This window comes from Musa acuminata, chromosome BXJ2-5, assembly GCF_036884655.1.
Source record: "Musa acuminata AAA Group cultivar baxijiao chromosome BXJ2-5, Cavendish_Baxijiao_AAA, whole genome shotgun sequence".
NCBI classification, from domain to species: domain Eukaryota; kingdom Viridiplantae; phylum Streptophyta; class Magnoliopsida; order Zingiberales; family Musaceae; genus Musa; species Musa acuminata.
The window spans coordinates 40,693,222-40,832,500 of record NC_088342.1 but is presented as its reverse complement, the minus strand read 5'-3'; the positions used below and the strand labels follow the sequence as shown (position 1 = coordinate 40,832,500).

The 139,279-nt window shown below is 36.9% G+C and overlaps 13 protein-coding genes, 1 long non-coding RNA gene and 2 other non-coding genes across 18 annotated transcripts; 5 read left to right on the top strand and 11 right to left on the bottom strand.

Moving 5' to 3' along the window:
• Positions 1–2,375: 2,375 nt before the first annotated feature.
• Positions 2,376–3,390, bottom strand: LOC103985688 (transcription repressor OFP8-like). The gene has a single exon (XM_009403470.3). It carries the CDS (start codon positions 3,179–3,181, stop codon positions 2,558–2,560), a length of 624 nt encoding a protein of 207 aa, XP_009401745.1. The 5' UTR covers positions 3,182–3,390; the 3' UTR covers positions 2,376–2,557.
• A 26,932-nt stretch (positions 3,391–30,322) lies between these two features.
• Positions 30,323–37,108, bottom strand: LOC135612803 (probable protein S-acyltransferase 12). Its single transcript, XM_065109495.1, has 7 exons — positions 36,667–37,108; positions 33,351–33,603; positions 32,838–32,929; positions 31,086–31,212; positions 30,908–30,993; positions 30,652–30,717; positions 30,323–30,585 (listed from the first exon to the last, which is right to left on the bottom strand). The coding sequence occupies exons 1-7, from the start codon at positions 36,865–36,867 to the stop codon at positions 30,469–30,471; spliced, it is 942 nt and encodes a 313-aa protein (XP_064965567.1). The 5' UTR covers positions 36,868–37,108; the 3' UTR covers positions 30,323–30,468.
• A 642-nt stretch (positions 37,109–37,750) lies between these two features.
• Positions 37,751–40,205, bottom strand: LOC135611809 (probable lysophospholipase BODYGUARD 1). Its single transcript, XM_065107446.1, has 4 exons — positions 39,166–40,205; positions 38,759–39,093; positions 38,480–38,679; positions 37,751–38,175 (listed from the first exon to the last, which is right to left on the bottom strand). The coding sequence occupies exons 1-4, from the start codon at positions 40,070–40,072 to the stop codon at positions 37,818–37,820; spliced, it is 1,800 nt and encodes a 599-aa protein (XP_064963518.1). The 5' UTR covers positions 40,073–40,205; the 3' UTR covers positions 37,751–37,817.
• Positions 40,206–42,289: 2,084 nt separating this feature from the next.
• LOC135612802 (rho GTPase-activating protein 3-like) lies at positions 42,290–48,241 on the bottom strand. Of its 2 annotated transcripts, XM_065109493.1 has the most exons (5): positions 47,666–48,239; positions 44,671–44,791; positions 44,352–44,471; positions 42,982–43,212; positions 42,290–42,896 (listed from the first exon to the last, which is right to left on the bottom strand). In XM_065109493.1, the coding sequence occupies exons 1-5, from the start codon at positions 48,109–48,111 to the stop codon at positions 42,387–42,389; spliced, it is 1,428 nt and encodes a 475-aa protein (XP_064965565.1). In that variant the 5' UTR covers positions 48,112–48,239; the 3' UTR covers positions 42,290–42,386. The 2 variants fall into 2 exon arrangements, with proteins under 2 accessions (XP_064965565.1, XP_064965566.1); XM_065109494.1 differs by lacking the exon at positions 44,352–44,471 and having other exon boundaries at positions 47,666–48,241.
• Positions 48,242–53,374: 5,133 nt separating this feature from the next.
• On the bottom strand, positions 53,375–53,460 carry LOC135613300 (small nucleolar RNA snoR20a). Its single transcript, XR_010487282.1, has one exon. It is a non-coding gene; the product is annotated as a small nucleolar RNA snoR20a (small nucleolar RNA).
• LOC135611808 (uncharacterized) lies at positions 53,392–53,954 on the bottom strand. The gene is made up of 2 exons (XR_010486672.1): positions 53,834–53,954; positions 53,392–53,732 (listed from the first exon to the last, which is right to left on the bottom strand). It is a non-coding gene; the product is annotated as an uncharacterized LOC135611808 (long non-coding RNA).
• Positions 53,623–53,712, bottom strand: LOC135613287 (small nucleolar RNA R38). The gene has a single exon (XR_010487270.1). It is a non-coding gene; the product is annotated as a small nucleolar RNA R38 (small nucleolar RNA).
• A 228-nt stretch (positions 53,955–54,182) lies between the features above and the next one.
• Positions 54,183–56,653, top strand: LOC135612800 (ribosome production factor 2 homolog). 2 transcript variants are annotated; one of them, XM_065109491.1, is made up of 7 exons: positions 54,183–54,266; positions 54,412–54,486; positions 54,577–54,780; positions 55,385–55,630; positions 55,708–55,950; positions 56,170–56,235; positions 56,313–56,653. In XM_065109491.1, the coding sequence occupies exons 2-7, from the start codon at positions 54,418–54,420 to the stop codon at positions 56,430–56,432; spliced, it is 948 nt and encodes a 315-aa protein (XP_064965563.1). In that variant the 5' UTR covers positions 54,183–54,266; positions 54,412–54,417; the 3' UTR covers positions 56,433–56,653. The 2 variants fall into 2 exon arrangements, with proteins under 2 accessions (XP_064965563.1, XP_064965564.1); XM_065109492.1 differs by having other exon boundaries at positions 54,208–54,266; positions 54,409–54,486.
• A 736-nt stretch (positions 56,654–57,389) lies between these two features.
• On the top strand, positions 57,390–61,842 carry LOC135612799 (bZIP transcription factor 29-like). Its single transcript, XM_065109490.1, has 4 exons — positions 57,390–58,501; positions 58,577–58,709; positions 58,837–58,921; positions 61,453–61,842. The coding sequence occupies exons 1-4, from the start codon at positions 57,456–57,458 to the stop codon at positions 61,665–61,667; spliced, it is 1,479 nt and encodes a 492-aa protein (XP_064965562.1). The 5' UTR covers positions 57,390–57,455; the 3' UTR covers positions 61,668–61,842.
• Positions 61,843–63,243: 1,401 nt separating this feature from the next.
• On the top strand, positions 63,244–68,261 carry LOC135612798 (uncharacterized). The gene is made up of 4 exons (XM_065109489.1): positions 63,244–63,812; positions 64,491–64,727; positions 64,815–65,032; positions 68,010–68,261. The coding sequence occupies exons 1-4, from the start codon at positions 63,585–63,587 to the stop codon at positions 68,182–68,184; spliced, it is 858 nt and encodes a 285-aa protein (XP_064965561.1). The 5' UTR covers positions 63,244–63,584; the 3' UTR covers positions 68,185–68,261.
• A 375-nt stretch (positions 68,262–68,636) lies between these two features.
• On the bottom strand, positions 68,637–70,758 carry LOC135612797 (guard cell S-type anion channel SLAC1-like). The gene is made up of 3 exons (XM_065109488.1): positions 70,145–70,758; positions 69,250–70,055; positions 68,637–69,160 (listed from the first exon to the last, which is right to left on the bottom strand). Exons 1-3 carry the CDS (start codon positions 70,673–70,675, stop codon positions 68,791–68,793), a joined length of 1,707 nt encoding a protein of 568 aa, XP_064965560.1. The 5' UTR covers positions 70,676–70,758; the 3' UTR covers positions 68,637–68,790.
• A 2,207-nt stretch (positions 70,759–72,965) lies between these two features.
• LOC135611807 (growth-regulating factor 10-like) lies at positions 72,966–74,084 on the bottom strand. Its single transcript, XM_065107445.1, has 3 exons — positions 73,802–74,084; positions 73,486–73,719; positions 72,966–73,392 (listed from the first exon to the last, which is right to left on the bottom strand). The coding sequence occupies exons 1-3, from the start codon at positions 73,932–73,934 to the stop codon at positions 73,100–73,102; spliced, it is 660 nt and encodes a 219-aa protein (XP_064963517.1). The 5' UTR covers positions 73,935–74,084; the 3' UTR covers positions 72,966–73,099.
• Positions 74,085–86,325: 12,241 nt separating this feature from the next.
• On the top strand, positions 86,326–88,918 carry LOC103985695 (subtilisin-like protease SBT1.3). Its single transcript, XM_009403481.3, has one exon. The coding sequence runs from the start codon at positions 86,369–86,371 to the stop codon at positions 88,715–88,717; it is 2,349 nt and encodes a 782-aa protein (XP_009401756.2). The 5' UTR covers positions 86,326–86,368; the 3' UTR covers positions 88,718–88,918.
• Positions 88,919–93,485: 4,567 nt separating this feature from the next.
• Positions 93,486–104,565, top strand: LOC135611806 (phospholipase D gamma 1-like). Its single transcript, XM_065107443.1, has 10 exons — positions 93,486–95,103; positions 96,285–96,401; positions 96,756–96,950; positions 98,677–98,925; positions 99,010–99,078; positions 99,168–99,315; positions 101,990–102,138; positions 103,145–103,309; positions 103,666–103,863; positions 104,155–104,565. The coding sequence occupies exons 1-10, from the start codon at positions 93,613–93,615 to the stop codon at positions 104,446–104,448; spliced, it is 3,075 nt and encodes a 1,024-aa protein (XP_064963515.1). The 5' UTR covers positions 93,486–93,612; the 3' UTR covers positions 104,449–104,565.
• Positions 104,566–111,807: 7,242 nt separating this feature from the next.
• Positions 111,808–122,045, bottom strand: LOC103985696 (uncharacterized). The gene is made up of 9 exons (XM_009403482.3): positions 121,741–122,045; positions 121,524–121,572; positions 118,955–119,043; positions 118,776–118,832; positions 116,492–116,554; positions 116,344–116,409; positions 113,470–113,556; positions 113,259–113,352; positions 111,808–112,587 (listed from the first exon to the last, which is right to left on the bottom strand). Exons 1-9 carry the CDS (start codon positions 121,843–121,845, stop codon positions 112,097–112,099), a joined length of 1,101 nt encoding a protein of 366 aa, XP_009401757.1. The 5' UTR covers positions 121,846–122,045; the 3' UTR covers positions 111,808–112,096.
• A 9,700-nt stretch (positions 122,046–131,745) lies between these two features.
• LOC103985697 (putative RING-H2 finger protein ATL69) lies at positions 131,746–134,637 on the bottom strand. Its single transcript, XM_009403483.3, has 3 exons — positions 134,280–134,637; positions 132,979–133,076; positions 131,746–132,409 (listed from the first exon to the last, which is right to left on the bottom strand). Exons 1-3 carry the CDS (start codon positions 134,439–134,441, stop codon positions 132,061–132,063), a joined length of 609 nt encoding a protein of 202 aa, XP_009401758.2. The 5' UTR covers positions 134,442–134,637; the 3' UTR covers positions 131,746–132,060.
• Positions 134,638–139,279: the final 4,642 nt, after the last annotated feature.

The window sequence follows — 139,279 nt, the reverse complement described above, 5'->3', positions numbered from 1 at the left end:
ATCACTTAAACTATAGTTTTTTATTCATCTATAGTAAAAAACACACATTATCCTATAGTCATTTATTAAACTGTAGTTTTAGTTCATCTATGGTTTTCGAAATCCACAATATAAAGGATGAGTTAATACAACGCATATGAATTGGTATTAGAGATTTATAACTGCGATTATACAAAATCGCACTCCCATATATGCAATGAAAGATCACTTTTGTTGTGGTGCAGGTGCGTACATCTGAGCTGAATGCTCTTTCGCATCTCACCCATTTGATGGTGGATTCTTCTCAAGTCGAAATGTTCTACAAAACTGCTTTAAAGATATACCTGACAAGATCTTTCGATGCTAAGTTAACAAAGAACTTAAAAAGGATGAGTTGCCCTCCTTTTATAGGCCTCGAACTAGATTATCAATAAGGAATATTCCCATTTAAATACGATAAAAAATGGACAACACCACATCATTATCTAACTATGTGGTCTTAGCTAATGCCACATCGTCCCAATTGATTGCCTATGGTTTCATTGGATGTCAAACGTGAAGTTTTGATTAGCTGTCAAGTCTCGCCATATCATTTGTCCTTGTATTATGCTTCGAGTAAAATGTTTGTCTCTAACTCGGAATTCAATAGCTTTTACTTGAGTCAACTTGACATCTTTTATATGCAACCTAAATGGTTAAATAATATATATATATATATATATATATATTATCGACGTAAAACGAGTGGGACGTATAAATGCTCAAATAGATAAGTCTAAATCAAGAGTTAGAAATGAATGTATATTAGGAAATATTCTTTCTTACCACGTATGACCGACTAAGTGGGCCTAGTGGTAACATATCATCGCATAAACTAAGCGACATGGTTTTAGCAATGACAAGAGAATGATCGAGTTCTTCATGTTAACAATGGTTTTACGATTGATATATATTTGTTATATTTATAATATAGACAAAATTTTATTTATGTAAAATTATTAGGAACCGGTTTTTTGGACAGGGCGGGGCCATGTCATATCATCCCCACTCTGATTGATGAAAATTGTATGTAAAGTAATCAGATCAAACCGGTACAAAATGGGTTTTGTTGAGATTGTCATACATACGGAAAATGCAAAATTACGTGAAATTGAAGAAATCTTTTGGTAGTCCTCACTTACAGATCAAACATTGGAACGCAAGCGCAGGATATTCAATGAACCAATCAAGTCCTACATATTGTTTCGAAAGATCCATCAGTCAGTCTGCAACAAACTAGCATGGACTCTCTCCCCGCACCTTTCAGGCAATCATGTTGATACCTTCTTGCTGCAGTGACACTGAGGATGTGTCTCGATGGTACTTTGCAGCTGCTGGAGTGAGTTTATTGAACATATTATATGTATGAGATGAGGGAAGATGGTCTAAGATAATTTGACGTTTAATATATCGACTGTGAAGGAGCGCGACAAAGGTTTCAAAAGTATTATAGAATATCAAAGATATAGTTCAAGTTCTTCCACATCATCATTGTTTAATGGAATGAACATATATATATATATATACTGGCTGTTCCATTGCACGCCAGGACCATACTGCTCACTTGGACTGGTCCCGTCTACTTCATTCCTACTGTGGAAAGATTCTTCAGAGCTAGTCATCATGGTACGTGCTTTTATTTGTCGCATCAACCATGAACTGGTCCCGTTCCTATGCAATGTGAAGAGATTTTGGGCAGAGTTATTTATCATCGTATATATTAATGGAACACAATGGCAATTCAGGTACATGCAATAATTGTAGATAGAACAATGATTGATCTGTTGATTCAAGTGTGGCAGTGAGATTATACGTGAGTAGTTTCTATATTTTCTATTTGCCTACTTAGATTTGATTCGATTGGAACGGTTAATTAGTTCCAAATCAAATTGAAACTAATCCCAAATTATTTTATTTTGATTCTTAAGTTTAAAAAATCAAAATTATCAGTATCAAAATCAGTGATTCAAGAATCAAAATCGATGATTCCCATTTCGATTCGAACCATTAGTTTCATAATTTTAAATTATTTATTATTATTTAAAATAAAATTATTTTTATATTTTAAAAATTTTAATTAAAATAATAAAAAATTAAACGGTTTGAACCGAAACCGAAACATGAGGTTCTGGATTTCTGATTTTGAGAAACCGGAGAAATAGAACCGCCCGTGCCAAACCGTGGTTAGGTCTACCGGTGTTCTCTCGTATGGTTCCCTCCTTCGTTCCTAATTGACCATACAAGGACAAGAAACATGTCCGGAAAACACACGCAAGCCTAACAACAAGGTAAGATACCTTAACTGGTCAAACAGTAAGAGGGTACAGGAAGCAAAGTAAACAACCAACAGCACGAACTCAAGGAAATAGAGTTAACGCATGGCAATTAATTATTTGTGCTCCAACACACAGTGACGAGTCGTAGCAATGAGAAGAAGAAGCAGGCAGGACTGCAACCAGCGGCATCTACAGCATCGACAAGGATAGAGGAGAAGAGATGTACATAATGCGTCGCCATTGAATGGCGATGCTGCAGCTTCTCACAAGTGCAGACGAGGTGGAAGCCTGGAATGGCTCCTACGGAGGAGGAGGTCGGGGGTTCGGTCGTAGCCGGAGAACACCTCTTCCCATATCTCTGCGAATGCACGAAGGATCATGCCGTGGTGGCGCGGCGAATTGAGCGCAAGAAACCGGCGGAGCAACGCTCTCAACTCCGCACCGTCCATGATTTCCTTCTCGACGATCATATGCAGCATCGACCTCCGGAATTCACCCAGCGGATCCACCGTCTCCTTCACCACCACCACGCTCTCCTCCACTCTTTTCCCGCCTCGGCTGCTGCTCCGCCAATTCCTCATCCTCTCTTCCCTCTTATCGTCGATGGCGTTGAGCTGGCGCAGAAGATCGGAGAAGCTAGGCGTGCTCGCCGACCTCTCCGTCTTCGGCTCCGGGTGCTCCGCGTAGGAGGAGGACGACGATGCGGAGGTCATTGTGAGGGTGTCCGCGGAGGACAACTCCTTGATGCTCCGTGGGGATCGCAGAGTCATGTTAGATCTACTGCCGAAGCTGCTCGACACCGAGACCGAAGTGGAGTCGGTGCAGACGCAACCGAGGGCCAAAAACGAGCTGCTGCTCCTCCTCTTCTGCTGCACACTCGAGCTCATCTTGTCTTCTCCTCGCGCGAGATCTCTGACGAAGCTGGTGCCTACTTGGGTGCATGCTTTGTAGGCCTGACCATCCCACGGTGCCTTCGCCTCGCACTTCAAGCAAAGCAAATGGTCCCTCTTCAAGCATGTGATTGCTGATACAGAGTGCTCCAGCTAGTTCTACAACCAGCTATATATCAATTAGTGTTTGGTCTGTGTAGTAGACGTAAAGTTTGGGACTTGGAAATGATGGACGTGGGGCAAGTTGGTGGGAAGTTGATCACTACTCGTAGCTAAATGTACCTTTCTGCTTGGGGTTTAATAAGCTTTGACAAATTCTTTCATGTGTTTCCTTCTGGACATGTGAATTTGTTTATGGGAGTGCATCGAATCGGCTTCTGGATGCTGACAAAAAGCTTCGTTTTCCTTCAATAGCTTATGAATAGCTGATGACTCGATCCTAACAAAATTAAACGATGATTGACATTGTACCTTAGAAAAAACTTTTACTATTATGTTTTTATTAAATGACATTTTCATAATTAATTTTCATCTATGAATGTCTCTTTTTATTAATTTAATAAAAATAGCATTGCTACTCGCCCTCGATGGCCGTCATCACCTCTCTACCTTCCACTGTCATCACCCGTCGCCTCCTCTCAGTCTCTTTCTCTTCTCCTACTCCTCCTCCTTCACTGCTCGTGCTTTCTCATCGCCTGTGGCCTCCTCACCCTCCTCCCTTCCCTCTGTGCAGCGTTGCCCACTGTGCTCTCTCCCTAAGCACCGCGATCATCCACTTGCACCAAGAGCACACCATGAATGATGAGATCGGTAGCGGCTAGCGGTGTGTGGGAGAGCACGATGAGCAGGGCCACCCGCAACGATTGCAGCCACGTCTATTGAATTAAGGAATATACTATGAAAGAAATAATTTTTATTTACTAAAGAGAGGAGTGTTTATAGAGAAAGAGATTTTCCTCAATTAATCACTCAAATCATAATCAAATCCGTTATTCAAATCTAAGATTATCTCTATCATGATTAATCAAATCAAGATTTTCTATCATACTTCCACAAGATTGAGCTTTTATCGATGATATCAATCTTAGACTAATATAATTGAAATGTTTTACGAATGAGAGGCTTTATAAGAGAGTCAGTTAGTTGATTAACAGTATTTATGTGAAAAACATATAGTTAATGTCTAACAACTTGATCTATGATGAAGTGAAAGTTAATTATAATATGTTTCATGAATGAGTAGAACACTGGATTGACACGTAGGTAGGTAGCACCGACATTATTATAGTATATTGTAGGATTGAATTTGGAGTTGTTGTTAAGTTCTTATAGTAGGTTGGTAACCTAGTTGAGTTCTACAGCAATTGTGGTAATGACTTAGTATTCAGCTTCAATGGTAGAACTCCAATTGATTGAATTTGCTTCAAGGAAGATAATATATGCTGATGTAGATATTCTATCATCAATTTTACCTACCCAAACAACATCAACAAAGACATATAGATGAAGTGATGAGTGTTTACGAAGAATAAGTCCGTGATTGAGAGTCCCTTTGAGACTTCTTTTGAAATTTTTCATGCCAAACCTTTTGACAATAATATCTATGTACTTGGATTGGGATAAGCCAAGCATCCTCTTGGATCTATTTCTATAGATCTGAATCCCCAAGATATAGGATACTTCCCCTAAGTCATTCATAGAGAAATATCTAAATAGTTAAGCTTTTACCATTGAGAGCATTCCTACATCATTCCCAATGATCAGGATGTTATCCATATATAATACCAAAAAAGTGATAGCGCTCTCACTTACTTTCTTGTACATACGAGGCTTATCTTCGTATTTAACAAAGTCATAAGATTTAATCGCCTCATCAAATCTTATATTTCAATATCGGGAAACTTGCTTAAGTCCATAGATAGATCTAAGCAATCTGTACACCTTATCTTGACTCTCTTAAGACACGAATCCCCCAAACTGTATCATATACACCTCCTTATTAAGGTTGCCATTGAGGAATATGGTTTTCACGTCCATCTGATAGATCTCATAGTCATGATCTGCAACAATAATCAACAAAATTTGGATGGATTTCAGCATTGCTATAGGTAAGAAAGTTTTATCATAGTCAACACCTTACTTTGACGATACTCCTTAGCCACTAGCCTTGCTTTATAGGTTTTCACATTTTCATTTACTCTGATCTTCTTCTTGAAGATCCACTTGCAATTAATGGGTACAATACCCTTAGATGCATTAATTAGGTTCCAAATCTTGTTGGAGTATATATAATTTATCTCGAAATTCATGGCTTCTTGCCACTTCCTGAAGTCTATACTTATAATAGCCTCCTCGTAGGTATGAAGATCAATATCTCAATATCATCTCTTCTTATATATCTCACATATCTCTCAAGAGGATAGGGTATTTTGTCGGACCTACGTAAAGTCAGAATTTATGTGCTAGGTATTTAAATAGACTCGGGCTATAAAATAGTGCTTAAGCTAGGTTCTCCAACCTCACTCAACTCTATCACGCTCCCACTATCTCCACCAAGAATGTGTTCTTTCTCAAGAAACATCACCCTCTTAACTATAAAGATCTTTTTGGTCATTTGGGTGATAGAAATAATACCCATAAGTTTCCTTGGGGTATCTCACGGACTTACATCATTCTATCCTGGATTTTAGCTTATTGGGGTTGTCTCCTAATATGGGCAAGGCAGCCCCAAATCTTAACAATATTAAGATCTAGCTTCTTCCATTTCTATATCTCATATGGTGTAGATACTATCAACTTAGTTGAAGCTCTATTCAGAAGGTAAGCTGTGGACTTTAGGACGTATATATAAAATGAGACAAGTAGGTCGGCAAAACTTATCATGGATCAGACCATGTCTAAAGCATGCATTTCCTCCTTTTTTATATACCATTAAGGTGGGGTGTGTAAGAATGTATCCATTGGGATATAATCTCATAGTCCTTGAGGAATTGGGTGAACAATATACTTAAGTACTCACCTCCTCGATCTAATCAAAGAGTTTTGATACTCTTTTTAGTCTAGTTTTCTACCTCATTCTTATATTCCCTAAATTTCTTGAAGGCCTCAGACTTGTACTTCATCAAGTACACATTTTCATACCTTAAGAAATCATCATCGAATATAACGAAATAAGAATAACCTCTTATGGCTTGAGTCGACATGGGACCATATACATTACTATGTACAAGTTCTAATAGCTCAGTGACTCTCTCTTTAGTTCCACTAAATGGAGAGTTGGTCAATTTTTCACGAAGGCAAAGCTTACAAGTCACATATGACTCATAGTCGAATGGATCTAAGTATTTATCCTTCAACAACTTTTGGATTTTTTATTCATGGATTTGACCTAGCCTATAATGTCACAAGTATGCACTGTTCATCTTATCTCGTTTCCTCTTAGACATACTTACATTCATGATATATGGAGTAATATCTAGCATAAATAAACTGTTATGCAATGTTCCTCTAATGATAATCTTATCATCCAATATTATTGAGTAACTATTATTCTCAAAAACTAGTTTATATCCACTAACTATTAAACATGAAATAGAAATAATATTTTTGATAATAGAATGAATGAAATAACATGCATCTAATGCAATAGTAGCTTTACCAAGCAAATGTAGGGTGATCTCGCCAATAGCCATTATAGTAACTTTTGCTCCATTGCCTATCTTGAGGTCAATCTCACCTCTCGCCAATCTCCTAGGACTTGTCCAAACCTCCAACGAATTACAGATATGATAAGAACTATCGGTATCCAATACCCATGTGTTATCATAAAATTGTAACAAATGAAGACTAATCATGAATATACCTAAAGTTTCTCTAAGCTTTTGTTTCACCTTCTCTACAAGGTACTCTTTGTAGTTCCTCTTCTAATGCTCGTATTTGTCATAATTGAAGCATTGACCTTTGTCCTTTGCCAGGTCCTTAGCAACATTTGCTTTACCCGGTTTGCCCTTGCCCTTGGCCTTTTTAAGGGATTTCTCTATCTTCCTTTTCTTTCTAATCTCACTAGCGTAGAGAATTGGCTTCTCTTTCTTGATAGTGCTCTCAACCTCTCTCAACATATTGAGGAGCTCAAGGAGAGTCGTCTCAAGTTTGTTTATGCTAAAATTTATAATGAACCGAGAAAAGAAATCTAGAAGGAACTAAAGTATAAGATCCATATAGAAGTTATCCTCAAGGACCATTCTTACAAACTTTAACAAACTAATGTGTAAAACTGGAATGCAGTTCTATATATGAAAAACTTTGACAAAAATCGTAGCAATCATGTGCAAAACAATTCTACGCGATTCATCACAACACACGCAGTTTAAAAATTAATCATTGCATGAGTCAAACTGGCTCTGATACCACTATTGGAAAATCTTGTCAAAGCATCACATGTGTAGTAGAAGAATAGAAAATAAAAATTATATATTTTTCAGAAAAAGGTTTTGTCGTCGTGCGAAGATTAGTGCGTAAAACAAAATAGAAAATCGAAAAGCACACATATTAAGAGAGATTTATTACCTAGGGAGATCATATATCCCTAAAAATATCTCAGATCTGTAGGAGTGGATGAACAAGGTTAACTGTCATCCTCTCTAGTGGTGATCTATATGGTAGATACGATGAAGATGCTCCTTAAATCGTTGCACGATCTTCCTCTCCATACGCACCACGTGATCAAGAAGGGGTTAACCCTTCTTGCTATCCACATGCTCTCAACTGGGGTTATCAGATGAATAAGATAGGAGAGAAAATAGGAGGGGCGGCCAAGAGGTGACTAGCCTGTGTCAACTTTTTGCCTTTCTTATTTATAGAGGTTCCTATCACTTAACCCTATTGGGTCCTGCCCTATTGGGTATTAGATCTCCATCCAATTATCCAAGTCTCTTAGATTAGTAGATCTCTATCCAATAATCTCTATTCACTCTTATTGAGTCTTACCTAAAAGATCTAATAATTCATGGGCTTATTGGATATCCAATAATATAGGGACTCCAACGGATATCTCATATTTGAACCTCTAGTTATCGCAACACCTACTATATGCATATGACCCTTTAAGCTCAATATCAAGTTAGTCATGAGTTGTACCTATCAGAACTCATTCTGACTTAGTGAATTATTATCTCCATAATAATTCACTCAACTCATCGACTACAAACGTATTAAGCCACTACGCTGTAGTTCCTAGACGATACAGGAGAATCCAATCCATTAGACCTGTCTATCCTTAGTTACCATATATCTATAGTCTCTTATTCATCTAATATCCTAAAGACTATATATCAAGCATGGTGCTATTAAGCCCATACGAAATTTACTTGAGTCTCACTCTAATCGAATTCTCTTAGAGAACTCTTTCTCTCTTAATTTGAATAACCTTAGCCAGGGATTTGCTTGAGCAAGAACATATAGGATATTTCTCTCATAACACCGAAAGCATATCGATACTCAATTGCTCTCATAAGGTTGACTACTACTCCTGATGACTGGTTATGCTAGATTTGGAACTTCTAGACCTATAAGTCTGGTATCAAAGAGTGGAGTACTCATATAAGACATCATTAGTGTATCAAGTCTAAGGATCATATATATAATTGGGACCACAAAATTATTGTTTGATAATAAGGTATCATCAACCATCCAATATTCCGTGAGTAGATTAATCAGTGAACTCATTCTCCAATGAGCACCTACACGATATCCCTAGTATCCCCACATAAGTAATTCTAAGACTAGCCACCTCCATTATATGGACAAGTATACAGTACATCAGTCTGTTCGGTTATCTCGATGTCTCTCTCGAGTAACCTACAATCGGGATTATTTAGAGTTTACATTTAAATATGAATCAGTCTCATTATCATGATCTCATCATGATTTGATTCTGATTGCACAGATCCATGGATATCACAATATATACAACATGCAATATAAAGTGAGAAAATACCAATAATAATAAGTAAAAAAACTGCATAACGTATCACACGTATCATCACTCACGTGATTGGCTTGTAGGGCACCTATGATGAACATGCTCTTGCGCCCACTATTCCACAGTCAGCCCCTCATTGAGTCTGATCTCTATAACAGCTCCAAGTATGCTTTCATTTGGTATTGTCTTGAGTTGCTCCCCTACTTAATCTCACATTATATCCTCCAACGTATTATCTCATGCGATGACTCCTCGTCGCTCGCTCAATTCATTAAGCTTTGTAGATTTATTGCCTTGAGGTACCCCTCTCCTCGATATGTACGATTCGTTACATATGATTTTACCTTTAGAGAACCGAGACTTATCCCTCCTGGATATATGTCCCATTGGAGCAACTTTTCTCTTCGCATTCTTCCTTTTAGAAGTTTTGAAGACCACAATCCCGTTGGACTACTCCGTCTTCCTGAAAAATTTGTGCATTATTCTAGGCCACGAATGTACTTATTTGATTGTGATTGAGCACCAATACAGCCCTCGTTGCACCCCTCAAAGTCTACCAACATGTTGAACTTACTGTAAAAAAAGTTTTAATGCTCAATGATGCCAAGTTTCGGTCACCTTGGGATGGCAACAGATATTCCATCGTCCGCATATAAGCCATTGTATGAGTACTGAATTTTTCGAATTAGCAATTTGTTTTACCTTCGTGAGCTTTGCATAATTCTTTTAATCGTTGAGCAACCCATCCCACCTTGTGTGGTCTCATCGTTTACCAAACGCCCTGCTTGCCTTGAGCATTGTCAAGTTTAGTTGTCATAGCTTGAACTTAGTCATCCCAACTATCATACACTATGTGTTCTTCCTAGCTTGGTTGTCCTCGTCATACCTCTCACACAAAGGGTTGACCATTTTTTTGAATGTCAATCTCGGATGCCCACTCATCTAAGTGACTCATTTCCGTACACCTCAATGCTTGTTTCCCTCCAAATGGTTGCACGTGTTGGCTACCCTCAACGCAGTCTCGTTAGGTCCCCCACATTTGCATGTCAAGTGTTTCTAAGTGTGTTATCCTGCTCCGATACCAACTGTCACAAACTTAGGTAATTTTGTCTAAATCGTGCAGTACCCTTGCATGTCTATCCGCAAAGGGTCAACCTCCTCAAAACCTCCTACGCTCCGTTAAGGACATATAAAGAGAAGATGAGTTAGAGAAAGCATTTCACTTAGGATCCATAAGCAACCATTTCTACAAATACATAATAGCCAATGAAAATTACAAACATGGACTTCGCAAGCTCTGAATGGTCACACAACAAATGGTCCAAGATAGTCACTGTAGACTAAGCAAAATAAGGCTGCCAAGCCTACAACCAGCCCTCTACAGACTGTGCAAAGTATGAACAAAACCTAAAGGCATGGATATATATGAGCATTACATCAAACACCTTATTTAAAGTTTTGTCTATGATAGTAGAGAGTAGGAGTCTATCGGCTACACCAAGGCAGATTAGGGGAGAAGAGGTGGGCACTCGGCTTGCTTGAAATCCATCGATGAGGAAGATCAGCAATGGTAGAGAGTAGCCACAGAAGGAAGAAGGGACAATAACCTGAAACAGGGAAGTTTACGATGGGTGACTTCATCAAGGAGGAAGGGGGCACTCACCTCTTGTTTCTTTTCGTTGGTGCTCACCTCATATAATCCGATAGTGAGGAAGACATGGGGATGGGCGATCGGAGGTGAGCTTGTTGGTGACCGCTTAGGGCAGTAGATGAAGAAGGATAAACAAGTCCTTCATGAAAATGCTTTCATCCAACTCTGTTGTCGTGACAAAGAGGATGGCTCGGGCCGGGCAGTGTATGTCGGATAGGAGAATTGACAGTTCATGATCCCGACCCGGTTCCTAAACTTACCGATATTCATCACCCAGTTTGAGGTATGCCGATTTGAAGTCCACCGATCATATTAGTAGCAGTTGTGAGCATAGTCTGTCATCGAGCAAAGGAGGCTGCTTTTACCAAGAAAGATGTTGTTGTTTGAGAAAGACCGCTAACCATAAGTTTTGTTGTCTTGATGTCATCAACGATAGATAAGGAAATCGATCAACGAGTAGGTGCTATTGCTGTAGATCGACGGTGGTAATGAGGCAAGCGCTCGATGTAGAGTTGGGGTCATTGTTGCTACAACGATAGTAGGCCGATCAATAGAGAAATTGCTGTCGAGCGAAGGGATCATCAAAGAAGGAAGAAAATCGATAGCGAAGAAAGGAGTGATTATGATCGTCGGACAACAAGAATGGGAAGGCTTGCTCAAGGCAAGATATGCTTTGATACCATATTGAATTGAAGAATATACTATCAAAGAGATGGTTTTTATTGACTGAAGAGATTATATAGGTTTTGAGGAAGAGATGTTGTTCAATCAATAACTTAAATCATAATCAAATTAGTTATTCAAATTTGAGATTGTTTTTATCATGATTAATCAAATCAGGATTTTTTATCAATGTCCCACTACGATATAGTGGGTGATGCTGCACAGAGGAAAGGGAAGAGGGAGAGAAGGCGAGGGTTGACGCTGCTCGTGGTGGGAGCAGAGACAATTGAGGGAAAGGAGGGGAGCAGAGACAACTGAGGGAAAGGAGGAGGAAGTGACAAGCGACACCACTCGCTATGAGAGCAAAGGCGATGACGATAATTGAGCAAAGAAGGAGTATTTTTGTTTAATTGATGAAAAAAATCCTAAATAAAAATCAGTTAAGGATACGTCGTTTGATTAAAAATCTCAACAGTGAGGATTTTTTTTAAAATAAAATATCCAAAAAAGATTGATGATGAAGAACCAGTTTTCTTGTTTGATCGAGGAACAAAAGAAGAAATATAATTACGATCTATCATCTTTCTTAGTGTAACATATGCGATGGATACGGTCCACAATATATAAGGTGTCGAGGATAAATTTAGCTATAACTTGTTGGATCTCTCCCTTAATATCAATAACTTAATTTTTTTTTAAGAAAATAATATACTATCCATCGGTCAATTACATGACTAATCACATCTTACTTCTTCTTTTCAATATATAGTTAATCAATGAAGTAAAAATCATTTTGGTGATAAAGTCTGTGTTGTGGTGAACGTAAACATCTCATCCCGTCCGGAAAAAGAAATAAAAACCAGTTCTTGGCTTGATGGACCCATGATGGGCCCACCACGATTTGGGCAAGACATCATGCGTGGGTCCCAACACCCACTGCAATCGGTCAGCTCTACCATGCGCATTGGTAGAGAGAAACAGCAGCAGCCGGTTGGGTCCCACGAATTCTACCATAACCCAAACTTAGCTACACAAAACTAAATTTGACTCGATTCAAACTCGACTAAGTGAAAGATGATCTCTACACAGGATTAAGTAAACATGTAAAGGCAAAGGGCGAGACAAAAAGGAAGCCTCAGCCTCACTGGAAATTGTCCAAATAGAAAAGGCATGATTGAGAGACCTACATAACTGTGATAACAAAAAAACCTATGGGCAGCAAGGTGGCTGAATCATGCAATACCATTGATGCATCAAAAGTATGTTGGACAAAGGCGATGTTAATTTCTAATTTGGGAGAGATGTAGGAATACGTTGATGATTCAATCAATGTTATGTTTAATATAGTCCCCACAAGTTTTAGCTGCAAGTGAGGAAATCCAGGGACATACATCTGGACTCCCACACATTATTAGCCATGAAAGAGCATGGCCAAATCAACAAGACATGTAGGGCATTCCATGAAGGGGCGGGCAGTTGGCACATCTTGGATTCTTGCTCGTGGTCACAGTCGTGCCCTCTGTCTTGTCGCCTGAGAATATTTAGATGGTGGTGGAGACTGTAAAGTTGGCCGAGCCCTGCTCGGTGCTGGGAATGATTGCAATGCCTGCTACGCTTTTAATGATGAGGGAGATGGAATGGCCTTCCAAAAGGGATGTTTTGATGCCTAATATTATTGCCAGCATATGACGTGGATTTGGATAGGATGGATAGATGGATGGTAATAAATCCAACTTTTCAATTATTTGTATCAATTCCTTCTCTTTTGTTTAGTTTTGGATGTTCATTAATTTAATGTGATTACGAAAATAAACATAGATATTTGGATTTGGGATGGGTTTTAATAATTGAGTAATTAATCCATCTAGGAAATGAATCAGATAAAATAAATTCATGCTAATATTTTTGATATCCACACAAATATTATAGAATTGCTTAAACTACACTAAAACGTTTAAGACGTTTGAGATTATTCGAGAAGTAAATATAAAAATGGATTTGAAAAATAATTATTCGAGAATGAAGAAGGTAAATTTTAATGTCTTTAACTAATATTATATAGAATTTATAGAATTTATATAACAGATCATATATCAGTATAGAAGTGACAAATCCAATTATTTAAATATGATGCTGCCAAAGAAATAACATATTGCATCTTTAAATTTTAAATTGTTATAGAATGATACATATATGGCTCTTGATAACATAAAAGTTGATCATGCAATCTAATCTACCCTCCCGAAGAAAATGTTGCTTTAGGTTACTGAACTTGTTGAGACTATGACCAACACAAGCATTCCCCATAGGATTTTTCTTATGTGAGTCGTATGGGTGAAGATCCTAAAGAACTAAGCATCAGAGATCCTTAAATATGTGTGATATTTAAGGAATACCAATCCACATATCAAACTAATATTTTTTTTTTCTGACCCTCTTAACCTATCATAACTTTATTTTTGAAGAATCACAACACGACACAATTAAATTCAAATGCCCTCAACTCAATAACAATACAATATGTAACACCTCCAACCCAATAAAACTGGAGACGGATAACAGATAAAGATTTTCCTCAATTATCTTATGATATTTCCCTGTGTAGTTGAAGAAATCTTTATTTGTTATCATGTACAATATCGTAATGCTATAGATTTTTTTATACAAATGTAATGTCAAAACATAAACAAATAACCTTTACATAACCTTTATTATATAATCCAATCCATGATCAATTTACTCATAATATATTTTAATAAATTCAATAGCTTCTTAGGAATTCATAATATTCAAGTCCATTTAACATATACATTAAATAATTTGAATGTACGGCGGTGTTTAAAACTTAAATTATTTTTTATTTATATCCAAAAATGAGTTACTTCTCAAATCTAAAAAAATAATTATATGAGCAAACCATTGCTCACTAACCACCGTAACTCACATGCTAGCAGATTTATCATAAACAAAAATTTTATTTAGAATATATAATTTTTTTATGCATTCAATTTATACTTTCAAAATATACATAAATATCAAATCTTTCTTCATGCTTGTGTAATTTACCAAATACTTCAACTTGATATGTTTATCATAACTTGTTAACATAAAAATATTTTTATACTTTTAGAATAATACATATTTAAATATATTTTCATAATGAAAGTATACTTATAACTAATATCATATATGCAAAGACAATGGAATATAATTAACTATTCATATAAAAGCATAATTATAGTTAAGGATTCACAAAAATATAAATATAACTAAGTTGTATATGTCAAAATATAAATAATAGAAATATTGACAACCACGGTTATGTCATATCCTATAACAAGACCCACAACTATGTTTTTTAACCTCCATATAGTTAACACATATCTTTTGTGTTAAGATAAAAAAATTAATTTCTGAATAAATAACTAGTATATAACCCTCATTGATAGACTCTAAATTATAGTCATACTTAATAGACAATTATCATAAAAAATAATATATTAATTTTTATTTTATCAAACTAAGAGTTTCAACCTTTTTTTATATCATATCAAATCTAATGAAATTATACTTCATTTAAAAACAATAATAATCAGATTTTTTAATTCTTTTTCAAGTATAACGTTAGATGAACATTTTCATATAAATGCAAAGAATATCGATCGATAAATACTTATAAAACAATAACGGTTCAAAATATTTTTTTATTATCAATATTTATTTTTTATAATACTTTTAAATAATAAAATGACTTCTAAATTATATAAAATATACATTAATACTTTTAAAAATAAACTAGAAAGAATCATTAGATACTTATCCGAATTGTATGTCCTCGATGGAATCATACAATTTTGATGCTTTTTTTCTTCTAAAATAACTACTATTTCTTCTTTTATTCTCTTCACGAGATAAATATCAAATTAACTAGGATTATCAAAATCAATCAATATATAATATAGACACTAATCTTATTAATAGGAATATAAGAGAACTTTAAATCATACCTAATATAAATTTTTAAACTTCATCTGAATCCATTTGATATCAAAATGAGTTCTAACAAATTTTCTCTCTTATTTTTATTTTCCTCTCATTTTCTTCTCTTCTTTTTTCTCTCTTTCTCCCTTCTATTCTCAGTACGCAAAAGACCAATTCCTCTCTCTCTTTCCATTTCTCCCCTTTTTTTTTAAGCCTCCTTTTATTTCCTTCTTTCTTTCTCTTTCTTTCTTTCTCCCTCGTCTACTTGCACGATTTTTTTCTTTCCCATTCCTTTCCTTTCCCCTCTCTCTCTCTCTCTTTCTCTCTCTCTCTCTTCTTTTCTTCTTCTGATCCTTCCCTCCTCCCCTTCTCTCGTGTTTCGTTTTCTTTTTCCTTTTATCTTAAGTTGCCAAAGAGATTGAGCTGTTGCACGACGAGGTGTGTAAAATTTCTTTTAAGCTTATTATTCATTACCCCTTTTTTATTCTTGATAATATTTTTATTATTGACATTCCTTTAAAAATAATAAAATATTATTTTATAATTTATAATCTTAATATTATCGATTTCTTTTTCATAACCCTTTATTTCGTTGCCAACCAACGCCACTCACCGCCCCTTCGATGTCATCGTATCCTCCAAGGAGGAAGAAGGAAAACAAAAAGAGTATTTATATCTATTTATATAGCGGTAGTTTAGAAATTTTATAAAAAATAAAATTAGATTGTAAAACTATTATTTTTGACTTTTACAATTTCGTGCTTGATAATTTCTCTAGTCATAAACAATTCATTAGATAAAATTAGGATATTACACAACACCATTATCCCTATAAGTTACCTTACGAGAAATGCAAGACTGGAATTTATATAAATAACTTACAATCCAAATTTCATATACTTGATTAGAAGTCAATCAATTATATAAAAGATCCATATGCATATTTAATTACCTCATTAGGATTCATAGTATCCAAATCCGAACAAAATTTATGTTTAAGAAAAAATAAAATATTTTAATTATTCCTTTAGGCACATCCATACACAAGCTACTCCTCAGCCTTTGAAAAAAAGTTTAAAAATAGGGAAGCTCAATTATTACTACCAACTCACTAATACCAAAAAAAACTCTTTTTACTAAAGCTTAAAAAATCATTTTACAATCGGAATTTGCTTTTAAATACATAGGAATATAGATATTTCTTTTTTCTTATACAGAATTATAACATAAATTTCATATAATTTACAAATCAAAATTGAGTTTCATGTATTGTGCCCTTATCGATCGCCACTCTTCATCTCACCTCTGCTTGGCTTGGTCGTACCTTCCCTCGCCAATTGCCCCCTTCCACCTCGCACCTAGCTGTGTGGCCTATCAGTTTTCATCATGGTCAATTGTGACCCCCACAAAAGAAAGGAGGGGTCATCTATCGGTCCTTGTCATGGTCGATTGCAGGCCTTACATTGGTGATCATCAACGAGGGAGGAGAGAGAGAGGAGTCCGAAGAGGGAGAAGGTGATGACGAATCCAACAGGAGCCAACAAGGTTTGTGGAAGCAGTCATGGCCCTTGCATCCTCTCCTACCTTGTGCGAGGGCTACGATCGACCATGAAAAGTGCCAGTAGGCTAGGTAGCAAGAATTACAAGCAAAAATTTTTGAAGTTATAAGAGCAAAATAATCTTTTCATGCAATCAGAGGTGCTTTGTGGGAATTTTTCAAAGTTGTGACGGTTTGAAAATGTTCTCAAAGTTATGATTTTTTTTCAATAATTTGCCCATTTATAAATAGATTATCAATGTTTAAGTTAAGATGGACGTTATGACTCGATTCACATATCATATAATAAGATAATGTAAAACTTAAATATTTAAAAGTTCTTTATGAAACATTTCAAGACAAAATCATCAAAATTAGTTTTTGTAGCATTCTTGAACAATAAAATATTTTTCAAGCTAATAAATATTTCACATAATATTTACAAAACTTATACTTTTTCAACGATTGCAAACTTACATAATTTATTATAATATTTTTAAAATAATAATTCTTCAAAAAATCCACTAGTAACCATGCCGATAACACATTTTTTTTTACTTGAAAAATAAATTAGACAGAATCAATTGAAACTTACTTTAATCATATATATTCAAAAGATTATTTTTTTCTAAATAATATAAGAAGTATAAATTAATATTATAAAACTTAAAATGCCAATATGAAAAATACCATTTAGAATTAAACTTTGATACCCATTTATTTTATTTTTATTATTCCTTCAAATATTCTATGGATATATTTTATTTTATTTATATTAGTAGCCAACAATTGGGTTAAGATTCATTTTAGCCTATGTAGTTTTGGTCATGGACCTCTTAAGCCTTTATGGTTTACTCGTATCTAAAATAATCCTTATATTTTTAAAAATCATAGTATATAAACTCCTCTCATCAAATCTGAGTAATATACGTTATAGTCTGATTATGTGGTATGTTGACTCGTAATAAAATATTAATATAAGGATAAGTGTAATTTAAGTTTACAAAAATGAGATATCCATCAATAGCGGGAGAAGGCATCGTCGTGAAAGTGACCACCAGCAACAGCACCGAACCACTGTTGCCTAGTAGGACATCGTACGCATGTAACCTCTCCGCATTGACGACGAGCTTAGGAGCTTCTAGTCCTACCTCAAGTGGATGCGCATCGACTAGTCCGACGCTAAACACGCAATGATCTCCTAGTCCATCTTCCTCCTCTTGGGCACCTTCGTCCTTATCGCCTCCTACTTCGTCCTCTCCTATGCTCCCACCCATTGTGCTTATGACGTGATGGTCTAGCTCTCCCTCACCTCTGCCTCTCTATCTTTGTTCGTCACTATGCCCTTTACTGCTTCCTCTTCCTTGATAAGTTAATCGAGGAGAGCGAGCGGGTGCGGGAGGGTTATATGGACAAGCTCAACTGGTCCTTTCACTTGCTCTCCATTTTCATGATGTTGTGTTTCATAAAGAAGATGGCTTACATGGTATAATGGTACTCGTTGGGATCGGAGCGAGTGTCGTTCATAGTGGCAAGCAATGCCATGGTGGGTGACATTGTGGCATGCACCCTGGAGCTGGCGAGCTGTATCTATCGGATGCCACTCGCTTGCTCTAGGGTGCATGTCACCACGTCGCCCACCACGACGCTACCCACCACCATGAATGCCACCCGCTCCGATCCTAATGAGTACCACCATACCTTGTAAGCCACCTCCTCGCGAAGAGACAAAGGTAGAAGAGGCCGGAGGTGGAGGTAAGGGAGAGCTAGACCACCACGTCATAAGTGTGATGGGTGGGAACGCAAGAAAGGATGAAGTGGGAGGCAATGGAGACAAAGATACCTAGGAGGAGGAAGAGAGACTAAGAGATTACTCTATGCCTAGCGTCGGGCTAATCGATGCACATCCACCTGAGCTGAACCGGAAGTATCTGAGCTCATCGTCAACGCGGGAGATGCTATGTGCGTACGACACCCTACTAGACAGTAGTGGCTTAATGCTATTGTTGGTGGTCGCTTTCACCAGTATGCCTCTTCCGCCATTGATAGTGGTCTCATTTTTTCCAAAAAAAACTTAAATTACATATGTCATTATATTAATAATTTATTATAAATCGATATATCAAGTAAGTAGACTTTAATGTTTATTAACTGTGACCGAAAAGGATGAGTTTATATGTTATAATTTTTAAAATAAATATATTATTTTATATATGAGTAAATCATAAGGGTTTAGGAGGTTCATGATGAAAATCATAAGCACTATAATAAATCTTAACCTCCAACAATTCTTATACGCTACAGCAAAACCTATAGTATAGCAAATCATGAATATTCTCTTCATCTTCTTCTTCTTTTTATCTTTTTTTTTTTTATCTTTTTCTTTCTTTTTTATTATTGGTACGCGATCCCACTTGCTACACGATTTCTTTCTTTCTTGTTCTCTACATCTCTCGAGTCCCTTCTTTTATCTTTTTTTCAATCTTTCACTTCTGTTTTTCTCATCTTTGCACTTTCTTCTCTTTCTGCAGTGACTCTTCTACCGTGCTATATAGATGCAAGCCGTGACTTCGGCTACACCAACATATTCTATTCATTTCTTTTAATCGTTTCGTATATTTCCGTAGCATGGTGATCATGAGTTGCAGCAAACATATGTGATTTTTGGGACGTCAACAATAAGCCACGGTACATACATCTTGGGTTTATTTATATATTTTAATATATATATATATATATATATATATATATATATATATATATAATATACTCGATGATCAAATCTATAGCAAGTCACTAAACAAGAATAAACTTACATCTTTATTGTACAATCTAAAATTCATACTTAACTTTCGATAAATATTTTTAAAAAATAATCCTAAATTAATATGTATGAATATATCGGGATCCAAAATATCCATCAAATCAAAAAAAGAATAAGTAATCAACTTGTATATTTTTAAAACCAAAGTTTGATGATAGATCCATGATCAACATGCCTTGATGATTAATGAAAACTTTAAGACGTCAAACAATTATCTAGATTCCACCCTATATAAAAATTCTTTTTCTATTAGTAATTCCTTTTTATATATAAGTCCTTCATAGATCTTATGATAATATTAAAATTTATATATAAGTAGAATATGAGATATATCATAAAGTGTAAGCAAGTGCTTTAAGCCATATCAGTTGACGCTATTATTATTATAATTTTCTCCATTTCTCAAACTTACAAACTCGAGCCATAAGTGGTTTGGACCTTTGTTTTATGCATCCGACTGCCAACTTTTAGCTCTATTTTTTTCTTTTTTCTTTTTTTAATTTTGACTTAACATAAATGATGAGCATGCCTATTTTATAGGCTATATAGGCTATATTAATTTTAATATATCTATTTAAATAGTCAAATTAATTAGGATTAATATATATTAATTTTAATATCAATTTAACTGAAAACCTTAAATTCGCTATATTATAGGCTAAATCCAGAATCTCTAACATGCCTATTTTAATCTTGACAATGTAGAATAATTCTTTTAGATTTTTTTCATCTTCATCTATCACACGTGAATATTTATTTATGGGTAGCTCTCTTAAACCTTCCCCAAATGATAAAATTGTATTCATTAAATCACTATTAACCTTTTATATCCAAAGGATTAACTATAGATTATTTTTTATAATTAATTACTTTTAGTATCCCGATCTTTATATTTTCAAAAGTTACATTAAGATTCTTATATTTATGAAAATAAAATATTTAACCTTATTGTTCTAATAAAACCCCTCTCTCTTTCTTGATTTTTAACCCTATAAAATTATCTTTTTAACTTTATATAGAGATCTCAATGTTTTAATTTCGTAAATATAAAAATCACAACATAACATTTGAGATGTTGGGATAAGGATACTAAAAATAACTAATGACAAAAGATAGTATATAATTAATTCTTTAGCCAACGATTATGCCTCTCTCTCTCTTGTCCAGTAACTAATATCTCATAGGTTGATTGGTTTATGCACCAATACAGGCTTATGCTTGAAAACACACGGATTGGTCTTGATAAAGGTGCACATGGCAAAATGATTTGATTTTGGTGATGCCTTTTACAATTGTTAAAAATTACTTATTTTATGTTTTTCATTTCGTGGTCTTTGTTTGTTTGTTGAAGTCACATCTGTTACTTGAGTGACGTATTTTTTGCCCTTTCAGTGCACTTATTATTAATTAATCGTCCTCTTTCTTTTAGGTTCATTAATTGTTTCCGCCAACAACCTCGACTTGCCAAAGAATTAGAGAAACCAATTACTATCAATTGCGTGCGTGCCTTTGGGAACCTCCTCGAAATCATGACTTAAGGTTTTAACTTAGTTTTCAGTACTTATCGTTTACTTCCATGGGGTTGGAAGTAAACGAAGAATACTTTCAAGGAAGATCTCTCTCTCTCTCTCTCTCTCTCTCTCTCTCTCAGTGTCACTTCACCAAGCAGGTCTCGATTTGTAGCTTTAAATGCTTTAGGGTTATCGTTAGGATATTGAATAATATTTTATTAAGTTTATCTAGTTAAGAATCAAATAAGGGTTTATTTTATATTTATTTATTTATCAAGAGTTTCACCCATGAGTCCAAATTCTGATGGACTCATGGGTGAAACTCTACGAATATGGATACATTTATTTTTTTTCACTTATCAATGAAATATTATTCTAATTTTTTTGATAAATCCTAGGAGGTCGATCCCTTCGAAGTGATAAGAAGGTCGATTCTCTCGAAGTGATCATCTATTTTCTTCCTCTTCTTCTACGATAAAATCCTAGGAGTCTTATCATTTGGTATCAGAGCAGATTCTCGACGTTCTCGATATAATTTCTCACATCACTTCATCATCGTAGCCATAAGCCATCATCATCTCAAAAAAAAAAAAAAAAAGTGAAGCCGACAACCATGCCTAAGTAGCCATGCCCTATCCCACTTCAGTGAGCAGACCACCTCCCTTAGCACTCTCACCCCATGCAGTGACAAAAACAAGACAGCAACCTTCTCTCCTTGTAGTGACAGAAAGGCAAACCCCCCACCACCTCCTCACACCTTCTGTTGCAACTGTCGATTGTCGCTCTTTCCTCCCCTCTTCGCTACCAGCATCGATAGCAACCACTGCAGCCTTGTCCTCAACTGCTCGTGATCCCTCAGCATCGCTAGAGTCTCCTTCCATGGTGTGATAGAAACAAAGCAACCTCTGCACCTTCTGCTGCAACCGTCGGTCGCCATTGTTTCCTCCCCTCTTCACTATTGGTATCGACAACAACCGTCGCAACCTTGTCCTCAACCACTCGTGATCCCTCCGTGTCACCAATGTCTCCTTCTGTGGTGCGACAGAAATAGAGCATTGGCCATTGCTGCTCCCAGCCCTTAGCAACATTGCTCCCGATGTCTCATCCCACGATAGCAGCAACCTCCTAGCCTCGGTAGTAGCCTTGGCAGCAACCACCCAACCTCAGCAGCAACCTCAACAACTACTCCCAGTCGTGTCACCATCATTGCCTCCTAGCCACGCCCTCAACACTGCCTCGGGCCGACGTCACTAAAAGTTACACTAAATAGGTAGTGTCGATGCCCTTGACTAGATATCATAAATAAGAAATGAGGATTATAGATCTGTAGCCTTATGAAATAGCTATTGACAACTTAGTGAAAGCCCAAATAGAAGTATTGGAAATTAGAATTGAGAACCGGTTGCAAGAAACCCTTAATGATTTTAAAAAGAGTCTATTGGAGAGCTTCAGTAAGTTTCAACAAGATAAAAGTCCAAGTCTTATCTTAAACCGATTTGGAGACACAAAAAAAAGGAACCAAGAATAGGATACAAGCTACCCATACATGAAGGTAGAATTCCTAAGATGGGAAGATGGAGATCCGACCAGCTGGATCTCTAGGATAGAAATTTTTTTTCATTTTCACATAACTCCAAAAGAATTTAAGGTGAAAATAACTTCAATCTAACTAGATAAAGATACAATACATTGGTATGATTAATATGAAACTTACCATAAGATTCCCTCTTGGGAGCAATTCAAGTGAGGGCTTCTCATTCGCTTTGGACTATCTGAATATGAGAATGTTGATGGATAGTTCACTAAAATTTGTTAGATTTCTATAGTGCTAGAATATCATAGCAGATTTGAATGATAGTCAAATCATGTGAAAGACTTGTCTGAACGATAATTGGTGGGAACATTTATTAAAGGACTTAATTCAGATATCCGGTATGAAGTCAAAGCTCACCAATACCGCACTATGACAATTGCAATCTCATTTGCACGTTTGCATGAGAAAAAAATTAATAGGGAAAATCGTCGAAACAAAAGTGACAACAAACAGATGATCAGTAAGCCACTCAACCAAAAACCCTAACACCCGAAGACTAACCTGAGAAGAACTCAAGAAAAGATCAACGAAGGGTTTGTGCTGGCACTATGATGAAAAGTGGAGTAGGGAGCATCGATATAAACAATGGTAACTTCTGATGATTGAACTAATTGGAGAGGAACTAGAAGTTGATAATGTGGACTCCGATCATGAAGGTAAGGATTCTAATAAAAATGTTGGACTTATCATATATATAATGCATGCATTAGCTGGCTACTCTATCTCGCAAACTATGAAAGTTGAAGGAACTTTGGAATATCAATATAAGATAGTTTTGATTGATACTGATAGCACTAACAATTTTATAAATAGAAAGTTTATTGATTGATTGACCTACCACGTTGAAGATTGTGACAAATTTATAGTAAATGTCTCTAATAGACGGATTTTATAAGGCCAAAAGTTGCTTGTGAATTTATTTTTGCTACCCTTGGAAGACTTCGAAGTGGTACTTGGAATTGAATGGCTATAAACCCTATGTGATGTTTCTTGAAATTTTTCTAAATTAATCATGAAGTTGTTTATTAATGAAAAATAGGTGATCCTAAAGGGAAGATATTGAAGTAAAGTCACAACTACCACTAGCCATCAGATGGAGAGAGTTTTTCAGAAGATTGCAATGATTATTATATCGAAAGGCCGACCTATTTCTCACACTATCAAGAAGTAAAGATCGTACTTGATCAACGGGTTGTGATGCACAACAGATATCCTCTAACTGAAGTACTGAAAGAAAAGCTTCTAAAGTTTAATGCTGCTCAACCTTGAAGACAAGACTGATTTGAAGAGGGAGGAATTGTTATGATCCTTTTATTTTCTGAGCTTTGAATAATATTTTATTAAGTTTGTCTAGTTCAATAAAAGTTGGATAGAGATTTATTTGATATTTATTTATTTATCAAGAGTCCATGTCTTAATGGACTTAGAGTGGAACTCTGTAAATATGGATATATCTGTTTCTTTTTACCTATCAATGAAATATTATTCTAGTTTTTTTATAAACCTTAGGAGGTCAATTCTCTCGAAGTAATCATCCATTTTCTCCGTTATCTTTTAAGATAAAACCCGACTATCAATGTCTATTGTGCATGATACTATTCCTTTTTCTCAAATGATAAATATGCAATTTAGCTAAAGCATTACTCAAACACATGGCTAGTCAAAGTTATTTGTAAAATCTTTGTTTTCTTTCAAATGTTCGACATGCAGTCTGTGAATTATGGCTTTCATAAATGGCATTCTTCCTAGTTCTAAAGATTACCTTCCCTGTTGCATATTATTTTTCTTATCAATCATCAGTTGTTATTTTACTTTTTCTTGTGGTTTCTTGACATTTAAATTTTTTGGATTATAGCTTGTGGTTTCTTGTGGTTCTCATAAAAGGAGTCTATAGCTTGTGTTTGACATTATTGTCAGACTACTTTGATCTCTCAGATGATGGGGATTGAGGATTGAGATGCTTCACCATTAAGAAGTTGGAAGTATGCCAACAACAGAAAACGGAGCATGCGAGAATGAAGAAGTTTCTTGCACCTCTTTGCCCTTGATCATCTTTCTGGATCCAAGTCCGACGGTGGCGCCGCCGGCTCCGTCCACAGCAGCTTGAAGCTCCTGCAGATGACGGAGGCGAAGATGGATAGCCACGCGAGGAGGGGCGTGCCCAACAACACCAGGCCGACGGGCACCATCCACAGCCGCTCGTTGGAGTGGTGGAAGGATACAGCCCACCACGTCAACAGCGCGCCGCCGCCGATGCCGACGATGAGAAGGCAGCAGTTGGCGGCCAGTGCCGCCCATGACTTGGCCTGTTCTTTTGCCTCGTGCGCCGGCTCGTCCGCGGAGGCGGAGCACGTCTGCGTCGTCGTTTTGGTTCGGTTGGCGGAGGTGGACGCCATCGGCCACAGTAAACGACGGTCGTGAGGCTAGGTGGTGGTGCTGCCACTGATGCTAATTGGAGAGTCATATTAACACGTTGGCTTCTCAGCGTCTTTTGCTGCTGCTGACGTTTCCTAATTTTGATATATTTTCACGTAGTTATTATATGTATATACATATATATATTTATATATATGTATATATATATATATATATATGTATATATATATATATATGTATATATATATATTTAAATATATGATAATGCAAAAGATTAGAAATATGACAGGTGGGGTGGGGTTTGAAATAATCGATTGAAACTGACAACACTGACATCAACTTTACAAGATGATGACCTTATTCGAAAAGAATGTACGTATAACAGAAAAATCTTGGCCATGCATGCTGACTGCCAACTTGCACTACTATATTTTGCTTCCAATAATTCACGGGCAAGCATCATCTAAGATTTCTCTATAACGTTCAATAAAATATTAACCCGGTTATTAATCTTAAAAGTATTCCGAGCAAACCTATGTGTCAATGTTTAGACCAATGTTATTGGACCAGTTACTTACTGTGGTTCGCAGCGTAATGAGTAGGCTTTACTGTGGTTATGATTTTGGAACAGTCGATTTTATTTCTAGTTTCGAAATTATCTATCCTGGTCATACAGAACAGATGAAACTTCAATAGTCGTGCCGCCCTCTCCCACTTACACCCATCGACATCAAGATTTGTCATATTGCTTTGTTAATTGACCAATTTCTTAGGATACATGATTACTCCATGACATTTAAGAGAGGATAATTCATTAGGATAGGTGTTTGGATCAGAAAATCCAAAAAGAATAATTTTCAAGTTCTATCATATAAAAAGTATCTGTTTGTTTGTTTTGCTTATGGATGTGTAGGTCATAAGATCTATGAATATCCCATTAAACATCCGATGATGACTCCTTCTAAAAGAGGAGGTGAGGGTGGCAACGTCGTCGGAGCAATAGCCCTCTAGGCAAGAAGGCTCCAACTTGGCTAGCAGATTAGAGGAAGGTTTTGCTATATATGACACATAGATACACTTCCATCTCTGATAACTTAAGCTGCCTAATGGGTATTCTATCTAGGTGGAAATTGAATTGAAATATATAGGATTGAATGATAATAATATATCCAAGTTGAGGTGTTTGTATAACAAGCTTTAGACCCCCTGTTCGTCAAATTAATCTGAAGGGTTGGGTCAAAGCAAAGGGTAAGTGGAATAACTAGATCTAGGATTAAAGGCAAACCTCTCTAACTACAAGGGCAAAAAGCAACAGTCTGAGCCTTTGAGTTCAACAAGAAAAAGGCTACATCTTAAAATATGCAAAGGCTCAGATGTAGGTGTAAGTGTTGAGACTATCCCTTAAAGTTATTAGTTTAAGGGAAAGATATATAACATTCTTATTAATCTTCTTTCCATAAAAGTATTTAGTGTTGAGACCAACTTAATCTTTTTCTCATTTTGTTGAAGGTAGTAGGTATTAATTTTGTAATTAATACATTTGTAGGTAATTGTAACAATTGTAAGATTATAAACGTGATTCAGATTTGAGTCCAAATTTAATTAAGAGAATTCAGAATACTACGTTAAGGGTACTTATCCTATCTATCATAATATTATAATTGTAAAAATTATACTTAATGTATGAATGAAATATGCTCATACAACACCAATTCACATATAACTTAGATTAAGCCAATATAAACCGTTAACCACGATTGAGCCAAGATAAATCATTAACCACATCAATGGATTGAGCCATTGGATGAAGTAATATACATCTCCACCTAGGTTGAACCTAAATGTTGGATTGATATATCTCCACGTAGGATGAAGTAATATACTTAGAAGATGAATTTGGGTTAGACCTAAATGTTAGGTTATCATCAGAGTTATACCACCACCTAGGTGGCAATCAAGTGGCTTCAAAAGCGATTTGTTTTGCTTCATGTTTAACATTTATGTAAGCCTAGATCCTCCATAGTTTGTATAACATTATGGGGTTCGGGATGGTACATTAAACCACTATAAATAGACACTTTCACTAATAGTGATTGGGTAGAAGCTTTAGATGATAGAAAGAGTACTTGAAGCAATAATTTTTAATCTCGGATCAGGAGCTATATCTTGAAGTTCAAAAAAAAAAGTAACAATTGTGTTATCAACATCGAAAGTAGAATATGTAGCTACAACATCAGTAGCTTACTAAATAATATGGCCTAGAAGACTTTTTGAAAATATTCATTAAGAGCAAAAAGAAGTAACGAAAATATTTTGTGACAACAAAGCCACAATTACAATAATAAAAAATCCAACATTTTATGGAAGAACGAAACATATAGAGGTACACTATCATTTCATCCGAGAGTTTGTAGCAAGTGGAGCTATAGTAATAAAGTGTTGTGGAACATGTGTACAAGTTGTGAATATCCTCATTAAATCGCTTTCGGTTCAAAAGCATGTTTATTTTATATCTCAAATCGGTATATGTAACTATGAATCAAGGGGGAGTATTGATAATTGATTCATAGTAGTTATATAGGTAGTTGTCATGTTCTAGATAGTTATAAGCATATTCTAAATAGTAACCTATGATCTAATCGTTATATGGTAGCTCCTACACCAAACTCAATCATGGGTGATATGATGGAATGTGTAATTACTACTAGGTTCTATAAATATGACCATAATTCATGAAGCAAGAGAGGTATATGTACTTGAAATATCTTATAAGTATTCAAAATAATACTGATGTTTCAGGGCAACTGATGAGGCTACATGCGATGCTTTTGACACACATTCCTAGATATCAAATTTAGGCATAACTAAAATATTTAGATATCATAAATGAATAAACAAAATTGATAATAAAAATTAAAACTCATAAATGTAAATGGACTATTCAAAAAATAAATGAGCAATGCAAGTAACTAAAAAAATAAAATTAATATGCGATGAGCAAAAATAATATATAATGATAGATAAAGCAATTAAAAAAGATAAAAAAAATAGTAATAAGAATGCTAACTCTATTTTCTAAACCATAACTTAGATTAATTTTTTAATTAGTTTGAGTAATAAATTGATAAATCTAGTCAAGGAATGGAAAAATATGATATGTGACTCTTGAAAGCTTTCTCTTCACTTAGGCATATCAAGTTAGGGTTCCTCACCTTTGAAGACTCTTCTCATTTAGATATCTCACCTATGAAGTGGTTATATATATAAAGTATTAATATTAAATTTTAAATTAATATTATTTTTTTATCAGTGACATTAAATATTTTAAAAATTATTTAAAATTTTAATATTGAAGCTTTATGAAAAATATGTCACTTATTTTGATATTTACTATAAAGAAAATAAAACTTTAAAGGAATATTAAATAATAATTAATATTCAAATATTATTTTATACTATAAAATATTTTCAATATCAACAGGCAAGGGTACAATTTTTTGATTCAATCATGTAACAGGTTCCTAATCGCTAGATTAGGAGGTAAATGTAATTAATACAATTCCTAATTTCATTTTCATGCAGGATTCATGAGCAAGAAATCCGACAGATAGATTCAGAGAAACAGGTAAAATAAATAAATTTAAATAAATTCATAAAGGGAAAGAAAAAGCTGTGTTTGAACCAAAGTTATCAAAGTAGTTAAATAATGTTTTATGGGCAGAACTGCAGAAAGTGTCTAAACATAATATCAGATTGTTTTAGACTCTATAGCCTCTTTTTCTTTGGTAATTACAACCACCACACCAATGACATTATCCAACTTGACAATAGGACAAAATCAATTTATTAACCTTTTCATGTGATCTCTCTACCAATTCAGCAATAGCTTTCCTATATCATATGAATGAAACCAAATTGAAGTTGGACAAAAATTGTGATAACAGTTGTGTAAAAGAACAACTTATTAACAATAAAGAAAAAGGTCAAAATTTTCACAGATCCTGCATTCTTGCGTGTGCTGTTGTTATACAATGTGTTAAATAAGTAAAATCTCTTGTCAAGAAAACTTCACATCAATGGTACCCATCCCAAATCGAAGCATTCATAAAATAAGTAACGCAGGATGCATATCATCTATCACACCCAAAATGTTAGATCCTAACAACTAACAAATGTAGAGGGAGAGAGTATATGTTGGATACTCAATAGTAAATATTACAATTTAGAATTTATCATCCTTTTGTTACTCTAGTATGTATGGGTATGATGCAAATCTCACCTAGTTGACAGATCAATTTGAATTCTTTTGGGGAGAGAAAAACGTACCTTTAAAATCCTAAGTTACATTTCAGTCCCCAACTTGTTGTGCCCTCTGTGATTAGTCCAACTTTGTCTAAAAACAGGAATAGAAAAGGTTAAGATCCCTAAACAACAAATTTTGCGAATACCATGGAGATCATCACATCTTTCTCTATTCTCATGCATTCCTTTAAACTGTCTTGGTATACAGTTTACCGATTTGTTGTGCTTATGTGATAGTCTGCGACTTGGTTTGTGGCCAACGCTAGTCGTGGTGTTGCGAGCATAGCGTCCGTCACGGCCGATGGATAAAACAGCTTCATATTTGCATGTATATGTGAAACACTACTGCTACATAAACAACCATAATCTAATTTTCGTGTTCAATTATGAATTTTAAATTATCAGTTAAGTCTTGATGTATGGCTTTTTCTGCAAGGATAAGCAAGATAGATAGGATTTGATCTCAAATCCTTGCTATCAGCATTCAAGATAGGACATGTGACATCTTCCTAAATTAATAAAATCTCAATCTGGTATTCACACTCATTTGGTTTTATTAAAAAATAATAATAAAACATAAATACAAACCTAAACCAAACTCCACATATTAGTATTGGTTCTCATTGGATCTGTAAAATTCAGTATATAATTTTCTAACTCTCATATTATATTTATATATATAGAGATAGATAGATTCCAGGTTATAAATGGACAGATGGTTGCCTATTGATCACTATGTCTTTTTATCAACCAAAAAACGAAGTTAATCGAGTAATATACATAACATACACATCTACATTGTAAGGCACAAATGACATAAGATAGCTGTGTGACTGGTGGAGAAACTGCATAGATCCACCATACTTCACAGCTCAACATCTGAACGTGTTGGAAAATCTAGGCCTTTTAGTGCAGGTATCTTTTCTAAATCTTCTGCTGAGAATAATGGGAGGAACCACAGCAACTTCTTTGTTCCGAAAACCTAAATTATATAGTAAAGAGATGAGATCATGAGAAAAATGCTCTGTCAGGGTAAATGATTAAGTACCTGTTCGAAGTTCTTCCTCTTTCCTAAGTCATACTTCCAGATAACTGCCTTCTTCTTCTCATAAACCTAAAGCATGCATATTGTATTTGGATAAAAAGAAAATGAGTCTATATGCTTCCACACTCATAACCACCTAAACACCTAAAAATAGCTGTTTGAATGTGTTTTTCTAACAAAAGGCAAATTCCAGTTTGCGTAATAAGCAATTTCAGAGTCTAATGAGAAACAAAATACACTCTCAAAAGTCATATATTACCTCTATCGTGGTAGTATTGCTCAAGACAAGAGATGTGTGCATACCCACGAAACAGAGAAGGCTTAATGCAAAAGCTAAATTAAGAACTGCAATAAAGAACAGCCATAATAAATATACCACTGGAAAACTTTGAATAAAAGGTAAGCTCTTATTTTTTGGATGTAGGAATAAAGCTTACCAAAAGCTAGAAATGTAACCGCAAGATTGCCAGGTGAACTAGAATGTTTCCTCGCATCACCAAAGAACTTGACAAAATTTGGAAGCAAGACAAAGGTATCCAAAATCGTCTCCAGGAAAGTATATATCTGAGATTAAAAATTTAGAGAAGTGCATTTTGAGGGACAAAAATTCATATAACCATTTTTATAAACATCAGCAAACATTTACAACAATGAAGAAGCTTGCTACTTGACTGAATGTTGCAGATAATCATTAGCAAGTGAAATCATGTAAACCAGTTGTAAAATGAACAATGACTATAAAACAAACAGCAAAGAATGACCACATATATGACTTCCATCTTTTTCCGCAGCAGAAGATGTGATCCTCTGTGCATGTGTATGTGTGCACATTTGTTGTTAATGAAAATCATCAAGGATTAACTGATAGGTCTAAACAAATTGTAATTCCAGGATCATACCATGTAATCGAACTAATTATTGGATAAAAATCAAGTCACCAATTTAGCTTCACTTCCACCTAGAAACCTCATACTTGAGCATGGAAATCAAGTCTTTGGTGATGTCCATCAGACAAGTGATTTAACTGTTAGCTCTGTGCACATATTTGGTTATTCAGTCTCCATCTTCCTACACATTCTACCTAAATTTCCATAATAGAAATGTCTAAACTAAAATTTTACAGATACAAATACAGAATTACACAGAATAGGTAAGGAGATGACTAAATTAATCTCTAGGACAATTTTTTGAAGTAGAAAGACAGAATGGTATGATCAATTTGTATTCTGGATTGAAGATCAGAATTTACAAAATTGAACAGTAATTAGCTTTCACATAAAGTAAAAGCTAGCACATTACGACATCCTACTCAAGCGAACCAATGATTCATGAATCAGCAGCAGCATTTTTAGACAAATCTAAAGAAACTTTAATTTTTGGTTCTTACTCTGCGACAAATCAAGGTTTTCTATTCACCACAAAATTTTCAAGGGTATCAACTAGTACAAATTTAAACAAGGATGCAAATGTTTCCAGCTGTTTTCCTACAAAATCTCAGGTTGAAGGTCTTTTTACCTGTTTCATGCCTTATTGGCATTGTACGAAAAAGGCTGGAAACATTTGCATCCTTGTTTCAACCTCACGTGGCTCATTATGGCAGTAGAAAGCTCCATTTTGAAGTCTATAGGCATACAAGCTCTTAAAACTGAAATTTTGTGATCCAAAATAATTTGAGATCAGAAATGAGATCACTGGATCAAGCAATATGGATCCAAGGTCCAGGTTAGGATAAAAAGGAATTAGAATTATTAAATTCATAAAAATAAAAAATCATTAATTTGAGACAAAAAAATTTGAAGTAAAAAGATTAAAGAGCTCACAAAACAATATGAAGTAAAAAATACTAATATTTTTTAGATCTATTAATAAAAACCCATAATATGATAACAAAAGAAATTTTACCAATCATTTATTTTTCATTTGATTTAAAAAATTATTGCAATTTTCAAAGATCTCTATTTCACAAAGTATCAACTCCATCGTATCCTATAATAATATTCAGTTTCCCAAAACCATAAATTCTTTTCAAATGCCATCTTGTAGAGTTGTTCTTGGTCATGCATTAAATCATATTCATTGTTTACAAACTGAACTTCAAAATTCAAGCAATGCATGGACAGAACTTATCATCCAAAATCTAACAACCTGATGTGTAGTAGAACATGCATATTGAAAAATACTAGACATACCAGAAATAGGAGAAAGAATTTGTAATTGCGAGCCCCTACACAATTAACAACCCATACGCAATGATGATCCATCTTAAGCACGCATCTTTGACCTACAAGAATCAGATGACTGAAAATGAACAATCACAGAAGTCAAGAGGCCTGTTTTAAAATATGAGTGAAGAACCATCCATCATTGAAGAAGATGTTATGACCAAATTCAGAAACCGCAATTCCTAGCAATTACTGAACATTGTTTTATTACTCAATCACTAATATCCAACATTCTACCTGATATTAAGTTATATAAAATCTGCATATTAAGTATAATTTGTTAAATTATACATTAAGAAAAAATAATTAATGATTGATATAGTGCAATGACAAATTCTTACTGGCAGTTCATTTTTATAGCATAAAAAGAGGACTTTGAGAAAAAGTTCAAGCAAGTACTCGCAAAGATAAATAATGATGGGAAAACAAAAACTAATTAGTTCTATGAACAATCAAATAGCAAGAACAAGACTAACATACAAACAGAACAGTGATGGCAACGAGGAGGTTTGCCATTTTGACAACGAGCGCAATATCCTGTATTTGGTCTTCTTTCTATTCCCTCTGGAGTGGAAGATGTAGAAGCTCTTGTTTCAGGAGCAATATAATCAGACAGTGTTGCAGAAGCAGTTCTTTCCAAACCCTCTTCATCAAGTAAAGGCCTCCAGTTAGCAGGAACAACACCAGGATCATGAAAAACTACCATAAAATAACTCCATATTAACAATGCAAGCTGCAGAGAAAAACACAGTCTTGAATAATTTGCAAACAAACCTTTTCAGTTATAGCATCCACAATAATGATGACAGCTAGATGAGAAATTATAAGTTGAATTTAACAAAGTTTAAGCAAAGACAAGTAGATTTATCTATTACTCAAAATAAGTCATCCTACACAAAACACCATCATGATCTTGCACATGACAGGAAACATTTAATGTTACTTGTGTAAGTAAACATGTAAATAGAAAAACACTTTAAATATTCACAAGGTGAAAGGACAGTAGAAACAACCACATACGACAATGTTTATTTTACAGAGATTCACACAGTTGCAAAAGATAAATTCTGCCAAGGTTGATCAAGTACATCTTTGTCTCAAGACCCTTGGCTTTATAATATACATTTCCAATACAAACCTTCATTTATTAATTATAGTGTGCTGCCTACAGATGCTAAGATTGATGTGCTAATCCAATCTGGGAGCTAGAAATACCAGTTGCTATTGGATATGTGCATGTCTGATTTGGATGCTATAAAAGCTGTAGAGATTGCTAAGTTTCTTAGTGATGACACCTGGATACAGAAGGGTCACCCTTCTGGGAAAGCTACTTCAAGGGGTGCATTTATTCATCTAAAGAACCTAAATACAAATACTTCAGAATGTTGGTATGGCTGGCGTGATTTGTGTAGCCTTCCCCTTAGGCCGTTATTCCTAGAATTCACCTCATCTGTTGGAAACTTCTTCACCAAAGACTACCTACTACTGATAGACTTCGCCACTTCAATATGACCTTTCATACTATCCAACATCTGTTTTTTACGCGTTCCTTTTCCAACCAATTATGGTATTGGTGGCAAAACAATCTCCAATACACTTTTGAATATAAACTTATCTGGTTTCAGGGTGATTGACTGAAAGAAGGGACAATCACAGGATGGGGAAAGTTAATACAGGCAGTCATTGCAAACCAACTATGGTTCATTTGGAAATCAAGGAATAATGCCCTCTTTAATAACTCAACACCTTCCATTAAGTGTGTTGGGGTTCAGGCTCTGGCTCACACTGGCTATTATGCCAGATCATCTGTCTAAAGACTCGATACTAAGCAAAACTCTACATCTTCAATGGCAAAAATCTCCTGTAGGCTAGTTTAAATTAAACACTGATGGATCTTGTTCTTTGCAAGATGGAGGAACTGGCTTCATTCTCCGGGACCCTCGTGGAAGATGCAAAGCAGCTGGACTTCAGTATATATGCAGCAGCTCAGCACTACAGTGTGAAGCAAAAGCTGTAGAATGGGACTCCAATATGCACTCAACAATAGTTATGTCAATTTACAAATTAAGACAGACTCCATCACATTAGTAAACCTGCTCAAATCAAACTAGCAACCCCCATGGCTAATCAAGCATTCAGTTAATGGCATCAAACATCAATTGTTACAGCTTAATTCCCATGCCATTTTACACGGCTTTAGAGAATGTAATTTAGCAGCACACTGGGCTGCCAAAAACTCCAGATCTGATAAGCTTTCTGTCATATGGGAAGACCTTTTCTCTCATGATCTGTATGTAACTATCCAAAACGACCTCAATAGGTCATTTGGTAGAATTGTTAAATCTTAACTAATGTTTCTTTTTGCAAAAAGAAAAAGATAAATTCTGAAAAATCTAGAAGCATATCACTGAACTCTAATGCAACAATATGAAGCTTGTCTAGAGGAAACCGTGTTCATATAATAACAAGAAAATTTTCACCTGCCAACCTCTTCCCTTCTGAAACCTTAATATTGAACATGCAGCATAACATCATAATATAACTTCCAAGACATGGAACCTACAGTAGCCATCAGTAACTCCTTGATTCCGCAACTTTTAGCTAAGAATGCCGAATCCTACAATAAAATAACCTCACTTATCCATTTCTGCAATTTCCTACTTATACTTGAATTACTTTTTCTTTAGGAAGAGCCTCTCAGTAAAAGCATGTCTGAGGTCCCCAAGTACCCATTAATCACTAATTCCCTTGCAACATCCCTGACTGGAGGCATAAACCTTCTCTACAAAAGCACATTGTGTCTTCATAACTCTTTCAAAAGCAAGCAAAATACAATTAATTCAGCACAGATTAACCAATACTTGGTATAACACATGACAACATTTAGAGATTAAGCATCATGACATCTAGATTATAGTTTCTGAAACTTGTCCAATCCAAATTACTCTAGCATAATATGAAAAAGATAGCTGTTTCTTACCCTCTCCAAGCACCTCCGAATTATTTAATATTATTAACATTTAACAGAATGAACAACCAAGTGATGATATCCAACTCAAATAATATGACCCTGCTCATTTCTAATAAGAAATCCAGCTCCATACTTATAAGACAGGCTCACGATCCCCATCAGAATTGATTTCAACAATTGGTTGTACTGGGGGAATGGAATCTACTGAAAGCAAAGTGTAAAATTTAAAATCTTCCAGTCTCTGAACTCCCAAAAGTCCAGCCATTCTATCTCACCAGGTACAACACTCTGTATTCTTGTTATTAGCTTCCATTAAAACAAGCCAGTCATCTGCATAGAGACAATTGAATGTCAGACCACCTCAATCTGCATCCTGTTAGAGCATCACATCTCATTTTGCTGCTCAATAACAACCTGGACTAGACATATAAAGAGGAGGTGAGGAGAAAAGGAATCTACTCGTCTGACCCCTCTGCAAAGAAAACCAAAAAGGGGAAACCTTCACTAGCACAGCATAGGCAGGAGCACTATTAAGCTGCAACATATATACATTGTGTCCTTTTCTCAGGCCCTTACCTAATAACCTAATCGATTATGCCTATTGTTGGGCCTTACAAAAAAGTCACCATTAGTTTTACCTTTCTGTTCCAATTATCTGATCTTGAGGCGGCTTCACAAATATCCAAGCCTGCAACAATTACTATTTCTTCTTTTGGTTCGTTGGGCAGATAAATTTTCAATTAGGAGTTATGACAAGTAAGAGAATTCCTTCCAACATTGGCTACAAGGGTATTGGACATTGAGTATAGTTTGGATTCCGCGTACCAGTAGATGGAAGACGACAATGATGACAGAGGCAAGGACAGAGACGGGGAAGCCGTGAGAGAGGCGCGGGCCCCAGGCGACGACGACTACCGCGTAGTAAGAGAGGGTGACGATGGCGAGCACCAGAAACACCATGAAGGAGCCGAGCACCCGGAGGGCCGAGCAGAGGCGGAAGGGGTTGGCAGAGCGGCAGCAGTCCATGCGGGCGAAGCGATCCGCCGCCCGCCGCGGCGAGCTGCGGCTCACCGACCCCGAGGCGTAAAACAGCAGCCTCCTCGTGCCGCTTCCCGACGGGAACAGCCGCTTCCAGATCTGCGCAGCCAGCTTCCCCCTCTCGGCCCACAGGACGGTGGAAGAAAGAAGAAAGAAGGGGGAAGACGAAAAGGTCGAAAAGGAATTCCACTAAAGGTAAAATGGTCGGAAGCCGACGGCCAAATTTACGTGCGAGCCCCTAAATCCCCAATTACGCATCATGCAACCAATGATGATCATTAGGCTTTGGTGGGCCATGGGCTTATGTGGGCCTGTACCGACAGACACCGAAGTGGGCCTCATATTTGATGAAGTTTGAGCATATTGTGGTCTGGGCCGCCGACTTCTCGGATGTATCAATATCATCATCCAACTCGATCTATCGAGTGCTTTGGCGTCGGGAGATGCTGAATCGCTCCATTGGAAAAGGTAGTACGGTCACGTGATACTACAGTATACGGACGTGTGATTTATTGTTTCATAATAATTATAAATATATATATATAAATAGTTATTATATTTATTACAGCGATGTTACTGTGTCTGACATGAAGTACAACCCATTCACGTGACGTGGTGACTACTTTATGGAACTCCAGTTTGGTACTGACAACGCTCGCAAACCCATGCACATCTCGAGTCCGTGCTTTATTCGTGTCTCAAATCCAATATAAACTTCGTATCACCATATAAATTACACCAATAATTTGGAAGAACAAAAGGCTGCGTAGGTAATTGTATGAATTTTATTGACAAAGGAAATAATATCAAATCCTTAAAAACACACATAGAAGAGACTTTTCCCACCTTTCCTCTGAGGAAATATCTCCTAAGGGATACATACTGTTTCCCTTTTCCTTTTTTTTGGGGGGTCGTTTTTAGGAGTTTCTTTTTTCTCCCTAATTTTTTCTTCTTTGAGAGTAACGCTCTGAATTAGATTTGGCATTCCTCCAGATCTCCTCAAGCTCTCTGGCGAAGGCTTTCTGCCGGCCCACAACGATGGTAATGTGATCCTTGTCGTCGACGACCGTAACGCGAGCTCGCGGGATCTTGGACTTGACGGCGTAGCTGCACTCCAGCGGGAGGAGCTCGTCGTCTCTCCCATGGAACACCGCGACGTCGCAGCTTAGCCGGTCCCTCACCTCGTCGAGGTACCCCTCCATCTTGCCGGCGCTGCCGCAGATGATGTTGTGGAGAGTGTGCCACGAAGCGTGGTGAGCGTGGCAGAAGAAGCCGTCCATTAGGTACGTCCTAACCCTGCCAGTGAAACACACCACATTTACTGATCAGTACATCACATTTACTCGTGGATGTGGGTGGACCAGCCGCTTCACCGGTGTCTGGTGAGACGGTGAACTACTCATACCAACAAGGGGGTCGTAGGAAACCATGGTGGTTCCCTTAAGTTAGCGGCATTCTTAGGTCATCCTCATCCAAGTCTTCGTGTATTATTGTATGATTCAGTCCATGGGACGACGCCAAACATGTTTTCGGTGGACATCCTCTCTACATCTCACGAGTATTATTATGGGATCGAGCAACTTGGTGTATAGTCAACTACCTGTTACGTGTTGCGAACTTGAAGATACGCTCCCACAGGCGGTGGTGCTTGCACAGGATGAGGCACACCGTGCGGCTGATGTGCTCGTACCAGCAGATCACCGACGAGCCGAATGTGATCGGTGGCCACACCCGTCGCGGCGCCACCCGCCGCAGGACGTATTGCGTCCCCTGCTCCCCCTTCGGCACCGGGAAGTACGGCTGCCGATGCTCGATGATCAACAAGAGAACACCAAAGAACGAGATGAAATATAGCTAGCAGAGACGTCGGCTGGGTTACCGGCGCGAGGATGGTGAGGGATTTGACCGCGCCGGGGTGCTTGACGGCGAGGGCGAGCGCGAGGAGAGAGCCCAGAGAATGTGCTACGAGGTGGAAGGACTTGACGTTGTAGCACTCCAGGACGGACTTCTCGATGGTCTCGACGTGCTCTCTTAACGTGTACAGCGAGTCCACCGGCTTGGGGCTCTTGCCGAACCCCAGCAGATCCACCGCAAGCAGGCGATACCTCGCCCGGGCCTCGTCGCCGAAGTTGGGGAACACCGTCTCCGTCCAGAATGCTGATGAGGATATGAATCCATGGATGAACAGCACGTCCTCCTCTGCCATGCTTCCATCTAAGCCGCATTGCTTATCATATGGCCGTCACGTTAGATTTACCTACTGTGTAACTCTGGTTCAAGGCTAACCTTTGGGGCATTCGGCATGGACGAAGAGAGTGTCGCGCGAGCCGGACGGGGAGCAGCTGTCGCATGGACAGTCGGACCAGGAGCGGACGGGGTGCGACTTCTTGCTGCCCATCTTTCCCTGTAGCATCTGGATTATGGTGGAGTTGACGGTGACAGTGGTGGCGGCGGTTACAGAGGACGGCGAAGTGCTGCGCCGCCACCGGATGAGTTTTCGCCTGCGGAGCTCGTCGAGGACAGTCTTGGAGGTTTCGGAGAGGAAGGAAGGGCGGGAGTAGAGAGTATCGGAGATGTCCTCGAGATGTAGCTTGGTGGAGGAGATCATGGAGAGGACGAAGATCTTGCTACTGCCAGAGATGATTCCACCCGGCGAGGAGGAGCAGTAGCAGGGCTTCCACTGCGCCTCCAGCGCATAATCCGCCAGCTTGTAGAAGAAGCAGAGGAGCCCGTCCACCACGTCCAGCAGAGTAAAGACAACGAAGCTGAGCACGTCGTTGGCCACCCGCCCCGCCACCACCAACGCCGTCCTCACGGCTCCGCTGCCCATGACCGAATCAAGAGCTGCTAATCTTCCAGTTACAGTGATGAGCTCGGCCGTCCAAAACAGAGCACTATACTCCTTGATGATGGCAACTCTCAGCAAAGGGTAGGAGACAGAGAAGAAGTGCAGCAAAAGATGCCTGCTTGATGTCCTCGGAAATGGGCGATCGCAACCATTCCAACGGGCCAAACCACGCAGAGAATGGGGTGGGGATTGACGGAGAATATGGATATCAATGATTTGGGAAGTAAATGGACGTGTGTGGAGAGTGAGAGGGAGATTCATGAGACGATGTCTTTCATTAAAGTCCATCGTCGAACAAGGAAACTGGGTAGGTGGTGGTTGAACTCCCAAGCTGAACACTTCCATTCTTGTGCTTTGCCGTGTTTTGTGCAGACTGTGGATTGGAACCTCCTGCAAGCCACGTGATTGGGAAGAAGATACAAAGAAAACGACGGCCCGTCGTGATTGCAGTAAGTAATGACTCCAATTCTTCAACCAATATAAACTAAATGTGATCTTACCGTAGTCTCATACTTTGGGAATCAACGTCAGTTCGAGCGCCGAGATGGATGCATATGTCGCTCTGAATGCTGAATGTAATCTTATTAGAATCCCCATTTTGAGCACTCGGATAGGTGTCATCTCATAAAGTTGGTCACTAATCTTTACCAGTACAAACTCTCTTAACCTTCTTATGGGGATGTACCTAAAAAAGGCAAGATCACTGAAATCGCTATCGGCTCAAAGAAGCCTTGACTCGACGCTCTTCAAGTAATACAAGACCAAACATCATCAAGTCCTCTTCAACCCACCACAGTGGATGTCATCTCCTAAGGTTAATCAGTAGTCTTTACAAGCCCGACCACTTTAAACCGTGAGGAATTACCCGTTTTCAGATGACCAATCTTAGTTTTGCCTTATTCGGGAATGAATAATTACAGAATAATTCTAGGATACTTAAATTGCCTCAAATGTCGACTTATTTTTTCTTCTCTATTATATCCTTTTTGATAATTACTATTTGTAACCCTCTTTGATAATTACTATTTGTAATCCTTTTCGACAATGAGGATGAAATAAGGGACGTGAAAAAAAAAGTAAAATAAAATTTAGAGCTATAAATATTAAAATAATATTTTATTATTCTTTAAGAAATTATCAATAATGAGAGGTTGAATTTTTTTCCCCCTCTATGAGTCAGTGAATTGCTTACTAAGAGACAATGGAAAGAAGTAGACATTGTTGCAGTAACAAGGACAAAGGGGCACTACTGAAATGTAGAGGAAGAAGCAAAAGCTCAAGTCCACATCAGTTATCTACGTGTAGCTAAGATTTCCTATTGTGATGCAGTTCATTGAATGTGTGCATTCAATTGCGACATGTTGTTGTTGTTAGCATTATAATTACTCGATGTTCATTAAATCGTAGAGTTACCGGGCTGCTTCGTGTATGAAGGATTGGTAAATCCACACTAATAAAATCGTAAATTTTGAACTATTTGAGATGTTATATGAATCTTTATTGCTATAGAGATCCATCCATAAACTATGCTATTTATGGATCCATAATTCATGATCATATGACTCAACATCTATGAGCTACGCTATAGATTGGCTTGATCTGAAGATATATACATGTTATATTGGGGAGAAGAATAAATACTTTAAAGTGTTAAAGTAGATCTAATTGGACTTCATGTTTACATGTATATCATTGACCTAAGAGTCTTTAGTTTTAGTTATAGTCCTAAGGCTTTTATTAGTCATTTGTTTTGTTGAATCTTAAGCCCTTTATGAATAAGGGGCAATTTAATGCTCAAAATCAAAAGAAAAAGAGTGAGATAGGATAGAGGCAAAAGAGGTTGAGATAGAAGTGTTTGATTATTAATGTAATTCTATCTCTAAAGTTTATCGAATCTCATTATATCTTTTTAAAATTTTAAGATGAGATATGAGTAGGCAAGATTTGATTTGAATGAAATAAATTGATAAAAAAAAAAAAGTAAAGGGATTAAGCCCTTATAAGTTTGAATGAAGATGAATTGCATTAGAGATGTACTTTGTGTGAGATAAAAGCATATGAACGGCTGAAGAAACAATATTTGTGTGAGTATTTGTGTGAGATGTACTTTGTGATTCTATTCTCCCGTCTTCTCAGGTAGAGGGAGGGGACGGAGAGTGATGAAGCATGGCCCAGGCAAGAGTCCGTTCTCTGGATTCATGTAACCCATTCTCCATCAATTCATTTACTAGCATTTCTCTGCTCTGATCTCTCTGCTTCGCCAGGAAGGTCAAACCTTAGCTCCATTTATATCACTGAGATGATGTCTCCTGTCAGAACCAGTTCAGTGTAGGTAATGCTGCACTATACATCACCTTCAAATTAGTTGAATTGGATATAAAATATTTCAGGCTTGTATCCTTAATTATTTGTCTTTATTTTATCGAATGTTGTCGAATGTAATCAGGTGTGATCCCACTAAATAAGAAGCATGAAACCCTATCTGTAGCTACTACTACTATGTTGATGCTGAGCATTTCCTGCTGCATTACTTTTACTCTGCTTATTACCAAGCTGAAGCTATGAACAAGAAGAAGCTACCATCTCCTAAATTTTTGAATACACATTGAAGTACATAAATGGCCCAAAGATACATATTCTGCATGTCATACAAAGCATATCATGTCCAAGCTTCTCTTCCTTCATCCAAATTTACAAGCTTTGCCTGCTTCTTAGGGCACCTACTTAGTTGAAAAATAGGGCGACTGCAAAACTTCCTCACTACCTTCCTAAAACTCACCCTATCCATCATACTTTCCACATCCCCATATACATATCCACACTGACACTCATCTCTTGTAGCATCTAATTCATCTATCATTTCAATTTTAGGCTCAAAGCTGCCTTCACTGCTACCCAATGATGGTTCACCATTGAACAAGAGTTTGCCTATAGCGACTTTATCAAGGGCATAGATGCCTAGAATTTTCTCATTGGTGCACAGAGCATATTTTTCTGAAGGTTTAGATAATGTTGCTTCATCCTTGTCACTTGGAGATTCAGAGTACGAACTGAATGCGATGGCAGCAAAAGATGCCTCTTCTCTTTCTCGCAGCGTCTTTATGATCAATGTCTTGAGGAAGTTCATCACTTGGACAGCATGGATCAGTTCAGTTAATGGATCAGCCATCTGAAAAATAGACATGAAAAAGTCCTTAGTATAGATTCACTCTGCGTGAACAGTACTCAGCTAAGATCTAACATTCTCTGGTAACCTGAGTCATGTTAGGTGCAAAAACCATTGCAATATTTCGAGCATTCATTTTATTGTAGTGTTCGTGCTCCACAACGTCTGCCATCAAATTAATGGCCCAGTCAAGCAATGCTGCTTCAGTTGGTGGTAGCATCCTCGCAATTTCAGAGCACACTTCTTCAGTGTTGCAGTGCATCACCTGATCTGGTGTCAGTGAGTCGAGTACTCCTCTGGGTAACTCTCTAAACCATGCCTACAGCAGCAAAAGAACTTCTGATCAGCTAAATACTAAATGAATTGTTCAAAAAGAACCAAAATACATTTGAATTTTTCAATCGCAAACAGAATTAAATTTCATCTGCACAACAATTTTGTTTTCTTAATTCTGTAATCTAAGATTGATAGATCCAATGGCTCTATGCATTGATTGTCTCTTATTCCTCATTTACTATAAGAATTGAAGTCTTTTGATCATGTTCAGTGCCAAATTCTGATGTGTAAGGAGGTTATTAGAAATCAAGCAAAGAGTAAGAAAATAGAGATATAGCAACTTCTTAAACATCCATACAACAGTAGAAAAATACACAAATACTATCATGTACATATTGGAGTCTCCTTCAAGGTTTGAAATAGGTAGTTGAAAAAAAATTTATGTTAGACTAACTTTTAGATAAATAAATATAATAAAATTGAACATTTTTAGACTTGATGCAGAAGAGTACTATCACTGGGTTTGAATGGAACAAACAGAAATTTGTAGGCTCATGGAATATTAATATATGATCATTGGCATAAGTATTTGCAATAAGAAGAGTTGTTCAAAAGAATGTTTGCAATACCACCAATAGTACAAATGGTATTTACCAGTCTGACATGTTACTGGTGTACGGACCATGGTAAACCTAGTGGTATGTCTGGTACCAGTCCTATACCACATGGTATGCCTAGTATATGGTTGGTACAAGACCACTCGATACCTATATGGTTTCTTTTTTCAACCTTTTTAGGTTGTCTTTGAAACTTGGTAGGTACCAGCATATCGAGTGTTGGTACATTGCCACGGACTTATAGGTACTAGTCTAAACCCTGATTGGTATAGTATTGATACATGAAATTGTGAACCTTGACTCAAGGAGAACAAGAACATTCTAGAAATTGAAAAAGTTTCTGAAACAGGAAATTCACTTCTTTTGAATCAATCTATATTCTTTATTTTGAGAAAGTGCAAGAAATCGATCTTAACGCTTAACTCTACTTCAGAACACCCCCAGTACAAAAGAATGTATATTTGTGTTCACGAAATGAATGATCTTAAATCAGGAGATGCTTAGCAAATCAAAGATAGCTTAACTAAAAACTCAATTCTTTAATAAAGTTGGATGTTTATAACACCTTTATCAATCCTGCTAGACAATGCAGATCAGTTCCATGTAGTACAATTCCTCTATTCAGTTGTTCTCTGAGAAACACTTCTTGGCTATTCTCAGCATTAATTCTGAAAATTCCTTCCACCTTCAAGAAAATAAGGAATTCTATGGATGAATATGTATCCAATACATACATACATACATACATATATAAATAAATACATACATATATATATGTACATATACATGTACATCTACATATACATGTACATATATATATATATATATATATATATATATATATATATATATATATATATATATATATGCAAGAATGAGCTAACCTGTAGACCTCCTTGTAAATACAAATGCCTTTGCATTGACAGTAGAATCGTTGGAACGCTGTTTCCTCTTTTATCATAGGAGCACTGCATAGATTCGACAGAAACTCCAAATATACTCGTACTATGAAAAAAAAAAACATTTGATGAGATGACTTATTAGATTAATTATGATCTCTACAGTTAAAATCAAATAAATGATGGCTATTCAATCAGGAAAGGCATGACTGGTTCTATTGCTACTGCTCAAAGATAAAAACAATGTGCACGGTAGAACTAAAAATTGAGATAAAGGAAATAATACAAACAACAAGAGCAATGAAATATATCATTAATCACTTCCACTATACAATAAACATCACCTTAATCAATTTGAACAGTATCGAATCAAACGTCCAATTTAGAACATGAAACAACATGTACAAGATTGTTTGTTTGACAAGAAACCAAAATTAATTTATAAAATTATTATATAAGTTAGCAAAACAAGTCTCTAACAGAAGATATTTAAAAAAAAAATGAAAACAGACGATAATATTTTTAATACAAGAATTATAAAATTTTGAATTTTAAATGTCATGAAATCGTTAAATTTTAAATTCAAAAAATAGGAAACTAAATCCGAAAATAATTTTCCTTTAAGCAAAAATTTATTTTAGAATTAGAGCTTACACAATATATCAAAAATAATTTCTTTCTTATATCAATTAAAACTTATTTAAATATTTAATATTTTTCAAAAAAATTAAAATTAAAGGAAAAGAAAAATCAGAATTATTATTATTAAATGGATGTCTAGAATTTTCTGACTTTAAATTTCAAAATTTTTAAAACTTCTTAATATTTTTAAACATAAAATTATTAAACTATTTTTTAAAAAATATTTATGATAATTCAAAATTAGATATCCTTTTTCAGAACAGACTTCTATAAAACAGGTAGTAATTAATTTGTTAGTAAAGAAGTTTCTTTATAGAATAAATTTTCTATTCAAATTTCTTTTTTATGTGTATCATTAAAGAAAAAGGTCAAAATTGGATTTTAAGCTTTCTTGTTCCACTTTATCAAGCTTAGATATATTTAAATTGGTTATTCTAGAAATAGAAAAGTTTGATTTTTTTTAATGAAAATAGAAATATGGCATGGTTTTGTTTAGGAATTTGATTGTAGGAAGTTTTGTTAAAATAGTTTACGAGTTTGAAGTTGTCCAAAGATCAAAGATCTTCAAAACTTGTATTAGGAGTCTTCAGATCTAGAAATTTAATTTTTTAAAAATTAATTAAAATGTTAACATAGTACAGAAAACTTGTATTAAAATTAATTAAAATGTTAAAATAGTTTACGAGTTTGAAGTTGTCCAAAGATCAAAGATCTTCAAAACTTGTATTAGGAGTCTTCAGATCTAGAAATTTAAATTTTTAAAAATTAATTAAAATGTTAACATAGTACAGAAAAAGTTCATTAAAACAAAATCTCTCAGATTTGACTTTTGAAACAAAGTTTGAACCAATATTACCCAAAAACAAATCAGGATTATTATCAAAAATAGTAAAGACAGTAAAAATATCAGGTTCTGTTTAAGAAGGAATCTAGTGGAAACAATATTAATTTATCAATAAAAGTAATTTAATTTGTTTAACTAAATGCACGAACAGTTATTAAAGTGTCATGCAGAATTTGATCAAAACCTAACCTCATTTTTTTAAATAATACATTAATCAATTAATCAATCGGACATAACAACAGTTTTTATGATTAATTTGTTTTAAAGAAGGTTAGCTCCTCGTTATATTCTTAATCAAAAGTTTGGTATGCAAGATTTTTCATTAGATTGTTAGAGCCTAAATTAAACTAGATCAAATTTAATTAAGAAATATAAAAAAAGATATATTGAAACATGAAGAGAAAGTTATAAATATAGAATCTGGAAGCATATTGGATGCTTTCCGAGGATAAAACCTGGTTCTCATACAAGATAGGGATAAATTTATCCCAAGATACGATCAAAAAAACTATGTGCAAATTTCTAGTGGAGGAAGGATTCAAATGATACTGCTATTCCAAAGAGGACTAAAAGCTCTTTTATATAAAACCGACCTAGATGAATGAATTTTTTGGGTCCTTAATGGATCAAACGCTACACGATAATTCATAAAAGTGAATTATCTAGTGGAGGATAAATTTATCCCAGGATAAAAATCAGATTCTCATACAAGATACAGATAAATTTATCCCAAGATACAATCGGAAAAACTATGTGCAAATTTCTAGAGGAAGGATTCAAACGATACTGCTATCCCAAAGAGGACTAAAAGCTCTTTTATATAAAAAAGACCACCTAGATGAACGAATGTTTTGAGTCGAAATATTAGACAAGTGAAATCAGTCGAAATATTAGACAAGTGAAAAAGGGAAGGGATTCACTCAATTAATCTATAGCTCTTCTTGTCATCATCGTGTTGCCCACCAAACAGGAGCTCTCAGTAGCTCCAACCATTCCTCCAAATAATTAAGTCTCTCCTCAGACATTCAGGTGTGTCGCATTGTCTCGAGCACCTTATATAAATACAAGAAAGAACACCCCTATCTCCTTACATGAGATAAAGTAAACTGAGATGAAATGGTGGCTGACTGGGATAGGCATCAGAGTCAAGCACGGAAATTGAAGAAGATACCATTTAGGAATTAATCGGCAACAAATAGAGCTGCATAGTGATGGCGAGGAATAATTACTGGTACATGAATCCTGTTTGAGTGTCTGGCATTGTAATCCATTTGAGTCCCATTTTACCACGATTCCAACAGATTTAGCTACTGAATCAAGCAAACAAGTAACGAAGATGTGTTCGTGAGAGACACAGATGGTGATGCCACAATCATAAACGATTACCGCGTCTACAAACCACATCATGATTGACAATTAACAAACCGAATGAAAAAGGGAGACGATCGACAACAAAAGAAGAGGAAAAGGCAAAGAAAGAGATAGGAGATAGACCTGGCACTGGGAACCCTCGGGGGAACCTCGGGCTCCAACTCGGCAGGCAGGCCGAGGAAGCCATCGAACCGATCGAAGGTCACGTGCGCGAGGTGGCGCACGTCGGTGGGCCATCCGATCTCCATGGAAGCAGGGGAGGCGCCGCGCTGGCCGCACGCCACGCTGCACATCACTAGCGACTTCCTCAGCGCCGCCACCAGCACCGTCACTATTTGGTGCTGCCGCTGGTTTTCCCTTCTCTCCCCCTCTTTTGCTTTCGGTCCCGGCACGATCAAAGGCGAAGAAATCGGGCACTCCTCCTCTTGCTCATCCACTTCCTCTTCCTCTTCATCATCATCATCTTCTTCTTCTTCTTCAGAGGAGGAGGAGGAGGAAGCGAAGGAGCAATGCTGCTGCGAGGGGTGCGAGGAGCGGAAGCCACCAAAGTGGCGCTGGAATCGGGCCATGAGGACGGAGGAGTAGTAGGGTCAATCAATTAGGAGGTCGGCGACGTTGCATTAAGCACGGATGGGGATGGGGATGGGGATGGGGGGGTGAAGTGGTAGGAAGAAGATGAGGACACCGTGCTCCCTAAATGTGCCACCGCAGTCCAATTTGGTTCTCGAATCTATTTGTTTCCATGAACGAGGAAGGGAGTCGATGACGAGGCGGTCATTATTTCCACTCGAGTACTGGGAGATAAATTTGGGTCATTATTTTATGACGTTAAACCCCGTGAGAAATGTTTACGGCCCTCGTGGGGCCCGTCACAGTCTCCAATCAAGTGGCAGGTAAACGAAACCTCATTTATGGATCATACGATGAGCCATGTGACGGCACTCGCTGCTAAAGATTCTAACGTGAGGGGAACTGTCGATGACGAGGCGGCTACGTGGCATTTCCTGGGCATATAAAATCTGACAACCACAACATGGACATCACGTGATATGCTATATCAGCATCACGTCGGTCACGCCTTCTCCGCTCCCCTTCCTCTTGTGATCAATTATTGCTCGAGATTTCAAGCAATTTGAGGAGATCGTCGTATGCAATCCTTACACTGTAACGTGTCGTTGATAAGATCATAGGATGCTCTCAGGAGTTGTCTCGGAGTCGCTCGGCAAACAAAATGGCGTACTACGGACAACAGTTCCAACGTGAAGCAGCCAACATTTGTATCCGTTTTCAAGTGAGGAGGACAAGTGATGTAACACGGACACCCATCGTTCCTTTTTTTGTCCATACATTTGATGCTCGTTGATTATATTACTTGATATTACTCGCTACATAGAGAAACTTTTGTGTTATTTTACTATAATCACTTAAGAAATAGTTACACACCAACTAGAGATGTGTATAACATTAAAGAAAAATATTTGTTCACTTCAATTTTTTAGAGCTGAACCATTTAAGAATGAATAATACTACACATTAAAAACATAATTTTTTTATATTATTTGAACTCTTATAATTTGTTTAAATCCTTCTCCCTTTGTCTTTATTATCCAATGAACATATGCTCACTTGAGCGAATATTATAGAATGATCCACTTCCAACCAAGGTTCTATCTTTGGATTTTCATATCATATTTTTATCTCAAAACACACTTTTTTTCTAATTCTAAATATGACATATTCGAACTACATCAAATTAACTTTATCATTTTAAATTAATTATCTAAATTGATATAAACAGATTGACCATCAAGAATACTTCTCTCCCATTCTTTACCCTAGACCCAAAATATCATCGATACCCTTCAATGATCACACTTTTCTTTTATATGAGAAAATCTAACTCAAGTCGTTATGATGAGGTTTTCCTTAGATCACTATACAAGATAACTATGATCGAGATGATGTGGACTATCATCCCTCTTCTCTTCTAATTTACATAATTTATGATAATATAGAGTTTAATGATCCAACCAACTGTAACCTGTAATTCCTAATATCGTTCAGTTATGAGAGAATCCAACTTAGGTGAGGCTTTTCTTGGACTCACTCAACAAGATAAGTAACGAGGCTTTTATTGGTGTGTTAATGGCTTTAGCATTATTCAAGTAAAATCGTCTTAGTAAATCCAAAGTATATTTAGTTTGACTAATAAAAGTTATTACTTAGTTACTTAATTTATAATCCTAAAAAAAATATCAATTCTCCCATTAAACTCATTTTGAATTCGTAGCTCTTACTTTTGGCAAATGGCTCACACAAAGATTCATTTGTAGAATAAAAAAATAATATCATTAACATAAATTTGTAGAATAAAAAATAATATCATCAACATAAATTTAAATAATAAAAAAATATTTTTAAAATATTTAATAAATAATATGATATCGATTTTGTCTTTCAAAAAAATTATTCTTAATAAGAAATGAGCTAAGTCCCTCGTACCAAGCCCTTGGGATTTGCTTCAACCCATAAAGAGCTTTATATAACTTAAAAACATGGTTGGAAAATAAACATTCTCAAATTCGGATGGTTTCTCAATATAAATTTCTTCGGAAATAAAATCATTAAAAAAATTACTTTTGACATTCATTTGAAATAACTTAAAATTATTAAAATATGCATATGTAAGGAGTATCCTTATGGCTTTAAGTCTTGCCACAAGAGCGAACGTTTCTTCATAATTTATATCTTCTTCTTAATTGAAATATTTAGCCACTAATCTAGCCTTATTTTGAACCACGAAACCAAGTTTATCTTACTTATTCCTAAAGACCCATTTGATGTCAATTATCAATAGGTCTAAGAACAAGTTTCCAAACCTTATTTCTCTCAAATTGATTTAATTCTTTATACATTGTAAAAACCCATAAGTAATATTTAAGAGCATTATCAATGTATTTATGTTCAATTTGAGACAAAAAGACAGCATTTATATAAATAAATTTAAATAAAAAATAATTTTGAACACTTTTTGATGTATCTCCATTAACTCCTTAAGATATGCATCTATATACTTTCATTCATTGACTAAGGATTCTTTAAAAGTAGATGCATCTAAGTTTCTTGGGAAAGAAGAATTCTTATTCAAATTGAATGTATTAAAATCAAAATCAAAATTATTTTTCTTAAATTCGGGAGACTCATTAAAAACAAGATGGATAGATTCCTCGATAACTAAAGTTTTTTTATTAAAAACTCGATAAGCTTTAAAAACATAGGAATATGTAAGAACCTATTTAATTTTGGGTCCCTCGTGATTGGATCTATCTATCTTAACTTTTGACGTTAAGTCATTTATGGTTCATTTAGGAACCCAAACTAATTTATACGAATTATATTTTTTAAATAAATATTTTTAAACATAATGACCATATCTATCATAAAAATTATATTTAATTTTAGGGAAAACATTTAGTTTGAGTCCTTTAACAAATATAGTTGGTGAGTGTTACTACTCACAAAGTCGATTCCTTCCTTTTTTATGTGTATGACTTTTTTTAGCAAGAATCATGTTTAATTATTTGTTTCTAATTTTAATTTTTTATAATGTTTATTGTAATAACATATTTTCTTTTTTGATTGAGTCTAACTCTTCACATTTAGTACAAGAAATTAAAATATAATTATCATATTTATTTTTTAATTTATCAAATTTAATAGAGAAAGAAATATGATCATTTTTTAGCAATTTATATTTCTTATTAACTAATTTTAATTAATTGTAGAAATCATGAAATGCATCAAGTAATTTATCATAAGATAAAGAGGTTTTAGTTGAGTCACATACCTCGTAGAACTATCAAAGTATAGTTCACCACCTCGTGTTCATTTGTTTGCTCTTCGTCTTTTGATATATTAAACTTATCCTAAGTTGAGTGCTTTCTTCTTCAATTGTGATCACTTATTTTTGAAGTGTCTTAGCTTCTTGCATTCATAACAAATGATTATGTCCTTTTTAAGTTCATTTTTATTCGTATGAGTCTTGTTTGACAGAATTTATTTTATTCTTTTTTATGAAATTTTTAAATTTTCTTATGAGGAGTGTCAAGTTATCCATTAACACTTAAAGCTTTCACTCGAGTGGCCTTCGTTCTAAGTGTAAAATCCTTCATGTTCTTTAAAAGATTGTTCTCATATTCATCATGTGTCTTAAAAGTCATTTTATAGGTCATTAATGATCCTATGAGTTCTTTAAAAAAAAAGTTATTCAAGTTATTTACTTCTTGAATTGTATAGTTACCTTTCCAACTTTTTAAAAGAGATCTTAAAATTTTATTAAAAAGTTCAAGATTAGCAAAACATTTACGAAGAGCTTTCAGATCATTGACAACATTCGTAAAACGAGTATACATGTTACCAATGGTTTCACTTCGCTTCATTCTAAATAATTCATACATATATATCAAAAAATTAATATTAGATTATTTTGCTCTACTTGTGCCGACTAACTTCAAGTATATACTAAATATCATATGCAGTTTCACATGTAGAAACCCGATTAAACTTATTTTTGTTTAAAGCACAAAACAAAACATTCATAACTTTAGTATTTAAAAAAAATATTTTTTTCTCTAGATCATTTCATTCATTCATTGGTTTAAAGGATTTTTAAAACCCACATTCAACGACATTCTATAAATCAAAATCCATAGAAATAAAAAAAATTTACATTCATATCTTCCAATACGTGTGGTCACAAGTGATAAAATGACACTCTTAATTACTAAAGAAAGTGGCTCTGATACCAACTGTTAGGCACTAAGAGGAGACGATGAATTAGTGCTTTCAAAATAGTGAAATGATATAAAATTTTATTCGAAAACCTACGTCAACTCCCAATTACTCCTCCATTAATGCCACTGATTTTTTCTTGTTACGACTCTTTTTTTCATTTTATAAGCTTAAGAAAGAACCTTTATAACCTTTTTTTTTATAAGTAATCCTCACACCTTTCTTAGACTGACTTCGAAATTTAAAGAGAAAGGGACTCAACACTTAAAATCATAAATTTTTCATACTCTTTTCTTGTTATCTCAAGCAAAAATAAGTAAGATAACAAATAATGGATAGAGTATTTATAGCCCCAAATGATTGAAAAAATATAATTGAATTTTATTTAAACATAGTAAAAAAAGAATGATTATTTCTCTGAAAAAACTTCTATGTCTTTTTTTCCTCACAAAATCCAATGGTACTTTTCCTATTTTTGTTTGGTTCATCACAGGAATTTCTAATAATATTATGATTTTTTATTTAGAAGTTGAGAATATTATAAACTACTAAAAAATACAATGACAACATATTATACCATCATCGTACCGTTGATTTAGTTAAATCTAATTCATTTGGACTATTTACTATATTCTAAAATAGAATTTACTTAAATAAATTCTTATTTTTAGTATATTTTAATTCCGTTTAATTTATTTATAATACTTTTAAAAATATTATATTTAAATAAAATAAAATAATACTTAATAAATTTTTTGTCAAATCGTATTTGACCTACATGTTACATTCAAAATACTTAAATGTTGCTACTACCTCGAACAGTAATAACATTTCAAGATACCAATTCTTTACTATGTTATAAAATTAAACAAGTCTTCCATACTGTATTATGACTTCAAAACTTTTGGTATTACGTTAAAAATCCGATTCAATCTTATGAAAAAAAACAAGGTTTAGCTTTAGTTCTCTTAATTACAATATTATGCTAATTGTAATTAAGAAAACGAAATGATCGCCATATGAATCATTCTCAAAGCCTATGCCTCAGACCGTCCTAGTTCTTAAAATTTTCCACACGGTTCAAGTGGAAGAACTTGCTTTCGGTAATGAAGGTTGGCATCATCGGCAACAGGCATCTAATGCATCACTATGATACAGTAGAAAGACATGAACTGGATTTGAATCCCGTCCACAACAATCTGTGGAAGACTCTTATACCAGAAACCAAAGAGCAGAGACGGAAATCAAAACCTAGAAGAAATAGGAATTGAAGCATAAGATAGCAGCAAGGATGCGTCAGATCGACTGCTTTCAGCACCCATAGTAATGCATCAGACAGGGATAACTGTATTGCATTCATGGTCTCATCATCCACAACTTTGCTGTCACCAAGAAAAGCCTAAGCAAACCATAAACTAAAATTAAGCGAAAGAAAGAAGAAAGCACGTAGAAGGGATCTATCAGATCTTCCTATTCGATCGAAAGCAAAGATCATCGCACCCAATCTAGCGAATTGGATGCATCCTTCCCAGAAGTGCTCATCATTTAGAACCCCAACAAGAGAGATTAAGTGGAGAAATGGAGGACGACCTCACCTCAAGAGGAGGAGGAGGCGGAGGCGTGGGAGACGATTGCGAGACTGAAAGTGGGGAGGCTATTTAAAGAGGCGCCATCGGATAGTTTGGAGAATTAGGGTTTTAATGGGCCTCATGATCGTGGCCGTTGGATTACCATCATATCTGAAGCATGCGTTGTTGATGGATCGGATCGAATTCCGTCTGATTCCATCCGAACAGATATCCACCGTCGGATTTGGACCCTTGAAAAAACCCTAAAACTCGAGAACCCTTCTCACCGATTCCTCGACCGCTCCTCTGCAACCTCGTCTCCTTTCCAACCCCAGCGGAAACCAGAGGTTCCCGATCTCTGTCTGGTAAGGTTTTTTCCATTCCTCCGCTTGCTTGGACTGAGATCTTTGTTTTTTGCTTTGATTGGGTCGTTCATAGGCGCTATTAACTCACTTCTGTCTTATTCTTTAGCAATTTGTTGATTACATCTTTGCATGTTCTTGGTAGCAGCCGACGATGCTAAAAATCAAAACCCCCAAGACGCATCGAGCTAAACGTGAGATCGAAAAGCGCGCTCCGAAATTTGTGAGCAAGTCATTTAGATACTGTTTAACTTTCAGGTGAGACGACTCGGAGAACGTGATATGTGAGGAGCTATTACTTGTGTTTCTGTAGGTTGAGAATGGCAAGAAAACACTGATACTTCATGGCACAAAGACGAGTGATGTGTTGAACACGGTGCTTACTCAAATTTATCATTTGAAGAGAGATAACGCTGTGAAGTACACGAAGAAGAATGAAAACATAAGGCCTTTTGAGAGTGGCGGCGAGACTTCTCTGGAATTTTTCTCCCTTAAAACTGACTGCAGTCTTTTTGTGGTGAGTAAAAAAAAAAACCCTTCCTTGATGTTTTATTTGTAATTTGGTTGTAAATGATTGATAGATGTAGTTCAATGTTCAAAGACTCCAGCATGAAATTTTCTGTCATGTCTCTTGGCTGTGGTTCTACTGTTTGTTTGGTTGTTTCATGTTCTATTGTCCTGTTATATGTCTTAAATTTGCATTCCTCAATAAAATGAGCAAAGTTATGATAGTCTTATTAAGGAAGTGCTTGCTTATTTTGGGTGAAGTATTGCTGGATATATTCTTCAAGAACTTGGTATGTCTTTAGTATCAAGTTTAGCATCCATGACATAATTCTATAAATTTTTTTGCCAATATTGTCATCTCTTTTTTGCCTCTTCTATCACAGATTAGCGAATCAAGTTTACCCCATTATATCTAACTCATCTGCATTTCCTTGCACTGATAAATGTCAATTTGAGGAATAGTACAGGGTGTGAATTTGCTTGTGATGCTCTTTTTGTGTTTCCTAGTGACTAATACTAATCAAGGAATGGAGAGTAACAGTTGCACGTGGATCATCTTAGTTAATCTTGTTATTTCAATCATTGAAGATAGATTGTATCATTTGGTTCTGCAGTTCGGTTCTCATTCCAAGAAAAGACCAAACAATCTTGTTTTGGGGCGGATGTTTGATCATCATATTTACGATCTTGTTGAAGTGGGAGTTGAGAACTTCAGACCAATAGAATCTTTTGAGTATGACAAGAAATTAACTCCGCGGATTGGATCGAAGCCATTCTTTGCTTTTATAGGAGAAGGTTTTGAAAGCGTTGAAGAGTTGAAGCACTTGAAGGAAGTTTTGCTTGATCTTTTCAGAGGAGAGGTTAGTTTCCTGAAACACTGTCTATCGTGTATTTGTGCTGAAGCACTAAAGGGAGTTTATCATTCTTGCTAGTGCAGGTTGTGGAAAATTTAAATCTTGCTGGCATAGATCGTGTATTTGTATGCACAGCTCTCTCTTCAAGTACAGTGTTTTTAACGCACTGTGCTCTCCGTTTGAAAAGATCCGGCACGGCAATTCCTAGGATGGAACTGGTTGAAGTTGGACCATCCATGGACTTGGTGGTTCGGCGGCATCGGCTTCCTAATGACAGCTTAAAGAAAGAGGCAATGAAGACCACTTCTGAGCAACCTAAAAAGAAGGTATGTGCTACTGCTAATTTAGTCCATAGCTGCTATTATGTTGTCAAGTGATGCTGTGAATACTGTATCTGTAATTTCATATATTATATATTTTTTTCTTGTCCAGATGGCATCAAATGGTTGCCGATAAGACTAGATATACTATTTGAACTCTTGATAAATTCTTGGTTGTCCATATACCTCACTTTTTCAAGACTGATTGTAATATTCTTCTTGCAGATTAAAAACGTAAGCAGTGATGTACTGCAGGGTAAGATAGGGAAGATCTACATTCCAGACCAAAAGGTTAGGGTCTTCTCCTTCTTGGTTCTATTGGGTTTTAAGATGGTATCTTCAATAACGGCTATGTTTTGTTGCTCAAGGTTGGTGGTATTACACTATCAAGTGATGTTAAGGGACTGAAGAGGGAGCGACGCGAGGCTAAGAAAAGGAAAGTTGGAATAGAGAACGAGGCAAAGAAAAGGAAGACGTCATCAGATTAATGGGAAAGACCACAATTGTAACGAGTTACCAACGTGTTTCAGATCCCAAGTTAAAGCTGGTAGTGCTGATTGTTTTATGCAACAACATGTACAAGCTCAATTGAAATGCTTGTTGTCATTCCTTTGAAGTGTGTTTTAAATATCCCCTGTTTATTAGAATTTAAGTATTTTCAGATGTGAACCGCTTTGATTCTCGATATAATTGATAAAATAGTTGGACATGATTGCAATGAACAAATGCAATATTCTTTTTGTTAATTTTCTGCAAATTATTTATCAGCAAAACTCATTAGTTAATGGATTATGACAATGGCATCAATCCTCTGAAAAATGATTGTGACTGTAATTGAATCATCGTGTCTCCCAGGGGACCAGAAATGAAGAGATGCTCTGACACCATCGAGAGTATAATACCAAAGACTGTATGTTGGTAACGACGAGCCTTATACGGCTCCACGAGTGCTGCTCTCGTCCGCCTCGTGGTATCGCATGTTGACGCTACCCCACGTTGTTTTGGTTGGCGCGTCCGTTTAAGAAGGCTTCTATGATGTGACGATAACAATGCTCTTAAAAGGAGAACGGACTCCAGAGGCAGCCGCACGTCGAGCGACGTGAGCGCGACTCCACGCCGTATCGGATCTCCATTGGTTCGTGCGCCTCTTGCAATAATTCCACGCACCCCCACGGGCAAAGGCAACGCTATGGATCGGCGGAGACCTCCATACGAAGGTGGGGAGACCGCGGGCCTCCCGAACACCGGTATGGAAACACGCGCGATCATTACCTTCCCTTTGTGCCCTTATACGTACTTGGAAACGTAATCAACGCTGCTAGAGCGCGCGCACGATGACACGATGCCCCTGGGCCCCACACGGCCACACTGGGTAGCCTCGCATTTGTGAGCTTCCAAAAGCGCCTCTCTCTCTCTCTCTCTCTCTCTCTCTCTTATATCGCCACTGTTCTTGTCCAAATCGACGACTGTGTTGTGTCTCCTCCTCGCCCTTCTTATTGGGCTCGGTTGCGATGAATGGCATGGAGAAAACTGGGAATGATCCGATGCAGCAATTCCAGGGGAATGCGTTCCCCTCCATCTCCAAACAACTGCCTTCGATGACGAAGGGGCCGTACCCCGGCTTCCCTCCGGCGTCTCCCTCGCTGCCGACGACGGCCCATCGGTTGCCCCCTGCCTGTTCTCTCCACTCCCGCTCCCTCTCCCAGCCGGCGTTCTGCTCCCTGTCGCCACAGTCCTATCGCGCCGACTCCTCGCCGACCGGCTCCCTATCCGACTCCGTCTCCATGGATGACCACGACGCCTCCGTCTCCCGCTCCCCGCCGCTTCCTCCCAAGGACCCCGCCGGCGTTACCCCCGCCAGAGATGGCCTTCCACCTCGCAAGGATCACCGGCACTCCCAGAGCGATGTCCCGTTCGCCTTCTTACCGTCATCACTGGCTGCGGGTGCCGCTCCCCACTCCGCGGGGTTCGTGATCTCTGCCAGGCCGCCGGCGGCGGGAACGAAGGGGGAGAGCCAATGGGACCGTGGATTGGGCGCCGATGGCGTCACGGGTAGCGACTTGTTCAGCGCTTATATGAATTTGCAAGGCTTCGATGCGCTAACTTCCTCCGAGGACAATCACGAGGATCTGAACAGCAGAGAGAGTGGATCCAAGACCAGTGTCGCTGGCAGTAGCGAGAACGAAGCAGATAGCAATTCTAAGAGACATGTCGGTGGTAGTACTACAGTGTTGTGCGCCAACGATTCATCGAGGAAGGAAGGGATGAAACCAAGTTCAGAGGTCAATCCTGATATGGCGAACTTCAGTCACTGCAGGAGTCTTTCCATGGACCGTTTCACGGGGAAGCTCAATTACGAGGCGCCGCCGCTGAAGCTGCTGCCTTCTCCCGGAATACTAGCAGCGCAGAGTTCTAAAGCCAACTCATGGGACGGGGCTCCAAACACCTTCAGCTTAGAGTTTGGCAATGGCCAGTTTACTGGGGCTGAGATGAAGAAGATCATGGAGAATGGAAAGCTCATTGAGATGGCAATGACTGATCCCAAACGTGTCAAAAGGTTTATGTTTGTGTTCATAATTGAAGAAATCTTCTATTTATGTGATATCTGGCTGACTTGGTCTCTTAATCTCAGGATATTAGCCAACCGGCAGTCTGCTGCACGTTCTAAGGAGCGGAGGATGAAGTATATCGCAGAGTTGGAACACAAAGTGCAGGCATTGCAGACACAGACTACCACATTGTCAGCACAGCTGACTTTGTTGCAAGTGAGATATGGATTCTGTTTCTCAGTTCTCAGTGTCTTGAAACAGAGCTATAGCTGACATGAATGTGATTCGACCCATCTTGAAGATATTTATTCATTTTCTAGAGTTCCTTTCTTTTTGCCTGCAGAGAGACTCAGCAGGCCTTGCAAACCAGAACAATGAGTTGATGTTTCGTCTTCAAGCTATGGAACAACAGGCACAACTGAGAGATGGTAAGTGCTATAACTTGAGTAGTTGGTGTTTGGCATTTGATGTTACACTTGGATAGATAATTGCATTAGCAAAGAGCTGCCATAGTTTGCATCTTGTAAATGGACAACACGTAGTTGGAAACTTCCTTATGTTCATGTAAGCCCGTGGTCTTTCAATTGGAGCCAGTTCCTAGGACCAATCCCACAAAGTTTATGCTACTGTGTTTGTTCTGGTAGGTGACTTGTCATGAGCATCCAAATGATGGCTTATATGTTGGTCCCCATGAATGCATCAAATTCCAAGATGTATAAACACAATGCTTTAAAATGTTGGGTTATATATTCAGTGCATTGGTCCTGAGGCCACACAAGTCTCTTGTTAACTAAAGAAGGATATATCTTCTACAGAAAGATAATTTTGGCTTTCCTGTCCCTGTTGTGGTAACCTGTAATGATATTATGTTGTCTGTTAGATTCATGAATCACCCGAGTGATTCTGGAAATAGTAGCAATAAAACCAATGAAAATTTAGATGAACTTGCTAATTCAAGCGACCTGTAGAATAGGCAGTTCTGGAAATACTAGCAATAAAACCAATGATAATTTATCTGAATTTACCAATTGTAGAATAGGCAGTTCTTGAAATAGTAGCAATAAAACCAATGATAATTTAGATGAAATTACCAATTGAAGTGACCTATAGAATAGACAGAGGGCACCTTTCTGAAATATTGTTTTACAAAATAATTTGGCCTTCCTCAGTTAGGTAAACTATTCCCCAAACTTTAGTTTCTGGACACTGTGCATGTATGTCTGATCAAATAGAGAAGAAACCAAGTCACTTTCTTTCCTAACCTTTATTTCTAATTCATAAGACCCTGTGTTTTTTCTTAAATAAATTGATTCTAACTTGAAAATTTCCCCATCTTAGAGCTGCAAAATATGCTGGTTTTGAGTTTTTTTTTTACATAATAGTTCCCCATGATTCCATATTATATTTTCTGCTTAATTAGCTTCTACATGTCACACATGAAGAGACATGAGGACTGTAACTTGTTCCTATGTCAAAAACATCCAGTTTAAGGATTGATGGCTCTCGTGGTATCACTAGATAGTTATGATTCCAGAAGGGGTAGTATGTGATAGCTGCGGTGTGCTGCAATAGAAAGGCTGAATTCATGGGAACAGTGTAGTACATGTCCTTGTATGCAGTGACTACACACCAATCTAAATTTACAAGTACCTTCACTGACATGGTATAAACTAAGGATAGTAGTGGGTGTGGTTCTTTATAATTTCAAGCCTGCCTGATTTGTATAAACCAGGATTGGATATCAAAGAAGCAGATTCGGGACCAAATTTGGAGGGTGATGAAGAAAGTTGTTGATTTTAGTTGTCTATAGCCAAACCCATGCTTATGAGAAATGGACTGGGTGTTCTCATTGGTTCTTGAATATATATATTTTTTGTATATTTGAGATTCTTTTTCCAACATCATCAGCAGTCTACTAGTAAAAAATTATTATTATTATTATTATTTCTCTTGTCTCCTGAATGTTTGTGGGGGAGAAGTGAAATTGTGAAGTAGAGCAACCAACCCAATGTTCCTCATTAGACTTACACTCAAAGTATTATCTTACAATTAAATTGAAAAACAATGAAGTCAATTCATATTCTAAGATTAAATCTATTGGTTATAGAAAAACTTGTCCTTACTATTGAAGACCAAGCCAAATACACATCAAGCCTCCCTAAATTATTTTCTGCTGTTCTGTATTGCTTTATCTCTGGCTAATTTTAAAGAAATTGTGTTGTCCTAAGGTTCATATATCTAGGAGCAATTGCCAGCTTTCTTTTATGAGGGGGCAGTAATGCTCTTAGGGTCTTTGTTCAGATGCCATCTCCTAACTTGATATTCTAGGTTTTGTTTATGTAACATGTTTTCCTAATGCCATTACTTTTTTTTTTTGTTATTGCTGGATTTAAATTTCAAATTAAAACTAGAAAAACACATGATAAAGATTGATACGCGAAGATTGATAAAGGAATGAGAGAATAGCAGCCAAGTAAATAAAAGAAAAGTCTAAGCATAGTTTGATCTACCCTTATAAACAAAACAATTGAATCATACATAAATAGAGGAGATGTTATGAGATATTCAGTAAGGTAAAAATTGAAAGAGGATTAAGAGAATAGTCTCACATTGATAAAAATTATAAGTATATATATTAGGTTTGACCCACAATTCAACAAGCTAAAATTTTAAAAATGAATTAGTTGATATAATAATTCATATATTGACTTTGGCTCGCAATTCAACAATCTTAGTTTTAGGTTAAATTAATGTCGAATCTGATATATAATTTCTAATTAGTTAGCAAAGTACTCATTCTATGAATGCCGCATTACTTACCTGATGCATATGCGTTCCAGTCCTGATAAACCGATGTGATGAGTTTGCTTGCTGCTAACTTCTTAGCGCTGATATTATTATATGATTCAATCTACCTTAGTCATAATGCAGTGAATTATGTTGTTGTGCCATTGTGCAGCTCTAAACGAGGCTCTGACTGGTGAAGTCCAGCGTCTGAAACTTGCTGCTACCGGGCTGGCTGATGCTCATCCTTCGAATGACTTGCACCGGCAAACATCAGCTAATTCTCAGATGTTTCAACCTCAGCCGAAGCAGCAACTTCCACATACGCCTCTCTACCAACTGCAGAAACAGCAGACTGACACAGCAATGGGGAACAGGTCACAGCAATAATTTCACCAGCAAACAAGGATTTGGATTATACAGAAGAATTTTGTGAGTTGCTCAGTTATGTGGATAAAAAGATTCCACCACGCGTTAAACCGGAGGTTCCTTTTGGTTGGGGGTGGAGGCCGGGCATATGAAGTTTATTGATATTGACCTTTGTTTTTTTTGTCAAACATAATAATTCTTTGGATGGCTACGTTATGTATGATCTAAAGCATTCATTATTCTTTAAGAATTATTTGTTAAATATCATGTTAAAATTTCACGTATTGATGTTGAGGTCTCATTTTTGCGATAGTTGGAATCAATTTCGTCACATCAAGCTTAAGAAAAAGAGAATCCTTTATGAAAAATCATAAAATAGAACGTTGTATGAGAATAGTAATATCATCTTTGTCAACTCTATCTCTACGACTAAAGACTGACATTTTGTTCTGAAAGATAAAAAGATCGTCTCGAGTGACGCCAACAATTCCTCACTTTCTACTGCTTTGGAAACGGTGGGAACAACCAATTCAACTTGAAATTTAGCGAGTCCATTTGTCAACCAAGGGCGCTGCACTACGAGCGCGCGGGGCCCCAAATCGATACACGCGTCCTCAGCCGTTCATTCACAGGAAGTTGCTGATTTCAGGTGGCCCCCACATCAAACTTGTGAGCCACGCGGAGGCCATTTTGATCTTGCTGGCCGCGGACGTTTAGAATTATCCGTCACCACGACACATGCCGATAGCATGTTTCTTAATGTTCTTATTGGGGGCAATAAAAAGAACTCTTCCATCGTTCGTTTCCACAAGTCAAAACAAACTCCTGCCAACGGACGCGTGGCGGTCCCACGTCGCACCGCCACCGCCCCACCCATCCGCGCCCTCCACCACCACCGGCGATTTAATAATTTTATTTTTTAGATTTTTCTTGATAATATATTTTTTATCTCACTCTTAATTTCTCAATCATACTTCTGGACATGGGTAGCTAAGATAGGAAGAGAAGAAAAAAAAGAAAAAGATATTTATATACATTTACAAATGGGTATTTTAGGATTATTATATTTCTTAAAATAGGATTATGAATAACAAAAGGAGTTGCCAATACTAATTTCTTTTATATTCCATTATTAAAAAAAATTAATATTTAAAAATAAATGTAAATTTTATTATCATCTTCCCTAAATGCCCTCATTGTTTTGTTCTTTTTCATTATAAGATGAGAGACCGTTAAGACATTTTTTATTCTTTCTCTCCACGAGAACTCTTCCCAGATATGGGGTCCATTGTTTTCAGCCAGTGTTTGACGCGGGTGACCAACGAGCGCAATAACGAGTCTCCAAAGCTTTCTCCCCGTCACCTCTCTGCGGGTCCGTAACCCTAAAAACTACATCGACTCATGAACTCCACCGAAAGAATCCACCAACTCCCGATCTCGTCACAAGCGCGGTCCCCACTGCGGGTGTCCGTGGTTCTTTTTGGGGTATGTCGTTGTCCGTTCTTCAAGAAAGACGTCTACCCGTCCAAACGCACCCGACCGCCCCCCAAACCCTGTCTCTCTCTCTCTCTCTCTCTCTCTCTCTCTCTCTCTCTCCATACTTTCCTATCAATAGTGTATTGGGCAACGGCTTTAGCAATTGGGCTTCGTGAGCGTCCCGAAGGTGAAGAATAGAAAGAAAAGGAGCTCCGCTCCTCTTCGCCCAAATTGTTAGGGCTTTCGATCGATTACTTGAAGTCTTTACGCTTCCGCGAGCGGGAATCCAGGAGCGGAGCCGGCCCCTTCTCCCCTTCAAGCGTCTCCATCCCCACCATCCGGTTCTTTTCGGGGGAGTCATCCGCCTGGATCGGTTTCTACCTCTTTCTTTGGGGCAATCTGCGGGTCCGTGACGAGGTTTCTTCCGTTGCTCGGATGATCGGTTGAACGATTCGCGGCGCGATGACCTACCGGGCTCAGGATGTCGAGGGCATCGTGGATCTGGAGACGAAGTCGGGGGCGGGGGAGGTGAATGGGGATTACGTGAGGTTGGGTGATGGCGAGCCCCAGTGCTGTTCCACCAAGCGTAGTTCTCTTTGGTGGTGGGTCAGGGTGGCTCTCTTGTGCGTTTTATTGTGCGCGGCCGCGGTGCCTCTCGTCATCTTTGCTGGCCCTTTGATCATCAAAAAGGTTCCCTCTATTTCTTTCTATCTGTTTGGGTAATCAGATATATAGTTTATTGTGTTCATATTACCTATGTTGATTAGTTAATAAAAGACAAAAGAGATTGATTTTAGTGAAAAAGAAATTTTTATTCTCAAGGTGCTAAAATTACTAAAAAAATATGACATGATGCAGATGCTTGTGGTTAAGATAGTTAAGGATGATAATTTACAATGATCATTGAATTTAAATTATTCGTTCAATTGCTAACTTCATTTTAATGTGTTTCATTTCGACCTGTTCCCCTGTTATTTGATTGTTATTAAATCCTTTGCACTTCGACTAAGAAATCTGGTTACTGATTCTAAACTTTCCATATATTCTACACCTAGATTTCTTCAAGCAACTAAAACCCAGGGCAACAGAAAAGCTACACATGAGGCTACTGGCAGACCACATTGCTTTCGAAATCATAATATTTTGTTCTGTGATGTAGAAATCTATGCATCTTTAAGATGCTTATCATAGAACCTATAGCAAAATTTAACTTGCATTGCCAATTAAATATGTGCTAATATATGTTTCTCAAAATGAAATATAAGATGAATACTCTTTTTTTGTGTCGTAGAAGAGTATGTTTCCAACTTTTAGCCTTCTTTTTCTAGTTCTTTCTGTTTTAAATTAATAGATTTATTCTTCTTGCAGGTGGTTGTACCAATTTTGGACTGGGAGAGAGCCACATTCAGCACATCGGTCCTTGGACTGTTACTTTTTTCTTGTATTGCATTGTTTCCGAGTATGTTGTTACCTTCATCACCTTGTATGTGGATAGCGGGGATGACATTTGGCTATGGTTATGGCTTTCTGTTAATTATATCAGCGAGTTGTATAGGCATGTCGCTGCCCTTTTTTGTTGGATCATTCTTTCGTGACAATATACATGTTAGTCTCTACTTCTGGTTTTTTTTTATGTCCATCTACTTATAAAGCTTAAAATTCTCCTTTATAACTCCATACCTTATTTTGTAGAGATGGTTGGAGAAATGGCCCAAGAAAGCAGCTATTGTAAGATTAGCTGGTGAAGGAGATTGGTTTCATCAATTCCGAGCTGTTATTTTACTCAGGATTTCACCATTTCCATATATTATCTTTAACTATGCAGCTGTTGCAACAAATGTTAAATATGGTCCATATATATCAGGTTCACTTATAGGAACTGTACACGAGATCTTTATTACAATTTACAGGTTGGTATAGTACTTATGTTTAAGTTTCAGGTTACTTTTAAGTTTTATTTTCAAAGAGCTGTTTTTTGTAGACTACATTTACCAGAGATGAGTTTCATTTTATTGCTACAGCATTTTACCAGCCTTTGTTACCCTTTGTTGACTCAAATAGCTTTCTTTTCAGCGGTTCATCTAAATGCATATATACCAGATTCATATACTTCAAAATAGTTCTATGATGGCACATGTTTGGTGTTTCTTGATTTCAGTTGGATTTCCATTCTTTTCATTGCATGCTGGAGATCTATTATGAGTATATTTAAATTTGTTTACTCAAGATACTCAACATAGTATGACCTGCTCGAAGCTGTTATCACCATACAATTTAGTTGTTTTGATGAGCTAAATGAATCCTGGTGCCAACATCTGAAAACAGCAATTTTTGGTCCTCTTTTTACTTATACAACTAATCCTTCAGTTTGAGAATTTTGCCTCTATGATTTAGAATAAGGTATTGGATATATCGATGTTCCACAGTCATGTCAAACAGAAGGTTACTTCCATTGATAAATAATGTTTGTTATGTTAAAAATGCTAAACGGACAATTGTGCATATAGTAATTTTATCTGAACATCCACTACCAGACTGAGTATATTTGTATATTTCATCTGTGGATTTTTGGAGACAACTGACAGCTGAAGTTTATAATTAGAAGATTGGAAACTTAATCTAAAACAATCTTGCTAAATTGGTAGCAGATCACTTATGGAATATTTGGATGAAGATAAATTTTATAATAGCTTATTAAGAGCAAAACATCACTATAGTCTATAGGACCTGCAATTATAACAAGAAAGAATTCTTACCCGCAAACTTGCACACTTTGCCTAAATTTGCAGTGGCCAGCATCAGCCCACTTGACTGAGAGGGCTGACATCTGATGAATGCCACTTTTAAAACACTTGGTTTCCTTTCCCAGTCTGAGTTTTTTCGAGTCATGTTATGCATGCTTTTGGTCAACCATATTATGTAAATAAATGTTGCATATTAACATGATGCTTATAACTTCGAGCCTGCAAAATTTTCTACAAAGTCTGTTGCTTTTGCAGGTGTATATTTACATTTTATAAGATCTTTGCTATGGTTTATATTTCTTTTGGGGCCATATGATTATTCGCTTTCCATACTACTGTATCTTGTACATAAAGGAATATCCTTGAATATCCTTGCTAGTTATATGAGCTTTTTCTTATGATGAAGTTACTTATCACTTGTTGGACTAGATATGTTTGGTTAAACAAGTATTTGTTAATGAGATATCAGAATATCAGAGACTTGTCCTACTTGCTAGGTGACACATCACATGTTTTGTGCTGTTATAATGCACAATTTAAAATATCAAATGCTCTAAGAATATGCAATATGCATGTGATAGGGTTAACTATTAATTAACGTGGAACTAGTTATCGGAATAATTGGCTGTGACAGCCAAACATATCAACTATGAAGTTATTGCTTCCGTGCAACAGTGTTTCCTATCTATGGCAAGTCTCTTCCTATGTCCTGTATTTTCTCTGCATCTCTTCTTTTCATCTGACATTGCAGCCAATCGAACTTTCTTACTACCTTCTTTGAAGGCATGCTTGACAGAAAAGCAAATTTTCTGTCTCGCATTGTGGAGACCTTCTCATTAAGTGTTCTTTATCCTTCCTTAAAATTTTCAGTTGTCATTTAGTAATCACTTTTGTATACTTCCGTCTTGTTTGATCTATTTTATCACTTGGTGCCTGTTCTATAGCGTGATTGTTGTGGTTCTTAGCATGTCTTTAGCAGTCTATATTAGTTCCTTTTTTAGTTTGATTTTAGACTAGGTACTTTTATCAAGTTCACATATATTTCTTCATGATGTTGTAGTATAAGATATTACTTTTGAGCTGTTTCATGCTGATTCGCTTGTGTTTCAAGGTTTACTTGTTACTGATGATTTAGTTTACTCTATTTTTCCTATTTGGATGTTAAATGAATATATTTAACTTTTAAAAGGAAGCTGGGTAATCATATGTGCAGGATCAAGTTTGTTACGAGTTTCGAGTCAAATTTACCTGTCGAACAAGGTTGGAATAAGTTCTGGGTTGTTTGGTCCAATTTATTGGACGGCTATATTGGAAATTTGATCGACTTTTGAGAACATTGGTTGTCCATGTCATTTTTGTGTCAGATTGAGATGCTTGTTCTTGAATGAGGTGTCAACTCAAACTAGTTTCTTTTAATTATCATCTCAAGAATTAAAGAATTGGCCTGACACAGGCACTCCAATCTGACCCATTTAACCTGTTTGATAATTAGATCGGCTTGGCTCAGTCGAATGAATACTATTAATGCAATTAATTAGATCGGCTTGACACAGGCTCAAACTAGTCCTGTCTTAATGCAATTAGGATAATTTACCTTATGTCAATCAATCTGACATGTTGATTACACACTGTTGGCACAGATTGAATCCATGTAGCTTTTGCACCAGAAAGGGAAGTGTGATTATAATTTGTTACCACTTGAAACTTTTAAATAGAACAGTCTGCAAGTTTCCTTAGATTAAAAATGTTATCATAATTTAATGATTTGGTGAAAATTCCAAACATCCTATGGGGCATGCATGTATGGTGTTACCTTTTTCTTTTTTATATCTTGTAAAAAACAAAAATGTACAAAAACTTGAAAATAATGTAGACAGCATGCATGGTGTTACCTTTTTCTTTTTTATATCTTGTAAAAAACAAAAATGTACAAAAACTTGAAAATAATTTAGACAGCATGCATATTTTTTTAATTTTTTTTCTTGTCTTGGAACTACTAGGCTGCTTTTGTTTCTTTGTGTTCTTGAAATTTATGATTATTGATGTGATTTCACAGAGTAAAAAAAAAAAAAAAACTGTATCTCCAACGCAACAGCTAACCTTATTTCATTCTCGTTGTTGTATGACGTACCTGGGAGACCAGTGGGAGGGTGCTTCGGAGCTTAGCAGATGCAACCAACACTGGTGGTTTCCTTTCAGTGCAGCAGGTTCTCTACGACATAATTGGCTTCTGCATTGCGGCAGCAGCGACTGCAGCTATTACTATCTACGCCAAGAGTACTCTTCAAAACCTCCAAGCCGAGGATGAGCTCAGTTAGCTCAACAAATTCAAACCTGTTCCTGGCAGTAGCATGTAAAGTTGATTGTTATCTTTAGAGCTTTCGTTTTGGTGCTCTGTTCCTCTCCCCTATGACTGAGTTGCTGGTGTCCACTGGGAAATGGACTTGTGTCTTGTGATCTATTACACGAAACGACAATTACACGAAAAAGGAAACAAATAGGAGACGATTGTTACACTTAACATCATTGACCACCATCATCTGTTGGACGATTCACAGAACCATTTAACATTATCTGTGATTCATTGGGACCATGGTTTTCTTGTAGCTAAAGGTGCAAACCACATAAGACTTTTGGCTCTCTGCAATATGCTTGCGTCACTTGTAGGCTATGACGAGTTTAACACCAGGGGGGCAACGTGTTCGTGGTCTCTGTTTTATTTTCAGGCTATATTGTAGACATTAAGTAATCATTCTCGTTGTTTCAAGTTCAGGAGAACATCTCTGGATCACAATTTTATTATCAAACTTCCCTCACCTCCAAAGAAAACAACAACAAAGAATGAAAAAAAAAAAAAAAAATCGACAAAAAAACCAATTTGAGTACCGAATCAATTTTTGTCCCTAAATGCATGCAATGAACAGCTATTTCAAATCCTTGTCTCCGGAGTGGCCTCTCCTGATGGAGGAAACAAGCGAAAGGGAGGACTGCTTCGCCCAGCGTTTGAGGTCGTAATTCTTCTTGGAAGCCTTCTTCTCCTTGTCCTGCGTCTTCGCTCCGTCGCTCCTATCCTTGGTGATGGCAATGGCGAGGTCGTTGGGGAATAGGGAGCGCCAGACAAATGCGTGGAGGAGTGTCGACACCAGCATCAGCGACACAATGGCGGTGGACATGAGCGAAAGGCTCAGTGCCAGGCCTTTGCTGAAGAAGCAAGTGACCTCTTCCGCGTACCTGATGGCGGCCAGCGAAGCCGTCGTCATCGGAAACGTGTACGACCACCATGCCACCGAGAACCTTCAACACAGAAACCACCATCAATATTACCACTTATGGTCTTATGATTGAGCGGATCAGAGACCGAGAATTGCTCCGCCCTTCCTTACTTGAATCCTCTAAAGAAATTGATGCGCACAACGAGCGAGCAGTAGAGAAAGAGCGCGATGAAGTAGAAGGTCCTCGATACGGCGTCGAACTCCCCGTAGATGGCGTGCCACCCGATGCTCGCCGCCGACGGCGTCGCTATGAACATGGAGTACACGGGGTGCAGCTCCTTGGGCAGGGCCTGGCTGGTGGTCAGCCTCTGGTACAGTGTCACGAACAAGCAGAGGTAGTGCGCCAGCCCGATCGCCCACAAGAACTTGCCGGCCTCCCCCCACCCCACCTTGGCCGCCAGGATGGCCCCGACGAAGTTGCCGACCACGGAGAGGTGGGACGACGGGTTGGCCACCTTGCACAGCCGGCGCTTCCCACCGGATAGCCATTGCCCGTAGACCTTGAGCTCGAGGACGAACAGGGGCGCGATGAAGGCGCACCAGATGGCTGGGTGGAGATCCCTTGGCGCCCACCTCGGCGGGACCCCGATGGCCAGAAACATGCAGGCGATCCACGGCGCAAAGAAGAAGTTCACCCGGACCGGATGAAAGTACTCGCGGCGGATGGCCTCGAAGTAGAAGACGCACTTGAGGGTGTAGGCGACGGAGACGGAGACGAGGATGGCGAGCGCGAGGAGCCACAGGGCGAGATTGATGATGGGGGAGACACGGAGGAAGGCCATGGCAGGGCTCGACGAGAGGGCTCCCCATAGGATGGCCTGGCTCCCGAGGCCAAGGCAGATACCGAAGCACCCTACCGGAAAGCGGAGGAGGAACGGCCACACCTCGTCCTTCGGGAGGAGGATGTCCTCGTACTCCTGCAAGAGATAGAAATCATCTCCAATACGCGCACTGGTAAGGCGATCGGTATTAGAACTGCACCATTTTCGGGTTCGATCTCGCTCACCCTGACTTGGTCCAGCTCTGGCCCTCGAAGTGCGGCGAAGTATCTTCCGGCGGGCACGCTCTTGTTGACTCCGTCGGCTCCGGCCGATCCGGCGACACCTTCAGCGTTGTCCGGGTCGGGCTCATTCTCCTTCCACGATGGTATCGAGGAGTTCTGCTTTGCGCCGAGCGCGGCCTTCGTCCGGAACATGTCGAAGTATCCCTTTCTGTTGCCGGCATCGCCGCCGGTGGCGTCTACGCCTCCCAGACTCTTCCCTCTGGCATTGCCGCTGCTTTCACCCTCGACTGATCCCTTCTTCTCCACGTCGAACACACCGATGCCACTCTCCAGGGGGATCTGCCGGCTAAACGTCCACACATTACGCTGTAGCCTCTTCTCCGTTCCCTCACCGTCCCCGCCTGCTCGGAAATTGACGGTCGCATCGGAAGATTGGCGATCTCTGAGCCTGTTAAGGTTATCGTTGTCGTCACTCAGCACGGGATGGATGTCCACGAAATGGTGCTCTTTCGGAGAAGAAGGCGTGGAGGCCATTGTTGTTGCAGGGTTTGTGAGACCTGGCGAAGATTCATCAAAAGAGCCTGGTGCAACAGATTAGCTGCAGAAGAAGAAGAGAGCATCCATTTATATATAGATAGATAGATAGATAGATAGATAGATAGATGGACAGATGGATCAAGGGATAGAGAGTTACAGAGAGAGTGATATATGGGATGGATAGTATGCATGTCAACATGGGATGATGTCTGTACGTGTGCATGCAACGAGAGCCACCAGATTCATAATTAACGTGACGATGTTCCGGGGATGGTGGTTGGTTAATGGCTGCTGCAGATGGATGGTGGCCATGACTTTTTCGAGGGGGGAAGGGAGCTGCAGGAGAAGACGTCACGGAGGTTGAATCGGTGGGGGATGGTGTGTCGTATGGTGGGGAGAGGGGACGCGAGAGATTTGCCGCGAGGATAAGTGCGCACCGGAAGGCTGAGGAAAGTAAGGATCTAAAGAGCGAGACAGGGAGGAGTGCGAGATCGAATTTTGAGCGCAGTTTGGCATACCTTCACGGGTCAGTTGACCATTTGCGGTCGACGTACTTCGCTTTCTCTCGTGCTGTGGGGTAGCCCATGCTGTATATATATATTAAAAATTTCTTGAGAAATAGACAAAAAATGATACTAATCATCTTAAAATTATTAGAGCATGATTCTAAGATGATAAATATTTTCTAAAAATTACATGACAATTAATTATAAAAATTAAATAATTTTAAAATAATATCTATGATCAGGTCATTTGGGCAAAAATATGAGGATACTTTCATTCAAATTGAAAAAGAAGAGGTGCTCACACAAGTAAAAAACGAATGGGTGAAAAATCAATATTATAATTTTTTTCGATAAAATACCCAATTGTATTAACAAATGGAAGTCTCGTTTTTTCGCCCTTCTTTTTGAAATAATATAATGTGAGCAATGAAACGGCTACAGAGATTGACAAAGATGACAGGAACAAAGGAACCCGAAAGACACCTTTGATTCACAAGTTTCGCTTGCCAGTAATAGTAGAAATCATGATGAAGAGTTCATCTCATTCCTTTATGCTGTCTTTCAATGCTCTCAAACATCTATCTATATGACGGTCAATCCAAAATTCGAAGGGTTTGACTATGTCTTCAATTTATTTTTGATGGATTTAACTGATGAATTAGAACATTTAAGATAAAAGTATTTTCTAGATAAATGCATCCTTTTTTGTTTTTCTAGAATTCCGATTTAAGACATCTAATTTTCACTCACATCGGCAAAAACTGTCTTCATTGCATGTCATAAGTATATAAACATAGCAACCCTTAAATATGTAAATATTTTCTTACAGTTGAATTTTGCATGAAAAACCCCCCCAAAGAGAGGTTTTCTATTTTGACCACTTTGTTCTTTACATCACAGGTTTAAACAATATTCATTTTGCAAGATGATACCAAAAGAAACATTAAACCAATCCAAGGTTTGCCTTGATCCTGAAACGATGATTAAGCGTGAAATTTAGATGATAATGGCTCATAGTTTGGCGTGAAAATTTTGATTCTGATAATGGTTTATATATAGTTCACTAAGAAATAAATATCAAGCTCAAACATGAGTTACTTTGATTTCCACGATCAAACACTTTCACTGAATCAAAAATAGAAAATAAAATCCTCAACTTTCTTTGTTTTAATCGTGACTCTCGAGAAAATCTCACTTGCCGTGAGGTTTATTATCTCATCAGGTGAAGAAGATGGTTCGTCTGGGGGAAGATGAATGGGAGCCATCAAGCTTCTTCAATACTCCTGAGTGAGGAGGAGAGCGTAGAGAGCATGAAAAGGTGATGATGGGGGGCATCTTTCTTCAATGCTGTACGTCAAACGGCGCTCGGAAGAGAGAGAGCGAGAGAGAGGCTGAGAGAGAGGAGCGTCAACAATGGGTGAGTGCCGTCGTCGCCCACAAAGAAGCATCTACCGTTTGGATCGGTGAAACGCGCAGCAACCACAGAACAGTGCCTCATGCACGCATTGCACCCTCTGCGGAGTCCGTCGTATCCAAGGGTGTCAGTACGGGCCAAATTCAAATACAAAGCAAAGGCTGCACTGGACGTGCGTCAGAGCTGGGAATCGATTTACCATGGCAGACCAAAACACTGACCTGTCTCTCACTGACCGTTGTGGCCATGAGGACACAGAGGCAGTTCTACCACTCACTCCACTGTCTCTGCCACGTTCGACCACCTCAGAAGCAAAGGAATGGCTGAACCTGAACAGCATCTCTCGTGGGAGCTTTCGGCGGAGCAAAGCTCGTGGGCCCTGCCTTCCTATGTCAACCTTCCTTAGGTCTCTCTCTTCTCCGACAGCCAAATCTCACTGAGACTACACAATACACTAAAGATCGCAGAAAGGAAAAAAGAAAAGGTGTCCGCGGACAAGCGTCACGGTTCCGCTGCTGCCGCTGGCGGCGTTGGTGGGCGGCAGAAACCGCCCACCAGCCGGGATCGAGATGGACAACTGGGTGGCGTCGAAGCGGCGGCGGCGGACGTCGCGGCTGCTTCCACGGGCTTTCTTGAACGGTTGCGGCCGCGGTGCATGTGGCGCTCGCAGTACTTCTGGTCGGGGACGACGTCTCTGGAGCACCGCCACTTCTTGCCGTCGGTCCTCCGGCACCGCCCGGGCTCCGGCTCCATGCTGTTGCGATAATCCAAGCACAAGCTCCCGTAGCCCATCACTGCATGCCTCGAACCAATACCACAGATTAGTCGCCTAAACCCAGAACCCCAAACACTAGACGTAAAGGATGGAGAGCAGAATGGGGCACAACAGGATGGATAGTGGTAGGCGCCGAAGGAGGAAGCGGCGACGCTCTTCCAGATAGGCAGGACGAGGTGGACGGGGACGGGGAGGCCGGCAGCCATGTACTTGTAGATGAGGGCCTGGTGCTCCAGCTCCTGCAGCTGCATGAAGGTGATGACCGGTTTGGAAGCTCCCGGTCCTGTTCCAAGCCCGAGCCCCAAACCCAGCATCAATGGCGAAGGCGCCGCCATGGTCACCATCGCTTCCAACAACACCATGACATCCACCATCTCAGAAACAACCCCTCCATCAGAGTAAAAGGTGAAGAAGGACCGAAGCAGTACCTGCTTCATCCGATGAGAGGCGGGGGACCTTGTGAGGCGGTGACAGCAGGCTCTGTTGCCGCGGCAGCTGTGGCTTCTGCGACTCTCCCTCTCCTTCGTGTTCCAGCGGCGGCGACTCCGGTTCATGCGGCATTCCGAACCCGGCAACAGAGGAAAAGCGACGCTGGGGACATGGAACGCGGCGAACGACACGTCCGGCTTCAGAACCCGAAGCGAGCAGGCGTGAGGAGATTTGAAGGAAGACGGCGGGTTGGCGTTCGTCGAGACTTCAAGCTGCACGTTCTTCTCCTCTCCCCCATCGACGACAATGAGAAGACCGGCCGGTTAGCGACTAGAGGAATAAGAAGAACCGCGGACTGACGCCGTCAGAAAAGACCGGCCGGGAACCGTCCATTTCGTCATGAAAACCCGCTTTTGCCCCTCGTTTAAAGGCCTCAGGAACTGTTCGTGTGTGACGGAACTGACGGCGATATGCTCCGGACGTTGGAAGGAAAGGTAGACATTTGACGGTCGTTAAAGACGGCGATGGGACAGAGGAGGGTCGTCTGACATGTGTCAGCCTTGGGCAGATGGAGACATGACATGTCGCCCAACTGCGTTACTAACGCGTTACCTCTGCAGAACGACGCGTCAGAAGCCATTATCACGTGTGAGACCCTAAAGGATCCGAATCCGATAACGGGGCACGGCGTAGATCCATCAGGCGCAGCTAAGTGTGATGGACTCTTTTACCCACAATATATAATTCCTTAATTGATCCTACTTTTTTTTACTGACTTTTAATTAAAAATTATAGTTTATTAGTGTTTGTCAAATACATAATTCTTTTTAAGTATGACTTAAATTGTGAAAAAGGTTGGGCTTTTTTCGGAATTACAACAAGACCAGTTCATGGGATGAATCCTCAAATCTTAGTTAATGCTAACTAGTCATTTGTATAATCTCTCTCTCTAATTACATATTATATATAATATAGAATTAAAATTGATAAGTAGTGGGGTTTGGTATAATTGATCATAAAGTTAAAAGCTTGTAAAGATATTATTTAGACCTTATCTTTACGAAAAAAATCATCAACAAAGCTTTCATATGACCGAAGTGTAATCAGAATCATATGGTTAGCACTGATGTCTTATATTCCTCTTTGAATCAATGGCCATCGAAAAAATGTCCGTGTTTTATAATTATGTGAATTTAATATTGATCATTATCAATTCTAAGTGTAACATAGTAAACTATAAAATGAGATATATCAACGTCAGAAAAAGATCCTGAAATCAAGCAGATTGATTACTGCATTATGGGTTGTCGTTGGAATTGCCTGATTTTGACCGATTTATGAATCGATCGGTCAATATCAATGTAAGGAATAATAATTACAGCTGATGAGAGCTGATCTATTTTATTTAAGTTATCTCTAGATGTTATTACAATTTACCTATATATATAAAGGTAAATACAGCTAATTTTGATATACAATAATTTAATTCTTATTCAAACTTAAAATTCTAAACAAATTAAAATGTTGATCCAACGAAATTTACTTACAAAAGTTATTACTGATTAGTTTTTACCTCCCTCGAGTGAAAAATTATTCAAAAGTTTCCCTTTCTATAAATCTCAGTTTTGCTATTATATTTCAATCGATTCTTTTTTCAAAATACTTTAAATCGATTCACTAAATTAGTTCCAATCAGTTAACCGATTCATGTCAACCATCCTCTTGTTTTTCTTTTTGTTCTTCTCATTTCTTTTTCACTTCTCACTCTATGCTCTCCTCCTTCACTATTTGTCTTTTTCTTCTCCATCTTATCTTCCCTTTCTTTTCTTTTTCCTCTTCCTCTACTTCATTCCCTCCTCATCTTCTAGGTATGACGCCAAAGGGACGATAGCGAAGGAACGATAGAGGAATGGGTGGAAGAAGAATCAAACTGGATTTGATTTATCTGATTTGATTTGTCTGAACACCTCCCACACTTGCATTATGAGCATCGTGCTCGACAAGCACCATTGCATGCATCCTCACCATCCACATCGTTCTCCTACCCATTGAGCTCTTCGAGGACAATGTTGTATCACTAGCCCCCAACGAAGCTATTGTTGTCTTGATCAGAAACTCCAATGGCTTCACGGGTGATGGCTTCTCTGTCATAAGAGTATATAGCATAGTTATGCTATAAGCATAAAGAACCCTACTATGTTCTTATTTTATAAAAAAAATAATATTAAAATTTAAAATTAAATAATAATAAATTTTAAAATTTACGATGCTTACTTTTTCGATGCTACTCAAAAAGTGTTTATCTAATCTGTAAGCATACCACCGTCATATTTGAATTTTATAGTAATATCGATTTGTAAGAAGAATTAATTCGTCTTCTCTTCTCTTCTTAAGGACCGATGGATTTAAAGACAAAAGATGATAAAATAAGATATGTAATATCTTAATGATTAGCTTACGTGACTAAAAGGAGATGAGAGAAGATCTATAATCTTTTAATCATATCACACATCAACACATCCGCGTATCCATAGATCCACATATGCACGTATCTAATTATTGTGTGTTAGTCTCTAGGAAGTCATATCTATTTATAGGCAAAAGCAAAGGATCTCGAATAAGTAATTTGAAGAGTCTCTTATATCAATGTCATCTCTTAAGGAATCCAACCATAATTGGACCTCCTTACTATTGATCAATAACTATGATCAGAATCCAATCATATCTATAATATATTTTACTTAATTAGATAGAGCCACATAATATGATATTCTCCCACTTGACCCATTAATTGATAAGATACAAAAGGTTTCAAATTAAAAAATAAATATAATAAAATTTATTTAAAAATAATTTTACCCAATTAGATTCTAAATTTTTTAAGAAAATATTTATAAGTTTGCATAAATTTTATAAAATAGGCCAATAAATCTAATAAATATAATAATATTATATTAAGTTTGACTAGCAATGTGAGTTATAACTGTTTTATATCATCAATATCATACTTATTTTTGTATACCACAATAATATTAGTTTTTTCTAATACAGTCGAAAATGACTCTTATAATTAGTCTTATCAAGATAATTTTATCATTACATTCAATCGTAATATATACATATAAAAATATGAATAAAATAATAGAAATAAATAACTTTAAGTACACAAATAAAAATATCAATTAATAATGCCCACTCAAACATATATTATCATATCTTTTATGGGTTGCTCGTAAACTCAATTATAAAAATATGTTCTTTCAAACACTTTAGGTTGTAAGCCTAAGTGAATAGATCAGTAATTAATACAATGAAACTTAAGTTATTAATTGATATTAATTATTTCTAGACTTATTTTTTTAATCATCAAATACTTTATATCATAATGCATAGAGCTGTAACAGTACTTATTTTTAGAGAAGAAAGCTATTACAATATGTCACAAAATATCTTCAACGACTTGATAATTAAGTTTGGTAACATAAGTTTTGAGATAAAACTTCACAGTCATAAAGTTTAATTAGTGGCTTCAAAGCATATCATAAAATCAACATATGTTATTAAGAATAAAATAATATAAATTTTTTTATATTTTTTTCCTATAAATTATCCTTCTAATAGATATAAATATAAACTATAAAATAAACTTCTTATTTATCAAGGCAATTTATAGAATAACACTTGAAAATATCATCATTTCAAGTTGATCTAATTTCATATATCTAAGCATATAATCCTTTATTTATTATAGATATTTTATTATTTTCTTTACGGTCCTTTAGTATTTTTATTCCTAGGTAACTCTAATATCTACCTAGTATTTTAATTATAAAATTAAGATATAATCTAATATAAGCTTAAGCAAACTTCCGGCTATACATACATAAAGAATATTTTTCTTTATCTATTTTTCTCCAAGTCATTTTAAAAATATTTATTTTAATTAAAATTTTTAGTTTTAAAATTTGCTGAATAGAATTATATACTAAATCTATGTAAGGCTCGGTCAATATATCTTATTTTGAGACAATCCTCATAATCATTGAGATCTATTCCTAAAAATCTCAATTCTAATAACATAAGATGTCTCATTCATATCAATCATATTAAAATTCTTAATAAAAAATTTCTTGGTTCAATACAATAAATCAGGATTACTGCTTATAAGGAAAACATTATCCATACATAAGATCAATATAATAAACTTACTCTCATTGATCTTCATATATAAATATTGATCAACAAAATTTTTCTTAAATATGAAGAAAGTAATAATATCAATAGACTTTATATATCATTATTCGAAAGTTTATTTAAGGTCATAAATAGATTTTCTAAATTTGTATACCAATTTTATATTTCGTTCATTTTATGATGATTCTTAACGAGTTTATATAAAAAAATAAAAAATATCTTGTTATTGTTAATGCATTCTTTATAAATAAAACATTTGGTTACAAGTATAGTCGTTATATCATTTGATACTATCTTTTAAGTAATGTTTATATAATAAACTTTTTTATAATTATTGGGTAACTCGACGAGTTCTCATACTAATTTAGTCATTGATTTCAACTTTTTTTTATTACATCATATCACTTTTTAAAATTATTACTTTTAATAACTTATGAAAATAATGAGAAATTTTTTTAATTCTAATATCATAATCTAGTTCTTGTAGATATACCATAATAATAAAAATAATATGTCTCTTTTTCCTTTGAGATATTTTTAAAATAGTTGATTGTAGTTGTTCTAAAATATCATTAGTAGCGATATCAATATTATGTGGGAATTCACTAATGTTATTTATTATTTACCTTTATTAAATAATTTGAATAACAATGAATCTCTTGAATGATGAAGGAGTATCAACCCATATCTCTTCAATGTCAAGATTAAATTTTGAGATTTTTACTCTCATTAGTTCGTAATTTTCTAAGAATATCATATTACTAGATTCAATTATTCTTGTACTATGATTAAGGCAATAAAATATGTATCCCTTTGAATATTTTTAGATAAATAATAAAATATTCAAAAATAATCTTTGAATCAATTTCTTTTCATATAAATTGAACACCATTATGTTTGTAGGATAATCCTAAATATATAAATATCTGAAGTTGAGTTTTCTATCAGTTCATAACTCAAAAGAAGTTGGTAAAATTAACTTATTAGTAATCATATTCAAGATATATATAATCATCTTTAGAGTTTCTCCATACATTAATTCAGTTACAGAATAATAACTCATCATGCTCCTTGCTATATCCATAAGAGTACAATTTCACTTTTTAGCAATCTTATTCTATTATAGCACATCATGTAAATTATACTAAGCACAAATATCTTACTTTTCCAAGAATCTAGTAAAACAACTAGAATTATAATTGAGTTCATCGTAACTATCATAAAATTTATCATTCTTGTTAGATTTGATAATTTTGACTTTTCTTATCTAATTGTCTCTTGACTTTATTTATGTACACATAAAGGTGTAAACAGCTTGAGAACTGATGTGAATTAGATATATACAATCATGTCTCAGTAGGTTTCTTTATTAAAATTAAACATGGAGTGACCTGCATATATAAGCATATATAATCTTAAGAAGTTTATGAAACTATATTTCATCCCAATATTTGATTATAGGAACATTATAAACTCGAGATTCATATTAAGTCTTTATAGACTATCATATAGAATCCAAAGATTAACTTTTATTGAATTATACTAATTATACAACCACTAATAGAGAATAATATCCTAAAATTCTAGGTAAAGAACCTAAATTTTTAGAATTTTAAGAACATAGCATGTATCTGTTAGGAAATCTTGAGCGACATCACATGCCAAGTGGAAAAACAGAAATAAAACACTCAGATTTTTACAGAAAAATAGTCTCTTATCATCGTGCAAAGATTGGTGTGCAAAAATCCGCTGAACCAAAAACTATGCATATAAGAAAGATGTGTTACCTAGGAAGATCGTATATCCCTAAAAACTTGTAGATCTATGGGAGAGGATGAATGAGGTTAACTATCCTCCTATCTAGTGGTGATCCACATAGCATGGGCTACGAAGATGCTCCTCAAATTACTACTCAAATCTCCTCACTATGCACACCACGCAATCAAGAAGGGGCTGGTCCTTCTTGTTGTCCACATGCCACAAGCAAGAGCTATTGGTTGAGAGGAGAATAAGATGTGGCAGCTAAAAGGGGTCTAGCATATGGCCCTTTAGTTTCCTTCTATTTCTAGATGCTCCCTATCAACTTAACCTTAATGGATCATATCATATTGGGTATTGAATATGCATCCAACTACCCAACCCTCTTAGATTAGTTGATCTCTACCCAATAATCTCTCATTAGTTTTTATTGGATCTCATCCATAGGATCTAATAGTTCATAAACTTATTAGATATCCAATAAGATATGGGCTCCAATGGATATCTTATATTCAAACCTCTACTCATTGTAGCACCTATCATATATGTGTGACCCTTTAAATTTAATATTCAGTTGGCTGTGAGTGATACCTATCAGAACTCTAGCTCAGTGAATTATTATCTCCATAATAATTCACTCGACTCATCAACAGTGGATGTATTATGCCACTACGTCGTAGTCCCTAAACGATACATGAGAATACAATCCTTTGGATCTATTTGTCCATAGTTACCGTGTATCTATAGTCCCTCATCAATATAATATCCTAGAGACCATATATCGGGCATGGTGTTGTTAGGCTCATACGGTTTATACTCGAGTCTCGTTCTAATCGAATTCTCCTAGAAAACTTTTTCTCTCTCAATCCGAATGACCATGGCTAAAGATTTACCTGAGCAAGAACACACGAGATAATCCTCTCATGACACTGAGAATAAATGATCCTCTATCGACACTCAATAGTTCTCGTAAGCTTGGCTACCACTCTCGATGACCGATTGTGTTGGATTTGAAACTTCTAGGCCTATAAGTCTGGTATCAAAGAGTGGAATACTCATATAATATATCCTTAGTATCTCAAGTCTAAGGATCAGATACACCACTGAGACAACAGAATTGTTATTTAACAATGAGATATTATCAACCATCCAACATTCCATAAGCGGATCAATTAGTAAAATTATTCTTCAATGAACACTTGCGTAGCATCTATAGTATCCTCACACGAGTAGCTATGACATCAGTCATCTTCATCATATGGATGTGTATACAATACACTAGTCTATTCGATCATCTCAATGTCCTTTTCGAGTGACTTATGATTGAGATTATTTATGGTTTATGTTTAAAGGTGAATTGGTCTCATTATCATGATCTCATCACGATCCGATTCTCATTTTATAAATCCATGTACATCACAATATATGCAATAGGCAATATAAAATAAAAAAAAAATCAAATAAATAATAAACAAAAAAGTACATATCATGTCACACATGCTATCACTCACGAGATTGGCTTGTAGGGCACTTATGATTAGAAATTTCTCACTTGGCCTAAAGCCAATTACCTACGTGTTTGATCCCCCATCAGACCTATGTTATGCTCAAAGACAATATGAGACAATGGCTTTGTTAGTGGATCTATGATGTTATCTTTGGATGAAACTCTTTCCACTACTATATCTCCTCATGTCACAATCTCTCTGTTCAGGTGTCGCAATATAAGGGAATCAACCCCTCGTTGCCCGACAAGACTCTAAAATCTATGATGAACTTCTTCATCCAGACTTCTTCCTTTATTGTCTCTATCGTAGCAATGTACTCTACCTATGTAGTCGAGTCAACAGTAGTATCTTGCTAAGAATTCTTTCAGTATACTATTTCTCCATTCAGGAGGAACACATTTATTGAATTAGACTTGTTATCATCGACATCAGACTGGAAACTCAAGTCTGTGTAGCCCTCAACCCTAAGGCTACTTTCTTCATATACCCGTAAAAAATCCTTAGTCCTTCTTAAGTACTTAAGGATACACTTTACTATTTTTAGTACTCCAAACTTGGATCCGCTTGATACCTGCTTGTGACACTCAAAGCCTGTGCTATATCAGGTCTGGTACATAGCATAATATACATGATATACTCTGTCACTGAGGCATAAGATATCTTATCCATATCTGTTATTTCTTCAAGAGTATTTGTGGACATACTCTTAGAAAGTGATTTCTCATATCTCATCGATATAAGACATATTTTAAAATTTTCATGTCAAACCTTTTGATAATAGTGTCTATGTACTTGGATTTGGACAAGTCAAGCATCATCTTGGATCTATCTTTATATATCCAAATCCCCAAGATCTAGGATGCTTCTCATAAATCCTTCGTGGAGAAATGTTTAGATATGCATGCCTTTATTGTGGAGAGCATTCCTACATCATTTCCATTTATTAGGATGTCATCTGCATACAACACCAAAAAGGTGATAACGCTCCCACTTATCTTCCTATACACACAAGACTCATCTTCGTTCTTAACGAAGTCATAAGATCTGATCGCTTCATCAAATCTTATGGTTCAACTTAATCAAATCCTAAGCAATTTGCACACATTATCTAAGCTTTCTTTGGACACGAGTCACTCAAGTTATATCATATATACCTCTTCATCGAGGTTACTATTGAGAAACGTAGTTTTTACATCCATATATCAAATCTCATAATTATAGTGTGTTGCAATAGTCAATAGAATTCATATGGATTTTAGTATAGCTACGGGTGTGAATATTTTGTCATAGTCAACACCTTGCCTTTGACGATACCCCTTAACCACTAGCTTCGATTTATAGGTCTCTACATAGATCCACTTACAACCAATGGGTATGATACTCTCGGGTGCATCAACTACGTTCCAAACCTTGTTGGAATACATGAAATCCATCTTTGAATTCATAGCTTCTTGTCATTTCTTGAAGTCTATACTCGTAATAGCCTCCTCATGGGTCTGAAGATCAATATTCTTAACATCCTCTCATCTGATATTATCCACATATCTCTCAGAAGGATGAGGTACTCTATCAGATCTATGTAAAGTCGAAACTTGTGTGCTAGGTATTGAGATACTAATACCACCCTAACATCATGTAGATACTAAAAAATTATATTAATATCATATAGATACTGATACCTTAACATTAAAATTAAAATTTTAAATTTAAGTTTTAAGTACTGAAATGCTAATTAAATTTTAAATTTTAAAATTTATATTGATACCCTACATGATACTGTATCAGTATCATGTAGATACTGATACCCTTTCATGTAGATACTAATTAAATTTTAATTCTTTATTAAAATTTAAAAATTATATTAGTATCATACTGAAATGCTAATGCTATCCTAATGCTACCCTAACATCATCATTTGGATTGTAGCACCCAGGGCCAGATGCGTTTTAAAAAAAATGATCAAACATCAACTTATATTTGAAATATACATTGAACCCTTAATATATATTTCAAATGTATTCTTAAACCATTAATATATATTTCAAATCTATTCCTAAATGCACCCTTACTCTAATACTTATCATTTTTTTATTTTTTAGATTATTAATTTTTTTTAACCGACATGTTTTTATTGGTTTTATTTCAAATCAGATTATGGTATCATATTTGGTGACTTCTTAAGTTAGTTAATGAGGAGTCTACGGTAGATAGAATATTTTTAAGGAGAAGGAATACTTCAATCTACAATGTAATAAACTCATTCAATAGTCTATCGATTAACACCTATTTATCGCACATAAGGAAAATAGTTACAACCATTTTGCAATCATGATAAGTATCCACTCATCTTCTTTTGCCGCTCTTCCGTCGTCCATTATTTGCATGAACAGTTTTGCATCAGTCTTATAAAATTTCCCCTTTGTGGACACGAAAAGCCAATTTTATTCTTCTTCGCTGCTATTTTCTTTTAGGCCCGTGCGAAAATTCCACCCTTGTGTTTATCCCCTATTTAACCTTCAGGAACAAATTGGTTCAAAAATGACTTAAGCCTGATGGAGGAGGAGGAGCGTAGGAAGGGAAGGAGGCAACAGAGCTGCTTGTTTCGTGTTACTTTCTCTCACCCATCGCTTTCTTTGGTACGTGTCTGTTTGGGTTTGGCTTCTTCTTCTTCTTTGGCCGTCAAGCTTGTCAGATTACAAGGTTTCTTGTTAGATCCCGATCAATCAAAAGGATTGATCCTCAATGAGCTCCTACTTTTTCCTATCCATTAGTCTTGCTTGCGAAGGCAAATTTGAACCGGCAATATGTTGCTAATGGCATTGCAGGATTATTATATGGGTAATACCGCGTTCATGACGTTATCGGTTGATCACAGGATAAGAGATTTATTTAACTTTTTGATTTGATCGGTGCTATGATGAGGATAATAATGACGACAAAACTCGGGCTGATGTCAGCTGCCCCAGATGACGCCTCACACCTCGATTGACCCGATAGCATCTGGTCAAACGAATCGGAACGTCGGTCGAGGCGCATTAATGACTTGCTCATGCTAGGCCCTCTACACTACGCCAACGTCAGTGTCAGACGCTATTAGGAGTACGAGCCTGCCCCTTGCAAGCGGGCACAGTAAGCTTCCCTATAAATACCCTTGCATGCTAAACGGAAAAAGGGGGGAGAAAGACACACACAAAACAGACCTCTTCGCATCATTTGACTTGGTCATCGGAGGGATCGGGTCGAGTTCCGACCCGATCTGTGTGCAAGTACCAAGACCGAGCCACTTCTTCGCAAACGTCGTGGAGAGGGATTCTTCCTCGCGGGACGTCCCGATGAGCCCGGACGCTGCTCGATCCGCTCTGCCACCCCCGTCGGCAACCCTGAGAGACCTTCGACAGGATCCCCACCATTCAGACCCGAAACGAGCTATGTCGATTTTGAGATCACAGCATAAAGTTGTTTATACGAACCTACGATGTTAAACACTCCAGCCATATAATCTGAACGACTTCGACGGTCGGACAGATCATCATAATCCGTTCCATATAGACAATGCGCGGTGGCGAGCAACAATTCCCGAGTCGGCGCTTCACTAACCACGTCACGTGTCTCCCGGCTCGGCGTTCTGTCAGCACGCCTCCACCCCTACACCGTCTCCCGCTTCCCGATACCCGCCGAGCCCGCTGCCGCAGCCTGGCTCCGCAATAGAGAGCTACGAGTCGTCGTAGTCGTCAGCGGCGAGCCAACGCCCAGCACGTGGGTGCCATCTCGCCGCCTCGGACGGTGGTCACGTCCTGCCACCTCGACGAGGTGAGAGAGTTGGAAATGGGGTTGGGTGGCGCACGTAAATGCGGCCTTTCCCGTCCCCGGTCGGTTGTCCCAAAGGAATGAAGACGGTCAATTAATGGCCAGCTGCTCGTCTGGTCCTCCACGTGACCTGGGTCCCTTCCTCGGTAGGTGGTGGAGCCCAAAGCTACGGACTGACATCGCTGGGGACTTCACCTGCAACTCCCAAGAAGGCTGAGGCGGTATGGAGCCTTTATGTGGTATCATACCTTTCTAAATCTCAGTTTTCTTATTGAAAGTGGGAGATGACCAAAACGTACATACTGGCATTATAACTCGTAACTATCAAAGATAAAAGAAAAAAAGTAATGAAATGAAATCCCATGACAACATGTCATTTCGTACTCATGTCTAATCCATCTGTCCTGATAGACCCACAAGTTAGTATCCAATCTGTCGCCTTCTCAGTTGTGGAGCAATGACCGGTTCAGAATACGAATGATCGAAGAAACATGGTGACTAAGACGAGAGTTTTCCTCTACCTGAGCGGAAGTTAGGAGATGGGACTATTAAAAGGCTCTGCATGCAGAGGTATTCTCATATCGATGTCACCATCCCCTTTTCACAAAGTCGACTTGTCAGTTTGATTGGGTTGTGAGAGGGGCTGACGACACCGACAACGGAAGTAGAGAGATCAACAATGCAATAATGCCTCTTCCGTACCAAAATTCTCGACGTCACCGTCGGCCTTCTCACAGACTCGATCCGTAGACTGTCGTCGACGATCCTCCTTCCGCTTCTCGTATCTCGATCATCTGTTCGTCCGCAAAAATATCTCCATGTTGAGTACTGAAACCCTCGAGCTTTGATTTCCCCGTACGCACCGGAGAGCAGAGCGTCCCTAACTCTGCTCACCAACCATCTGACATTGCTGCATAAACCTACAAGAGCAGCAAGCTGTTAGCTGCATGCATTAAGGCATAACGCTACACAACAATTAATTATATCTAATAAATAAATGTTGAACTTCTTAAATTTCCCTATACAGACATCATTTTTCTCTTTTCGTGTTTTTATCTACTGCTACATAAGCCAATATTCCTTCATTATTTAAGATTCTGTCATTGATAGTCTCACCTTGCGATGTGCGGCCGAATAAATTTGCCCAGTAAATGCGCTTCAATTACGAGCACCAACGATCACCAACTGTCTTTATTGCACCCTAGAAGACACACGTGTCACTCACATGCTCTGCTGTTTCGATTCTTTATACCCATCCCGCAGCCACCGTTCTCGCTCACTTCCAGCTTCCTCATCCCCATGGCAGCTTGCAGAGAGACATGGCTTTCCCTCTGCCTCTTGGCTCTCCATCTTGCCCTTTCTCTCCGTGCCGTCCCAACCAACAAGCCTCCTCCCAAAACGTACATCGTCCATGTGGCCAAATCCGAGAAGCCCGACTCCTTCGCCACCCACGTCGATTGGTATCTCTCCACCATCAACTCGGTGGCCGCAACTTCTAGCGAGTTGGATGCGTCGACGGAAGCAGATGACCCAGCTGATCGGATCGTCTACAGCTACGAGACCGCCTTCCATGGCTTCGCCGCGAAGCTCGGCGCCGACGAGGCGGAGCGGCTGGAGAGTGTTCCCGGCGTGCTCGCCGTCCTCCCGGAGACTGTCTACCGGCTTCACACGACCAGAAGCCCGGAGTTCCTGGGCATCGGCCCTGAGGACAGCAGCAACATCTTCACCACGGCGGCGTCCGCCAACCACGACGTGTTCGTCGGGGTGCTCGACACTGGAATATGGCCTGAGAGCCCGAGCTTCAGCGACAAAGGCATGCCGGCCGTCCCTGCGCGGTGGAAAGGTGCATGCGAGGCCGGCCGGAACTTCACCCACAGCAACTGTAACAGAAAGATCGTCGGCGCCAGGATATTCCACCGGGGTTACGAGGCCTCGGCGGGTGCCATCGACGAGAAGAGCGAGCTCAAGTCCCCAAGGGATCAAGACGGGCATGGGACGCACACCGCCGCCACAGTCGCAGGCTCGCCGGTGCGGGGAGCGAACCTCTTCGGCTACGCCACTGGCACCGCTCAAGGTATGGCGCCCCATGCGCGGGTCGCGGTCTACAAGGTCTGCTGGACCGGTGGGTGCTTCAGCTCCGACATCCTGGCGGCGGTGGACCGTGCGGTGGCCGATGGGGTGGACGTCCTCTCCATCTCCCTCGGCGGCGGGGTCTCCGCCTACTACCGTGACAGCCTGTCAATTGCTACGTTCGGTGCCATGGAGATGGGGGTGTTCGTCGCCTGTTCTGCGGGCAACGCCGGCCCTGACCCGATCAGCCTGACCAATGTGTCGCCCTGGATCACCACCGTTGGCGCGAGCACGATGGACCGAGATTTCCCGGCCAAAGTCGGGCTAGGGAACGGGATGAACATAACCGGCGTCTCCCTCTACAAGGGTCGTCAGAACCTGTTGCCCTCGCAGCAGTATCCTCTGGTTTACATGGGCGGCAACTTGAGCAGCCCCAACCCGAAGTCACTGTGCCTGGAAGGGTCTCTGGATCCTCGCGTCGTCGCCGGGAAGGTCGTGATGTGCGACAGGGGAGTCAGCCCCCGCGTGCAGAAGGGCCAGGTGGTGAAGGATGCAGGAGGAATCGGCATGATCCTGGCCAACACCGCCGCCAACGGCGACGAGCTCGTCGCCGACAGCCACCTCTTACCGGCTGTCGCGGTGGGAGAGACTGCCGGAGAGGAGATCAAGCGGTACAGCAAGGCCAGCGCTCGCCCGACCGCAACGCTCACCTTCGAGGGGACCAAAGTGGGAATCCGCCCGTCTCCGGTGGTGGCGGCGTTCTCCTCCAGGGGGCCTAACATCCTCACGCTGGAGATCCTCAAGCCCGACGTGGTAGCCCCCGGCGTGAACATTCTGGCGGCGTGGACCGGCGACGCAAGCCCCTCAAGCTTGGCGGCGGATCACCGGCGTGTCGGCTTCAACATTTTGTCCGGGACCTCCATGTCATGCCCACATGTCGGAGGGGTAGCCGCGCTGCTCAAGGCCAGCCATCCTGACTGGAGCCCAGCCGCCATAAAATCTGCTCTGATGACCACCGCCTACGTCCATGACAACACTCACCATCCACTGAAAGATGCGGCGACGGGCCAACCGTCGAGCACCTACGATCACGGCGCCGGCCACATACAACCTCTGAAAGCTGTAGATCCAGGACTCGTCTACGACATAACTCCAGAAGAATACTTCGAGTTTCTCTGCAGTCAGAAGCTGACATCAGTGCAGATGAAGGTCTTCACCAAGCATTCCAACAGAACTTGTAAGCATTCATTGGCTTCTCCAGGAGACCTGAACTACCCGGCCATGTCCGCCGTGTTCCGGCAGCAACCAGCCACCACGCTGACGCTGCAGAGGGTCGTGACGAACGTTGGCCCCCCGGTTTCAACTTACAGCGTCAAGGTTAGCGCATTCAAGGGCGCAGATGTGGTGGTCGAACCCAAGACGCTCCACTTCACGCGTCACAACCAGAAGCTATCTTACAAGGTGACCTTCAGAACCATTTCGCCTCAGTCATCACCTGAGTTCGGAGGCTTGACATGGAGCGACGGGACCCATGTTGTCCGAAGCCCGGTCGTGGTGACATGGCTGCAATCGCTATAACCTTGTGCTGGTGTCAGTGGGAAGAAAGCTTGACCGGAATCATGATGATATGTCTCTCGCTGTAGGCCTGAAAGTCCTTCCTACAAAGACATGAGATTGCTCGAGTGTGGAAAATATCGTATGATTGTATCGAGAATCATAAGGTAGCGAGCTTGCTGCATGCAGAGTGTTTCCATCACAATAAATGATGCTTCATCGAAATGTTTGCTCTTATGAATTGGATTGCTTTTCGTCAGATTCATACCGGCGTAGACAATAAATTTCTTTCAAGAAAAAGAAGATGTAACAAAGAAAACTTACCGGATTGCAGATGGCATAAACTTTATGCAGGATACTGACTTCTCATTACGTCTGCAGCTGCTATACTGCTCGTTCATAAACTATGAGTGAACGATCAAACCATGTCAGCATTCTTCGCAATATCTTTGGCATCTAACTCGGCGGAGCTTTTAAGGTTCCCAGATCACTAATAAATTGCCCAGTAGGTCATACTACTAAAATTCGAAGACAACATGGAAAAATAAATCAAATTGTTCAAAGGATTCATTGCATTACATGATATCATTTTAATAAACTTTAGTAAATTGCTTAGACACTCTGCCTCTACCTATTCCAACATATATGAATATGGTTACAGTATTTGTAATAAATGCATATGCAGGGCAAATATTCATATATGTATATATATATATTTGGATAAGAGGACAGACAGAAATTCAAATAGTGTAAAGAAGAGAAAGCATTATACTCTTCGAAAGAAAAAGTTAACGACCACTTTCTCTTTAGCTTAATTTAGATATGTAAATATAATTTTATTTGTATGTGGATTAGATAAGATCATATCCATATCCCCATCCACGAATTTTCAAGAAGCAAAAAGACATTCCTTACATGGTACATGTTAGATATACATTTGCACACCAATTAACTTGGATATGACAGAGTTTGATAAACGTTTTCTAACATAATTTCACACCTATTCGCTAAAGCATAAATAAATAAATTTAGTTAAGATAGTCTGAATGTATTTAAAGAAGACTTGATGATACAAACAAAGATAAAGGAAGATCTGTATAAACTTTCTTAGAAACGATAAAAAGATATGTATTTGCTCTTAATTTGACTATATTGTCCTACATAAGTTTAATGATGAGAAAAAAAATCTATGGATGCAAATTTAAACAGTTGAGACATTATGACTTGTTACTTTTACCATACATCACATAGTGTCTCCATATCAACGAAGGCCAGATGCCATATTTCACAAAGGAAACAGCTTTATGGCTTTGGTTTGTCTCCTTTAGTTGTTCTCCAAAAACAGTAAAAGTATGGACACCAAAGCTTTAAAAGTTGCAAAAAGAAAAGCACAAGTTATTAATCCGTCATTCATCTTCCTGTCTTCAGTCTCTTTTTCCCTGTGTCAGCAGAAGGGAACTGGCTACAGTGGGCCATAGGCTAATCCACTCCTACTTTGGAAGTGTCATAGTACGCGGCAATTAGGCCTTGTCAACACAAATGGGTCTGGAAAACATAATACTGACTTATCACAGATGAAAATGGAACATCTAAATTAAAGGCACCCTTAACCACGTCTGCAGTTATCACGACTCATTTATCTATGTTCATAGTACCATAGTACCCCCAATGAAAGGCTTCTCGGTGCTGCCCTCCTCCAACACTTGGAAAGAGACTCACAGGTGGCCACTACCTATTAATGCAATTTAACTAGAAGCCAATTGAGATTTTATATCTCAGGTTAATTATAGATTATTTTCTGTAATTAGTTATTTTTAATATTTTAATATTTATATTTTTAAAAATTATATTAAGATCTATATACTTACATAAGTAAAATATTTAATTTTATTTCTCCTCAAGTCATCAATTTATTAGGATATTTTTTCTTAATTTTTGAATAATATTTATTGAGTCTGTTTAGTCCAATTGTTTATTGAGTCGATTTGGTTCAGTTAGAATCAAGTATAGATTTATTTAATATTTATTTAATATTTATTTATTATTAGAGTTCAAGTCCTGATGGACTCTGGGTGAAACTCTATAAATAAGGATGTAACTGCTTCTTTTCAGTAATCAATGAAAAATACTATTCTGTCTTTTGATAAACCCTAGGAGGCCGATCCCCTCGAAGCGATTAAGGAGGGTCGATCCCCTCGAAGCGATCATTATCATCCCCATTTCTCCCCTTTCTTCCACAATAAAATCATAGGGTCTTACCAATTGGTATCAGAGCCTACGATAAGACCTTTAGGGTCTTACCACAATTCTACTAATGAAAATACTTCATATGCTCAGTGATAAATCCTATGATATCTTCATTTTCATAAGAGCTCAATATAACTTTTGAAACCAGATCGAAATACTAAAAGTAATTAATTACAGAAGTAATATGTAATTAGCTCTCATATCTCTCGTTATAAATTTGGGTGATTGACTAACACAATAAATTAAGATACGGACAACAATATATTTTCTTTTATACAGCTTAGCTTTTAAAGTAACAAATCATTCAAAAAAAGATTAAATTTATATCTATATATTGGTTGGTTGTGACGTATAAGATTCATATATCAAAGATTGAAAATTCGAAACTTTATCCAACATATTTTTGAAGATAAATCACATAATATATCTTTTAAGAAATATTCTATCGGACAGTTAAGCCATCATATATTAAACATGGTATCAACTTAAGCTTTTGGAATGGTATCGTAGTAGAAGATCCTATTCTCTACTCCATCTCAATGTGATCTTTCCAAATAAATCATCACCATCAATTCAAGCGACCATATACATAAAATGCCTCTCCCTTTACTATTGATCAAATGAAACCCAGCTTCTTGTTGGTTATACATCAAGATCCACAAAAGTGGAACTATATAAGATATGCTTCCAAACATTATTTACAAAGTTTTTGAAGCAAGACTCATTCAGGTGCCATTATTTCCTGTATATTAACTCTGAGTTCTTGCTAATCGCAGGGAGGCTTGACCATCTCAAGTTCTAAGAAGACATTCCTAAAAATTTCCATATGGAACTGGCCCTGAGCCAGGGACATGGAACTTGACCCAATCTAGGGCTTATGACTGGCAGAATGCCTTCACAAGGCTTGGTCCAATTATGAAGAACAACAAGATGGGTCAACATCATTGTGATTCCCGTTTCCATTATTCTATTTGATTTTGTTTTGTTGTCACTTATTTCACAACAATTTACATGCCGAAGCACTAAAGATCAACTATAAACTGCAAAAAGTAATCAAATTCAAATGCTGAAGAGGAACTGCAATCTGAATGTGAAAGCACATTTAAATTTGTCAAGAATCTTCTATTTCTTACTTCAATATGCACAAAAACGACAAGAAGACATACCGAAATGGCAAGTTTTGGCATACCAATGTCCGACCTTGCTTGATTGCCTTCTCTCTCTTATTATCAACCACCTTGGTTGCGTTCCACTATGGTTCTTTGTTGGCATTTTGATCTCATGTAGAAAAAGGATGAACTATACTTCTTTCATCCCATGGTACTGAAACGAGAGTAAATCCACTCGCCAGATGCTCAAGTAGTAGCACATCATCGTACTGAAGCAAGATGTCCAGAACCGACAGTAGACTAACTCACTTTGGTACGAAAAGGGAACGAAAATGGGATTTGGGTCGATAAGAACGGGAGGCTAACCTGGTGGATAGGGTTCCTGCTCGGTCGCCCCGAAATCCATGTGAAGGCAGAGCGGCTGCGGCGTGCAACGAAGGCCGGACGAAGAACGAGACGCGGGGTTTGGATCATAATCGGGGAAGAAGAAGACAGAGTAACTGCTGCGATCGCAAACTCATGGTTCGATGATGTGCCGTTGCTGCTAGTCGTTAATTACAACAGAGGCATATTTGTGAAGTTTTATGTTATATATATATATATATATATATATATATATATATATATATATATATATATATATATATATATACGGAAAACCTTACGTTTACGTTTTCGCTTATATATATATATATATATATATATATATATATATATATATATATATATATATATATATATATATATATATACAGCATTAAAACAAGGGTATCAAATATTGTGGGTTTGCCTTTAATTAATGGTTTTCAGCTTTCTATATAATTTTTATTCCCTCAAATATTGTGGGTATGGATCATTTCTTCCAGCATCATACTAATTTTTTATTATAACTTTAATTTTATTAAATATGTTAAAAAAATATTCAGATTGATTAATGCATTATTAAACAAGTGATGAATCTTAAGTTCAAATCTACATGCTAACGTTACGTATATTATTTAACATCATAAAAATATATTTTTTAAATTTATCATTTAATGTAAAAATAATATATTTTAAATTTCTAAAAATAAAAAACATGTCAGGTGTGGTATCTTGTGACTTGAGAGGCACAAATCCTATACTATTATGTTTGTAAATAATCCCTACAACTTTTAATCATGGTAGGCTAATTGCACGAATATCAAAGCAGCACGGACGTCGAGCTCGTGTGGAAATGAATGTAACGCACGGTGGAGGCATGTCGGTTGGTGTGCACATGCATCGATCATGGTCTCCCGGCTCCCGCTATCCTCTCTGTCCATCAGCTCAACGGCAGAAACGTAGTCTTAGCCCACACCTCCGCTCCATCGCCAATCGCGCGACTTCAATCAAGCCATTTCTCTTCACGTCTATTCCTATCGTTCGTTACCTTTCTTCTTCATCTCGATCCTAAAATTATCAGGAACCGTCTGACTTCTCTTCTTCATCCTCTTCTCGATCTCTGGATCTGGAACAGACACCAATGGAACAGAACAGAGCGTGGTGAAAGGGGCTGAGCGAAACAGAGGAAGGAACGAATCCATGGACAATCCATACCAGTACCCTCATCCTTACGGCTATCAGAATCCTCCTCCCTCTGCTCTGGCCAACCCCAGCCCCTATGAAGCGCCGCACCAGTCTCCCCACCCTCCCTATCTCTACACTTACAACTCCTTCCCATCCCCACCCCCTCCAAACCCGTCGCTCCAATTCACCCGCTCCGGCCCCATCCAGTATCCGCCTCCGCCGTCCTACCATCCTCCTGCCGCCCCCTTCGTCGTTCCGACGAACTACTCCTACGATCCCTACTCCTTTCCTCCACGCAACCCCCACCCCTACATCTATCCCTACACGATCCCCTACGAACCCGCCAAGTACGACGTCATCTCTGCTCAGTTACCCGTTTCCTCGTCGTCGTCGTCGTCGTCGTCGTCGATCTATCCGATCAACAATCACCTCGCTAACGGCCGCCTCGCCGATCAAACCCTGTCCCCAGATTCGTCGCATCACCGGTCGGCGATTCACGATTACCAGCGCCAGTCCTTCTCCGGGAGCTTGTCGTCCGTTACGCCGTTCGCCACACCGCCGGCTACCCCTTCCCGTGAATCGCAGCATGGGGCGATCGTGCCGTTCGCTGGATCGCCGTCTTCGAGGGGCCGGGCGTCGCTCAAGGTGCTGCTGCTTCATGGAAGCCTCGACATCTGGGCGTACGAGGCCAAGAACCTCCCCAACATGGATTTGTTCCACAAGACGTTGGGGGACATGTTTGGCCCGCGGATAACGGGCACCATAAGCGGCAAGGTGGAGCATGTGACTTCGATAACCAGCGACCCTTACGTGACCATCAACGTGTGTGATGCGGCAATCGGCAGGACATACGTGGTGAGCAACAGCGAGAACCCCGTTTGGATGCAGCATTTCAATGTTCCGGTAGCACACCATGCGGCCGAAGTGGAGTTCTTGGTCAAGGACAGTGACGTACTCGGAGCACAGCTTATCGGTTCTGTTTCGATCCCAACGATGCAGATTTACTCTGGCGAGAAGGTGGAAGGGACTTACCCAATTCTGTGTCCTAATGGAAAGCAATGCAAACCTGGTGCTGTCTTAAGGTTGTCGATACAGTATATTCCAATGGAGAGGCTTAGCATTTACCATCATGGAGTTGGCGCCGGTCCTGACCACTGTGGCGTGCCCGGTACCTATTTCCCTCTCAGGAAAGGTGGGAAGGTCACACTTTATCAAGATGCTCATGTTCCTGATGGTTATCTCCCGGACCTGATGCTGGGAAATGGGATGTATTACGAGCATGGGAAGTGTTGGCATGACATTTGTGATTCAATAATCAATGCTCGCCGTCTGATATACATCATCGGGTGGTCAGTTTTCCACACCGTTCGTCTGGTAAGGGATTCTGGTAATTCGTCTTCTCCTATCCTAGGTGATCTCCTGAAATCAAAGTCGCAGGAAGGCGTGAGAGTGTTGCTTCTTGTATGGGACGATCCGACGTCCAGGAACATCCTGGGTTATCGAACAGTAAGGATCCTTTTTATTTCCCGTTATTGCTTTGCTTTTAGAGGAATTCCAATGCTTTATTAATGTTTGCGATTGATATCCCCAGATTAATTTGTGGACAATCTATACTCATATTGAGTACTGAAAATGATAAGGTTTTGCAGTTGATTAACATCCATATCCTTCCATACACTGGAGTATTTTATCATCGTAACTCTTGCATCTTCCTTGAGGAATTTGTCTGCAATATGCATTTGTAAGTCAGATACGTCAGGCTCTTCGATGTATCATAAATCTTATAGCTGTAGAGTTCAAAGATTGATAGGGCATTTGAACCGCTTTGAAGAAATGCTACCAAGTGCTGTTATTTGTAGACTATTAACTTTTTATTACTAACTAAAAAGGGTAACTCTGTAAGTTTATAACACAAATGCAATCATCCTAATAACTTGTCCTATAATCTTTATTCTGTTTGGCAATTTAATATATTTCTACAACTACAGTTTTTGCCCTATTATGTCATCTATCTTCTCCTTGTTTTCTCACCGAATCCAACCTTTAAATATGCATATAATTTCTACATTTATTTCCTTGCCAATGAGGCTCCATCCTTGTTTGTTATCGTATTCAGTTTAATGTTGATTCATATTGATACTATTCTTTCGGTTACCAACACAATTGTTATTAATATTACATATAAAATCATGTCTCTAAATCCTTGTACAAATGTGTCTCTCTTAAGGAGTTAAATTCGTGACGGATAGAGAAAATTTCTATATGGATAACGGTAAAACTCAGCAGATCAAGAATCCTATATGGCTAGGAAAATTTATGTGGCTTGCATTTGTGAAGCTAATGTAGACATAAGCATTGGGATGACAATTTTTCTTTTTTTAAAAAAATCTCATCTTTGTGTTTTAATCAACTGGAACTGCAATCTTATAGTAGTCAAGCATCTCATTCTGATATGTTTATAATGGAATACTATTGTCTATACTGGCTCTATAGGTAGGAAAAGTTCACCTGGTAAAAGTGATGCATGTATTATCAGAATCTTTTGCTATTGGCAGTTAACTTTTAAACAACTTTTATTATTGAATCTCTTGGGATGGCATGTCATAGAGCCTGAATCTTGTCTTGCTTTCACTGATAGTATTTGATCATTTGGATTAACACATCCTCACAAGTCATATATGATACAGGATGGTGTAATGGGAACCCGTGATGAGGAAACTCGTCGTTTTTTCAAGCACTCATCAGTGCAAGTTTTGCTTTGTCCTCGTTCAGCTGGTAAAAGACACAGCTTTGTGAAACAACAGGTGACTACTGTTCAATGATCTATTTTCTTTTTCTTTGCATGTATCATCAAGTCTACTGCTGCTTTCTGTTATGCATGATTTCTGTGCAGCTCCCAAAGCATGTATGTATGCCATGCTGTTTGGCATAGGCCAAAAGTTGACCTGGCCATGGGTTAGAATAGCATGACAAGTGACTACAAGATCTGGCATGAGTCAGCTACAAATATTGTGACACAAATAATTCATAGAAGATTTATGTGAACTGTGTGTGACAAATATTGCATTTATCATACAAATTATATAGGATGAACATTGTGGTCTCTGTGAACCATAGTAAGAACTAAGAATATACTAATTTTGATTTCCCTGTATCAGGAAACGGGAACCATCTACACTCATCATCAGAAACAAGTGGTTGTGGATGCTGATGCTGGTAATAACACAAGAAAGATAATAGCTTTTGTTGGAGGGCTTGATTTATGTGGTGGGCGGTATGACAATCCAAAACACCCTTTGTTTAGGACACTACAAACGCTGCATAAGGATGACTATCACAATCCCAATTTTGTGGTAACCAATCGACATTCTTTATGTTAATTTTGTAAATTTCAATTTTCTGCTTGGTGTGCTGCTCTCATGGCTTGATTTTTTCTTGTATTATTTTGTATGATTAACAAATTTTTTTGTGAATTTATGGTATGTGGGCAGAATTCAATGTATACAAAAAAGGTAGCAGTTTAAAGAATTAAAAAAGAAAGAAAACAATTCTCTTTTGAGACTCATAGATAGTTCCAGTCATTCAATTTGTTGCAGATAGCCACAAGTCCAATAAATAATTTGTAATTCTTTTAACTAAACAATGACATGTTAATCTCAGTTATACATCATATAAGTTTCCCACCAAAATGTTGCAAAACACAGATTATTCTGTCTTTTCTAGGTTTCTTGCAGCTAAATTCCACATAACACCATTTCATATGTGCAAGCCCTTTTATGTGATAAAAAGTAACTTGTAGTTTGTGCTACAGCAGGAAGTTTTAGTCACTAAGTGCATTCTAGCATTATGTCCAACAGTTCTTTATCTTACCAAGTTGTTTGTGAATTTTGATAAACCTTAAAGGATCATGGACACTCTATTTTTAAATATTAAAATGGTGTTGCAAGTTCTTTAGAATGCTGATTTGCTTATCTTTCTCTCTGAAATTTTGTCATTATAGAAGGTACTGTAATCATAAAAAACACAATCATAATTAGTTTGCTTTTTCTAGATGGATTGACTTGTGCTTCATGTCTGATGGGTTTCATGTTGTCAATAGCAGATAATTTCCCAAACAAGATTTCATTTGTTTTTCTATAGTGAACTCCACCTCTATTCATATATAAAGAATTTAAATAGCTATCCTACATATAGGCTAAATTGTAACTACAACTTCCCTAACAATATCCAAAATAAACAAGGAATCCATTTAAACATATCTAATAGGAGTATCCTCTGTCTCAAATAATCCAACATGATACAAAATCAAATCCTTTCTGTAGTTCAAAGTCAGATGACAATATAGTATTAGATGATGGCCTGAAAGTTTTCATATCACTTTCTCATGCAAATTAGCCAGTAAATTAGACATTTTCAAAGGCTGAAAGACACAATAAGCTCTTGATCACACTTGAAATCATGCCTCAATTGGGAGCAAGATATTTTTTACTGTAAGACTGCATTGAACATTTATAAGCTGGGTGTCCTAGTAACTTGTCAGGATATCAACTTGACCCGCAGAATTTTACGAACTCAGAAGCTATATAATATGAAACTTGTTAGTACATTGTTGATCACGTCTGTTACAACTCAAAAAGACATCTCAGAAACAACACTAGATCTTTATGATAGCAGTCTAAAATTAACATGCAAATCATATCAAAATAGAAGAAAAGTTAGACACAAATTCTGCTGTCCTGAAAGTTAAAATTAAAATTATCTAAATTGAATTTTAAGTAGACCTAACCTGCTCCTTGCTTGTAATATATATAGCTCTAGAATCTTGATTTTTTTTGTGTTTCATCAGTTTTTCATGAGTGCGCATCTTTTTTTGCAGAATCAGAAACTTCTGATTTTTTTTTTCTTTTGGCCTTTTTTTTACCCTCTTGTTTCTGTATTTGACCTTGCTTGATGATTTTGTCAACTACAAAATGTGAAGAATTAAACCATGCAATCTGTTTGTCATTGCTTTGTGATCACATTATAATTAAGTCGTCATAATACTCAGAATATGCTTTGTTCTAACAAACTACTTTTTAGAATTATGATGACAGTGGTCCAAGAGAACCATGGCATGATTTGCATTCTAGAATTGATGGTCCAGCTGCTTATGATGTTCTCAAAAACTTTGAGGAGCGTTGGTTAAAAGCTTCAAAGCACCATGGGATCAAAAAATTGAAGAAATCATCAGATGATGCATTGCTGCATATTGAAAGAATCCCAGATATTATAGGGGTTAATAATTCACTGTACATGAATGATAATGATCCAGAGACTTGGCATGTTCAGGTAGAATTGTGCTAGTTCCTGAAGCTTTTAAAAGAATATTTGTTCAGTGACATTTACATATGTTTTCCTCACTCAAAATTTCAGATTTTCCGATCAATTGATTCAAATTCAGTGAAAGGTTTCCCAAAAGATCCAAGAGATGCCACTAATAAGGTTTCTAAGTGTATAAACTATCTCCATCAATATATAAATTGTTGTTTTCAAATTTGAATAGTTACAACATGAAAGCTTTTGTACAACAGAACCTCATTTGTGGGAAGAATGTACTGATTGACATGAGTATACATAGAGCTTATGTCCATGCCATCCGAGCTGCTCAACACTTTATTTACATCGAGAATCAGTACTTCCTGGGTTCATCATTTAATTGGGATTCAAACAAGAACTTAGGTGAGCATAAACATCCAAGGTACTCAAATATTTGAACTTTTCAATTTCACATGTCTTGTTTTTAGGTAATATTGTCATTTTCATCAATCGTACAATTGCAAGTTGTTCACACGTTTGCTAAGTAGGACATAATTTCTTCTGATATGAAATTCAGAGAATGTGCAGATTCTTATCTATAATTACTTTCAATTTCTTTTATAGCTTGCATCCATTTTGTGCTATGCTTTTTGTACTTAATTAATGGGATCTCTTGTGATATTTTAATTTTCTCAGTAACTTTATGCATTCTACATAATTATTAAGGATTTTAGAGGTCTTTATTAATCTCAGTTGCAAATAGATTAATGAGAATGAACTATGAAGGGGACTTTATTTTTTAGTTGCAATGCTTCAAGTTATATTTGATAAACAATTAAGATATCAACTAGTGGCTCTGCTGTAGGTTTTTTAAACAAGAACACACCATTGCTGATGTCAAAGATTTTGATTTTATGATTATAATGACAGTTTATTGATTCAACTTGGTGACGGACTGCAATAGTTTTTCTTGTAATATTATTTTTGTCAGCCATGACTTTTGAAGAAACAATATGGTTTTTGCAAACGAGTCTTCAAATTATCAGTAGCTTAAGCCATGTATTAGAACTTTGAATTTTAAACATAGCCTAATTTATAATGTTTCAAGTGTTAGTTTTGTGGCATTGCTTTTCAAGTTTCAGGTTCTGGATGGTGCTTACTGTTGTCATGTTGAAAAAATTGAGTCATATATCATCAAAGCTATGAAAAAAATCTATACTTGTCACACACAACAGTATATACCTTTTTTCATGAAGTACTTAGAAACATATTTGGAGTCTATAGAGAATGTTGAGCTGTATGTGAGAGATGGCTGTGACCCACATTTTTTTTGAAATGGAAATATATTGATGCAAATTAAGAAGAAAACACAGAACAAGCAACTACATCACTAACTGACTCAAAAGAAAGGAGAAGCACAAGTTCTCACAAAATTAGCAGCCTTATCAGCCAACCAATTGCTGTCTCTAGGAACAAATTCAATGCAGCTGATCGATGGTCTGTTACAAAACAAAACAACGTCTCTTACAAGAGACCGAAGAAACAAAGGAACTGGAAGCTTTCCTTGGACAGAATGTACCAGGTTCTGGGAATCGGTTCTGATTAGGAGTTGTGACAGATTCAGCTCCTCTGCGTTTTTTAGACCAGCTAATAGAGCTTAAGCTTCAGCCATGATAGGGCTTGAAGCGCTGCAAGGGCTGTGACCCACGTTAACTGCTCTGAGTTGAACACAACAGATATCTGGAGTGAGGACTGCTTGATTGCTGATTTAGCTGAAGCCAGAACAATTTATACAAGTTACATAGCTGATATAAAAAGTTTGCCTTTGACAACCCTCAGGAGTTGAGGTTTTCTCGACAAAGTTATTATTTTGATGGGGCTATGGAAAAGGATAATTATTTCAGTACAAGGAATACTAGCATTCAACCAGCAACAGTGGCTGAAAAGCAAGGATTGATCTGTGACAAAAAGGAGGTGTTTTTTTTTGTTTTTGTGTTCTAGGATTCAATCAAGAGTAGCATTTGAGCTTTTAAGCAAACGTCGAAGTTATTAAAAATTAGCAGTCTGCCATGCAGTAGGTTGGTTAAGGTATTAGGTTGCTACGAAGCAGACGTGGAAAGAAATCTTGAGAATGCTAAGTTCTGATGACAGCTAAAGAGATGTGAAGTCAAAGATTCTAAGATTTTACAGAGGCATAAGTGCACAAGACTATATATGGTAACATGAGTTGTTTCTGACCTTGCTTATATTGCATGAAATTTAAGAGATGGAGGTTGATGCTGAGTAGTAAAACACATGTGCATAATCCATAGTTACGAAATATGCTGAAAGCAACATGTTGGGATCAACGTGAGGAAGCATAATGCTTTTTTTTCACTGCAATAAAAATGACTGGTTTTCTCTTGATCAAAATTTGTGTTTTGTGATTTTTATATTTCTAGTAATATACTACTACACCATAGTGGCTTGTATTTTAAATTTCCAGAATTTTGTCTAGAACATGTCAATCTGTGAACAGCATATGTTTGCAGGTTGATATAGCAAAAAACTTATAATCTCTCCGTGAAATTCTGGAGTCTTAAATTAGCAAGTTTTTAAAAGGAGAAAAATAAAATAAATGCTAATAATATGAGATATTTTTTGAAAATATACTGTGGCCTTAGATGATTGGTTGAGATGATCATCATATAATGTGCAGATCTCTCCAGGATTTTGTATGAAAATCTTTGTTTCGTATTTTGACTTCTGAATCATCAACCTTTGAACTTATTTATATATTCTTTTCAGATTATTTTCCAACAAATGTGACATAGGAAAAAATTGAAATATATTTCTATATTTTTAAACTTATCAGATGCTTGCATGTTTTCTAGTATGCTTGGTTTGCCTGCTAGACATTGGAATATCCGAGCTTATTTAACATGTCATGTTTCTTTGCTACCTACTTTTACAGATCCGTTTCTCAATACGATTTTACCATCTTGATTGCCTTGTAAATATTTTCTATATTAATGATTATATATGTGATCTTTAGTTATATTTGCAATGGCCACTATATCCTTTATTGCAGATTTCTAAGAGTATTTTCTTGTTGTAGGTGCCAATAATCTGATACCAATTGAAATTGCCCTTAAAATTGCAAACAAAATTAAAGCAAATGAACGCTTCTCTGCATATATTGTTATTCCCATGTGGCCTGAGGGTAATCCAACTGGTGCTCCTACACAAAGAATTCTTTTTTGGCAGGTTAGCTTTATCTACCTTAATTTGGCTAATGCTTCGTAAAAGATATGAGAAGAGTTTCTTTTTGTGTTAGTGCTATTATTTCGAGCATGCTTTTGGATTTTAGATTGGTTAAAGTTTTCCTTCCATGATAATAATGCTATACATATTTGTTTCTGTGATAAACAATTACCATTATGTACCAGTTTGGTAAATCCAATTTATCATTGTATGAATTTGCTTATTTTCTATGGTTAATGCTTATTTATTAGCTCTTTCTTGATTCTCCATAGATATATCATGTTTCTGCCATTCTTTTAATTGATGACTTTTTATTCCTTAATTTGCTTAATGCATTTATATATTCATTCTTCTGCACATCCAGCATTTCAATATATTCATTTATTTATTTATTTCTAAAAATTATTTTACATTCATTTATATGATTATTTATTTATTATATATATGGGTCATACAAAATTTTTTATATGAATACATATATTCATTTATTTATTTTATTTTATTTATTAATTTATATATATATATACTTATTTTTGCATAAATATTAAATATGCTAGAAGGGTAAATTTATCACATAATATTTTTAATGAACTTTTGAAATATAATTTTACCAAATAATAATTATGTCAATGTACATTTAAAATATAGTTTTTATTTATTGATTACCAAGTAGCATTCTATAATTGTACATTCATTGAAAGGTCAAACAAAGTGATGGGTCAATTAGCTCAACATTTATGACATTTTGTATTAGAGTCATATTACTATTGAGCTTAATGGGCTAATTGACCAATCATCTTCATCTGATCTTAAATTACTGATCAATGTACTTAAACTGAAATTGATAATAATATATTAATCAGATTCTTATAAGTTAATCTTAGTATTCTGCACTTCTGACGTGAGATTAATCAGGATGTTACACTATCCATATCGTATTACAACTGAATATTGTCATATTTAACTAAAAAATGCAAATGATTGATACAATTTCTGTTGATTGCTGCAGAATAAAACTATGCAAATGATGTATGAGACAATATATACAGCCTTGAAGGAAGTCGGTCTTGAGAATATATATGAGCCACAAGATTATTTAAACTTCTTTTGCCTTGGTAATCGGGAAGCTTCAGATCTAAACAGTGCGAGTCAGAATGCAGAAATCTCTCCTCAGGTAATTCCCTGTTTTTAAATCAGAAACTTGCAATAGATGCAATATTCTTGTTCTTCTGTTTGTAACTCTGCAAGCAGGGTTCTATTCATTTTAATGTCAGCATGAACCGATGATCAACAAAACCCTTACCAAGTTGCTGCATCGCCTGTGAAATCTTACATGTTGTTCCCACTCACCAGTAAATTTTGTTTCTCAACTAGTAAATGACGGGAAGCATTGAGTCCTCTGCAAAGCTGACCTGGTGATGTCGGGATGCATAGAGCTCAATATTTTTCTCGTTGTTGACAGTTGATAAGTGCATGTAAGAGCATTTTTCTTGGTTGCTATAAAAAAAATAACGGTCCTGGTTTCTTCAGGCACTTGCGAAGAAGAATAGACGCTTCATGATCTACGTGCATTCAAAGGGTATGATAGTGGATGATGAATTCGTTATCATGGGATCAGCAAACATCAACCAAAGGTCGTTGGAAGGTACGAGGGATACAGAGATAGCAATGGGCGCATACCAACCCCAGCATACCTGGGCAAGAAAGCTCTCTGGTCCTCGTGGACAGGTAATGACTACAACTCGATCTATCTTGTTTCACTATGACATACCTTTGTTGACAAAATAGACATTCTCCCAATGGTCATTTGGACATTTTTTTGTGATTTCTCTTTCCAATTTCAGAGTCCTTTCTCATCACAAATGTTTCAGCTATGACACATCATAGTTAAATCTTTAATACTTGTTGTCGTTCCAGATGAGGCTCTTTCTTCATTCTTGAATTCATAAGATTCTATTTGTTGCAATTGTTTGTTTGGACTCTGATCGAGGATGGATGGCTGGCTGGCGAAACATGCAGATTTTTGGTTACAGAATGTCGCTGTGGGCCGAACACATTGGAACCGTCGAGGAGTGTTTTACCTCTCCACACAGCCTCGAATGCATGAGACGGGTTCGTGACCTTGGTCTGCTGAACTGGAAACAATTTGTGGCTGATGATATTACTGAAATGAGGGGCCACCTACTCAAATACCCAGTTGATGTCGACAAGAAAGGCATGGTGAAACCTCTTCCTGGATTTGAAACATTCCCAGATATTGGTGGAAACATCTGCGGGTCATTTTTCGGCATTCAAGAAAATCTTACTATATGAAATTTTTTTCTTGATCAGTTCCAGCATCACTTCACCATCGTTATAAGCAGGAGGAGATCATGAATTTTTTTTGCATATATTTTTTAGTTGAAATAATAACTTTTTTTTTTCTCTCAAAAGCCCTATTCAATTTTGTCATAAATACCATAAAGTATTTGTCTTAATAAAAAAAAATCAAACCTTGTAAACTGTTTAAATTTTACTTTGTTAATTTGGGGCTTTCTTGTGGAATAATTTAGGCCAGACACAGTTTCTGTGTGCTTTCTTTTAGCACTACCTATTTAGTAGGAAGTTACTTTGATCAAACATTTCCAGATGCATGCAACACATATGGTTTGGTGAGTTTTAATGCATATGTCATTATCCTGCCTTTTATCTTTATTTTGGTCTCCCTTGCACCACATATTTGCTATTAAAATTTCTGTACCAGGATGACCCTCGATTTATTATGAACATTAGAACACCATGCTTACATGCATAATCTAGAAAAACATTGCATAACTATCTCATGTTTATGCATCCATCTCCTCTCTCCTATGACAGGAAATCAAAAGTCCAAACTTAGGGAATCCATCCATCACTATTAATGCCATAACTATTAATTTCAATAAAATTTGCTAATCAGTCAGCCTAGTGATTGTTCTCCCTCTATATTTGTGACTTTAGATATTAAGATTAGGTTTGATAGAATGATTGTCTCGTTAACTTTGTTGAGCTATTTAACCTAATGATATAATTGATGTGTTTAAAATACATAAGTCTAAGTTTGTTCTTCTTTCAAAACAAAATTCAAAGATTTTAATTAAAAATAAAAAATTTACAATACATGTTTGTCCTCAATCATAATAATCTTTATATCAGTTTCTTGTAACACAAAAGTGATTCATTCTCTCTAATCATAGAGAAGCACCTTCATATTGTTTTATATCGAAGAGTCGATATGAAATCTCTATCATGTATCATATCTTTAAAACTATATATGATAATTTCTTTTAAATCTTCTTATCTATGAAAAAATTTCATCATAATTTTTCATCTATAGTAATCTATTTTATCAAATCTCGGTAATAATAAGATCCAAATAAATTATAAAAGTCATCATTCAAACTTTTAATCCGATGATATTTCTTTATCAACTAATCAACATCACGATGATCTCTTTCATCAATCATCTTTCGCTTAGTATAATTTATCGATTACTTTCTTGATCTTGGTATCTCCTTTTATAATCATATATGCTCATCGTCAACATCGAATGATTCTTTTCTCTATGATTTTCTCTCTCATCATATTTTCTTTGTATATATTCTCTCTCCTCAAAGCATCTCTCTAGAGATTCTCTATCTATTTCTCTCTCTATCGACATCATTTTTCCTCTCTAACAATATTATTTCTCTCTCTAATAGGATATGTTTTCTCTCGTTATAGATTTATTTTTTTCTCTCTCTAAGAAACCTATTTTCTCTCTTTATTTTATCTCTCTAATAAGATTATATTCAAGACTCTAATACCATGGTGAAAGAATCTCACAAAAAGATAATAAATATTAAGAAATCATTGAGTAGTCAAAATAGAGGAGAACACAAAAGACACTTCAAAACCAAAGACTCTTTTCATCCTAATCTCTCTTCTTCTTTTGGCTCTATCTCATCTCTTTTCTTGATGATAAGAGTCATTTATTTATAGAGAGATAAACTCAAAACTTTAAGTTTCACTATGATAGGAAACTCTTATCTTTAATACTTTAATATTTTTATGTCTTATTTCTTAGCTAATTTAATTATTATTTCTTGCATTGTCAAGATCAAGAAACCCTGAGAATTTAAGATCGATAAAGAGCACTGAAAGTAAGACAAATAGACAAACTAAAAGAGAAGGGAGAAGGGTGGCATTAAGGAGTCGACATTGGCATTAAGGAGTTAACAATAGTCCTCCATCATAGCAATTATTTTTGGTGTATCAGAGACATTAGCTGTACCAAATAAGGGATAGCTCAAGCTGAGTTCTGATTCATGTAATGTGAAGATTCGTTTTAGGAGTTCCAAATTTTACTAACTTGCTTAGGAACTTAAACTACATTCCAAGGAGCATCAATGAACCCATGTCATGGACAACCAACCAAGCTGCAGAAAATGAACGTTCATGTGAAAGATGCTAACATATGCATGGCTGAAACACATACCAATAACAAGCTTCTTGGTGGAAAACAAGAGCAGCAGTCATCTCAAGAACGTCGAGCCAGAGACAGAGATCAAAGATTCAAGCCTTGTGCTCCGACACTTGGTCGGCGCTTATCAGATGACTATCAAGAAACCGGATTCAAGAAAACGTAACCTAATTCCAAGAGGAAACAACGAGTGAGGAGAGACTTCTTCTTCAAGGCAGTTCAAGAATCGCACAGATGACATGACAATAGCAAACCAATAGAGGAAACAACGAAGAATGTGCATATCTCTCATCGCTGCAAGCTTAACAAATGACCGAAACGGATACCAATTACAAATACTCCACCGAAACTAATTCCCCATCAGCTTCTCGACGGCAAACAACAGCAGCAGTCAGCTCAAGAACGTCGAACATTACCAGAGACAAAGATCAAAGATTCGAGCCATAAGAGTTTCAAGAAACCGGATTCAAGAAACGTAACCTAATTCCAAGAGGAAACAACGAGAACGAGAAGAGACTGTTCTTCAAGGCATTTCAAGAAGTCGACGACACCCAAGGGAGAGCGAGTAGGATGAGGAGGACGGCAGGAGAGAGCGGAGAACTGGGTAATCCAAAGCCGATTCCCCGACACAGCGACGTGAAAGGTCAAGGGAGAAACGAGGCCGACGGCTCGGCTCCTCCTCCTAAGCTCAAAGCGAGCTTTACATGCGGGAAGAGAGAGGGAGAGCCACCCGGAGCACTTGGCGGTGGGGGAATGGGCGATCGGCACGTATTAACGGGCATCGGAATCAATCTCTAATTCCGCGACTCCGGCAACGAGTCGATGCCTTGGATTATTGGATCAACTGTCTCGGCCGCGCCACCCAACCAGAAACAAACGTCGTCACGTTACTCCCTTGTAAGGACGCCAGAGAAAAGACGGCCCACCTCCTCTTCGAGAGAAGCAAGCTGTGGCGGACATGGACCGCGAAACGAATCACGGGTAAGGTCGTAACTTGAGTGGCGACAGAAGACGTGTGGTCTGGCGCAATCAATCGGTCGACTCGATCCGACCAAAAGAAAGCTGCCCAAAACCCGGACCGGTTCGGATTGAATCCATCAACGACTTCGATCAACTCGTATGGATCATCAATCAGACGGCCAGGATGATCTTCTTAGCGCGGGCCATGATGAGACGGACAGAGCAGCACCAACTCAAGAAGACAGAGGCTTCATTTGCATCGATGGCTGCGTCGTGGCGACAATTAACTTCATCTCGGGGGTGTCATCGCTGACTCGGTGGCGTTTGCGGAGAGGTGGAACATCGGCTTTGACCACCTCTTCTTCTGGCCATCTTATATATTTTTATTAGATCATTAAGAAATTTATTAATTTATTGAATATACAACATGATTAAATTTAGATATTAATGATTTATTTTTTTTCATAATTTTAACATTATTAATCTTTTTGATTTTCATATAGTTTATGACAACAAAAAAAATATAAATTCAGTATGATTCATCTTCAGATTTTTAAATAATCTAATATAAATTCATGTTGGTAATCTAATAATCTAATATAATTCAGTGTTTTTTCTTTCCTAGGCTCTGTTAAACTCTTATCAATAATATTTTAAATATTTTGATATTAAAAAAATATATTTATTTAGATACTTTAGTGATTATAGCTCTTGTCGATAAATCAAGGATGTTGAAGGAATTCATGCTGGTAATCTTCTTATCGATATCATAAGTGTTGTTCGAGATTTCTTCTCTTTATAGTTTTTCTCTCTTCAAATTGTTTCTCTATAATTTCTCCGTAGGTTTTCTCTCTATGTTATTTTTTTCTAGTTGTTTATATTATCTCTCTATAGCATTATTTATTTTTCTCTATATATAACAAATCTATTTTCTCTCTCAAAATCTAATTAAGACTCTCGATGGGATAAAATAAATATTCGTAGTACTTATTTTTCTCTTGAGAGTCTCTTAGCTCCGAGACTCTCTCCAAGGATAGGTTTTTCTCTTTTCTATGTATCTCTTTTAAGATCTAAATTGACTTTGAGAATCAATCTTGTCTGATACCTTATTAAGAGAAACAAATTTTATAGAAATCAAGGCTTGAATTTAGAAAAGAAAAAAATAGGAGATAAAGAGAAAAGATAAAAAGAATTTTATTACTTACAAAACCAAACCCTCGCAGCTTTCTTTTTACCCATGCTCCACCTCTTTAGTTGGGATTAATGTGGTAGCAAATGGTCTTAGTCAAGTATAGGTTTTGAAATATTACATGCTTAAAAAACCTCTCTTGGCTAGGATCAAATAGAATTTTGATTTAAGAACGTTAGTCAAGATAAGAGATACCATGATGAGAGAAGTCAAAGTCTTGATTTTATCCCTCTATAAATAAAGGGCTCATATAATGCTTTAAAAAATATATAAGATGGAAGAGAGATGAATTAGAGTATAAGTTCATATATTCGAGATTTGAGATATTATAAATTATTATATTCAATATAAAATTTAAAGTTTCTCTATTCTCCTATGTTGTCACTCTTACGTAATTTATTGTTGACCATCATTATTTTATGAGGATTTTTTAACATAATATTATATTTTGATTTTCATTATGATATGATTTCTAATATGGTATCAAAGCAGGTTTGATCCTCAGGATTAAGCTAAATCTTGGAGAGATGAAAAGAGAGAACAATCTACCCAAAGAGAGCGTCTAGGAAATAGATGCTACCAGCACCTATATTACCCTGTTGGGAACCTTCCATTAAGATCCTATCAAAAAATCAACAAAGAGAAATATAGATTGTTAGAGAGAGAAAATATACATATTGAAAGTAAATAGATCTAGAGAGAAAAAAAATAAACCTATAAAGAGAAAATAGGATTGCTAGAGAGAGAAAATTCATAGAGAGAGAAAGAAAAATCTCAAAAAGAGAGAATTTATCGAGAGAGAAATCCAAAGAGAGAAAAATTCTAAGGAGAGAGAAAATTTATGAAGAGAGGGAGAGAGACAATAAAAGAGAAACTTTAGAAAAGAAAAAATTACTCATAGCATTGATGAGAAATAGATTTAATCACGACACCCATCAAGAAGAGGAGATCAAGAAAGTAATTAGTAGAGTGGTTTGTAGCAAGAGAAATATGATCGACGGAAAAGATCGTCACAATATTAGTGGGTTTTAGAGAAAGAGTGAAAGATTCAAAGTTTGATCACTTTTAAGAGAAGATTGAAAGTACAGAAGATGATGACTTTTATGATTTATTTTAAAATTTATTATTATTTAGATTTAATGAAAAAGATTACTAGAGATTGAAAAAAAGTTATGATGAGAACTATTATAGAATCGTAAGGCTTAAAAAAATTATTTTGAATGATTTTAAAGATAAATATGATAGATGATAAAAATTTTATGTTACTTTTTAAATAACAAGAAGAAGAGGTAGCAGAAGAAGATAAAAGATTACTAAAGTTTAACTCTGATCAATACTAGATGAAAGTATTATTTTACGAATATTTAGAGCTCACATAAGAAAAAAAGTTTGATTAATATTAGAAAATATCTATGAAAGAGGTGCATATCCTCTTGCATCCTCAGATAAATTAGAAAAAAAAATTATGATATTAAATTAAAAAAAATTAAAGATCTCTCCCAATATACGTACGACATGACATATGTCCCTAATAGTATTCTTACTAATATATCAAGATTAAATCACGAGTATACAGGCTAAGGTTATGACTCCATCTTGCTAGGCGTCAAAATGTTTCTCGATCTATATCAAGTCCGATGAGTACGTCGAGATCGTTTGATTTGAAAGGTGCAAATGTGGTGGCAAGATTAAATGTCAGCATATAATTGATGTAGAATATTCTCTATCATTGTGAAATTAACGTGCAAGAGGTAAAGAACAAGCTCTCATAATTAATAGATTATTCACCTAAGTAGTATTAAGAAATACTAGAGGTCGCTGGGTAACATGTTAGTAGATGCTGTCGGTAAGAGAAGTTTTAAGATCCTGGATTGAATCTCGACTTTGTCCATTATATTAACCTAATCAAGATATCTAATTCTATCTAGTATTGTGCCAATAGATTTAGTCTTCTAGTGGACGCTTACAAGTACAAAGGGTTTTTTTTTTTTGAAGTAGTAAGGTATCATAGAAGTAGGTAATTTTGGAGAAAATATTTGGAATGCAATTGTTGGAAGGTGAAATATTATCCTCTCGACATAATATGATTAGAACACGTCCATTATCTTTCCTTTTCTCGAAAGAAGCGATTTTAATCTTTAGGGTAGATTTAAATAACTAATAGCATTGTTCTATCGACTTAGACTGGGATCCAAGATAATAATAAAAAAAAAAGATAAAGAACATTTTCTTTTTATCGCTTTTTAATTTTTTTGCAGCTTAGGGGTTTAAAAAGATTTGAATATTTTGGGAAAATTGTTTTATTAGTTAAAATAAAACAATTATATAATATAATTAACTTAACGTGGTGTACCATTTTATACTGAAGTGTGCAGATTGATAACATTGGAATTATTTTTTTTTTTAAATATGTTTATGTATTATTTATATTATTTATGTCCTGAATGATGCTCTATTACATGTGTAGTTGGTGGAACTATACATTTTTTTTATAAATAAACTACAAAAAATAATGATGCCATCTGTGAACTGTTAGCCATGCCATGATTAGGAAAAACATAAAAATAAAAAAATTGGAACGGGTCCAATCCTTAAATAATTGCCATGGACGGGGCCACATATCACTTATCAAAATATAAATATAATTGATGGTGTTTCCATGAAAATGGCTTGCTCTGATGGTAAACCTAAACAAAAGAGAAATTTGTGAGCGACTTAACTTTCTTTTTTTGATGTTTCCGCGACTGTCACTTCAAGTAGACAGACGCTAAAAGCTACCCTTCTATTAAGACAACAAAGATAATTAAAATTATAGACAATCAACTCTCAAACTTTCACTCAATTCATAAAACCTGTAAACCTTTTTAAGCATCCCCAAAGTGGGGCTTTCCATGGATGCTGTCTACCGGACCAATCCCATTCCCCTATTTAGTGATTGCAATGCCACATGGGTAATGTGATAACTCTTATTGGATCCAAACACGAAGGCAGCTAAAATAACATTACAGCTAGTTTTTCAGAAATAGTGATCGGATATATAATATACGGAGAAATCCACAGCAAAGTTGACAACGATTTAGCCAGATTTCATACACTGTCTACACAGCATTTCTGACACTCAAAACTCTTTTACAATCATAAACAAAATCTACTCACCAAGATGTCATATCACCCGGCTATACAATGTAAGTCAGTGCAATACTTAAAAGAGTAGTACACAACCAAAAGACATATCAGTCACTAGATTTTCTGATCCACAGTTAGTGCACATAAGTTTTAAGAGATTCCACAGAATTATCAGGACAAATGAAACTTATAGAACCTGTGTGATGTCATGGAACCGAGCCATTTGGCATCATATTTGGTGGCATGGGCATCGGAGGTGGAGGCATGGGCCTTCCAGCCATCTGCTGAGGTGGTGGCGGTGGTCTCCATAGAGCAGGTGGTGGAACACCCACCCCAGAAGGTGGTGGTGGTGGCGGCCTCATCATACCTGTGGGTGGAGGTGGTGGCAAGTTTGCTGGAGGCCTGAACTGTTGGAGTGGTGGTGGAGGCATCACAGGTTGTGGAAGGCCTTGTCCAGGTTGAGGGTGGGCAGGCCACTGCATTGGGGGAGGAAATTGTCCAACTGGCATCGATGGGGGGCGTACTGCTGGAAGTGGAGCTGGTGGTAGTGGTCCATTGGCAAATGGCCTGGGAGGGATTGCTGGGGGAACTGATCCATTTGCCTGGGGGCCATTAGGGAGCGTTGGTGGTCCACTAGCGAACAAGGTATGTGGTCTGATCCTCTGAGTTCCTGGGTTGCTAGCTGCTAGAACCCGCTCTGCATAAATCACAAAAAAAAAAAAATTAAGCAACAAGAATAACCTGACCGAAACTGTATAAATAATTTCAGGTCATACAGAATACCGTTCAAAAAAAATAAAATTATTGAATGGGGAGTCAGAATAAACCAAACCATGAACTTATTTCATAATAACCCATTAAGCCCAAAATATTACAATTTGAAATGTCCATAGTTCAACATCTTAGTACTAGGAAAGGCATGGAGTCAGGTTAAAAAGGACAGGTCAATAGCAACTGATGATAACACTGTTAAGAATATGATGAATGGGCATGGATAAGTTACACCAATATGTCAAAGCTAGGGCTAAAACTCAGGCCATTTGCGCATAAACACATGCTCAATCTGGTGTCTGGACTACAAACCCATGTTTAGATGTTTCAGATCAGGTCAGGTTGGGTTGATTGACTCAGGGTTTCCAACAACCTAACCAGGGTGGGGGTTAAGTTGGGTTGAGGCTCAGCGCTGATATGCCCAAATTGAGATCGTCAGGCTTTTCGAAGCCAAGCTCAATACATTTTTAAATTGCCACCAGGCTTCTTTCTCAAGTTTTGAATGGGCTGGACTTGAGCCAACAACCCAAATTGCAGCCTAGTCAAGTCCTGAAAAATAAAAGAATATGGTACAAGAAGGTTAGAACAAAAAGATACCTGCTGGGGTGCCATGGCGTTCTCCTTTGGTATCCTTCTTATATGCATATGAAACAGTGATTTGACGGTTACAAAGATACTGACCATTCATGGACTGGATATATGCAATGCACATCCAACAAAGAAATCAAATTAGACCATGAACTATGCATATATAACTAAAATGTTCTCCAAATTGATAAAAAGTATCAAGTAAATTAGACCGTAGTACCTCTATCGCTGCATCAGATGCCTCAAAGGAATCATAGCTAACAAAACCAAAGCCTCGAGAGTTCCCAGTCTCAGGGTCACGCATTATCTAAAAATGCATATAAATTTGAAAGCTGACAGTGACATACATGTAGCATGTACATGTAATTGTAAACAGGATCCATAAATAATGACAGTTGATTAACATCGTAAATGATAGAATATGCGATATACATGTCTTTTCACAAAAGGTAAATGCTGAACCAAATAAAATACATTAAAAAAATGCTTCAACAGAAAATACACATTATTTTAGTTTTGCATATAACTGATGCTTCAGAGAAGTCCTGGGTGGTATCAGCAAGATAGTTTAGGCAAACTGCATAAACATTACGTAAGAAGCTTTGGGTGGTTCATATTAGATCTCGGAAGGAAATATTCCCTTAATGCTACCACTTACCAACATAGTTGGCTAGCAGTTTAATTTTCACAATGTCCAACTGCATGAGTATACACATCCCAATTTTAAGAACCTTTGGGTGGTTCACAGTGATTTAAAAAGCGCTAGGCGCCAAAAGGCGCTAAGGTCCAAAAACGCCTGAGGCGCTAGGCGCTCATCCGAACGAAGCTAGGCGCTAAAATATAAAAATATATAATATAATTAATAAATATAATTATTTAAAATTTTAAATAAAAATATACTATTAAATTAAGAAAATCTAAGATAAAAAATCATAATGTCACATTAACAAAAAGTTTCAAAATTCAAAACAAAAAAATCATAGGGTGCTGAGCCTACTAACTGAGAAAAGAGGAAGCGACAACGGTAGCGAGAGCGGCGAGCAGCGGGAGGCGCGAGCGACGACAACGGCAATGTTTGCGAGCAGCGACAACGACGAGCAGCGGGAGGCGCGAGCGACGACAACGGCAGCGTTTGCGAGCAGCAACAGCGGCAAGCAGCGGCATCGGGATCAGGATCGACAGCGACGAGGGTTAGGGTTCGGTTGTCACTTATAACAGTTTTAGTTGGTTCGATTGAACCAACTAACCATCATAGACCGAACCAGACCTAAAATCCTGGTTCGGTCGCCTTGGTTAACCCAGGCGCTCGCCCGAAGCGCCCAGCGCCTGGGCTCGGGTGAGCGCCCAGGCGGCGCCTGTTTGAAGCGCGCCGCCTGGTAGATTAGCGAGGCGCTCGGGCGAGGTGAGCGCCTGGGCTCGGGTGAGCGCCCAGGCGGCGCCTGTTTGAAGCGCGCCGCCTGGTAGATTAGCGAGGCGCTTGGGCCTCGTCTCACCTCGCCCGAGCGCCTAGGCGAGCGCCCGAGCACCTTTTAAAATCGCTAGTGGTTCATATTAGATCTCGGAAGGAAATATTCCCTTAATGCTACCACTTACCAACATAGTTGGCTAGCAGTTTAATTCAATGTCCAACTGCATGAGTATACACATCCCAAATGCATAGTGAGAGAAATGGATGTACTGATCAACTTAGAGACTGCTATTTAGGTTCATATATTATTAAGACACTTCCAAACACTTGGTTGATGCCATACCATCAAAAAGTGCAAAATTTTAAGTATAATATTTTTTTTGCCATGTGTGATTCATGAGAGACATTCGAACTACTGGCTAGTGTTTTTAATAGGTGCCCGGGCGAGGTGAGACAAGGCTTGAGCGCCTCACACAACTTCTGAGTGACGCGCTTCATTAAAGCATTACTTAGGCTCTCACCTAAGCCCAAGCACCGGATGCCTCGAGCGAGCGCCCAAGAGAAGGTGGCTTGTGCTTGTGCCTAGTTCAATTAAATAGGCAAGTTGGTCCGATCAGACTAACTAGAGAGAAGAGCCTTAACACTAAACCACACACCCCCACCCTCACGCGCCCGACCCACCTTTCAAGTTGGTTCAATCAAACCAACTAAAGAGAAGAGCCCTAACACTAAACCACAACCCCCCACCCCCGCACACCAAACCCAACTTTAAAACCTAAACCCTACGTCCGTCGTCGCTGCCTTCGTGCGCAACTCCCTCGGTCGCCGAAACCTTCGTCCGAAGCTTCCTCCGTTACCGCCGTCTCCATCCCCATCTTCCTCCATAGACACCTTAATCCCTCTTTAGAATTGTTCTCAAACCCTCTTTAAAATTGTTTAGCACTAGTTCATCCTTGTTTGGAACTATTTAGCACTGGTTAATCCCTGTTTAGAATTGCTTTGACAGTTTTGTTATTTGAAGATGAACAATATGATTTGGTACTCTATGATTTCAATTTGATATGACAATTTTATTTTTATAATCATATTTATCAACATAATATATATACTTTATATTTTCATATTCTAGAGCGTCTCACTTCGTTCAGGCAAACACCTAGCGCCTCGGGTGTTTTAGGACCTTGACACCTTTTAGATCCTAGCGCTTTTAAAAACACTAATGGCTTCACAGCATATGTTCATATATTTATTAGCCTAGATTTTCATTCTACATCTAGACCCAGCTTAACTCACCTAATAAAACTCCAACACAAGTTATGAAACTATTAAATTACAAACAGACAACGCTTAACCATGAAAAAAAACAAGAAATCATCAGATAGAAACAACATACTTTATAAACAATGAAATTTATGTTCATGACATATCAAATTAACTATATGAAAAATCTCTCGAAAACAAGCTTATCCTTGAAGTGAAAATGTTTCACTTTTAACAGAATAAAATTATCAATTAATAGAAGATTTTCAAGTTATGCTCAAAGAATGATATTTGAAAACAATGAAAGTAAATGAAAGGATGATATTGTGTGAGGATAGTCATGCAGCCTTGTATTTCCCATACTACATTTACAGTAAGCTGCAGAAGTAATTCAAAGAGTTCAAAGAGAACAATTTAAATTATTACCTTCGGATTTGTTACAATAACACCAAATGCACTGAATGTATCATAGAGAAGCTTCTCATCTACATCCTGCAGCAGACACATGAATTAAAAATCATATATTCCACATTAAAAATGACAGATACAGCTAATAGAAGGAAAAAGACTTTACCGGGTCAAGATTACCAACAAAAAGGTTTGCCCCTACATCCAAGCTCTTCTTGTCTTGAGAAGCCTAAAATAGGCAAAAGAATTAATGATCAGTAGGTTGATTGACAAAAATCATATGCTTTTAGAAAATATTTGTGTAACCAACTGTTTGAAAGGAAAGATCGTCATAGAGGAAAAATAAAAAATCAGACCAACAACTTGAGACTTAATAATAGAGGAAGAACAATAAGATCTTTAAAAAGTTCTTGAAGAATTATTTGTAAACATTAATATGCCAACATCTCTTGGACCCTATGTGAGGTGCAAGGTGAGGTGTAAGTACAGTTCGGCACAGAAATTTTTTTTCTGTAATAACATCTAAATAGTACATAAAAAATAAGTATGGAACATGATATAAGTGTAATATTAAGATAAATTATCATTCAATAACATCTAAATGACGGAGGAAAAAGGACTAATCAACTCAAAGTATAGATTGTTATGTAAAATGTGAAATGAACTAACACAAAGGTGGTTGAAGAAAAAGTACTCAAGACAAAAAAGTGACAATGCAAAGAAGCAAATAAAGAAAGAAAGAAAAAAAAAGTGAAACTAATATGTGAAAAAAAATCATTTGTTTAATTTAGCCCTTGCAGTGAAACATAAAGATGGTCTCTTTCCTTTTTCTTAAAGAATGGGAAATTTATAAATTTTACAAAATAATGCTTTAATCCCTAGCGACATAGATTTCATGATTAATAATTAAGGACAAACGGATAAAGCAGATGTAACATCACAAAGGAGCCTTTTAAAAATCGAGTCTTTTGTAAAGAAATCGACAAGGCATGCTTAAATTTTGCTATTAATAAATGCCATGAGCCCTGTTTAAGGAGAACTGCAAAATTCAATCCTCATTTAGACACCTCTTTGCACACCTTGATCACACTGATTTTGTAACAAATCCTTCATAATAACCTCATCAACAACTGCTTTCTCTATAAACTTATTTATTATGATCAACAAGGACATGAGCAACTTCAAGCTTTGTAAAAGAACAACCAGATAAAGGATCTGAAGCAACACATACACCAAAAGACTGAATCATGGATACCAACATGTGACATGGACACATTGGCATAGCAAATTTCATAAAAGGACACAAGACATGAGACAGCATGGGCATGTCTACGACACATATATGTTTTACATTTGATTATGATTTGTGAACTTTGAACAATATTTAAAATCTATGGTTGTCAGACATGGCATTGATGTACACTAACCACCAAGTACACAAAATGTAAGACAAGCATCGAAATTAGATACATTTAGTCAATATTTGACATGCCTTTATGGCTTATTTAGATGATCTCATTGTCCTGCAATATGCTTAACAAAAAAAAGAGTAGATGGTGGAGCTGTCCTTTACGTTTTGAAATTCCCGGCACATGTTAAGAAGTATCCAACAACTACTGGTGTCCGATATTGACATGGCAAGCATTTTGCAAAATTCATGTTTCACAATGAAGCAAGCATAGTTTTTATGGTGAAAGCAATAAAAGAATAATCCAAGTAAAAAAGACATAAATATCAGATAGTTCATAAAAACTGAATAACCGTTAAATTCATAAAGACATTTGCTTAGACATTGGTGATGGTCAGAGAAACATGATTTGCTAAAAATAAAATAAGAGAATGAAATGGATGTTATAAAAGTAGTGTGAAATTTAATCATCGGAAGCAAATAGGTTGTTCCATTTTATGATTTGTTTCTAAAACACATGAGAGAAAATTGTTAACTCATAACTGCAGAAAACTGTAAAAATTCTCCATGTCAAATCTTTTCATGATCGGAGGCACTAAAAAATTGATTCAATTTGCCATCTGCAGAATCAAGCTGCTTTACTTGGCATGTTCTGTAAGGAAAGCATGTTGGTGCATTAATACATTCCAATAATTTCACTGTTCTACTGTTTGGCTTCAATTTGAACCTGTAGCATGTATTTATATCAGAAATCAATACAACATCCAAATTCTTCTGCTACCTACCTCAATTAGCCCTTGTAAAACTTGCAATTACGTGCTAATGGCAATTAGCCCTGTTATTACCATGACAAAACCTAAACCAGAATTCATAATCAAAGCAACCATGACAGCATGACTTAAATTTCAGATACCAACATATTGTGAAGTAAGGTTATTGCATTAAACCTAACAATGCTACTTAGTGTTAAAGTTGTTGAACATAAAGATAAAAATTAGTAGTGCTTCAGAAAAGGTAAAAGGAATATCAAATAGAAGAGAACCTTGTTTACACGTATTGGCTTTCCATAAAGTTTAATCATGTTCAAGATCTTAATAGCCTGCAAAAGAACAGCACCAAAAAAGGTGAAAATTACTGGAAAGAAAAATGGCCAATGCACAGCAAAGTGATCAACAAAAAATATAAGAAAATCAAGCACGAAAGACAAGAATGTGTACTAACATAATCCGCATCTTCTTCGCTCCGAAACTCCACAAAGCCATATCCTTGGTGAAGATTTGTAACCCTATCTTTTGGAACATATACATTAACTGCAAAACAAAGTCAGATTTGAGATTATCATCATTATGTTTAAGCTTTAGTAGAAAATTAATAGTCTACAACTCCACATACCACCAGAAAAACCTAGAAGAATATTGGTGTAACCTCCCTGAGAAGTCACATGGACGCTATCTTAATCGGTTTAGGACTGATTTGGACATAAAATCACTGATAACTTAACATTTCAAAGAACTCAGCATATGAAAGAAGAAGTGAAAATAGGAAACACCTAAAGAGAAGAAGAATAGGACTTGGAGTAACTTCAAGTAAGCTCACTTTCAACTCAATTTCAAGTGGTTGAAGAAGACTCTTAGGAAAATAACAGAATAAGGAGATATACTCAAATGCTCAATTTGTAAGGGATATATATCTAAATTCCTATTGATTGTGAGACTCTTAGGAAAAGAAATAAGGACTCAAATACTCAGCATATCAGCATAATAGGATATAGATTAACATGAGCAGAATTACCATTGTAATACTCTAGGAATAATAAAAAAAATGAAAACTGAATTACTTTACTAAAAAATAATTCAGCTCCTTTCTCCCCAATTTAGAACATATATTAAGTCAAATAACAGAAAAACTAGTATCCACCAGATACACCTGTGCAATGTTTAAAAAGGACTCAAAATTTTGTCATACTGCTCTTGGAAAATCAACTTAAATAAGGCAATAACTCAATATTATCAATCAGAAATTTTAATCCTAAACTAATAGAACTAAATGTCATGTCTATTATGAAGATAATTAAATCAGATCTGAAAGGTAGGCTGCATCAGATCTAAAGGATATCCTTCATTTGCGTAAGATCCTCTGTCAAACATAAAAACCCTCGAGGTATTAAAGCCCACGAGATTAAAATAACTTAGCTGATCTTTTACACCAAGATGACTGGATGCCATGATATCCCCAATTGTTTATGGTTGGGAAATCCCTAGTGAAGGATCAAAAGATCTTGACCAAGTATAGATCAATCCTGACCTGAAAGTCTCATTTGGCCAATCCAATCCGATCCTGATTTTCATATCTTAAATTATAAATATGAATGTATTGTTGCATAGGTCATGAAAATAGAAGTATTACCAAATGCCTTGATTCCCATTCATATCTCTATTAATCCTGCATTACCTTGCCATGCTATATCAATAGGGTCCACATACAAACTAATTAGTTGTGGAAGCATAAACAGGAAAGAACAACTTTAATTGTATAGTACCACACAGACATCAGTAGCACAAACGTCAAGGAAGCCAAAAAGAAAGAATTGTTCACATGCTTATAGGATCTCAAAAACAGAACAAATAAAAAAACAAACGTTTATTAGTCATTTTTATCTACATTGACTACTTGGAGGTCTATCATACTCGAGTCTAAATGAATATTATGTCTTAACTACTCGAAGGAAAATGATTATAATGTTTAACTTGCACTAGGAACATGACATAAGAAGATCTAACAGATGGCCACAAGACAACTAGGGTATGTGTCACAGAATTTGTAATTTGAACATATACTAATAGAAGCCTTCTAGCTAATAAAACTAGAAAATATCCCTTATCCTACTCTCAAACTTGTTCAATATATTGTTAACCAATTCAGTTACCTCTTCCTGCTAGGAAATGCATTGGATGGTTCACCCCCCAAGCACTAATTCTCTGAAAAGATAGTCATAAGGGAAGAGGAAGAGGAGAAGAGGGAAGATTGAAGGTCAATCTTTACTATCCTACAACAACGACAACATCAAGCTCTGTATAAAGCAGCATCCTTAGTTAAATTAAAAGAATCTAAATCTAAATTATAATTTCTGATAAAATCTTCTTAGGTCTCTATCTAACTCTCCTTACACTAGGATATTTAATTGTCTGACCTCTTCCAACTAGAATTCCTTAGCACGTGCATGAACCACCTTAAATAGTTTCCCTCATTATATCCTCTTCTAACATTTTAGGTGATGATTATCTAACAAACAGATTCATCAAGTAAATATATGCATGAAAGAACCTATGATGTAGCTAACATCCCAAGATAAAATATGGACTTGTAGAATAATATGTAATATAATGTAAACTGTTCATCACCAATACAGGGCAAGAATAACCAAGACAATAACAAAAGTCCATGCATAGTTGCTAATATTCAAGAAGCTTTACAAGTTGAATTTTACCTTTTACTGACTACCTCACAAACTAGAATAAGAAAACAGAAAGGCATGGGTCTTGACAAATTCAAAAGAGTTAGCCAGTTCATGATTTGTAAGATATTATGCCAGCAGCGACTGGTAGGTCATGCAAGAATTCTATGTGCATGCATTTTTTTATCGTCAAGTAGGGTGATTTCAGCAAGCATATATGAGTTGTTATCGCAGAGAGAAAAAACAATGAAATAACGACGACGGTTGTAGGAGAACGATATTGGAAATCGCATTCGACCGCGAAGACCAAGAAACATCAACAGGCTTGTGAATTACCAACTGGGCCAGCTTGGACAAATAATTCCCATAACAACTCCTCCGAAACCTGCAAATAACAACAAAAATGTGAATACATGCAGCATATAGCTCGCTAATTCATCAATATAACAAAACAACAGAAGGGGGAGGGTTTCTTTAAAAACCCTAGATTAAGGGATCAAGACCCACAGCTGAAAATGGGGAAGAAGAGAAGAGAGAAAGCGGCGAGGAGCACCTGCGGGTCTAGGTTTCCCACATAGGTTGTGGCTTCCTGATTCCTCTCCGCGGAGTGCTGGCCGAGGAGGTTGGCTCCCACTCCGGGAGTAATTCGAGTGGTCATTGGGCCCTCGAACACTCGTCCGCCTCGCTCTCAATCGACCACCGAGACGGAACCAGAGAGCAGGAGAAGAGGCGTCGCCTACGACCGCCTGCGGAGACTGTCACAGCAGGGACGAAGAAGGCTCCGAGGCGGCGCTCGAGTTAGGGGAACGCCTTCCCTGACCTGGCGGGTCGGACGGAGTGAGGCTACTTAAGGCGATACGACCGGGCTGGGCCACATGGAGGTCCGGCTCAATTTAAATTTCGACCGGGTGTCGAAATCTTTAACTCGGTCTTGCAAAACGTCGAACCAAATCTGCCAGAAGTCGATCCGCATCCGATCAGATCGGACCCGATCCGGTCTCCAAAGTACATTATCCTATTTTTCCTTTTTTTTTTGTAAAAGATATTTTTTTAATTGCACGAGAAGGGGGAAAAAACTTTATGAAAATAAATAAATATCTTCATTCTAATTTCTAAATCCAATGTCCCAAGAAAATGAATCCTGCATAAAATTAAAATATCAACGTTCAAAATATATTTTTCTCACGTAGGATATTTTAATTAAAACTATTATTTTTATATTTTAACCTCGTAAATTTTCTGTTATGTATATTTCGGTATAGTATATAGCCTCAAAGTTTTAATTTCTAGTCATTTTTTTGTATTATAATAAAATATTCTTTCTCATTTTTTTTAATTATTTACCGATAAAAAAGAATGAGTTAATTCCATAAAAAAATTTATAGGTCGGCTTATTTATGTTTACCAAAATCTTAAAAAATGGAGAAAATATATTTTGCTTTACAAAAAATATTATTATATATTGTGCATCTTATATTTCTTATAAATAATGACATGACAACTATGGGTAAGAATTTCTAAGTCATATCAAATTGTAAATTATAAAATTCAGTGGTAAGAGGGGATCTGATATCAACATCTTACTATTCAATTTCTTAAATGACATGACAACAATGATAGTAAATTGATTCTTAATGTTGTCAATGTAATCGATGATTATAGCTTAATAAGGATAATAACAATAACATATGATTGGTTTCTTTTTTTTTTACTACAATTTTTATGTTCCAATATGACAAATGGCTTCCGTTCCTCTTTATTGATGATGGCTTAATTTTTCACTTTTACCAGATCAAATTCTCTGTGTTCTAAAAACTTATGCCAATGATAATAATAATAATAATAATAATAATAATAATAATAATAATAATAATTAGTGAATTATATGCTCATATGGTCGAAGACATAAATGCAAAGAAGGTCATGCAATATAAATGCTCTGCTTCTCCTAAATCGTGGAAACTACTACAGCAAAGTTACTTGTCATTTAATGGGATCAAACATTGCAAGAAAGGATATTATATTTATTATTACTCGAATCAACTCACCTCTAACGCAAGGAATAATCTTATGTGACATCAGACTTAAATAGACGTGAATTATTTATGTATAATCAAAAAGAAAAAAATATGACAAATGTTAACCTCAGATAATGGACTAATCCAAAAACCATTGTGTTCAATGTTTGGTGAAATCCATGAATTTGTTGAAATAGATAGATATGAATCTTGACTCGATGAATTCTTAGGCCTTTATTTTGGGTTTATAAATATATATATATAGGGTTTTTTTTTAATATTCAAAATACCTCTCAAAAGTGTTTCCTTCAAAATTTTTTATTTTTTATAAGTTTTCAACTGTTACATGTTTTCATTTGGCTCATTTATAATAGTTTTCAATAATATTTACAGTATTTTATTGATGTATTGCAAATATTATTAAAAAATATTATAAATTACATTATATCATTTTTTATTATCATTATTCATAAATTATTATAATATTATATTTTTAGGCTTGTAGTTAGTTTGATCAAAGTTATAAGTCTAGATTATATACAATGTTTTCAAATAATCTTTATAGTGATTTTATTATATATATATATATATATTTATTTATTTATATATGTATGTGTGTGTATTTATCTGTCTTGTTGTAACTTTAATATTTTATACAAAATTTTAATTTGGGCAAAATCTTTTTTTTAATATCTTATTTGAATCATGGTATGCAATTTCGAATGGTACCATCCGGTACGGACGGTACGTACCGGTCCAACGATATATCGGTACGCGGACCGGACGGTTCGTGCTACAGTGCTATAGTAATACATTGTAAATCTACAGTGCTACAATGAAAGGAAACCGCTCGGTAAGTTTTGGTGTACCGTTCGGTACACCCTGGTGTGCCGCTCGATACACTAGTACCGTATCGTGTTGAGCCAACCTCGAAACACTGATATGGTACGATATTGCAAACCTTGATTTGAATGATTTGAAGTATAAATACCTATTCAAATGTTTATTTTAATTGATCTTTTAAATTCTGGTACACAAAGATAAAATTATATTTGTTTCAATTATAGTATTGTGTACAAAACTCTAAATCAAACATAATCTCAATCTCTTTTATGGAAACTAGGCTCTTACATCTTTCCTTTAATATCGTGTTGGGAAGAAACCTGTTAATGCGGAATAATTATTTTCCCTCTTTGTGTATCAAAATAGGTTCCTCATCAAAATACCAACTTGATATCAAAATGCTAATATCAATCAGCACAGCATAAACAATAGAGCAATAAATCAATCACACAGTGAGACCAAATCTTTTTAACGTGGAAAACCCAATGTGGGAAAAACCACGGGACCGTAGTCCACCTCAAACTTCCACTATCAATAATAATGATAACAGGTTTACAGTAGGTCTTCTCTAGAATAACTAGAGAATCAGAATAACATCAAGATCATATATCTTGGCTTAAGGATAGCATATCTTCGTCACGTAGGATGGATCTCCTCAAAAGAGAATTATAGGTCTCACAGAGTGGATATCGCAGGAAAGTACCTTAGAGAGGGTAAACTGTAGATCAATACCGTTAGGATTGTAGAGCTTGCTGCAAGGATTCTCCACATAAAATTTGGGCCGAAACTGACAACGTTTGGCCACCGATCGTCAAGCAAAATACTCAGAAACCTTACTTTCTCTCTCTATTTCTCTCTCCTCTTTTTTCTCTTCACGCCGCCGCACGCACGCTGCAATCTAATCTTCTTTTCTCACCTTCTCTCTCCTCTTTTAATTTCTTTGATTTGTTGATTTGGGCTCAATAGGCCCAATTATCCAAGCCCACATATGGACTGGACCCAACAATTCTCCCCCTCCAGCTCATATGGTGGGCTGTACCAAGCCCGCTCTTCACCTACATGCTTCAAGCTTCTCCTTAGGCAAAGACTTTGTCAACATATCTGAACCATTATCATTGGTATGCACCTTTTCCAACTGTAATTCTTTCATCTCAAGCACATCACGAATCCAGTGATATCTCACATCAATATGTTTGGATCTAGAATGGTATGTTGAATTCTTGGAGAGGTGAATGACGCTCTGACTGTCACAGTAAACAGTATATCCTTCCTGTTTCAAGCTCAATTCCTGTAGAAACTTTTTTATCCATAAAGCTTCCTTGCAGGCTTCAGTAACTGCTATGTATTCTGCTTCTGTGGTTGATAGAGCAACACACTTCTGTAACTTAGACTGCCAAGAGACTGCTCCTCCTGCAAATGTCATCAAGAATCCTGAAGTGGACTTCCTGGAATCAATATCACCTGCCATGTCTGCATCTGTGTACCCTTCTAACACAGGTTCATCATCACCAAAACATAAACACAACCTGGAAGTACCTCTTAGATATCTTAATATCCATTTCACTGTTGCCCAATGTTCCTTTCCAGGATTTGAGAGAAATCGGCTAACAACTCCAACTGCATGAGCTATATATGGCCTAGTACAAACCATAGCATACATCAAACTGCCTACTGCAGATGGGTAAGGCACTCTGGATATTTCTTCTTTTTCTTTCTCACTTGTAGGACATTGTTTTGAACTCAGCTTGAAATGACCTGCAAGTGGAGAACAAACTGCTTTGGCTTTACTCATGTTGAATCTTTCAAGAACCTTTTCGATGTAAGTCTCCTGAGATAGCCAAATCTTCCTTTTCTTCCTATCACGAAGAATCTTCATGCCAAGTATTTGTCTCCGATCCTAAGTCTTTCATGGCAAAAGACTTATTTAGCTCTCTTTTAAGCTTTTCAATTTTTCCAACATCATGGCCAACAATCAACATATCATCAACATATAGCAGTAAAATAATAAAATCATCATCTGAAAATTTCTTCATAAACACACAATGATCAGATGTGGTTCTATCATACCCTTGGCTCATCATAAAGGAATCAAACTTCTTATACCACTGTCTAGGTGCCTGTTTGAGTCCATATAAGCTTTTCCTAAGCTTACATACCAGATTTTCTTTTCCCTTGACTTTGAAACCTTTTGGTTGCTCCATGTAAATTTCTTCTTCTAAATCACCATGAAGAAATGCTGTTTTCACATCAAGTTGTTCAACTTCTAAATTTAAGCGGGCAGCCAAACCAAGAACAACTCGGATAGAGGACATTTTCACAACCGGAGAAAATATTTCTTCAAAGTCAATACCTTTTTTCTGACTGAATCCTTTCACAACTAGTCGTGCCTTGTATCTTTGTTGTGAGCTATTGTTTTCAGTCTTCAATTTATAAACCCACTTATTCTTGAGAGCTTTCTTCTCTTTCGGTAACTTTACCAAGTTATAGGTGTGGTTCTCAAGTAATGATCTCATCTCTTCTTGCATGGCTTTAACCCACTCACTCTTATTCTCATGTAGAATAGCTTCTTGGTAAGTTTCTGGCTCTCCCCCGTCAGTAAGCATAACATACTCATGTGGAGGATATCTGGTAGAGGGTTGTCGCTCTCTAGTGGATTTTCTCAATGGAATCTCAACTGGTGGTGGAGGTGCTTGTTCAGTTGGTTCAGCATCATCAACTGTAGGTGTATCATCACTAGTATTCTCACCACAATCTTCTTGTTCATCTCCCCCATGATCATCATGAACTACAGGTGAAGGAACTGGACCCAAACTCCAAGGAATATAAACAGAGGTTTCTGGCTTCTCAACATTATCACCATCATCAAACAATTGGTCTTCAAGAAACACAACATCTCTGCTTCTAATAATCTTCTTATTCACTGGATCTCATAATCTGTATCCAAACTCTTCATGACCATATCCCAAGAAGATACATGCTTTTGCCTTATTATCAAGCTTGGACCTCTCATCTTTGGGAATATGAACAAATGCTTTACACCCAAAGACTCTCAAATGATTATAAGATATATCTTTTCCTCTCCATACTCTCTCTGGAACATCACCTTGCAGAGGAACTGATGGAGAAAGATTTATCAGGTCAACTGTAGTTCTCATAGCCTCCCCCCAAAATGACTTTGGTAACTTGGCGTGAGAAAGCATACACCTAATCTTTTCTTCAATGGTTCTGTTCATCCTTTCTGCCACACCGTTCTGTTGAGGAGTTTTAGGAACTGTTTTCTCAAGCCTGATACCATGGAACCTGCAATAATTCTCAAAAGGACCCCTGTACTCGCCACCATTATCTGATCGAACACACTTTAGCTTTCTGCTAGTTTCTCTTTCAACATTGACATGAAACTCCTTGAAAGCATCGAGTACCTGGTCTTTAGATTTCAAAGCAAAAGCCCACACTTTTCTAGAATGGTTATCAATAAAAGTAACAAAATAAAGAGCACCTCCAAGAGTTCTAGTTTGCATAGTACAAACATCAGTATGAACTAAATCAATAACATCAGATCTTCTAGATGATGGATATGTCTGAAATGCAACTCTATGTGTTTTTCCAACTAAACAATGATCACAAGATTTAAGAGATGTACCTTGCAACTCTGGTAAGAACTGCTTTCTAGCAAGAGTTTGAAGTCCCTTCTCGCTGATATGTCCAAGCCTTTTATGCCAAAGATCTATACTTTCACCTTTTCGAATTGCATTAATCTCTCCTTTGTGTAGCTTAGCTTCCATGACATAAAAAGAGTTAATCTTCTTTCCTTTTGCCACAATTAGAGAACCTTTAGTGAGTTTCCATTTACTTTCACCAAAATAATGTGCAAAGCCCTCATCATCAAGTCTACCTGTAGATATCAAGTTAAGACGAATATCTGGAACATGCCTTACATCTTTGAGTATTAATTTGCTCCCAATACTGGTCTCCAAGCAAATATCTCCAATACCCACAATCTTAGATGTACCATTGTTTCCCATTCTAACATTACCAAAATCACCAATAGTGTAAGATATAAAGAAATCACCATGAGAAGTAACATGAAATGAAGCATCAGAGTCAATTACCCAGTTACTGTCCTGAGCTACAAGACTGATACAACCTTCATCACAAACAATAGTGATATTACCTTCAGCAGCAACTGTATTGGTCTCTTTCTCATTTTTCTTCATTTCATTCTATTCTCGCTTCCAAAACCTACACTCTTTCTTCATGTGACTTGGCCTATTACAGTGAAAACATTTGATATCTCTTCTAGACTTGGATCTTCCTCTATAACCATATGGATTTCTGCTATGACTTCTTCCACGTCTTTCTTGTTTTTCAGTAACAAATGCACCAGAAGAAGATTCACCCTGTTCTTTCCTTCTTGCATCTTCATTTAGCAAACTGTCTTTAACCATATCTATGGTTAGAGTCCCCTCTGGCGTGGAGTTGCAAATAGTCACCACATATGTTTCCCAACTTTCTGGTAAAGAGCTGAGAAGTAATAATCCCTGCATCTCATCATCTATATTCATTTGCATAGCAACCAACTTGTTTGCAAGACTCTGAAATAGGCTTATGTGCTCAACAATGTTACCACAATCTTTATACTTCAAAATTACAAGCCTTCTGAGGAGAGAAATTCTATTTCCCACTGTCTTTTTCCCAAAGAGATTTTCTAACCTTTGCCAAACAACATCAGCTCTGATTTCATCTGAAATATGCTCATGCAAGTTTATATCCATCCATCTTCTAATATAGGCAATAGCTTTTCTATGTTGAACTTCCCATTCTTCATCGTCCATAGTAGAAGGTTTATCTTTAACCTTGATAGGCTTATATAAATCTTTGCAATAGAGCAAATCTTCCATCAGACGCCTCCAAGTGGAATAATTTGATGAGTTCAATTTAATCATACCATCTGACTCCATTTCAATCACACAAGAAAACTAGCACCAAACAACCTGATGCTCTGATACCACTTGTTGGGAAGAAACCTGTTAATGCTGAATAATTCTTTTCCCTCTTTGTGTATCAAAATATGTTCCTCATCAAAATACCAACTTGATATCAAAATGCTAATATCAATCAGCACAGCATAAACAATAGAGCAATAAATCAATCACACAGTGAGATCAAATTTTTTTAACGTGGAAAACCCAATGTGGGAAAAACCACGGGACCGTAGTCCACCTCAAACTTCCACTATCAATAATAATGATAACAGGTTTACAGTAGGTCTTCTCTAGAATAACTAGAGGATCAGAATAACATCAAGATCATAGATCTTGGCTCAAGGATAGCATATCTTCATCACGTAGAGGGTAAACTGTAGATCAACACCGTTAGGATTGTAGAGCTTGCTGCAAGGATTCTCCACATAAAATTTGGGCCGAAACTGACAACGTTTGGCCACCGATCGTCAAGCAGAAAACTCAGAAACCTTACTTTCTCTCTCTATTTCTCTCTCCTCTTTTTTCTCATCACGCCGCCGTACGCACGCTGCAATCTAATCTTCTTTTCTCACCTTCTCTCTCCTCTTTTAATTTCTTTGATTTGTTGATTTGGGCTCAATAGGCCCAATTATCCAAGCCCACATATGGACTGGACCCAACATATCCTATCTGAATGATTTAAATGATAAATGCTTATCCAAATATTTATTTCAATTAATCCTTCGAATTTACTAAATAGAGATAAAATGATTTGACCAATCTGTAATAAATTGCTTGTAGCGTTTTTAGACAACCCTAGTTTGTGCAAAACTTATTTTATTGCTCATACATCTTTCTAACAATACCTTGTTGAATAAATTAGACATAATTATCTATTCGGATGTTTATTATAACTTATCATACAAATTTTATCAAAATAGAATGCTGTAGAACTTACACAATTTTTACTTCTACCTTTTCAAATTTGATTTCAACTAAGATCCCCCCTCAAATAAGTCTTATGTTATTATTTTATACTCTTTTATCTTTTAGTCACTGATTTTTTTATAATTGAATGAGTTATGCATATGCTTATGTTAGCTTTAATATTGTTTCATATGTATATTTTGTTGTTTCACATATGTTTCTAAGACATTTCTATGTCCTTAATCAGAATATTCTTATTATACTCTAATACTTGTGGGATACTTTGATCCTTTTGTTAGAAATGAAAAAGAAATCATATTATAATATGAAGATTGTGATACTGGCTTATGTCCTTTTGGTATGGGTGGTGTGGAGCTTCTATGTGTGGTAGACTTATATTATGTGGTAATATAGAAATGGGTAGAATTATTTTATTTTATAATCCTACTATACTATGTATGTTCCTTTGTTATGATTTTAAAGATATGCCTATATATTGCGCTCATGCCTTTTCATCTTGAGTTGTTAATATATTGATTTTTGCTCTTTTGTTATTAATAAATCGAATAAAATGCTAAATATGATGGTGAATTATATATTACCTCATGTAATTAGTTATATTTAGTATTATGATCCATATATTTTTAAAAATTATATTATAATCCCTATACTTACGAAAGTAAAACATTAAGATCCCTATAAAAAGATAATTTCACATAATTAAAAATGAGAGATTTTGTTAGAGCAACGTATTAAATGTTTTATTTTTATAAGTATATAGATCTCAATATAATTTTTGAAAGTATAGAGATTAGGATGCTAAATATAGTTAATTACATATGGTAATATATAATTAGTCATAAATATGACTCTTAAGCTTATGCCTTTTAATCTTGTTAATATGTTACTATTTGCTTCTTTGTTTTAATAAATTGAATGAAATGATAAATATAACTTTTGAGGTCATGCCTCTGAATCTTGATTTACTTATGTGGTGCTTTTGCTCATTTGTTAAGTATGAATGCTATGAAATATTAAATATAACTCTTGAATTCATGTCTTATGTCTTGATCCTCGTAACATGATTTGTCAACTTATCTGCATGGATATGATAGTTTGAGTTTTAAAATTTACTTTGTTATTATATAAAAGTTTCATACTAAGTTATCTCTATGATATGTTTTATGATATTGTAAGGTGTCATTGTAGAATAATATTTTGGTTGTACTGTGGTCGTGTTTGTTTTTGTAAATATTAAAAAAATTATATTTTTAAAGTTTAAAGAATATTAAATATGATGCTTTCATCCTTTGATGTGAATTTATAATAATTAATTAATTAATTAATTAATATGATGTTATTGATGTTGAGTTATGAGTGATTGATAAGATATATTGACTTGAGTTGATTTCCGATTTATAATTTTATTAAGTGACATGATATGTACGGATTTTACAGTATTTATTAAGAATTGAATTCCTTGTGCCCTCAATTTTATGTTATGAATTATATGATTTAAAATTTAAATTTATTAAAAATATTTTATATATTATACACACATATATATATATATATATATATATATACATACATATATATATATATACATACATATATATATATATACATATATATACATACATATATATACACATATATATACGTGTATATATATTTGTATATATGTATATATATATATACATATATACATACATACATATATACCTATATATACATATATATGTATTCAAAGCAGTTCTCAGTATGCACAATATATAACATGATATTGAAATCACATAAAACAAACAATGATCGCAAAGAATTTCAATGAATTGCACATAGCCCAAAGTACAAACTTTACAGACTGCACAGATACTCATCTGCACTTTGTTATGTCCCCCTTCATAGAAAAATGAATGCGTAGACGTGAAGACCAAGAAATATCCCGTTTACGATTCTGGATGAGCCTCAGCATTTTGCTTTACAGAACGATTCAGCTACAGGGTCACATTAGCCACATGGAACCCATCTGCTGTCTCCGTAGATGAAAAACATAATGAAGTTAGAGATTGTTCATGAACAAGCACTGAGCTTCAAGAATGTGGTTTTTGATTTGCTTTTCAACTATGTTCTAGCTTCTCGACCTTCATGATATGAAACTCCAACTACTACATATTCAGGTTCATGGATCTCCTGAGTGATCTCCATGCGTTCTGCATGATGCCCACTAGGAAGAATCCATTGGTTGTACTGATCACCAGGAACCTCGTGACTGCCATCCATTTGGTCGTCAAATAAGGGGGACGCAGCAGATTTTGCTTCGAGAGACTCATTTAATGGCAATCGGCAAATCGGACAAGTAGTCTGTTTCTGCAGCCAGACGTCTATACAAGCTAGATGGAAATTATGATGACAGGATGGCATGATCCGCAGAATCTCTTTTTCCTCATATTCACCTAAGCAAATTGAGCACCTGTTGAAGCAAAAAGATAATACATGACTGAACAAAATATATATTGCTTTTGTTGAGATGATGATAAAGTGAAGTAAGATATGCTTGATGGATTTTGCAGCAAATTGTTTTAGTAGCCAATACAAGACTTGGCAATAAGAGGAGTGGGAATGAAGCATTAAAAAGTTTACCCACAAGAGAGAGACAACCAAGCTTGTGATGGATAACAAAACTGAGAATATTATGATAAGGAAAGTCAATGTAGATTTTATGCCAGTAACATTGCAAATAGATTTCAGCTTTGAGATAATCCCATCAACCAACAGTGAGAGGTCATGGCAAGAAATTCTCCATATGTTTTCCACTAAAATCCATCAAACCAAACATATGTCCAGTTTTTCATCAGAAATAGACTCATTGAAGCATTACAAGATTATATGAAGTAAACATAATTAAATCACTAGGAGTGTGAGCAAGGCCTCAGATTGAGGAATTTGTCATGAATAATTTGGTTAAGGTGATATAATAATGTGTTAAGGCAGATCAAGAGTGTCTGCATAAAGGAAATCAACATTTGGAAGGAGACTTACTGGTTATCTTCTCTGGAAGAAAAAGCTTCCAGCTTGTACTTCATTGTAGGAATAGCATCAACAAGAACAGGTTCCAAGCCACCGATTGAGTGCTCAGGCTGTTAGCAAATTAATCTCTCAATGGTCAAATAGTGTCAATTCATTTAATTAATGAAAATGACAAAAAAATTCTATCATAGTAAGAACAAATATGTAGATTTGGTTTGGGTAATATCAAAATTCTTTAATTAAAAGCATAGTCATCCTCAAAAAACACAAAATTATGACACAAATTGATGTGTACTTGCAGGAAAGGTTTCCATGTCAAGAAGAGACAAATTTTAGCTTAATGAGTCATCAATACAAATGTTATTACTTATTTTCTTTGCAAAATATCGAAGTGACCACAAACTTATTTGATATCCTAAAATGACATTTGCTGTATCTTTAAGCCATACTCACCTATATAAGTTACCAGAAAGCAAAGAAAGATGAAGTTTATGAATGTCATGTGACTGCAAATTTGCTCAAAAAAAGAATAGTGTATGGAAGAAGAGAGATAATTAGGTACCACTAACATCCCCAACAACATGTGATACCATTGACCTCCAGCTCCAAGTACGGGCCTACTGATAAAGACTTCTGCTTGGCCGAGTGTACTCCTCTTTTTTTTATTCTGTGACCTTACAGTGAGACGATAAAATCCTTACTAGCCAAGCTAGCTAGCCCATTTGGCAGATTCCACCCCTTAAAGGTAAAAAAAGCCCTGTTTTTGTTGCAGAACACCTATTTCAAAGTTGCAAGCACAATAAAGTCACAAATCCACGCGGCATCTTTAACATGAATTCAACGATTCTACAATGTATTTAATGGAATAATTAAAATTTCATAACCTAATAACAAATAACAAAAACTTCATTTTTTTTCTCTATTAAAAGCAATTGTTTCTGCTCTGTTCAATCCAGTAAATTGTTTCTTAGAATTAGACAGAAAATAACCTTTCTCTGATCCTTAAAATGCACAGGATTCAGCTAAAATTGCAACTTTAGAGTTTGGTAAGGTAAAAATCGCCCATGCGTATGTTTATAACAAAGTCGATCTTCATGTGAATCTAGTATCCAAGTCTTCTTCTTAGGAAGAATATTTCAAACAACTTATGTTCACTTGTCGCGGTAATTTCTTCCGCTTTGCTATAAGCAGAGTTCTTGACAAAGCTAAGCTGGTAGTTGTACCAAAAATGAATCGTTTTAAATGGCACGTTTCAGTTTCGAAGCAATTAGAGTGAGCAAACCACGAGGCCGGGCGACGGGACGGCGCCTCACCTGGCCGACGTCGGAGCGGAGCTCGATGTCCAAGGGGGTGGCGCGGGAGTCGGTGGAGCGGATGCGGCTGCAGAGGAGGCGTGTGCACACGAACACGATGAAGGTGGCGCTCATCCCGAACCCGATCACCGTCGTCACCAGGTTCAGCCCCGACCCCCACATCTGCTCCGCCGCTCGTCCTATTACGGCGGGAACCTCCCCCCTGCCTCTGCTCAAAGTGTTCTCCTCACGGTTGCCACAGCCGCCGCCAGGAAAGATGGGATGGATTGGGTCGGGCAATGAGGGATCGGACGGTTAAAGGTACGCATCTGGCGTTGAAGGAATAGCTTTGGGGGATGGCAAAGAATGAGAACAGCCGAGGCGGAGAGGGAGAGACAACGGTGGGTTTCCCTCGTGTCGTATTCCATGCGCCGCAGCGCACACGGAGGACGGATCATAGCGTGTTAAGATTCGTGCGCGAGTGGATCGTATCGTACCGCACGGGATCGACAATGCGGGAATGCGCAGAGCAGGCGGCTGCCGCTGTTTGGTGTGAGGCCCACAGGGCAATAGATTTTTCAATATAATAATAAGGCCGCGAATCTGTGTTTTTTTTTTTTTACGATAAGCGCAAGCAGATTCCTTTGAAAAGTCAACAGCGGGAAATTACAATTTTACCATTTACTACACCGCTTTTTTAATTTAACAATATTTTTTTATTTAAGCCATTTCAAGGAAACCTCACATTTTGATATTTTTTCATATAGTGTCCTCTATTTTTTCTATTTTTTTAAAAAAATATTATTATAGTATTTTTGAATGAAATAGTATTTTATCATTATACTATCACATTAGAAAACTTTAAACAGGTGTTTGATGTGGTGTTTATATGTTTTTTTATTTTGTGCATGCTTTGCATACAACTTGCGGTTGGGTTTTATAATCGTTTTAGGTTTATAAATGTAGATTGTATACCGCTATTATGTAGAAGTAAAATTATCTAGAAACAAATCATCTAGACTAGTGTGAAGTGATAGCTAGTATAATACATAGAGTTACCTGGGTGGCACATGATTGAATAGGCTTTTAGAGGTAGTGTCTAGGGTTGGTTTGCTATCTTATTATGTAGTACTCGTAGCCATACTAAAATCCATCCGAATTCTATTGGTTATTATAGTACACTATGATTATGAGATATGATAAATGTATGTAAATATCATGTTCTTCAATGGCAACCTCGAGGAAGAGGTATATATATGATTCAGCCTAAAAGATTCATATCTAAAAAAAAGTCCGGATAAAATATACAGATTGCTTAGATTCATCTATGGACTAAAACAAGCATTTCAAAGTTTGGAATATAAGATTTAATGAGACTATCAAATCTTATGATTTCTTTAAGAACGAAGATGAGCCTTATATGTATAGGAAGATAAGTGGGAGCATTATCACTTTTTTGGTGTTGTATGTGGATGACATCCTGATCATTGAGAATGATATAGGAATGTTCTCCATAATAAAGGCTTAGCTATATAAAGACTTCTCTATGAAGGACTTAAGGGAAACATCTTATATCTTAAGGATTCAGATCTATAGAGATAGATCCAAGAGAATGCTTAGTTTGTCCCAATCTAGGTACGTAGACACCATTGTCAAAAGGTTTGGTATAAAAAATTTCAATAGATGTCTCATACCAATGAGACATGAGATATCATTTTCTAAGAATATATCCCTAAAGACTCCTAAAGAAAGGGCAGACATGAATAGGATACTTTATGCCTCAACGATATGGTCTATTATCTATGATATGCTTTATACCAGGCTTGATATGGTACATGCTCTAAGTATCACGAGCAGGTATCAGATGGATCCAAACTTGGAGTATTAGAAAGCAGTAAATTGTATTCTTAAGTATTTGAGAAAGACTAAAAATCTTTTACTCGTCTATCGAGGAAGTGGCCTCAGAGTTAAGGGCAACACACATTAGAGATTCCAATCTGATATCGATGATAACAAGTCAAATTCAGGGTATGTGTTCACCCTAAATGAAGGAGCAATATGCTAGAAGAGTTCCAAACAAAATATTACTACTAACTTGACCATAAAGATAGAGTACATTACTACAACAAAGGCAACAAAGAATGGAGTTTGGATGAAGTTCATCACAGATTTGGGAGTTATGTCGAGCAGTGAAGAGTTGATTCTCTTATATTGTGACAACAATGGAGCGATTGCTCAAGCAAATGTACTCAAGTCTCATCAGAATTCTAAGCACGTTCTAAAAAGTTCCACCTGATCAAAGAGATTATAGCCTGAGGAAATGTAGTAGTGAAAAGAGTTTCATCTAAAGATAACATTGCACATCTACTGATAAAACTAATGTCTCAAATTATCTTTGAGCGTCACATGGATCTAATAGGGATTAGACATATATGTGATTAGCTTTAAGTCAAGTGGGAGGTTACTAGTCATAGGTGCCCTACAAGCCAATCACGTGAGTGATGACATATGTAACATGATACCCACTCTTTTTGCTTATTATTTATTTGATATTTTTCTTACTTTATATTACCTATTGCATATACCGTGATGTCTATTGATCTGTGCAATGAGAATCGAATCATGATGAGATCATAATAATGAGACTAATTTATCTTTAAACATAAACCCTAAATAATCCCGGTCATAGGTCATTTGAGAGAGTCATCAAGATGACCAAATAGACTGGTGTGTCGTATACTCATCCATATGATAGAGGCAGTTGGTCTTATAATCAATCGTGTGGGGACACTAGGGATACCGCGCAGGTGTTCATTGGATAATGAGTTCACTGATTGATCCACTCACGGAATGCTGAATGGTTGATGATACCTCATTGTTAAACAACGATTCCATCATTGTGTATCTATTCCTTAGACTTAAGACATTAAAGATGTCACATATGAGTACTTCACTCTTTGATATCAGATTAATAGACTTGGAAGTTCCAGATCTAGCATAACCGATCATCGAGAGTGATAGCAAACCTTACGATGGTTATTAAGTATCGAAAGAGGATCATCCACTCTTGGTGTCATGAGAGAAATATCTCATATATTTTTGCTCAAACAAATACCCTGGCCAAGGTTATTCAGATTAAGAGAGAAAGAGTTCTTCAAGACAATCTGATTAGAACGAGACTCGAGTAAAAATCGTATGGGTCTGATAGCACCATGCCCGATATACGATATTTGAGATATTAAATAGATAAGAGACTAGATACATGATAACTGAGGATAGACAGGTCCAATGGATTGAATTCCCTTATATCATCTAGGGACTACGATGTAGTGGTATAATATGTCTGCAGTCGATGAGTCAAGTAAATTATTATGAAGATAATAATTCACTAAGCCAGAAAGAGTTATGACAAGTATGACTCATTACTAGCTTGATAGTGGGCCTAGAGGGTCACACACATATGGTAGGTGTTGCGACGAGTAGAGGTTCGAATATGAGATATTCGTTTGAGCTATTATCTTATTAGATATCCAAGAAGCCCCTAAGTTATTGGATCCTATAGATGATATCCAATAAAAGCCAATTAGAGATTATTGGGTAGAGATCCATTAATATAATATGCTTGGGTAGTTAGATGAAGATCTAGTACCCAATAGAGTATGATCTATTATGGTTAAGTTGATAGAGAACCTTTATAAATAGGAGGGAACAAAAGGGTCATAGGTCATACCATTTTTAATTGTCATTTTTATTCTCCTCACTCTCTCCTCCTCATATAGTAGCCCTTGTTTGGGGCGTATGGACAGCAAGAAGGCATGACCCCTTCTTGATTGCATGGTGCATGTAACGAGGAGATTTGAACATCGATTTGAGGAGGGTTTTCACAGTCTCTACTATGTGGATCACTGCTAGAGAGAAGAACAGTTGACATCCTTCGTCTTCTCCCACAGATCTATAGGTTTTCAGGGATATACAATCTTCCTAGGTAACACATCTTTTCTATACACGTAGTTTTTGTTTTTGTGGGTTTTTACACACGAATCTTCGCACAATAATAATAAACTATTTTCTGTGGGAAATTCTAAGATTTTTGTTTTCTATTTTTTTATTACACATGTGATATCATCCCAAATTTCCCAACAAGACTTACAAGTTTGGAAGTTCCAAATATGGTATGGTCGGTTCTCGAGAATAATAGCTAACCTTATGAAGGTAATTGAGTATTAACAGATGATCATCCACTCTTAGTATCATCAGAGGAATATTTTATGTATGCACGCTCAGACAAAATCCCGGCCAAAGTGGTTCGGATTGAAAGAGAAGAAGTTCTTTAGGAAAATCCGATTAGAGCGAGACTCGGACATGATTCCATATGGGCCTAACGTTACCATACCCAATATACAATATCTGGGATATTAGATGAACAAGGGCTATAGATACATGAAAACTAAGGACAGATAAGTCTAATGGATTAGATCCTTTGTACCGTTTGGGGACTATGACATAGTGGCTTAATATGTCCATAGTCGATGAGTCAAGTGAATTATTATGGAGATAATAACCATAATAGTTTACTATATCAGAAGGAGTTCTAAGTTAGAAGGAGTTATGACAGAAGTAACTCACGGCCAACTCAATATCGAGCCTAGAGGGTCATACACATGTGATAGATGTTACAACAAGTAGAGGTGCAGATATCAGAGATCCACAAAGCCCCTAGTTTGGATCCAGATATAATACAATTAAGTAATTGGATAGAGATCCAATATCTAATAAGGATTGGATCTATTAAGGGTTAAGCTATATGCACCTCTATAAATAGGAGGAACCTCACGGTTCATAGGTTAGAACTTTTGACGGTCTGTCACGGACAAAGTTCTGAACAGGATGTTTGATGTAATACTTATGTATGTCCATGTCTTTCTGTTTGTTCATGCTTTGCACAGCGTATAGAGGAACGGTCGAAGACTTAACAGTCTCATTTTAGTTGGGTTTGGTGGCCTTCTTAGGCTTGTAAATCA

Excerpts from the sequence above, each read along its gene's own strand:
- LOC103985697 (XM_009403483.3), bottom strand. The coding sequence starts at position 134,441 with ATGTGGGGGTCGGGGCTGAACCTGGTGACGACGGTGATCGGGTTCGGG. Across the intron at positions 133,077-134,279 it reads TCCGCTCCGACGTCGGCCAG|CCTGAGCACTCAATCGGTGG; the intron begins GTGAGGCGCCGT and ends ATTTGCTAACAG. Across the intron at positions 132,410-132,978 it reads TCTTCCAGAGAAGATAACCA|GTGCTCAATTTGCTTAGGTG; the intron begins GTAAGTCTCCTT and ends TTGCTTCAACAG.
- LOC103985688 (XM_009403470.3), bottom strand. The coding sequence starts at position 3,181 with ATGAGCTCGAGTGTGCAGCAGAAGAGGAGGAGCAGCAGCTCGTTTTTG.
- LOC135612802 (XM_065109493.1), bottom strand. The coding sequence starts at position 48,111 with ATGGCCCGATTCCAGCGCCACTTTGGTGGCTTCCGCTCCTCGCACCCC. Across the intron at positions 44,792-47,665 it reads CCGAGGGTTCCCAGTGCCAG|TACGAGTATATTTGGAGTTT; the intron begins GTCTATCTCCTA and ends TTTTTTTCATAG. Across the intron at positions 44,472-44,670 it reads ATTTACAAGGAGGTCTACAG|GTGGAAGGAATTTTCAGAAT; the intron begins GTTAGCTCATTC and ends ATTTTCTTGAAG.
- LOC135612800 (XM_065109491.1), top strand. The coding sequence starts at position 54,418 with ATGCTAAAAATCAAAACCCCCAAGACGCATCGAGCTAAACGTGAGATC. Across the intron at positions 54,781-55,384 it reads CTGACTGCAGTCTTTTTGTG|TTCGGTTCTCATTCCAAGAA; the intron begins GTGAGTAAAAAA and ends TTGGTTCTGCAG. Across the intron at positions 55,951-56,169 it reads CTGAGCAACCTAAAAAGAAG|ATTAAAAACGTAAGCAGTGA; the intron begins GTATGTGCTACT and ends TTCTTCTTGCAG.
- LOC135611809 (XM_065107446.1), bottom strand. The coding sequence starts at position 40,072 with ATGGAAGTGTTCAGCTTGGGAGTTCAACCACCACCTACCCAGTTTCCT. Across the intron at positions 38,680-38,758 it reads CCCTCACCATCCTCGCGCCG|CCGTACTTCCCGGTGCCGAA; the intron begins GTAACCCAGCCG and ends GAGCATCGGCAG. Across the intron at positions 38,176-38,479 it reads AAGTTCGCAACACGTAACAG|GGTTAGGACGTACCTAATGG; the intron begins GTAGTTGACTAT and ends TTTCACTGGCAG.
- LOC135612797 (XM_065109488.1), bottom strand. The coding sequence starts at position 70,675 with ATGGCCTCCACGCCTTCTTCTCCGAAAGAGCACCATTTCGTGGACATC. Across the intron at positions 70,056-70,144 it reads CAGAGCTGGACCAAGTCAGG|GAGTACGAGGACATCCTCCT; the intron begins GTGAGCGAGATC and ends TATCTCTTGCAG. Across the intron at positions 69,161-69,249 it reads AATTTCTTTAGAGGATTCAA|GTTCTCGGTGGCATGGTGGT; the intron begins GTAAGGAAGGGC and ends TCTGTGTTGAAG.
- LOC135611806 (XM_065107443.1), top strand. The coding sequence starts at position 93,613 with ATGGACAATCCATACCAGTACCCTCATCCTTACGGCTATCAGAATCCT. Across the intron at positions 99,316-101,989 it reads GGATTCAAACAAGAACTTAG|GTGCCAATAATCTGATACCA; the intron begins GTGAGCATAAAC and ends TTCTTGTTGTAG. Across the intron at positions 103,864-104,154 it reads TCTCTGGTCCTCGTGGACAG|ATTTTTGGTTACAGAATGTC; the intron begins GTAATGACTACA and ends CGAAACATGCAG.
- LOC135612799 (XM_065109490.1), top strand. The coding sequence starts at position 57,456 with ATGAATGGCATGGAGAAAACTGGGAATGATCCGATGCAGCAATTCCAG. Across the intron at positions 58,710-58,836 it reads CACAGCTGACTTTGTTGCAA|AGAGACTCAGCAGGCCTTGC; the intron begins GTGAGATATGGA and ends TTTTGCCTGCAG. Across the intron at positions 58,922-61,452 it reads ACAGGCACAACTGAGAGATG|CTCTAAACGAGGCTCTGACT; the intron begins GTAAGTGCTATA and ends GCCATTGTGCAG.
- LOC103985695 (XM_009403481.3), top strand. The coding sequence starts at position 86,369 with ATGGCAGCTTGCAGAGAGACATGGCTTTCCCTCTGCCTCTTGGCTCTC.
- LOC103985696 (XM_009403482.3), bottom strand. The coding sequence starts at position 121,845 with ATGACCACTCGAATTACTCCCGGAGTGGGAGCCAACCTCCTCGGCCAG. Across the intron at positions 119,044-121,523 it reads TGTCCAAGCTGGCCCAGTTG|TTAATGTATATGTTCCAAAA; the intron begins GTAATTCACAAG and ends TTTGTTTTGCAG. Across the intron at positions 118,833-118,954 it reads GCGAAGAAGATGCGGATTAT|GCTATTAAGATCTTGAACAT; the intron begins GTTAGTACACAT and ends GTTCTTTTGCAG.
- LOC135612803 (XM_065109495.1), bottom strand. The coding sequence starts at position 36,867 with ATGGACTGCTGCCGCTCTGCCAACCCCTTCCGCCTCTGCTCGGCCCTC. Across the intron at positions 32,930-33,350 it reads TTGCCATCACTGTTCTGTTT|GTCAAAGATGCGTGCTTAAG; the intron begins GTATGTTAGTCT and ends TGATTCTTGTAG. Across the intron at positions 30,994-31,085 it reads GGTTACATTTCTAGCTTTTG|TTCTTAATTTAGCTTTTGCA; the intron begins GTAAGCTTTATT and ends TCTTTATTGCAG.
- LOC135612798 (XM_065109489.1), top strand. The coding sequence starts at position 63,585 with ATGACCTACCGGGCTCAGGATGTCGAGGGCATCGTGGATCTGGAGACG. Across the intron at positions 64,728-64,814 it reads TCTTTCGTGACAATATACAT|AGATGGTTGGAGAAATGGCC; the intron begins GTTAGTCTCTAC and ends CTTATTTTGTAG. Across the intron at positions 65,033-68,009 it reads ATCTTTATTACAATTTACAG|TGGGAGGGTGCTTCGGAGCT; the intron begins GTTGGTATAGTA and ends CTGGGAGACCAG.
- LOC135611807 (XM_065107445.1), bottom strand. The coding sequence starts at position 73,934 with ATGCCGCATGAACCGGAGTCGCCGCCGCTGGAACACGAAGGAGAGGGA. Across the intron at positions 73,720-73,801 it reads CCTCTCATCGGATGAAGCAG|CGATGGTGACCATGGCGGCG; the intron begins GTACTGCTTCGG and ends TGTTGTTGGAAG. Across the intron at positions 73,393-73,485 it reads CGCCTACCACTATCCATCCT|TGATGGGCTACGGGAGCTTG; the intron begins GTTGTGCCCCAT and ends CGAGGCATGCAG.